The sequence below is a fragment of the Phoenix dactylifera genome, chromosome 4, assembly GCF_009389715.1.
Source record: "Phoenix dactylifera cultivar Barhee BC4 chromosome 4, palm_55x_up_171113_PBpolish2nd_filt_p, whole genome shotgun sequence".
Lineage (NCBI taxonomy): Eukaryota > Viridiplantae > Streptophyta > Magnoliopsida > Arecales > Arecaceae > Phoenix > Phoenix dactylifera.
Window position 1 is genome coordinate 14,446,581 of NC_052395.1, and position 119,548 is coordinate 14,566,128.

A 119,548-nucleotide genomic window follows, 5' to 3' on the forward strand; every position below is an offset into this window, starting at 1 on the left:
ATGAGCAAGTAAATCACCAGCACCACTTCTCTCTTCACTGAATAAATTATTACAATTCTGGTGGGATCTTGAGCAAAACTAGCATTAGTGAAACACGCGATGTTGATATACAGACTACTACTTTGTTGCCTTTAAGAAAGTGGCCTGGGACGATGCAGCAACATATGAGAAGACACTCGGGCCAAATGGACCACCATGCCGCCCCTTATGGCAATTCAGTTGCCTATTTGCTCCAACATCGGGACCAACATTACTGTCACGCTCTGAAATCTCACAAAAAAAAAAAAACTAACCAAAGGATATTATTTTAATCTTTTGAATCTGTATTAGTATCCAAAATCTATCTAGTATATAATTAATTTGAACTAAATATATGTTTGTATAGAGATTCAAATACATTCAAATCTAATCATAAGCATCACCAGTCATAATCAACTTATGCTGCAGTATACCCTATTCCACATAGGCCATGAGTTGGGTCGGCTCTAATATGCTTTATCATTATCCAAATTTTCATCCAAAAAAGCTAGCCAAAAATTATTATTTGTGTTTTTTGATGCTGTATAAATATCTAAGACTTAATCAATATATGCCGATAGAAGACTAAACACGTACTTGCACGGTTCTGCTGGCATGTTTTTTCTTTTTTTTTTTTCCTTGCAGTCTAGAGTGGTCTACAAACATGGTTTTGTTATGGCATCCGTTTTCGTTGCATTCAAAAATTGTTTCATAATTTTTTCTGGAATTGGGTTCAACCTTCTCCCTTGAAGTGATTAAGTATGTATGGCCTTATGGGCCGTATGAAAGCATCCGAAGGCTCTGCCAAACATTCCGACGCTGTAAAGATGGTCGTAGATAACTCCCTCGGACCTAACACGAAAGTCAGGCTCTTGTCGACGTTTTCACTTTTTCCTGTGAGTAGGTGGGCATTGGACAGTAGGAAAGCTCCTTGGCGACAAACTTGCTTTGTCCATCTGTACCCCTCTTGGCGACAAACTTGCCTAAGTGGGATAATAACCATTCATATGAGGTGGGCTGGTGTTAGAGACACATCTTTTCAGTAAATTCTCAGATCAGGTGCTAATGATTTGGTGAGACTGCATCGAATCAAAAGTCTATACATTAAGAACTTAAAATATCCCTCTTTTTTTTTTCTGAAAGGAGAGAGAAAAAGAAAGGGAGACTCACCATCGTTCAATTATATAGATATGAATTCTTGAGGGTGCACCATCTAAGGCCTGAATTAGAACCTTTCATTATTAAACAATTGGGTGCGGCAATAACGATAAACCCTAGTTTATAAGGGCTGAAGAACCGTTATCACTATGTTAAAGCCTATGAGAAAAACGGGTAAAAGCGTAACACTAATAAAAATATAGATGATTAGGCAATATCGATAATGTATTGAAAAATGAAATGCGTGTTATTTGATAAATATTGCTTCTTTGGATACCACACATAGTGTATATGTAATGGTTATGGCGTTATCCAGTTGTTAGCAGGGCTATCAGGACTGTTAGACCTAGCTTACTCAGAGCTAGGCTCGTTTTAAGCAGTAGCCATCGTGAATTTGAATGCGCAAGGAGGAACTCTTGAAAACTCTACAATTGCTGTGTAATGGTGAACCATCTGCTTTTTAAAGTCATAGGAAGATTTTGCCAAGAGAAAGCTACGAGAGCCAAGGGAGGCGATGCCTGAAAACCATGGAAAAGTTCTTTGCCCCTATTATTTTTTGCTATATAGAATATTTTTGATGAGAAGCTGATATCTGGATATATGATATTTGAAAAAATAATTTTTGCATATTTGGTTGATCATAGAAAAGCGAATGACTTATGTTTATTTTAGCATTTACTTTTCTAAAAAAATTGTATAAAATTTATGTTATATTTTTAATGAAGAAAAAAGTTTTCTCCATTCTATCTAAAAACTTAAGAGAAATTGGATTTTTCCAAATCTCATATAAAATTTTCTTTTCCACAAAATACAAAAATTTTATTTGCACAAATTTTTTTTTCTATCTTTCTCTTCTAAAAACTCCAACACAATATGAAGTATTTCTCTGTTTTTTATTAGCCACTTTTTTTTTCTCCCTCCACCCGGAGAACCAAACAAGTCCATAGTTCCTTGCCATTTGATTATTATTATTATTTGCTTTTGACCTCAAAGGATTCGGGATGCGTATTTGTTTACACCATTAAGAGGTTTCGGCGGCGAAAGTGGAGCCAATAAACGCACGAATGACGTAATATTCTTATGTTTCTTGCCGCCCACGCGTGCGCTTCCCTATCTTACCATCTTTCACTGCCGTATTATTATTTGACGGCTTTGGTCTACAATGAAATTATATGACGGCCTCGCCGTAAGCCATTACGTGGTATCTCGAATTGGTAGCGGATCTTCCACGAAACCAATGCTGTAAAAACTCCCCGCAATGGACGCTGGTTTTCTTTTCTTGCTTTTACTAGGGCGTGAGCCGGAGGCCCATAGAAATTTGCCTTGGACTTGGACTTTAAGAACTTCATAGAATTAAACTTCAAAGGATCTAAAACTAGGACAGCTGTTCTTGTTTAGAGGTTGAAGTATTGGAAAAGAACTTGTTATCTAGCATTGTTCAATCCATATGAATTAAAAATGAATCCGTCAATTGAAAATATTTGAATCATAAAAAAATGACGCGAATAACTTGGTTCTCCTATTGGCATGGGATGATCCATTTTCTTCTTAAAATTGACATGCATTTGATCTCTTTTTTTAGTAAATTTTGCATTTTTGATTCTAAAACATATGAAGATTAGTCTAGGATGTGCTGGTTTAACACACCATATATTACCAATCCATGGCCGATGACTTGAAACCCATAATATTTAGACCTCCATCTACTTGAATTTTTCAAAACCTGCAATCGCATCTATAAATACAATGATAACACCTCCTGTCTTACAAAATATGAAGAAATGAAAGAAATCAGAGAGAACCTTACCACTTAAGCCTTAGCTTTCCTTAGCTCTCTCTTTTGGTTAAAACTACAACCCTAGTCATTGCTTCTTCCACCTTATCTAAACTATTGCGCGGCCTCTCCAAGCTAGTCTACACTAGCTAAGTTGTTTTTCCGTAATTTGTGGTGGTTAGTTTGTGCTCTTATTTTGAGTTTTTTGCATTATAAGCGGTTTTAACTATATGAGTATGCTTAGCAATTTGGGAGGGGCTATTATTGAAAACAATCTAAGAGTGTCATATTTTAATATAGCAAGATCCACACATAGGGCAGCTTGCACTTACGGACGAACAAAAATTATGTAGGGCGGGAACTATAGAATATTATATAATAGAGTGGGATTCCTATTTGGCCACTTTTTCTCTAGTGCTCATCTTAAAGAGAAAAACCAAAAATCAAATAAGGATAGAACTTCTCCTACTAATGCAGTCCGTCAATCCCATAACTTTAATAATAAAAAAAAATACACACACCAAAAGAGATCGTTCACGAAGAGTCTGTCTGTATTTTTTTCTTCTTCATTTAGCCTCTCCATCTATCATCTTTTATATCAAGCCGTCTATTCTATCCGTAAGGTTTTCTTTCTTCTTTCTAGTTTCTTTCTCCTCTCTCAATTCCTCTTTTTTTTCAGAATTTTTGCACTTAAGAGTTTATGGAATCTAAGAAATGATATGCATATAATTTCTTATATTAAACAAAGCTAAGAAATTGTGTATCAGTACTAATGATCACTATATTTTAAAAACTATATATCAATTTATCTAGAGGTATGTATTAACTTGCGAGATAGTTAATGGACATGGTGTGTATCACCTAACGGTGTAATGTATGTTGATAAAAATCATGTTCTAGAAATTGTGTATCGATTTACTTAGATATGTGTATTGGATCACTGCTAGGTATATATCAAATAAGCTTGCAATATGTATCAAGAAATCGACGAGTATGTATCACCGGCCATATAATGTATTCTAGTGAATATGATGTTCTAAAAATTGTGTATCAATTTGCTTTGAGGTGTATATTAAGTTGCTAAATAACTAATTTGTCAAGTGCGTACCATCTAACCATGTATTGTATACTAGTGAATACAATATTGTTGAAACTGCGCATCAACTTATTTAAATGTATGTATTGGTTTGCTAAATAACTAATTTGCTTTATGTGTATTACTTATCCATGTAGTATGTACCGCAATTTTTTTTTTAATCAAAGGACTGACACTCCATTAGTAGAAGGAGTGTATGACTTTTGGATTTTTTTTTTTTTAAGATGGGTATTTGAGGAAACACAGCAAAATAGAAAGTCCCTTAAAATCCAAGTTTTTTAAATTGTAAAATCCCTTAAAATCCAAGTCATCCGATAAAGGCCATCTTAGCATGGTTATATAACTATGTAAATGATCCCCCCTATTTAAGTAGTGTAATCTCCATGTACCGATCCGAACTCTTCAGTGTGCCTCGTTGCAAGCTAGACACTTGCTTCATAGTTCCGAAGTGATCTAATAGCACTGCCTCTTAAAAGGTAAGATGAATGGATAAGATAATATTGTAGTGAATTCATAACCAGAAGTATGAAATAGATGTATAGCCAAGTATATGATGCTTATTAAATCTGCCAAGTCGAATCTTGTATGAGAACTACCTATCTCCTCTATTAATCAACCAATTCAGATAATCTGAACCCAATTACTAGTCACTAAGGTTTCAAATATGATCGAAACATAATCTTTGCTCTTTACCTTTCGTTTCAAAGACAATGCCACCTCTGATTTTTTCATACCTTTGCATAGATTTATTGATATGGACTTCATACCCGTTGGAAGCATTGGTTCATCCCACCCGCTTATGCACGGCGCCATTCTTTGGAAAAAGCAACAAAATTTTTATGAGACAAAGTGATGAATTTGATAGCATATTATTAGTGATAAATTAGTTGCTTATAAGGAAAGTTCATGCGAACATCCTCTGGTGACATTATTGGTAATATCTTGATCCGAACAATCTGACATGGCCTAAGGTAGCCCATGGGCCTAATGTTTAAACAGACGGTAGTCTAAAGCTATGCAACTCGGAGACTTAATGAAGCAATCCAATTTGCAATATTACAATAATAAATCTTGGAATTTCTTGTCACATTCGATATTGTTGTAATGAAAATTCCGTTCATAACACATGATTCTCGCAAAATAACCTTGAAGAAACGTGGTTGTTGGATTTAAAGACATGAAGAAAAAAAATTCTTACTATATTTTTTATAAAAAATATATATATGATGTTCGAAAAATATTTTTTGTATATTTAGTTGACTATAGAAATATAGTTACCAAACAGCAAACAGCTTTTTATAAAATTTCTGCTTCAAAAAGCCCTACTGCCAACCACTTTTTCCAAACGGAGCCTAAAAAGGCACCGTATTAGAAAATTTTCTGGTTAGAGAAATGCTAATTAGTATAAAACCATCATAAGTATCGCTAAAAAAATAAACTATGATAATCTTTCTTAATAAAAAGCAACCTTTAGCCACCGAGGTGGTAGCTCAGTGGAACTGGGCCGTTACTTTCACCCACGCAATCCGAGTTCGAAATGTGCGGGCGTCGATTAAATGCAGAGATCGGATGCCCTCCGCTTGGATACGTGGGATGGGAGGGCTTATTGGTCCACTGGTAGCCTTGGTGGTGCCGGGTGTGATGTACTCACACAGAGGTTTCGGGTCGAGGCCCAGAGGGATAACCGAGCCGGGCCACGGATGGGAAGGGTATGAGTAAAAACGGTCGGCCTGCCCAACACATGGTCAGTTCTGCCCGCATCGAATATTCTCCTGGCGGGATAGGGGCCCAATGAAGGCTGCTACACGGGGTAGACTTGTCCCTTCCTCTCTCTTTTCGCTTTTCCTTAAGGGCTCGTTTGGTTCACGGGAAGTATTTTCTCTTTTAGGAATATGATTCCTAGGAAGAAGATTCCTAGGAAGAGAATATCTGGGAATGTACTTTTGGCATATTTGGTTAAATATGGGAAAATGACAGATTGTCAAAGTGCTTATGTTTGGTTGACTATCTACTTTTCTGAAAAAGTTATATCTAATTTCTATTATATCTTTAATAAAAATTAGGTTTTCAACGCCTCTTAATGCTGAAGGGCGTTTTTGGGAAAAAATAAAGATGGAGTTATTTTCGCCTCAGGGAAAGTTCTTATGTTTCTCATGGGAAAGTAACTTTCCATAAAATGCGAGAATCATATTTTCATATAAATACAACTCACTTTCCTATTAAATGTGAGAATCATATTTTTATGAAGATACAACTTTTTCATTTTTTTTCTTTGAAAACTTCAATCAAATAAGAGGCATTTCATTATTTTTTCATTGACCATATTTTTTTTTCTTCCCTTTTTGTGAATCAAATAAATCTGAAGAAAGAAGAAGAGGAGGAGGGAGAAGAAAATAAAAGAAAGAAGAAAAAACAGCAACCTTTGTGAGCACCGCGATCGAACTGCTTAAAGCTACGGTAACCCAGGCGAATAAAGCCATCCGCCCAAACCCACATCTTGCTGCCACGTCATAAGGTCATGTGGTGGCTGCATTAGGCGCTGCATAAAATTGGTAATTACCCCGGTGATTTGGAGCTATTTGTTTCCCTGGCGACGGCGATGGGTGGGGCACGACCACGTGACATCACGCGTCGAGGCGGCGCAAAGCGGCGCTAATGACAAGATCCTATCTGGGCCCACCACTCCTCGAAGCCTGAAGAATACCTTTTATCCCAATGGCCACAGTCTTCGGGGCTTCTGGATCAGTTCCCCCGGGAATAAATCCAAGCACAAGAAACTGTTGACGAGCACATGGAGAAGCGCGGCACGTCGCCTCCTCCCTCCCTCCTCCTCCTCCTCCTCCTCCTCCTTACCCGAGAAACCCAAACCCTTACCCTAACCCTAAGAAGATCCGATTCCGATCCATGGCTCTTCTCCAGCTCCCTCAACCAACCTTCTATTCGTCTTCTCTTCTTGAGAGGAGCGCTCGATCGGCTGCTCTTTCTTCGTCTAGGAGCGGAGATCGGTGCTCGCCGGATGCGATTTCGAGGTCGTTGATTCTTGGGAGGAAGCGGTCGTCGGGCCGGAAGCTCGGCAGCGTCTTGGCAATGGCGGATCCGTCGATGTATAAGATGAATCTTAATGAGTATATGGTGACTCTGGAGAAGCCGTTGGGCATACGGTTCGCGCTCTCCGCGGATGGCAAGATCTTTGTACACTCGCTCAAGAGAGGGGTATTCCATCTTTTTATCTTCTTGCTGAAAGAGGTTCAAGAATCAGCTTTCTTTTTGTAAGGGCTAAAAACAAATCACTTATTTTTGGATTTTTGACCCTGCATTAGAAATGGCCTTGATCTTCTAATTCTTGTTTGAGAAACGATGACTTTTTTCGAATAATTAGATACGAGCTTATCAATTCCACAATTGTTTCCGTTTAAGGGTTTATTATATACCAAATTTCCTTCTTTTTTTCCCCTGATAAAAAAGTTTGTATCTTTTGAGACAGGACTCCTGGGTTTTAATGTTTCATTCTGTTCTGCAATACCTTGATATCTTAAATTAATATCCTTTTGAATATTTTCAAGGGTAATATCGCACTCAAGATGGCCAGTTGTCTGACCTTTATTTGGGAAAATTTTGATGGTTTTTTACTCCACTATCGTAAAATCTTGATCATAAAAATTTTCGTCAGTGTTGGTTTGAATCTTAGATCTTTTATCTTCGTATGTTGCATTATGCTGAATTTCTGTGTACTAGCAGTTAATTAAGTTCTAAAAATGTCCTCTCTTTTTTTGAAGGGGAATGCTGAAAAATCAAGGATAATTATGGTGGGAGACATGCTAAAAAAGGCAAGTAATAAATCAGATGGTGGGTTCATTGACATCAAGGATTTAAGCGATGCAGAGTATGGAATTTTACCATTCGCGAGAATACTATATTTTTTATAATTCATTTTTCTCAAAACTTCATAATAAAATAAAATGGCTATAATTATATTGTTGTGGAATTATCTGCCACATTTCACCTGTTTAATCTCATGCAATCTGACATGTCTATGTAAACCACTCATTGAATTTTCTGGGGTAGCATCTGGGTTTGGTATGTTTATTTCACAAGTTCAGCCTCTAAATATATGATGATGTTCAATGTAATCATACATGTTTTGCGAGTGCATTGTTCTAAACTCAATATTTTATACCAGAGGTTTGGCAACTAGATTGCAAGAATAGTGTATTACTGGTTGCAATTGCATGAAGATTTCAATTTCTTTTCCTGAAATGGTTCTTTACTTTATAAATATTAAATAATGCACTGTGGATGTATTGGTTATTATACGGGCAATTGCCTTAGTTTCCATAATGACCAGTGATCAATGTTCTTACATACTATGATCATGTAGATCAGTGGCTGGCATAGTAAGGGTATTTTGTTGTATAATGTTGACATTTAGTGTGCATTGGCATGGAATGATATTCAAGCTTGAAAAAAGATTTAAATGGTGCCTAAAATACCTATTTAATTAACTTCTTAAAACATATGCATTTTAAACAAATAATAACTTTGAACGGATTTGTTAAGATTTAGGTTCATCAAAGATATCTGTGCCATGTATGCAATTGCAAGTAAGGTAATTTATCGTAAACTAACTTTACATAACAATGCTACTCATTAACAATGTAGTTCATGATAAAAAAACTACATGGGGATGTAGGACTATTTCTACATATCAATAACTTATTTAAATGTTTTACTGTAGGTACTTTGGGAAGGTTCCATAGTAGTAATGCTGTAGGAAGCTTATATAATATGGATTATCTTAGTTCCTAACTTTGTACATTGTATCTTTTGACAATTTTTTTGTTTTCATCTCCAATTTGTGATTTGGGCTGTCAAATCATCATAAGGATATGGGAAGAAATCTCTAGACTATCTAGAGTAGAAGCAAAAGTACTTCAAGATGGTCAATTTAAGCTTTAAGCAGGTGAATAAGGCATGCTCTGTGCATCCATATGGACCATTTCACATGGTACAGGGGCATGCAGCGCTGTATTATTTTTATTAACCTGTTGACATAATATGTATTTTATATATAGTACATTGTGGACAGGGGCGGCCCAATACATTTGGGGGTCTAAGGCGAACTCATTAGAAAAGGCCTTTTTATATTATAATTTAAATTATGAAATTTTTTAATAAGTATAAAAATACATTAAAATTTTATTTAAAAATAATTCGTCTAGCTTTTTGAGAAGCAAAATTACTAATTAAACTTTTATACTCAAGATTCATTAAAATACTATTTTCAATCGATAATATAGCTAATCCATTTAATCTTTCTTGTGACATAGTTGATCGCAAATAAGATTTTATTAACTTTATTTTTGAAAAACTTCTTTCAGCAGAAGCAACTGTTACAGGTATTGTTAATAATATTCTATATGCAATGCATGCATTTGGAAAAGAATCTATTTTTTTTATAAAACTTAAAATATCAATAGGGGTACTAGTTTTTATTTGTAAAACCTCTTTTAAAACTTTTAACTTTGAAAACAGATCAATACCATCAATATCAAAATATTCACCATGCTTCAAAAGTTTTCAAGATTAAGACAACACTTTTTCAAATCATCTTCATTCAAAGATTTTAACTTTCTAAAATTAAACAAAAAAACCAAAATCATTTTCATATATGGTAAATTGTTCAAACCTATTTTGAATTGAAGAAATAGCTTGATCTACTATATATAAAAAGTAATCAATTCTAAAAGATTCTTCAGCTGATCTTGTTGTCTCATCATTACTATTTTCATCAAAATATTTTTTTCTACGGATCACACGTTTTTCACGAAATATAGGTTCTATTTTCATTTCATTTGTAATTTCTTTAGATGAATTCAAAGCATTAATGAATCCATTTTTTCTATAACTTTTTAAATAAGAAAGAAGACCTTTTAATTGATCTATAGCAACATGAATATGCATGCCTTCAGATTGTAAAATCTTACTAACTGAGTATTCATGCCTAATAAGAATTCAAAATTTTCAATCTCATATGTAGCTAAACATGTGGTTTTACTCTTTGTTTTAGGATCTTCACTAATTTTCGCTAATTGATCTAAGGCATCTCTTATTTTAGGAGCTTGGTTTTTAATTGTTTTGACACTTTCAATACGACTTTCCCAACGTATAAGGTATAAATTCGTTGTATTACTCCAAAAAAAGATATAGCCTTAGGACATGAGTTAGCAATATCACATAATACTAAATTCAAGTTATGACATCCACATGGTGTGTAAAATGCTCTAGGATTTATATCTAATAATCTCCTCGGTACATCTTGATATTTTCCTTTCATATTAGATCCGTTGTCATACCCTTGTCCTCTTATATCATTAACCTTAAGTTTATGTTTTTCTATTATATTTATAAGTTCATTAAAAAGGCCCTTTCCAGTGGTATCATCTAGTTCTAAAAATTCTAAAAAATATTCTTCTACTTTTACTGAACTTGTTGAAGTATCTACACATCTTAAAACTAGGGTCATTTGTTCCTGATGGCTTGCATCAGGAGTGCAATCAAGTATTACACAAAAGTATTTTGCTTTAATCTTTTTAATTATTATAGCTTTAATTTCAGATGCTAACATTTGAATCAATTCATTTTGAATATTATGACCTAAATAATGATTGTGAATTTCACCATGTTGAATGCGTCGAACATGTTCTTGCATTACTGGATCAAATTCTGCAATCGTTTCAATAAAACTTAGAAAATTTTCGTTATTACTTTGATAGATCTTTTATCCTTTCCTCGAAATGCTAAATTATTTTTTTGCAATATTTTTTACGATAGCAATAATTCTAAAAAGAATTTTTTTCCAATGATCCTTCTCTTGGTTTATTTGTTCTTGGAGACTGTTATCAATTGTCTTATTTTTTAGCAATCTCACTTCTAAATCAATCCACCTGATTCATGCCGCTGGCTGCCCACCTCTTTCGAGCCCAAGTCAAGCAAAGGGCCTCTCCGCCGCTTGTCAAAATGGGACGTTTTGCATTCTTTTGATCATGATATGTTCATTAGTTGTTTCATGACTTTTAAGCTTGATACCTAGATTTTTCCAATCCCTACTTCCTTCATTGACTAATTGACTCGTGCTAGGCTTTGAATCAAATAATTAACAATAAAAATAATATACTCTATCCAAATCTTTCGAATATACTAACCATTTTCTATCATGTTTTTCACCATTAGGTAACTTACGAATGTAATATATCGTAGAGAAGTGTTTATTGTTTTCATCCTTAGGAAAATGAAAATCATAATCTCTAATTGGACCTCTTTCCACTATTAGATCTCTAAATTTTGTATCAATTTTTTTCCATTGACCAGGATCATATAAATTTGTAGGAATAGAACTAGTTTCACAATTTTTTTCTTTGTTGATCCTATCTCCATCTGATTCTTCATTGTGCTCTTCACTAGATATTGTTTCACTAGCAATCTCATTTTTTAACTCTATTTCGGATGCCTGTTTTGTTGCTAATTCCTGAGTTGAATTTGATGTGGTGTTTTGTTTGTTTGTAATAACAAATCTATCTAGAGCTCTTTTTTGAGATTGAATGAGTTTATCGATTTTTTTTTTTTGAGTTTTTCATACCCACAATCATATTTTCTATTAGACATTTTAATCTATAAATAATATTATCAAACTAAGCAATTAAAAAAACACAACAAACAAATCAAAACATAAAAAAAGTTAAAAATAATAAAACTTGATTGTGTCAAGAAAAATAAACTCGGGTCCCGAACTCGACGGCGAGAAGAGGCCGAATAGTGCCGAACTCGACGGCGAGAAGAGGCCGAACCGCCGAAGTCACAACCAATCTACAATTGGACAAAAAAAAATCAATTTTAGCTTCTCTAACTTGACAGTTGACTAAATAAAAATTAATTGGACCAAAAGATTAATTAATAAACTAACTCAGAACAGAGGATTGAGAGGAGAGACGGTGGATTAGATATTTAGATTCTCACCGGTCACTTGCCTGGGATGAGGGATCAGTGGGAACTAGGAAGTGGGATGCAGGATGCTAACGGTCCAAACTCCAACGGAGGAGTGGAGGACGGTGGACTTTGGAGTGGACTTAGCGGAGCCGAGGAGGCCGGAGCGGCGGAGCCTGGAGGTCGGAGGAGCCGAGGACAGCGAGGAGAGTTGGAGACGACTCCTCTCAGAGGAGATCCGGCCGGCGGCTCGCCACTCGCCGGGTCTCTCAGAGAGTCCGAGGAGGAGCACGGTGGACTTTAGAGCGGTTCGAGCAGAGCCGAGGAGGCCGGATCTCGGAGGTTGGAGGACGGCGACGTCGACCAGGAGAGCTGGTCAGCTGGAGAGGAGATCCGGACTCGGGAGGCGGAGCAGGGGCGGTCCAAGAGCCGGAGAGGAGATCCGGCCGGCGGTCCAAGAGCTGGAGAGGAGATCCGGCCGGCGGCTCGCGACTCGCGACTCGCCGGCTTCTTGCCTTCTTGGAGCCAGAGGAGGAGGATTTTTGCGCTCTGAAACCCAAGCTGCCGAGCTGAAGAACTGAAGAAGCCGAGCTGCCGAGTTTGCCGAGAACCGGAGAAGGTTCAGCTATAAAAAAGAAAGCACCGGCAGGCGGCAGAGAAGGGGGGAGAGAAGGGGGAAGCCGGGGAGGAATATGCCGGTTGCTTGTCGACGTTGTCGTAGCCGTTGCCCGTTGCTTGTAGGCGCCTAGCCTGTCTCAGCTGTCCGTCGTCGGGGAGATGCCGAAGGGGACGCACTGTAGCGGCGTACGGTCGTAGCCCGGTAGCCGTCGCCCGTCGCCCACTGGCCAGTGGTCACTGCCCTCTCTGCCCAGCCCCCAGGCTATCAGACTCAGCTAGCTTTCAGCCTTTTACATCTTCATTAATTAAGCAGAAAAAAAAAATTGAGCCGCGGGTGGGGGCCTTCCCTGGGCCGGGGGCCTTAGGTGACCGCCTCGGTCGCCTAAGGCTCGAGCCGGCCCTGATTGTGGATAGACACTTCAATCCTTAATAATAGCAAAATATTTGTCACATTGTTATTAACTAGAGTGTGCATCTTGCTAGAGTGCATACCACACCCACAATTATCAGAGTTTGTTTAAAGTGCTTATTGTGTTGTGCTCACATTGATGAGCTAATGACCATCATAACCTTTTATTACGATTCATTGTGTTATTCAATGATATCTAGCATGAGCACTTTGATACTTTATGGATGCATTTCCTTTTGTGCAATAGTGCATACACTAGAATTCATTTCTGACTTCTGTAATTTGCTTCAGCTTGCAAAAGCATGCTTTTATGATACTGAAGTGGGTCATAACTTATTTTTGTTACCATTTAATGATCATTATGCACTCTTATCTCTCTTGATTTCTTTGCCCAGGATGATGCTTAAGGATGCAGCAGGATCATGTAGTCTTGTACTTGAAAGACCATTCTCTCCTTATCCTATTCATCAATTACATTTAAATGGTGTTTTTTATAACTTATTTAATAGAGGTCGGGTTCCATTTGCTACTTGGAATAGATCTTTGATGGCATCACATCTGCAACCATCTCGTGAGGGTACTGGAAACACTGGGTTTGCCATTTTTTCTCCAAAGTTCTTAGCATCACATGGATGGATGCTTCTCTCAAGTGAACGAAGTGGATCCAATGATTCTCAAATGCAGAGTAATAGTAGCTTTCTTGCGAAACATACGAGTGAGATCATAGGTATTTTTTCTGAGGAAGAGAGTGAAAAATGTTGAATGGGCTTATGGTAGCTTTCCACTAGAGGAGTATATCAAAGCACTTGATCGAGCAAAGGGCGAGTTATACTATAATCACTCACTTGGCATGCAATACAGCAAGGTGACTAGCATTCCATATCTGTCAAATTGTTGATGCTTAAATTAATTGGTTTCTTGCATTTTCATCTAAAAGTCTTTGTCCAGTAGCATGCCATATCTTGTCCATCATAAGATTAGTTGTCTGTCTCTTATGACATGTCAATGCTCCAAACTATTGCCACCTAATCGGCTGCTTAGGCACCCAGTTTAATGTTTTGCTTCATGTTTGAGTAGGAAGGATGTGGCACTTTAATGTTTTGCTTCATGTTTGAGTATGAAGGTTGAGATCAATTTGTGAATTAGTAGTGAGTTTGCAAAATTGGTGCTTCCTATTGAGTTATTATATCTTATTTCATATATCATGTTTCGGTTATTTTTTAAAAAAATTAATTATTTCTTTAGTTTTCTTCTTATATTTATTCCTTTTTACATTTATAATTTAATGCTGCCTTGACCTTTGGGCATCAGCCTACAGCCTAGGCACTGAGCACACCCCTAGCTGCTTGTCCGCCACCTATTTTCTTCAAAAGCATTTTCTTGATTCATGCAACCCTTTGCTAGAAATGATAGCAAGCACTTTGTGATTTGTTACTGTCTTATAATGCCCATTTTATTGCAAATTTGCAACAATAATGAACAGTTGAGCAATGGCTGCATATTCATGCCTAGTTATGAAGGCAATGTCAGTTTGCATCCCTTCTTCATCTTTCGATAATTTGCATTGGTTCTTACATAAATTTTGCTGCTGTCCGGTTATGGAGTTTAATGCTACCTCCATATCATCCTATATGTACTTCTGATTATTGCAAGGTGATGTTGCACATCATGCACAAGTAAACCTCCACAACTCAAAAATTAAATGGACGTATATATTAAATGCTAGTACAACTCACTAAATAGAATATCAACCTACAGAGTCAATTTTTTTTAAGTAGAATTCCAATTAAAATTCTTTCAGATATATCCAACTATCCACAAGCTTTAGAATCATTTACCAGGTTATTAATTTGGTTTCTAACTTGTTTCACTGATTGGGTTTTACTGACATTTAGGATTCTTAATGACAATAATCCTTTAATTCTAGACCTCATAATTCCTAATCTGTTGCTTTGTTTTGTTACCTGTGCCTATTAGTTTGACCTATTCTGATGTTGAGATTGAATAAGATTTATGTTATTTTTTGGTTCTAATTTTACATCGAAAGAGTCCAAGTCTTTGTATTTTTTTCCAACATTGGAACCCGCTGTTCTCCTTGTAACATAACCCATGAATCTTGACTCTTGAGAAGCCAAACACTTTACGATGTGCATTATCAAAGTGTTATTACCTGTTACTTATGTTACTCGTAGTTCTTTTGCAGATTACTGAGCAAATATTTGTTGGTTCAAGCATACAAACAGAGAAAGACGTGCAGATGTTGTCAAATGCTGTGGTACATACTGTTGCTTTTACTTATAATGCTAAGAAAATATTTGCTTTATTCAGTTGCAACTTGTTAGAGACCTTTGCTGCTTATTGAGCTATACTCATTCTTACATGCTTTTCATGCATTTATGTTGTGACAGACATCAGTACCTGCATATACATCTAAATTTGTTTATGTTCTATGTATATGTGTGCATGTTCACACCAATGCACGTCCATATACCTGTATAACTTGCTTATATTGCATGCCCTTTTTCTCAAAATACGGTAAAATTTAGTAGGGAGGTTAAGTCCTCAAGAAAGACATTGTCTGCAGAGATCCACCCGGAGTTTACCGTTTGTGCTGTATATGTCCTAACTCTAAATTGCTTCAGGAAAAAGGATCAGTATTTCAGGTGCTTGTGACTTATGGTGAGTGATCAACGATGGATCCTGCTTAGAAAGAGCTCAAAAGTTGTGTCTAACTGTATATCTCTTTGGTTGTCACTTTCACTATAACGTTTAGACTGTTTGCCTGTTAGGCACCTTCATGGATATGAAATACTTTTCTAATACTTTAAATGATTATAAAGCTTTAATAGAAATTTTTAGAAATTTAGGAATAGCGGTCAATCTGCAATCATCTGATTCTTCTGCAGTGTACTGTGCTTCCCATGTTGTTTATATTTATAGGGAGTTTTATAGGTAGAGATATCAAGACAACTTTTTTTTTTTCTTTTCTCAAAAGAAAAATGAAGGTCCAAATCAAGGTTCACCATGCTGGTAATGGAGCCCATTCCGGTCGGCCGGTGCCACGGTTCGGTACGCCCCTGTGCTGTTTCGTGCAGGGCCTGTATCGACATAGCAGAGAAGATGATGGAGAATGGGAGAGAGAAAATGAGAGAGAGAGGGAGGCGGGAGGGAAGAGGGGCTCCGGAGGCCGCCGAAGGGCTGGAGGAGGGGCTTTGCCCTCCAGACCCCTGTTTCATTTGAAATAGGGGTCTATTGAGGGTTTTTTTTTATTTTTAAATTTTTAAGTGAAGTCGGCAAGGGAGTTTCTAACTTCACTTAAAATTTGAGCCTCTTCCTATTTTGAAAATTTTAAATGAAGTTGGCAAGGGGGTTGCCGACTTCACTTAAAATTTTCAAAATAAGAAAAGAGGCCACGACGGTTTCGAAACAGGGGTCCGAAGGGTGGAGCTCCTCCTCCGACCCTCTGTAGCGGCCCTCCCTCCCTCTTCCTTTCCCCCTTCTCTCTCTCTCTTTTCCTCTCTTTCCTTCTCTCTCTCCCGCTCCTGTCAGTTTCTCATTTTGAATGCCGGAACCATCTCGAATCGCCGCCGACATGGCTCGATACCTCCCGAACTGGACGGTTCGGGATGGTTCCGCATTTCCTGGTCCAAATGGCAGCTTGTGGGAATTCCAATCTTATATTGATGTATCATGGACTGGCAAGCATAAACAATGATAATATGGTTATCAATGATTAAACTACCAAACAGTACAGTCGGAAAAAAAAGGCTACCTAATCTTCATTCTTCTTCTATATGTTTTATATGCTGCCCATTTCACCAGAGACATGTCTCACTTTATTAGTACTTTTACCTGTCAGATTCTGTTCGTAATAGTTTGATTTCAGTTATTCCTGCAATGACCTTAAGTATTATTCTGTTGACCTTAAACATGTAGTATGCCCACAAGTTATCTTGATGGTATTCAGCATCATGAATTAGCTATTGAATTTCATTAGACAAGAAGACCGAGTCATCCTCGAACATTGCTCCAGGTGCATAGAAATCTGCAAAAGGGAAACGTATAACTGAAAAAATATTGGAATATTGATCCATCTGAATTTGGTTCCTAGTTCCGATAATTGCTACTCTGCAACAAGTTGTGACAGAAACACTGCTACTGAAAGAAAGATTGCTGGCCTGACCTCAAGATTATACCGTGGAATGGTGCTGGTGAGGCCTGCATTGAGTTTGGGGGGGGGGGGGGGGGGATGTTTGGAGGGGTTCCCCTCTAATCCAAGTTGAGGATTCTTCCTATTCAAGTGATGAAAGCCAATAGAAAGCATAGGAAAAAATAAAAAAGTTATTTTCTTGTTGATTTCTTTTTTGCTTCTTCTCTTTCTCATCATTCTCCTTGTTAGGGTATAATTTCAGCATATCTGATATGTCCCTTAAAAGTTACATGAATATCAGATACTGTTTATCATCTGCCTATTTTAGCATGCACAGTAAGTTTTACTCCTTTTTACTTGTTTCTTTAACCACTGCCAGTCAGTTATATTCTCTGGTAGGAAGATTCCACAGTAGATTATCCTGTCATTTTTGAAACCGCAAATTTGAGAACTCTTATAGATCAATGTCAGCATTGGCAAATTTATAACCAAAGTGTCAGTGTGTACAGCTGTGTGTGTGTTGGTGTGGGTGTGTTATAATCTTTCCTTATATAGTGTATATCCATAGATAGACAACAACTGTCTATAGTTTCCTTATATAGTGTATATCCATAGATAGGCAACAGCTGTATATAGTTTCCTTGTTTAAGGAGATTTTGATTGATAGAAAATTGATAGTAGGCTGTAATTAAGGAAAGGATTTTCTATTTAATGAGAGGAACCCTCCATTGAGAGCTATTTAGATCATTTGACATGGTATCAGAGCCTCCCCTCTGATCCTAAGGATTTCTCGGTCTCAATCTCTCGGTACAGCCCTCGGGCTCTTGAATTTTGTTCTAGTTTCTGGTCAATTTTGATTCTGGTGGTTGTGCTAGCCAATCTCGGCTATTCTGGAGGTTGAAGTTTTCGGCAGTTTGGACTATTCTCGGCAGCAAGATCCCTTGGAGATTCTCGGTACTGGTCTACAGAAGCAAGTTTCGGCTTGACCTGGTTATTAAGATCTGAATTCTTCTTCTCTTGAAGTGCTTCGGGTTTTCTCAGGTCAATATTTTCTTTTGAAACTTTTCAGCCCTTTTCTTCCGTTTTGCTTTATAATGTCAGGAGAAAATTCTATTGTTCGTTTTAATGAAAAAAAGTACTCCACATGAGAGTTTCAATTCAAGATGTTTGTGAAGGGAAAGGGATTGTGGAGTCATTTAGATGACTCGTCTAAGGCTCCCACTAAGTCAAAGGAGATTGACCAATGGGAGAGAGCAAGGATGCACGAATTGTGTCTTGGTTGCTGGGTTCAATTGAGCCGCATATGGTGAATAATCTTCGATCATTCATTACCGCTAAGTAGATGTGGGATTATCTCAGGCGTGTTTATAATCAAAATAATAATGCCTGAAGGTTTCAGTTGGAATTAGAGATTGCTAACTACAGTCAGGTAATCTCTCTATTGAACAATTCTATGCTGGATTCCTTAATTTGTGGAGCGAATATTCTGGGATAGTTCATTCTAAGGTTCCCAAGGAAGCACTAGCGGCACTACAAGTAGTCCATGCTGAGAGTCAAAGAGATCAATATCTGATGAAGCTAGGACCAGAATTTGAGATTGCACGGGCTGGTTTGCTCAATCACAATCCTGTTCCATCTTTGGATGTACGCTTGGGACAATTATTACGAGAAGAGCAGTGTCTAGCCACACAGCTTGGGATGACACAAGCAACAGCGACTTCTGAGATGGTTAACATGGCATATGTCGCTTAAGGAAGAGGAAAATTCAAGTCACAGACACAGTGCTACAGTTGTAAGGAGTTTGGGCATATTGCAAAGAATTGCAGCCCGAAATTCTGCAATTATTGCAAAAAGGAGGGGCATATCATTAAGGACCGCCGCGTGCGGCCTCAGAATTGACAGGCTCAAGCCTTCCAAGCTGCTGTCCAGCCTTTTTCAGCTACTGTCCAGTCTGTCCCTGCTAGTGACCAGCCATGTATAAGCAATCATTCACCTACTCTCACACCTGAGATGGTACAACAGATGATTGTATCCGCTTTCTCTGCCTTAGGGCTGCAAGGTAAGGGAAAACTACTCACCTCTCCTTGGTTGGTTGACTCTGCTGCTTTGAATCATATGACTGGCAGTATGGCTGTCTTACATGACGTTCGTAAATATGAGGGTGAGCAACATATTCAGATAGCCAATGGCAGTACTCTTCCAATCACTGTGGTTGGAAATCTGGGGCCTTTAGCAATGTATTTGTGTCACTGGATTTATCAACGAATTTGATTTCTGTTGGACAATTTGTAGATAATAATTGTGATGTTTACTTTGGTCGTGGTGGTTGTCTTGTGCAGGATCAAGCATCAGGGAAGGTGATCGCGAAGGGGCCTAAAGCGGGATGTCTATTTTCTCTCCAGTTTTCTATTCCTAGTACTGTTACTTTAGCTTGTACTATTGTAGCTAATGATAGTAATGTCTGGCATAAGAAATTGGAACATTCCAATTTTGTTGTTTTGACTCATCTTATGAAACATGGTTATTTAGGTAATAAAGATTCATTTTCATCTCTTAATGTGTCTTCTGATTATGCTACTTGTAAACTTGGTAAGAGCAAAGCTTTACCTTTTTCTTTGCATGGCAGTCATGCTTCCACATGTTTTGAGATTATTCGTACTGATGTGTGGGGTGTGAATCCGGTCTTCTCACATGTTCAGTACAAGTATTTTGTGACGTTCATTGATGACTATAGTCGTTTCACCTGGGTATATTTTCTTTGCTCTAAAGCTGAAGTGTTTTTTACTTTTCAAGCTTTCATTGCTTTTGTTGAGACACAATTTTCTACTTGTATTAAGATCTTATGATCTGACTCTTGGGGGGAGTATATGTCCAATGACTTTCAGGCTTATCTAGAAATGAAGGATATTCTTTCCCAATATTCTTGTCCTTACACTTCCTAATAGAATGGGGTAGCAGAGCGTAAGAATCGCATCTTTTGGATGTTGTTCGTGAAAGTGAATCCTAGGTTCTTCGGTGTTAAGCATGCTTAATTTTTTTTTTAAAACCATGGCTGAACCTGATCGGGTTGCCTACGTACCCCCTTCACAAGGGGGATCAAGCCACAAATGCAGCGGAAAAATCAAATTAAATAATTTAATTCGTGCATGCTTACAAGATCAAATCTAGAAATCAGCATTGTAAGAACATATAGGATTATGCCGAAATCGTTTAAATAATTATGCTAAAATTTTATGCATGATTAACTATCAAATCTGAAAGGTAAACACTCTATTCCGATTAATCTCCGAATATCCATTGAATGGATTCTGGAGATAACTCCGTGAGGAGCCCCAAAGGAGGGTAAAATCTCGAAAAATCGGACCTAGATCCTGACTCCAAAATAAAAGATTAATATAGAATTAATACCTTTTATGATGGAAGAAACTTGTGGATCTGATCCTTGACTTCGCAGCCACGCACACAAATGGCCTCTATGAGAAGTACACGCGAAGCTCTGGGTAGATCGTCTTCCGCGGGAGTGCTAGCTCGCGCAGGAATGTTGCAATGGCTAAAGCTTTCTCCTTCTAAACACTCAACCTTTGATTGTTATTCAAGAAGATGGAGGATGGACGTGAGGAAGAAGGAGAAGAAGGGATGGAGGCCCTCAGGAAATTTTTTCAGAATTTTTTGAAACCTCTAAATATTGTATATCTTGAACCCTAGGCATGAGGGTCTTTTATAGCCAAAAGACCCCTCCACGCCTCACACCTAATTTAGCCAATTAATTTGGTTGATAAAATCTCCAAAAAAATTTGGTGATTTGGCAGCTAAGAGGAGATAAACATATCCAAATTTCGTGCATTTTGGATCCCTAAAAGATAGGAATTCATGCGTCCAAAGTTCAGCTGCAGACCACCCTATTTCATGCGCCATGCAATCCCTACAAATTAGAAAATTTATCTAAATCTTTTTAGGAAGATTTGAGGCGCCATTTTTATAGGAAATATAGCCCCACGCCTCCTCTCTTCTCACGCCAATTTTTGGCCAAAAATAAAGAGGATAGGCGTGGAAAAGGTTAGGGATAAATCAAGCCCAATCCAATTGATTTGGATCAAGCCCAATCCAATTGGGTCACGTCCCATCAATTGGGTCAAGCTCAATCTACTTGGGTTGAACCCAATCCAATTAGGTCAAATCCTGATGCAGTCCAAATTGAATCCTATTCAATTTGGCTCAACCTAAGCCCAATTACTCAATCAAATTGAGTTCATTAGCAATCTAATTGCTAATTAATCCTCCAATAATTCAATAATTATTTTAATGCAACTTTTGCTTAGGATAATTTGTCAATCGAATTGACCAAATTACCCCTGAATGATTCTTAATCGTCAATCAACCATTTGATTAACCTAGAAACTTATATGCGTGTGACTCCATAGGTTCGAACCTAAGCCGGTAGCACAAGAACAACTTTTTGTACTAATCGAAATGACCATCTAGCAATGGTACCCGACGTCCGAATAGGTCGAATGATTGCAAAGCAACATTCAAGAACCCTTGAACTATGGTTACCGTATAATTCATCCCTTTGACTCTTAATGCCAGGATGACTTAGAGCTCACTGTGAACCCTATAATTAGTACATCTATTATGTGATTAACTTTAGATATCCTGTGACTCCTCACTGGGATTACTCTGGCCAAGGTTTTACTAAATTAATCACAAGACATCTCCTGTTTACAGGAGGGGTCAATTCCATTTCGACTCACAACTGACTACGCAAGTACTTGACTGCACCCAGTGATCTTCCGTCACTGAATTAGAAATTCAGGTAGTCCGGTACCAAAGCACAGTGAGTTACTTGCTAGTCACAGGTTGCGGTCTCAGGTCATAGGGCCAAACTTATACCCATATCTACTCGGAACATCTCTTGACAATAGCGCGTTATTGGTCACGTTCAATGAAATATACTCCTACACTTCACCTGTGTGACATATCAGTGTCTCCACACTCCTTGGTTAAGAGAACAACCAACGTATATGTCACACAACGACCTAATCTCGATAATGTTGTCGTCCTAGTAACAACATATCATTTGATCGCGAACAGTTTTAAGGATTGAAGATAAATCCTCCTTTATCATAAAATAAGTCCTAAGGACTTCATCATATAAGAGTTTATTTGAAGATGTACAATGAAATGATGAATAATGCCAAATAACACCTTATTAATTTGTCAATTCATTTACAAAATTCAATCATCAATATGCTGACGATTGACACTTAGGATACAAATTCCAACAGTTCGTACCATGGAATGCCGTACCGGCCCGTACCGGTCCGGCCGTGGACCGGTACCGGAACGGATAAAAAATCGGTATTTTCCGGTTTTTTATCCGAACCGGCCGGTTCGGAGCCCGTACTGGCCGGTACCGGCCTCGTACCGGCCGGTACCGGCCTCGTACCGGCCGGTTCGGAGCCCGTACCGGCCGGTACCGGCCTCGTACCGGTGCGAACCGGCCGGTTCGCACCGGTACGATTTTTTTTTTTTTTTTTAGAACCACAGCGCCGCGCGCTGTGGTTTTTGAAACCACCGCGTACCGGCCGGTACGGGACCGGTACCAGCCGGTACGTACCGGACCGGACCGGTACCGTACCGGTCCGGCCGGCCACCGGTACGCCGACCGGTACCGGTACGGCGGACCTTGGTTCGTACCTTGTTGATTGAATCTTTTGTGCCTACTAAATTTTGGGTAGAAGTTTTGTCTACGACTGTTTATTTGATTAATCGTTTGCCTTTCCAGATTTTACACTATGATTCTCTGTATTCTCGTTTGTTTGGTGTTGCTCCTGAGTGTCACTCTCTCCACACATTTGGTTGTGTTTGTTTTGTTCACTTGCCACCCGCAGAACGTCACAAGCTTGCTGCTGAAGCTGCTCGGTGTGCATTTCTGGGGTACAATAATGCACAAAGGGTTTGTGTTATGATGCGGCTGCTAACAAACTCCGTGTCTCTCGAAATATGGTTTTCTTTGAAAATCAATATTTCTTTCGGTCTCGTGTCACTCATGATTCCACTTCCGTTATGCTTCCTATTTTTGATGATGTGCCTTGTACTATTGAGCGCTTTAAGCCAGGGGTTGTGTATTAGAGACGTCGCCCACTATCCCCAATGCCTCTTCCTGACACTGAACCGGCACCTGATCCAATCGCGCTTGAACCTCGACAATCAAACTGTGTCACTCGCCCTCCGGATAGGTATGGTTTCTCTCATACAGCGCTTCAGGCAACTCTAGATGCTACTGTGCCTTTGTCTTACTCTCAGGCTTCTACTAAAGCATGTTGGCAGCGAGCTATGCAAGAAGAGCTTCAGGCTCTTCAGGACAACCACACCTGGGATATTGTACCGTGTCCCGATGGGGTGAAGCTTGTTGGATGCAAATGGGTATATACAAGCAAGCTGCGGCCTGATGGTTCCATAGAAAGGTATAAAGCACTTTTAGTGGCACTTGGGAATCGACAGGAGTATGGTCTCGATTATGAGGAGACCTTTGCACCCATGGCTAACATGACTACGTGCGAACCATCGTGGCCATCGCTGCTCGGAAGGATGGTCTCTTCGACAGATGGATGTGAAGAATGCATTTTTACATGAGGATTTGAAGGAAGAGATCTACATGACTCCTCCAGGCAATGTTCACTCACTCCTCTGAAGTTTGTTGGTTGAAGCGGTCTTTGTACGGGTTAAAGCAGGCACCGCATGCATAGTTTGAAAAGTTTCGTACCACTCTTCTTGATTTTGATTTTACTCAGAATCAGTTTGATTCCTCTCTCTTTCTTAGAAAGATTGCTAGTGAGATTGTTGTGCTTCTTGTGTATGCGGATGATATCGTCATTACGGGGTCTGATTCTTAGTTGATTGAGCCACTGCAACAGCACCTCAAGGTTTTCTTTCATATGAAAGATCTTGGTCCGGTGTAGTATTTTTTTGGCCTTGAAGTGCAACTTATTCCGACTGGTACGCTTTTGTATCAGCACAAGTATACCCAAGAGATTATTACTTTGGCTAGTCTTCAGTCAGGAAACTCGGTACTTACACCTATGGAGGTAAATTTGAAGCAATGTTAGGAGGGTGAGCTATTATTTGATCCATCCCTATATAGGCAGCTGGGAGGGAGTTTGAATTATTTGACGATTATCAGGCATGATATCTCCTTTGCAGTCCAATAGGTCAGTCAGTTTATGTAGGCACCTCAACATTCCCACTTGGCCGTGGTGCGACGTATTCTTCGTTATCTGGATACTTCTGGTCGAGGGTTATTCTTTCCTACTGGGTCTTCTCTACAGTTGATGGGTTTTAGTGACGCTGATTGGGCTAATTGTGTGGATACTCGTCGTTCGGTTACTAGTTGGTGCATGTTTCTTGGCGATGCTCTTATTTCTTGGAAGAGTAAGAAGCAAGATCAAGTATTGAAGTCCTCCACCGAGTCTGAGTATCGTGCAGTGTCATCAGCATGCTCTGAGATTGTGTGGCTTCGGGGTCTGTTGGGCGAACCTGGTATTCCTCAACTTACGCCTACTCCACTTCATGCTGACAACATAAGTGCAATTTAAATTGCTGCCAATCTGGTCTTTCATGAACACACCAAGCATATTGAAGTAGATTGTCATTCCATTCGTGAAGCACTTGATCAACATGTGATTACTCTCCCTCACATTTCCACCGACCTTCAGACGGCTTATGTGTTTACCAAGGCTCTACCACGTCACCAGCATCAGTTTATGGTTGACAAATTGATGCTTCTTGATCAGCCAGCATCAATTTGAGGGGGCATGTCAGTGTGTACAGTGTACAGCTGTGTGTGTTGGTGTGGGTGTGTTATAATCTTTCCTTATATAATGTATATCCATAGATAGGCAACAACTGTCTATAGTTTCCTTATATAGTGTATATCCATAGATAGGCAACAGCTGTATATAGTTTCCTTGTTTAGGGAGATTTTGATTGATAGTAGGCTGTAATTAAGGAAATAATTTTCTATTTAATGAGAGGAACCCTCCATTGAGAGGTATTCAGATCATTTGACACAAAACTCCATAAGGAAGCCATCTTATTTGGACAGTTTTCTGTAGTTTAGAGTTTAGAAGGTGCATACACTAACCAAATATATAGGAAATCCTGAAATTAGATTTTATTTTTCAGAAATTGAATAATCTAGTCTCTGTGATTGGATGTTGTTTTGCATTCAAGCAGATCTCATGTTAACAATTCAACCGGCTCAACAAGTTCTGTAAATCTTTAGTCTTAAATATTAAAAATACTGCAAAATGAAGTATTGTACAAATGCAGACGTAAACAATGAATGTAATGCCAAATAAACTTCAAACACAGAATTTACTCTTTGAGGAGGTCCAATGGAAGCAATCGTATGTGTTTTTTTTTTGTAGTTTTAAATCATTCTGTTGCTTTGGGCATGTTTGAGCTGCATATGATTTCCTTTGCTGGTCTATCTTGCTGAATGTGGCCACACTGCAGGGCCACCAGATAAGTGGTTGAATTACAAATGTTAATCTCAGAATTGTATAGTTACTTTATTAAATGACAAAAATATCCAGGTCGTATCCCTATCATTGATTTCTTTTTCGTCTTGTCTACTATGATTTTCATGCTATTCCTGTACTCATATTTTATCTCTTTATGCATATCAGTGTTTCATTTTTTTTGTCAAATTGATATAATACATGGGAATGCAGCCCCATGAAATGCTAATTGATTGCATGGTATACATATTGCAGCAAATTGTTGAATATCATGATCTCATTCTGTTCGTACTTGTATAGACATTTGCTTTTTTTGCCCAAAACCCAACTTGTAACTGGCCTCCATGTTCATCTGATAATGGAAATTAGCTTTTATCTGGAATCTGGACATATTTGCTCTGTGTGGCTGGACATGCATGCAATATACAATGTGAGTCTAATTCTATGTGCGAGCCTGTCTTATTGTAGTTTTCTTACACCTTTCTTACAGATATCCTGGTGTGTACCATATTTTCTATTCAAGTGGTTTTAATGGTGTTTTCTAGCATCTTTGCAAGTTCTCATATGTAAAATAACAGTTAGGACGTGTCTGCTCCAGGGGATCACTGCTGTTCTAAATTTCCAGAGTGAAAGTGAGTGTGCCAATTGGGGAATTAATTCAGAATCCATCAACAACTCTTGTAGCCAATATAACATTCTGATGGTTAACTATCCGATAAGGTAGGTGATATATATCATGTTTTGTGTGTTTTGTCTTTTCTGTACCTTGCCTCCTTCACTATGTTTTTTCATGGTTAGAGGCAACCCATCACTGCACTTCTAGAGGAATTGCAAATTTTGTCACTGTGCTGGTCGCTAATCCTGTGCTGTTTAAGGAAATGAGTGTCTATAAGAAATAATAATTTGTCGTTGAATCTTGTTTCTGTTTATGAATAATTTTATGGTGGTTGGTTGGTCTTGGCTGGTGGAGGTTGTACGTTTCGATGGCATTGAGGTTTTTTGTCCTGGCTTTTCTTTGCCATTTTATCTTTTTAGAGTACTCATGCCTGTTCTGAAAATCAATCATGTTGTTGACTCATTTTTCATGTACTCTGGGTTCCTATTGACTAGCCAAAAGTATAATATATAAACTGGGTAATTGTCTTTGAGCTTGTGCTTTTTGATATGCAAATATAATCATCTGCTAATCTGGGTTATTTATTTATTTATTTTGCATTAGTGGTAATCAGTAGGCAGATCACTGATGTTTGTTGGTCAGGGAAAAAAGAATTTGATTGATCAAATTGAGAGGAACATTAAGTATTCATCATTCCAGACTTTTTCAATATTTGTCTATGTATTCTGGTCAGTATCATTGATATGTATTTACTTATATATATGTATACATATACATATACACACATATACATACATATATACATACATATACATATAGACACACATACATATACATACATATACATACATATACATATAGACACACATACATATACATACATATATATATACATATAGATACATATACATATACATATGCATATAGATCTACATATACATATACATACATATATATAGACATGCATATATATAGACATACATATATATATATATATATATATATATATATATATATATAATGCATGCATGCATGTATGTATGTATGTTTGTATGTATATATATATATACATACATATATATATATATATATATATATATATATATATATATATATATATATATATATATATATATAATGCATGCATGCATGTATGTATGTATGTTTGTATGTATGCACGCATGCATGCATGCATGCATATGTGTTTATGTATGGTCAGTATCATCGATATATACATATATTGCAACATAATACTTTGTCATATGACATATGCATAAAAGCAAACACTTAAAACTTTTTGTCATAACTTTTAGCGATCCGAGTATCTCTCTATCCTTCTGACTTGCCGAAAGCAGTCAAAGAACTTGACATTTATTTGTATTCATTAACCTGTAATTAATTATCTCATAATACTCTGCAGGGAGGTGGATTCTGGAGACCTAAGAAAGAAGCTTCCATTTTGTGTAGGGCTTCTACTACGGCTTTTGAGGAAGAATTTTCGAATATATGTGACTTGTACAACTGGCTTTGATAGATCCCCGGCATGTGTGATTGCCTATTTACACTGGATTCAAGATACTGCTCTCCATGCTGCACACAATTTTGTGACTGGATTGCACTTGTGCAGACCTGATAGGTACATCTTCTGAAAGTCTACCAGGATCATCCCTTCAGCTGGTTTGCCTGGAGTACAATAGACAAATGATGGTCTTTGTTAACTTGCATTTTATGGCATCAACCATCCCGGCATATATAAAAACTAGGTTTGCTGGTGAGCAGGGAATGCACATGGCTTGCTTTCAAAATTTCTCATAAGATTTTTTTTAGAAAATACTATGCTGAAATAATCAAAGAACAACTTCCAGTTCTTTTATTTTTGAACAAATTTATAGTTACAAGTCCCAGAAATTTTCAGGTATGTTAAGAAATTGAATTTAAATTGGGATTCACATCTGTATGATTGTGTCTTTTTAGTAGCCACAAACACAATATAACTGTCAACCTTTCATCTAGCTAGGGTTCACTCTGTGATTCTGTAATAACAACGTCTTCTTCTACAACATATTAGATCTTTTATTGTGTTAGCAGATATTAATCCCAAAAGGACTGCAGCTAACTACCAAGTCAGAAAATCGAGAAACTGCTAGATATCACATGGCATGATATTGTGTTCACTTATACTTCCACTCATGCTTGTGAAGAATGTAATGATATAGCTGAATCTGATTTTTCTTCTTTTCTTTTCGCCATGAGAATCTTATTTTCTACTAGATATGGAAGTCTATTTTGTGGACAACGTAACTTTTAAGGTTATCTTGTATGCACTATATTTATACTATTCGCAATTCCAGGCTGATCTCAGTGATGATTGATTCTTTGGGAACTGAAGCCTTGAATTTTGATTGCAGAGCTGCTATTGTCTGGGCAACTTGGGATCTTATTGCCATGGCAGAGAATGGTAAACGTGGTGGACCTCCAACACATGCTGTGAACTTTGTGTGGAGTAATGGGAGCCGGGAGGTAAAAATATCTTCACAAAAGTAGCTACTTCTTGTGCTACTCTGATGCTCTGGTTTGAGATTGGTTACAGTTTTGTTGGAAATGTTGGAAGGGAATGCCATCTTTTCTATTTAAAATTGAGTTATTTATAACCATCCAGCCTTTTCCTTACTATTTGGGGTCAGCACATAGTTTTGATTGAGTTATTTAGCATATTAAATCAAACAATTCCATTGCTGTAATGTAATTTTTTTGTGATGGTACATTCTTTGTAGGGTGATGAGGTATATTTGGTTGGGGATTTCATAAGCAATTGGAAAGAATCTATCAAGGCTGTTCACAAGGGTGGATCAAAATACGAAGTTGAACTTCGACTCCGACATGGGAAGTATGTTTTTGATTTATTTATTTATTTTCTTCTCTTTCCTGGTCCATGGGAAGTTTCATCTTGGAACTTATATTGTTCTCCTTGTGGGGTTTTCTCAATTATCAAATTAAATTGTCAAAAGGTTAGAAATTTCTGTTTAATTAGTTCACTTTCTTATGCAGTTTTGGACGTATCTTGGTTACAGTTTGGCATATAACTATTGTTGTATTTTTTTTAAAAAAAAATTCTGAACCTATCTTTTGTAATATGATGATATTTTTTTCTATCTAGTTCGCTTGATCATATTCTTTTAAGTATCTTAAGGGCAACTAGAAACTGCACTTGTTGAATAGTCAGTATTCTTTCCTCTCCTCTACCTGATACCTTGTGCCAGTGCCTCAGATTTCATCTATTTGACGAGTTATACCCATCTTTTGTGGTTGTACGTTACTATGTCTCTCAGTCTTATGTCTATTGCAACTGTTGTTTAAAATGGTTTGGTGAATGTTTAAGAGGGCAAAGTTGTAAGAGAAGTGATTTCTTGTCTCAATAACGTTAGACATGCACCTCAAAGAAAAAATAAAAGAATTTTTTAGGTGTAAAACAAATCATGTATGAAATAAATCTTGGTACAATAAATAACATCAATATTTGGACTTGATATTCTACCAAACATTTGCAAGGATTGGAGATTCCATCTCCTGATTTAGGATGTAGTTTGAATGAGAATTATTGCTATGAATTGAAGTTTGTATAGTTTCTTAAAGTGCATAATAAACTATGTTACATGGACACTCGCATCCAGCTCCAAAAATGCATATCTGGTACATATCCACGTCAGAAACATGTAAGATACTTGAACACTTAACTTCTGTCTTTCTCCATCTTCTATTTGTAGCTAGATATTTTGACCACTCCAATAATGAGTTCAACCCACCAAATAATGCTGAAAATAACCTTTTTCCTATTTAAAGATTGGTCAAAGATGTAGACATCAAAATAGCTTAGCAAAATATTTTTTCTTGTGCCCTTCATAAATTAAGAAATTTGAGAAACACATTTAGTGAGAGACATTAACAAATAATATCTTTAATAGTTTTTACAGTCATAATCATAGCATAATCTTCCCAAACTATTTGGAGTTGACTTTATGATTCCTCATTCGCCAAGTATTTCTATGTAGGACAATCTCTAATGTTACTCCAAGTTTCTTCACATTCTTCCCCACAATCTCCAACATATTAATTTAATTCTTCCTCTTGTTTTCTTACTACTTTCAACACAAATTAAAGTAATTTTTCTTATAGGAACTTTCTCAAATAGTCCTTGTACATCTCCATACCATCTTAATCGATTTTCTATCACTTTGTCCTTAATTAATACAATTCCTACAACTCATCTAATATATTCATTTTATTCTATCCTTCCTCGTTTTACTACACATCTATCTTAATATTCTCATAGCAGTCACACTCAATTTGTTTTCATGTTCTTTCTTTAATACCTATCTCTTTGAGGCATATAGCATTGCAGGCATAATTGTCGTTCTATAAAAATTTTTCTTATGTCCCCAAAGTATGTGTCTATCACATTATATTCCAAATGCACCTCTCCATTTCATCCAACAACTAAAATTCTATTATATATATCGTCATCCATCTTTTCATTATTTGTATAATAAAATCCTAAATAACGTAATCAATCATTCTGTAGTACCTCTTGTCCATCAATTTTAATTGATATTACATCCTCATTTTCATTCTCATTAAATATACAATCCATATGCTCTATTTTTGTTCTACTAATTTTTAAGCCTTTATCCTCCAAAATGTTCGTCCATAAGTCTGATTAGTATTAAATATTTTATACAATATTTTAAAATAAATATATAATTAATATTTTAATATTTTCTTTTATATAATATTTAAAATATATAATTAGTTCAAATCATTTTTTTGTGTATCCTTGTATCTTCTTTTTTCTCTCTTACTGAGTTAGATAGTTGGATGTGTCCAAATCTGATTCTCATATCCGTATCCCCCCCACCCCACCCCACCCCCCACCCCGAGTGATACCAATTACCAAGTTTCCATCGAAGTCCACACACGATAAAACAACTAAGCATAAAACATTCAACTGAAGGTGTAAATTTGTAGGCGAAAAATTGTAGTTAGGAAGCATAGACTGGCACAACATCACAAAATGGAAGCTTTAGGATGTTGAAGGATTGGCACATTTCAACAGATTAGAGTTCCAAGGTAATTTCAAGGATAACTGAGGTAGGAATGGACCCATGTTCAATTTTATGCAGAATAATGAATAGTGGTCGATGAGTAGGAGTCTTGCTCAAAGTTGAAGTGGTTGAAGGCTAGTTAAAAGAGGTTTGTCTAAGGTAGTAGAATGCTTTATCTGTTCAGCACCGATCAATGAAGTAAACATATGCTAGTTGAATACACACGCACACACTTTTATATATACAGTTATACAGTGACTCTGGAGGTGTGATCTGGTTACATTAATGAATTCTGCTCCCTTCTAGCAGTGAGCAAAGTCGGTTGGTGATCCATGCAGTTTGATTATGTTTCAGGCTTTCAGCTCAAACTATCCTAGTTGTCTTCATATTGTAGAATGCTCCATAATCCATATAGCAAGTAGCATGTTCAATACTGATGCCTTCTAGATGATTGATAAACTCCACTCTCATTTTTAAAATATGTAATGAAGCAATCCAGTCATATTTTTGGTTTTTAGATATCACTATAAGTTCATTGTTAATGGACAATGGAGGCACTCGGCAGCATTACCTACTGAAACAGATGAACATGGCAACGTCAACAATGTTATTAGAGTTGGTGATATTGCTCGCATTAGACCTGCTCTCACCCAGCTACAAATAAAGGTGAGTACTAATCAGGCATTATATTTATCTGAAATACCTGACTTTATTCATTAAATCTTGTCAAAGATTAGCCGACTTGTTAATCTTTTTAGTGTACCTTATCACTGACTACAGTAATATTATCTATTTTTTTGTAAAATAAAAAATAAATATAAAATAAATATACCATTTTAAATAATAATGTAAGTTGGCAGCTGTTTTTAAAATTTCATTCTCATTTAATTAGCATTCGTGAATTTAATGTAGAGATAAAATTAAAGTTCTAATGTTTGACCCTAAATGCTTCCCATGCAAAATGTTCATAGCCGTTAAAATCATATGTTTTGGAGGTTTCTTCTTATGCATCTTGCTTATAGAATTTACCTAGTCAAGCTAGCACTTTTTATTTGACATCGTTTTCGTATCATCGACTTGTCCACTATATTCAATTAGGGCCCTCACTAAGATCTGGAAAAATAACCCAATCTTGAGCCTATTCAAACATGTTGGGCATGAGTCCGAAGCAAGGAAACAAATCCCCTGGGATGTGGCCATCTCGGTTTTTTCTTGGAAAGAGACCCATTGTGTCCCACTGCATCCGGATGATCAGGATGGTGGCACATCCCAATATGCCCTTTTTATATTTTTTTCAGTTTTTTATTTTTTTTAATTTTTAGAAGTGTTTGGATTTTAAAAATAATGTTTTTTAATAAATTGGCTCTATTTAGTATACTCCATCTGATCAGAAAAAGATATGCTTTCAGGCCGGTTCAACACATATTGTACCGGTACCGGCGCCAACCGGTATGGTTCGGCTGTGGAAAAAGGTTCTGGCCCCTATGGGGTCGGAACCGACCAATTTTCGCTGTGTACCGGTGCTAACCGGACCGGTTCGCACTGACTCGCATGTGGGGCCTCGCGCATGCGCGGTTTCCTACGCAGGAAACCGCGCTCACGCGCGGGGCAGCGTGCCAACGCACTGCCCCACGCGGGATATTTAATGCCACTCTGTGGCATTTAACATCCGCGCACGCCCTTACGCGTCCGCGAAAAGGTGCCGGTTCGGTACCAGTTTAAACCAGTACGAATCAGAATCATACCGGTCCGGTAGGGGACTGGTATACGCCTACCGGTACTGGTATGGCGTACCTTGCTCTCCCTTCAATTTACTATTACTTTTTTAAAAAAAATATGTGCACAATTTTCTAAAAACTAATTGTCTAATTAAGATTTAAAAATAAGGTCACTATTTGCTACAGCCACCATCATTTGTGCCCCTAAGCTACATGGGAATTTATCTTAATTTTCCTTAACTTTACATTCATCATCTTTTTCAATTTTTAATCAATTATTTAATTAATAATTATAATTTAATATAGTTAATTTAAATAATTATTAAAATATATAATACATACCTAAAAATTAGCTTCAAATTGCCTACACTTGTTCTAACTTTTCCACATTTGCTCTAGTTATTTTATAATTTTTAAATATTTTTTATTTAAAAGTTAAATTAAAAATCACAGAAATTATTAAAATAAATTTGCTTAAGAGATTTTATAGACACCCCTAGGGTACTAATGATTTTTCATTTTGGTCAGGATGATTTTAAATTGATTTTAATTTCATTTGTAGGTTCTGGTGCTCCCGAATGTGCTCAAAATTTATCCAAAATATGCAAATATTAAACAGCATCTGCATAATAACAATGAAAACATGCCACTTTCTTAAATTTTTTCTATTTTTTTAGTAATTAATTTATCCTTAAAATGCTATTATTTTATTAAAAAATATAGTAGCTTTATCCTTACAACATATCACAATTTCATGCAAAACAGGAAAAGGCATGATTTTCTATGTTTTTCTTAATTTTTAGCCAAATTAATGAAAAAGAGAGGCTGCTGACCCTGTTCACAAGCTTCCCAGTGTCAACCAACCCAAGTTTGATTGTTGAAATCCCAGATTCCGGCACCTTGCAAAATTCATCTCCTTCCCTTTCTTTCTCTGGATTTATGGCCTGGGCTGGGGTTCGTGGTTCAACAAAGAGATGGTGGGGCCCGATCCTACTTTAGTTTGATAAAAAGAAGGGAATGGATGCATGGTCTTTAGTGGGACACCCTGTCCTGCGCATCGACCCACAGTCTTGCTCTTTTCTGGCCAGAATCATAGCGTTATAGGCAGGGCATCCTGCATGGAGTGGGATTAGGGTCAACCCCAACAACCTGGGTTCCATTTACTGGGGTATGGGTCAGGATTGGCGGAACACCCCTTGTCCCTCCAGGTCCTAAATCATTAATCCAAAGATAGATCCATAAAATACTTGGGTTTGGGTTCATGTCTGGTAGAAGTGTACCTGATCCAACCCAATCATACAGTGCATTTGTTTATCAGACTAACTTTTATTGAAGCTGACCCAATAGTTTACCATATAAAATAAATATATTACAATAAATTGTTACGAGCTTGAGTGATTTGTATTCCCTTGGGACCTAGACCTGTACTTGATGCATGTCCAACAAAATCTGAGTATTGTCGGGAAGGGTTGCACATTTTGACATATTGATCTGATTCATCAACTTGATGGGTCTTATGGAATCTTGCCTATCTAGACCCTGACGCAATCCAAGTCTAGGATGGGGAGGGTTTGGGTCAAGTTTTTTCCTACTCGAACTGCCTAATGGGTCTGGGCTGGGCTGGGCTGGGAGAACTTGGCACAACTTGATAATGTTTACCATTTATGATGACTAGAGAACTGTCAACAACATTAATTCTAGTTTTTCATGAGCATATGGAACAAATTAAGATTGCCATACATCATAGCCTTCTTACATCCTTTCAGCTGAACAGCTTCTATGCTTTTCATGAAGATCTCTAGTTTATATCCTTGCTGTGTACAAGCATACACTGCTCAATTTTGCTTGAGGATGCATATTTGAGAGCCTATCTATTTCAAGTATAATGTCGGGTTGTTGCTACAATATGTTGATTTGTTGCATGTAAGGCTGCAAATGGGTCGGGTTGACCCGTGACCCGACCTGGTTAGACCCGACCCGAATTGGAGGACCCGTGGGGCCGGATCGGGTCCTAAAATTGGACCCGCTCTTTTTTTCGGGTTAGGTCTAGGTTTACTGAATCTCAACCCGACTCGGACCCGACCCGACGCGACCCGAGCCTGGATTACCCGTTCGAGGGGAACTTGCAACAGGGGATTACCCGTTCGTGTCCAGTGGCTATTGGCATCACGTTCTCCACTCTGTTCTTCGTCGAGACATTATCTAAAGGAAGAAGAGCAGATCGAATGAATCAGAACGGTTGAATCCTCGCCAAAAAGAAGAGAAAGAAGAGGACCTACCGGATTCTGAGGAGAGAAGGGAGGTCTTCTGGAACGGTGAGGTGGTGATGGAGGCGAGGGCCCAGCTCTCTAGGGTATCTTGGGCGGAGCAGCGGAGGAGCCGAGGGACAAATCGCCACCATGGGGCTGCGAGGGTTTGGAGGTGGGAAGAAGCCCTCGCCACATCGTCTCTCACCGCTGCCCACCCCGTATGTATGCTCTCTTTCTCGCTTGCTCTCGGAGGAAGCTTTCTGTCGACCAAGAAAGGGAGAGGCACCGCCGATCTCACGGGACTTCCTCCACGATCTTTAGCATGCCTCTATCTGTAGAGGGATTAAGAGCAAAAGTCAATGAAATAAAACCCTAATTCTACCGAACCGTCTCTGAAAAGAATCAGAAGAGAAAAGAAGAGTCAGGCAGGCTTCCATTGCATGGTAGAATAGGCGGCGTGGGCGAGAATAAGGCAGCCAAAACCCCCCATGAATCCAACTCCCATCTCTCCGAATTCTTCTGAATCTAGCTCGCAGAGAGAGATTGGAGGACGAGACGGCGTTAGGAACGGCTTTATTTGGTCTCAGGCCGGTCCGGTTCAAAATTCGGGATTTTTTTTGTCCATGATTGGACTGGGACCGAGGGGTTGAGGTTGTATCGTTCGCATGAAAGAAATTCACCTTCCTTGGAGGGCCGTCAACGAAGGAGTTTTTTAGCCAAAAAAAAAACGAAGTTCAGAGTGCTTGGAGATTTGTGGGGACAAATATCCAACAGTCGAAATGAGATCAATCATTCTTTTGCATGACCCGGATCCGACCCGGACTCGAATTTCTTGGGTCAGGTTCAAGTTATACATGGACCCGACCCGATCCGACCTGAATGATCTATTACGTCAAAAATTGTAGCCGTAGATCCGATCCGATCTTCAATTGGGTCGGGGTCACTCAAGACCCGACCCAATCTGACCCATTGGCACTCCTAGTTGCATGATGCCATCGTCACAAGCTATTGTAACTTTGTAACTCTTTTATGTGTCTATACATATTCATTGTATTTGTCCACCATATACTTGGTGCCGCTAATTTATTTGAACAGAAATCTGTCCTGCACTCTCCGCTCAAGAAAAAATTGATTGATATTTATAGCACAATTAAATAAATTAGCGGTGAATATTTCAAACTATTCAAAGAAGATACTGTTCAAGTTTCTTATTACTAAACAGACGGCTGTTACTCATTAGGAACTTACGTCTTTTTTATTTATTTATTTATTTTTTAAGAATCATGAAAATGGTTCTCTTGTTTTCATTAATGTGTGTACTGTACCGTTTATCCTTGTTTTCTGCACGATTTCTGTTCTTCGACACGAGAAAGTTCGCAAATACCAAAATTAATATTTTAATTATATTTTTGATGATGATATCAGAATTTCTTTTTAAAAAATCAAACTGTTTCTCAATTACATCATCTGAAATTGTTGCGATTCATTCACTGATGTGGTATAGCAATTGCAGGATCCAACAGTAGTCAAGGTAATTGAAAGACCATTGACTGAGGACGAGCGGTTCTTACTGGCCTTTGCAGCACGGCGTATTGCATTGTCTATCTGCCCAGTCAAGCTGGCTCCCAAATAGATCTTCTGGCTCTCAGTTTGACAACTTTTTCTTCCTTTGGGATAAGAGAGGTGCATGGTATAGGAACCTGATTGTTGTCACCATATGATATCTGGAGAATAGCACATTACGAAGGACATCACAGAGATCCAATCATGTTACTTTTTGTTTAGGTACCACTAGAAGATACAGTTAATGATATTCAATAAATTTATTTTAGTTAAACTCATGACTGGATCTAGTTATGACTTGTGAACTAGTTTTATTTCTTTTGATGCTTAAACATGGATTTGACCTAATTATGACTTTCGAAATCATTTGCTTTACTTTGTAACTTAATCACCGATGGACTGGTAGCCTGTGAGGGGTTGTCTGATTTCACTGGCACAATAAATTCTGTGATGCATTTTAAATATTCATTATACCGAACTGAGAAGAAATGAGAACCTATCCAAAAGCACAGCTAAACACAAAATATCATGATTTGTTTGCATTAGATTGCTGTGGCAAGAAGCTGGTAATCCAGTGGGTGCTGTACCTGCATTGAATGACTTACATAGGACTCCATATGGAGGAAAAACAATATCTGCAACCAACGAATGTTTTCCCGTTTCATGCGAAGGTGCTGAGATGTTCGCTGATCCCGTGTTACAAGGGTAGCCTATTAAAAAAAAAAAAAAAACTTCTTTCCGAAGTCAATCGGATCTTTGCCGAACTTGTTGGAATCATATGATTGGTTATTATTACATTGGCCTTGTAAACATTTTGATGTTCTGTAAAATTGTCATTCGATAGTTTCCTCTAAGGCCGGGCATATTAAATGATGATGCATATGCATAGAAACATCAAAAAAAACCCCTCGGCACCTTCAAAATCAGGTTACAAACCTGACAAGCTTGATAACCTGATTCCACCATATAGCCTGCAAGCAAACCATAACAGACATTCTCTTTTATAAACCGTAATGCTGACATCAAAATGCTGCTTATGTCAGTCCCTGCAAAAAATACTGTGGACGGTTGCACATCAAAATGCTCCATACAGCAGTCTGTAAAAAATAAACTGTGGATATCTACCATTATTAACTAATAATTTATGTAAGAAACATTTATCCACAGAATCAAAATGTCATAACCTGCTGCATGTGTCGCCAATTTGCAAGGCCATCTTTGCAATAGAAAACAAGATGATACTACTCTATGTACACATTAGTACACTACCAGCTTACCATGCATACTTAAATACATCCATGCAGATGTGGCTTTCTGTATTTATCGTCAGGTATAAGAGCGGATTCTCACACGTCTTCCATCACCTTGTGAAACAAAACCTTGAAGAAACACCTTCTGATACAAGTCAATTTACATATATACAACTATACATCCGCATGTCAATGGCATATAACATCTGTCATGGGGAAGCAGATCGGAGATCAATAATCTCAAACCTCAAATTTGGATTGATGTAAATATTGGAGCAGTTCTCATAAACGGGACTGCCATCAGCAGTTTCTGGATGAGTATGGAAACCCCTTTCCTCGCATTCTTTTAGGACAGTAATCCCTCCTGGGTCAGTTAGCCGGAAAATACCAGAAGTCCTGCATCAATCAAATTGAAAAGTATTTAAACTTGCATTTGCAATATGTAAATGAGATTCTATGATCATATTTCTGAGATATTAATCCATCGGACATTTTTATAGGACAATAAAGGCTTGAATTAACAGGCCTTGATGTGAGCAAACACGTGGGCCAAGAATGGACGTGTTGGATCATTTTCTGGGCAAAGCACTCAAAGGGATTTTATTTTATAAGCTTATGAATTTTCATCGGGTTCTATGCATGCAGTTGAAGCATGGATCAATGCGGTTGGCCAATTTCTGTTGTGTGATCAACGGTACACTAAAGGTTGTTCATGGTGCTTGTTATGTAGGAAGAGGATGTGGGGTCATCTTATCTTTGTCGTTCAATGTGACAATTTCTAGCAAGCTAGAGATTTCTTAATAAGCATGTTGAGCTTGTTGGACTACAAATATCTAACTTATATTTGACCGCGCAAACCTGGTACTTTTCAGTTGAAAAGCACATTCAGAGGGTCTCGTGAATCAAATACTCAAGAATCTTGTCTTGTAGCTAGACCAAGATTCATGATTACCAACAAGAGGAAAAATGGGTGGCACGAAAGCATTTATTTTCAATGCCTATTTCTTTACCTATGATACAGGGAGTAGAACTTACCTTGTAGGATCTGTTGGAGCCATAACAATAGCAACAGCCTCTGGTAGCATGACCTAAACACACAACTGACTGTTAAAAATGTGGTGATTGGAAAGACCACTATATCTCTGAAAGTGGAGAATAACAACTACAGAAATCTCATGCAAATCAGTTGGTAAAAGCGAAGAAAGATATAAGGTACTGAGACCTCCACAATTAACAAAGTTTGATCTAATAATGCTTTGACTCTGAAATCACTTGTCCTTGATTCAGATCCCTAAACTTAAAAGTGAAGTTGCATCCTTCCAATACTTAGAAACCCACAAAGGCTGACCACAAACCAGTCACTGTGGTTTGCTTAGGTTACAACAAGGTTTGAAAAAAGAAAATGATTGTATAAGCACATTTCCAAATGCACGTGGTCCTTAACACCAATGTTGCCTACATAATGAAAATTACAAAATGTCCTCACTGAAAAGCAGAGCATAACCAGGGGAGGGAGGAGGCCGTGGGAAGGGATGGTGTGTGTGGGCATAAAAGTGATATTTTGCTGATGAATGGTATTTTTCTTCAGCCTTCTACGAAATCCATTAGCCGCGCATTGCATGTTTGCATATTATGTGCAATGAGAAACCTGCTGTGAAAGCATGGCAACACCGATCTTTTTCAGAATCAACCAAAAATAAATGGAATTAGAGCTAAAATTTATTAATTTCTATCTTGAAAGTAACTATAAGCATCCCACCATGATTTTATTTCTTTAAAATTGATGATTCTCCTGGATCAAAAATATATTTTAGATAAATTGTCATTTTCTGCTGTGCGTGCTACAAGCAGAGCACAGAGTCATCTTGCACTAGGACGAACCAATCAAACAGATTGAAAATGCAAACTACACTATATAAATTTCACAAACATATGTTAATCAAACAAAAAGTTAATGCAAGTGTCCTTGTACCTGGTAAGAGTATTGAGTATGCAAATCTATTGATGATAGGAAGCAAGTTTGAGAAGGGTGCGTCTGCAAAAGAAAAATATTTTCAGAACGAAAAATGACAAAGAATTGAAAGAGCCGTCAAGGTTCTACGGGGAACAGTGATCAATCAATTCCATAGGGAAGAATTATATCCTAACTATCACAATCAATAACAAAAACAAAGAGTTCAACTAAACATTAGTTCATACATAACAAAAATAAAAATCAAATTTAATTATCATGAACAGAAATAACCACCCAAAGTGTACGTAACAATTCACGCCTACAAGCATGGTTCGTGCATACTCACATTGAATGGATGTGAAGATGTCAATATCACTTATAGCAAGGTTGGAGGAACCGTCTCGAACCAGGTGGTTCCGAGCCGTACTAGTGGCTCACTGGTACAGTTCTGGCAATGGACACGAGACTCGTTGCCAAAGCCCAAAAAAAAAAGAGTGAGCGGACGGGGGAGGGAGAGAGAGGGAGAGGTCGGTATGCCATCGGAAGCCGGAGGCCGCAGCAGGTGAGGCGGCGGCTGATTCTCCTGTTTCGAACGAAATAGGGGTCCAGTAGCAGCTAAAAAATTTTGTAATTTTTAAGTGAAGTCGAAAACTCACTTGCCGACTTCACTTAAAAATCACGAAAACTAAAGCGGTCAGACCCCTGTTTCATTCGAAATAGGGGAACGGGCCGCGCCTCGCCTGTCGCGGCCTCCGCCGGCGTCCGCCAGCCTCCCTCCGTCTCTCCCCTTTCTCTCTCCCATGATATAGTTGACTCTGTCGGTATAGGCCCGGCATGGTCTGTACCAACCCATCCCACCAGTTCTTCGGTACAGTGCCCGGTACCGGTTCCTCCAACCTTGACGTATAGATTTCAAGTGCCATCAACAAGATGACAAGTCAACATGAAATATGATTTGAAACATGTCAGCATGCCTAAGTTGGCAATTCATAACCCTTTGGGCCATGGCGGCCTGTGCTCCTAAGATCATAGAAGCAATGCTGCAAAAAAAAAGATTTGTTGCAATGTACCTCCATAGGAACCAACAATAGAAACACGTGACATATTTGCAGAAATAGAGATTTTAGGCGCAATAGAAAGGATTCTATAGAGGCTTATTTGACCCAATTGCACCAAGTTATTTCAGCTTCACAGTTTCTTTTCCTTACTATTACCAACGTAAAATTGTAAATTATGATTATGCAAGACATGGTAACAAAAAATGGAACTAATATTTCTTACCAGAAATTTTTTAAGTTAAGATTCCTCATCTGTAATTATAGATTTAGCTGTAACCCACACATTTTATTAACGAAATAATTGTTTTGTGGATGGTTGCTGGATTCTCATCATAGTACTTGTGAAGGTTGATTATTTAATGTGCGGAACATACTAACTCTAGCATCCACATTCATGCTACACTAGCATGTGAATAAATAAAAAATTGGACACATGCACACATAAAAATGCCTCTCAACACACTTCTAATGTTGACAAGATACTAATGCAGACAAATCAAATACGATAGGAAGTCAGACCAAGACATGCCACTGTTAAACCTCATAGAAACAAAATGTTACTTAAAAAGAAGTTCTACACCAACGCAGGATTAAAAAACCACCTATACCAGCCCCTTGCCGGCTGATAAGTACTAAACCATCCAGAGACTGGTAATGGAGATCCCGGTATGTGCTGAATTTGGCATACCGGGCTCATAATACATGGTATCAAGGCAAATCAACCCCATACTGATCTCAAACCACACTTTCTCTCTCTATTTTTGCTAATTTGTACCAAAGTCTACTGCCCCCATATCAAGGATCGTACTGTACTGGCGTTAATAAAGTAGCAATCTTCAAGATTTAAATGCTTAATGCCAACAACTGGACCAGCTTCAAGGATTATATTCCACCATTAGTTTTTTTTTAAGCCAAATAGAAATTGTTCCTTTCTTTTACTACCTACATTCAAGTAATTTGATATCTGTCATTCAATCTCTCTTACCGCACAAACTATCTCAAGTTGTTCTTCCTCATCTTATCCTCCATAGCTTCTACTTATAATTTTTCCTTAGGTATCTGTATCTAATGCTTAAGTACTTAGTTTTACCATAATAAGCATGTCAACCTGTTTCCCATGGTTTGATCTTGACTACATGCTCCCTCTTCACTACCTGACAGTCTGATCCACACAACAAGTTCATATAATTATTTACTGAGTTATAGCATAATTATGATTCAAAGTTGCAATTTATTATTTCATGTTGCTTCAGTTTTATCTAAAAATCCTCAATCAAGTTCCCAGCATATTGCACAATAAAATCAAGGCGGTTAAAATAAAATGATATTTTCAGTAAGTCACATTATGTTGTACTTCTAATAAAATCCTCGTCTGCATAGTGTCCTACTAAGTTTTTAAAGGTCCTAAGTTCATAATGGTACCCAAGCAATGCCCAATCTGGACATATTGTCAATTCTTTTTGTCTTGGTATACTCAAAGTATTTAGTTAATATGGTAGATTTTACATAATTCTCCACTTCACAACCTTAAACAAAAGGAAAGAATTGGGATTAGACTAGTATATATACTTGAAGAACTGCTACATGTTCCAAATAAAATCAAGCTAACTTCTCCAAAACAAGGTTAACACTATATAAGTAAAAATTGAATAGTACTTATAGTACCAAGTAGCTACCTCAATTTGTCAACTCATATTTTCACATGCATTGCAATGAATATTATGCATTTCAACTAGTATCCCACCCATTCAGCAATTCAGGAAAGAAATGTGACTAGACAATTAAAATGGAAACTGATCGCTTGGCATTAATCAGAATGGTAAACAGAAAATGGCATATCCTGTCTATCCATAGGAATATATTCGATGAATATCAGGAGCAAGTGTACTAACTTTATTTTGCCGCAAAAGTTTAGGAAAGCCAGTTGGGTTGCTAATTGGCTTGAGAAACAGGAGAAAAAATCAAGGAGTTTTGTACAATATATATGGTTGCCACAAGACAAATGAGGTTATCACTAGAAGTTAGTACCTCAATAGAATTTAATAAAAATTCTCATTTATTCTGGGAATAACAGAATACTGCCAATATTGCTTGCATGGCATCCCATGAACAATGAGAAATTCGTAAAATGCAGAAAATGGAAACAGAAGTTCAGATACAAACATGAATCCATCCTGCTGGAAAGAGGGACTGTTCATCCAATATGGCATGTATTTCCTCCTCATTTAATGCCTGACACTGTCATGCAGTTCAGCTGGTAACTGGTGGGAGAATATATGAAACTAAAGAGCAAAAAAAAAAATGGAGAATATTGAAAATATTTTAAGAAAAACGAAGTAAATAAATTCAGTTATTGACATACTGAACTGGAAGTTGTTTCCTGCTTTGGTATTATTAGCGTGGTTACATAGAAAGTCCGATCCTTCTGCATTCATAAGGTCAATAATTAATTTCCCAAATATGTTTTCAAAAAAATTCAAACATTTGCTATCCGTATCTTCAATAAAAAGAGACCAAAAAAATGATAATAGCAAAAATTATTTCAAGAACTTAAAAGGTATCTGTTAATTAACGAAGTATCAAGCTTACAAGGAAAGCACCAAGGATCCCACAAGTCTCTAAGTTCTTGTCTGTATTGTCTTTAGCAAGTTCCATAAATTCTTCCATCAATCTCGCTGACTGCAAAACAAACATATGAGTGACTCAAATCTGAGGACAAACAAGCAAAATACTATAGGGGGCCGGTTCTATGCACACAAAAAGCTCATTCTGCCATGTGGCACAAGGAGGTTGGTATCAGCAACAGGAATTACTGCCACTACAGGGGCCAATTTATCAAGAAGCTACCAGCCCAGCATTAGTGGGCCCAAGCAATTTTTTGTGTGCATGTAACCAGGTCCCAAAAGCATTTTCTGACAAACAATGCAGGGTCATCAGAACAAAGCAAAAATTTAGTAGCCTGCACACCATGCTAACCGAAGATGCCCAGCATTGCATGCAATTAAAGGAGCATTACAGAAATAGAAGGTCAGAACTTACTATATGCATGTTGTGAATACCAGTCGATGTTGAAGACTCTCCGCATACAGGGACCAAATGCTCATTTGTCGTTTCAGGAAAGATGACATGAGAAACTTGGCCAACAAGTGGAAGATCTTCTATCCAAGAAACAGCAGGAGAAGGAGAGTACTGCCCAACAGCATGTAATGTGCTATCATGATCTCTCACTGCTGTACGAGCCATTGGAAAGGAGACATGCAAAGGTGTGCAAGTACTATTTGCATCTACTGCAATCCCAGATTCCAGGTTGATATTATCCATGAAGGCATTGCTATCAAAACTGTCACTTTTCACAACAGATGGGTTATTGTTTTGGGAGAACTGTTGTACAGCAATGTGAATTGAACTATCCAATGTAGAAATATTAATGATATGAATGAGGGATATGATACCTATCACATGTTCTGATTGACCTGCAGTATGTTGCCTGCAAACATTTAAAACTTGATTGATGAATATGGAAACTGGGAACCACAGTGGTCAAAATATGTCAGCCATCATAAGTGGCAATGAGCCTAAACTTGAATATCTATTTAAAATCAATGAATAGCAACAGTGCAACTGTGAACGTGATAGCAAGGGAACATGAAGCAAGCGAAGAGGTCTGATTTGCCATCAGGAGTCTCTTGGTAGAACATCAAGAATCTGATCTTTAGATGGGGCAACTTATAGAGGAATTTCACGAATGATGTTACTTTTTTCATAGTAAATGAAGTTTGATGTTGTCGTGTAACATCGAATATATATAAATTGAAGGACTTGGTCCCATGTTGATTAACCTTGATATATGGAAGCATCTACTATGGATAGACCAAGTTTTGACATCAAGTAATCAAAATAAAACCTGTCAACCACAGCTTATATTTTGAAAAGAAAAGGATTACTATTTTCAGATCTGGCAATAGCTAGGCCTGAAATTTCTACAATTACATATTTGTAGATGATGTGACTTTGGTTTGGGGTTCTCAAGCTAGCTTAATATGACCAGCACCCTATCCATTGCTCTTGAAAGCATAGGTTGTGATACTATAGCATCACATTAGTAAGTAGCATGGCTTCATACTGTACTATAACATAAGCATTATAGATAACAAGACAAGCTTAGCAACAAAAATAAGACAGAATAAATAATATTATACACTATGTAGGCATATGGATCTTAAGAAAGATCATTGTCAGCATGTGAAAGGCAATGGAAGCTGGTACAGAAAAGCATCCGTGTTTACATGTTGAGTGTTAGTATTAACATACCCTTGCTCTAAAACAGAAACTAAGAAGTGACCTTTTATAGTATGACTCATCTAAACACCAAGCGAGGAGGGCCTAGGTCTTACAGGCAAATTCATGGCTGAATTTAGAGATTCTCATTGAGGGACTTACCTATAGGAGACCCAGTGATAACTATGTGAGCAGGCCACCTATTAAGAAAGACAGACAACCACTTTTCATCTTCTTTTCTTGTAGGAATGGGATGGAACACTGTAAATGTGACATTAACTTTTTAAAGTGAGGACCTTAAATCACGTGCCTGAAACTTGCTAAATCTGACGGAGTACTTCATGCAGCCTGCAACTATAGTGTCTCTTCCTAGCGTCTTCCATATATTCTACTTTGAATTCACCAAAGTAAGAGGCATCACAACAATTTGCATTGCATTAGCATCCAGTAGCTACTGCAGGAAATAAATGGATTACTTGTGCTGTCAAAATAATGTTGAAAGTATTTGCATAGTTGATTTACTCTTGATGAGTGTAGTCTTTCACATTGGGCAGCCCTTAACCTTTCAAAAATCTGTTAAAACAACAGAGCTTCAAGAAAACAAAAGAAAACTTACAAAATAATGCAACATCAAAAAATCATTAGAAACCGTTTTTCAATCTAAGGAACTTAAAACACCAATCATATACATTCATGCTGAAACTTGAAACAACAAAAAATACTTATCAATCATTGAAACTTGATTATTGGTAATATTGCATGAAGTGTAAGTGTGGACTACAAGATCTTTCTTCTTTGCATAAACTTAAGACATCAATATATTTAAAGAAAGAATCCTCCCCTGAATTTCTTGCAACCCAACATCTATGTCCTCTCAAATCTACTAAAGACTTATAAAATTAAATTTAATCATGTAGATATGCCTCCTAGAGGCTTGACATCTTACCATGAGCAAGTTCACTCAAAAAAAGAGAAAAAAATCTTTAGCCTTTAGAGCCTGTTTGGCATTGCTTTTATTTCTTGTTTTCTATTTTTAAAAACAACATTACAAAAATCAAATAAAAAATATGTTTTATACTATTGTTTTTATTTTCTATTTTAAAATCTACTTGAATTATTGTTGCCACCATCGTTGCCGCCATCATTGTCAACACACCATAGCTACCATTATCGCCACCTCCACCATACCACTGGCACCTTCACCACCACTACCATCGCCATGACCAACACGACTATCAACTCTTCCACTATATCATCGTTACCATAGCCATTGCCTCCACCACATCGTTGGTGCCCTCACCACCACCATTGTCACCACTGCATCGTCTCCACCACATCACCGTTGCCAACGTATTTTGAACTGGTACTAGTAGGCGTACCGATGGTCTGCCAAACCGGTTCATCGTTCTCGGTACCGGGCCTGTACCAAGAGCCGGAGCCGGAGAAGACGAGGTGAAAGAAAGAGCGAGCGAGAGAGGGAGAAGGAGAGGCCTCCGCCGCCCACAGAGGGCCGCGGGGGGCCGGCGGAGGCCTCTCCTTCTCCCTCCCTCCTCCGCTCGCTCTCTCCTTCTCTTCTTCTTCTTCTCCAGCTCTGGCTAAGTTCTGTCGGTACGGGCTGTGTACCATTTTCCACGGCTAAACCGTACCGGTTAGAGTCCGGACCGATACGATACTGGCTGAATCGGCCCATACGGTATGGGCCGATTCAGCATACCATGACTGCTGCTATCATCACCACCTTTACTTTACCACCATCAAACCAACCACCAACACTATCACCACCTCTACCACTGCTACAACTACCACCATGTCCATCACCATCAATATGTTGATTTTTTAAAAATAATAAAAAATAATTGACTATAACAAACATGTTTACATTTTTTAAATTAGAAAAATAACAGAAAATTTTAATTTTTTTATTTATGAAAATATAAAAAGGAAAGTGATGCCAAACAACACCTAATATTTACGGGTTTTAGCCAAAATCACCAAAATGGAAAAAATGGAGTGAAACTGATAAATTTCAGCCAAAATCAGATGAAACTTCCATAAATCAAATAGCTCTAATATATTATAGAAAGAAGGGTGACATTAGGTTGACAGCAGTTGCAAAGTGCAGCTCAAACCATGAAACAAATTCAACCTAGTGTATATCTTGGACCCCATTGTATATTTTTCTCCTTAATTCTACTGTGTAAGATTTTAGAATTTATACCTAGAGAATGGTTCCATGGCATGATCTAAGAAATGCCTCGACAGTAGCCTTATTATTATAGTAAAATCTTATTAAGCACGTAGAAAAACTCAATTTTAAACCAATAAATACACATTTGTATGGGACAAAAATCTGCAGAATACTGTCACAGTGGCATACCTTCTCGTCATTGTTCTCAATCCATTTTTGAGATGTCAAACTGGAATCATCTTTACTATCCTTAGACCTCCTTGTAAGCTGACTGCCAGTCTCATTATTATTTCTACCAAAGAGTGTCTTCAATTTTTCAAGTTCTTTGGAGAATTCGTGCAGAATCTGATCCAGTGTTGAAGAAAAGGTTAACGCAAAAGAGAAAGAAGCATTCAAAAATAACATACAGTTGAGTATAATGAACATATATCAGCAAACATACTTTAGTATTGCTTTAAAATAATGGAAGAAGCCAAAGTAGCAAGCAATACCTTCTTGTGGTGAAGCTTTTCCTTTTTGGCGTACTTTGAGAAACTCCGGTGCTGAGGAATAATCTCAGACATCAATCTGCAAATTCACAAACATGTGTCACAAAAAATCCATTCATGACATTGTTAACATTCTTTTATATTGTAACTGCATGAACAAGAAGGATTTTAGAATTCATGAATATGTCTTGTTTGATTAATGGTTACCATATCAAGAAAACATATGGAGAGTCCCGACCAATCAAATGATTGGTTTATAAGGAAAAAAGTCATATAGTCACCATCAATTTAAATTTTATCACTTCTATTTCGATGGACAATAAGAATCATCCAAACAGCCAACCGCGCAAACAAAACAACCAAAGCTACCAAGCCCTATCCCATCTAACTGGGCAAAACCACACAAGAATCATCCAAACAGCCAACCGCACAAACAAAACAACCCAAGCTACCGAGCCCTATCCCATCTAACTGGGCAAAACCACACAAGAATCATCCAAACAGCCAACCACACAAAAAAAACAACCAAAGCTACCAAGCCCTATCCGATCTAACAGGGCAAAACCACTAAAGAGCTAGGGAGAGACCCTAAGTATCGATTAAGGGTCGGGTAAAGATCATCCAAATTCCCTTCGTCCCTATAAACTTTTGGCCTATTTTGAAGGAAAAAAACAAATATAAATTAACTAATAAAAACTCAAATAGTTAAAAGAAAAATCTAGAGAGAGAGAGAGAGAGCCTCACTTGTTTTACGATCTGGCCGGCGATTCTGAAGTAGAATGACAACGGGAACCGATCATCTACTGATAATACCATCTTATTCCAGAATCTTAATCAATTTGCATCTATATTCTTGGTTTTCCCACACGGTACTCTCTCTCTCTCTCTCTCTCTCTCTTCTCTGTGGCAGGCATGAACGCAGAGCATGTGTACGACGAATGGAATCTTTTCTGCGAAAGAGGAAAAGAAGGGGAGAAAAGAGCAGAGGAGGCGTGAAAGAGAGAGCGAGTCGGGGCGGCTTTGGATAACCGCGAGGGGACGTCATCTCCGAAGGTGGGCAGGCGTGGTGGACGAAAAACGACGGTGTTTAGGTGACGACGACGCCGTCCCCACGAATACGATGCCACCTATGCATCCCAAGGTGCGCCCCTAGAGATTCGACAACAAAGAGGGATCAGATGAGCACCAACACAGTAAGTCAAAGAAAGGCCATATAAATATAGGTAGGAGGAGATGCCACCTGGGCGGCCACGTGGGAGGTGGGAATTCCGAGTCCGCACTCCGCTGCAATACATGCTGGGCTGGTGTTGGACACGTGAAAAATCACGTGAGAGGCCGGTAGGTCATCATTTATTTACAAAAGTTTACCGAAATTATATTATGAACATATAATTATTAGATCAAATGATTGAAATTCGGAACAAACATTTTTTTTAAAAAAAAAGACAGACTTAAATAATTTTGAACTTAAGAAAGACAGAATTTTAGAAAACAAAAACACTCATCTCTTGCCTCATATTCTATTATTATCTAAAGGATAAAATATACTAAACTTCATTTACGCCTCTCTTAAGAATTGTCTACAATTACCTTCAAGCAGCTCCTAGAAGAGCAGATAGTAAAATGGAATCATCAAGACCGGAACTCCCAAAGCAAGACAACTCTGCATTGCAGCTAAAACAGGTTCCTGCAACTCCAGTCTACCCCCATTTCAAGACTTAGGAAGGTAACATTAAGGCTGTAGACTTCATGAACTCAATTTATAGTGCTATTTATTATATTAATAAACTTGTGTACGGCGGCCTATAAGCCAGCTCTTCTCCCAGCCTTGCAACAAAAGCAAAATCTTCTGAGATTCACTCTAGACCAAGTTTGATGCAAAATGACCAGACATGAAACGCAAAGTACTTGGATTCTCCATATGGAATTAAAGATGTTCGCGTAATCATGTGTTAGGGGAGAGATACAGAGAAGTTTTCTCCCATGGACTCTCTTATGCTATTTTCCGATCTACTTTTGTTTGATGATCAAAATTCACATGAATTATATCACTAAAGCCTACATATGTTGAATAACCAGCTGCCTCATTCATGATCCTCTATTGATGTTTATTTAATACTGGTCAAATGTATTTGGCCCCAATATTTAACTTCAAATGCCAACTTCTTGTTCTTGTGTTCTAGATTAATTCATGTTTGCCACCACATTACTAGAGTTCTGTGATTCTGCAGCAAGATCAGATGCTCTTACTTTTTATCTTCTCCATTGTCGGCAAGAGCTGTCGACCTCTCATCATCAGACTCGTGCTCCTGAATGGATGATTTGACTGGAGCTTCTGGCATCACAACTGCCGGGGGCTGTGGTGGGACCCAAACCCGGCAGTTTGGATGTTCATTGGCTCTAGTTTGGTAAGAGAACTACCTTGATTTTTCTGCTTCAGATTCTATTTCTGTATTCTTCAAAACTTCTTTCTCCCCAAGGCTCTGAACCATCAAAACATCTCCCATTCAGTTGGGAGATCTCCCTTTTTACTTTGGAACTCAACCTTTGCCTGCTTGCTTGGGATCGGAGGCCATCAATGGGCCTTTGCTGAGCCTGCTGAGTGTGTTCCCATGGCTGTTTGACAACAAAAAAATGAATATTAATCTGCCAAATTTTTACTTTTTGCAATGAATGAAAAAAAACATGGAATCCATCTCAGTCTATATTGTAAACTTGTTACGTTCTGGGTGCTTCAAAATCCAAATGTTACTAGTATCATTGCTACACAAGTTGACAGTACTGTGATGATGCACTAGAAATTGTAGAAATGGCTTCATTTGGTGCAGTGCAGATGCTCAAAACCTATCGTACAATCAAACACTAAAGTGATTGCAATCATATGATAGTCATAAAATTGCAGTTTCATTTGCTCTTTAAGATTATTCAGAAGAAGTCTATCATTTACAAGCATAACACAGATTACCCAGCTGTAAATCTCCTGAACAAAACCTCTTGGTCAACAAAATGGAAGCCAAAGATATCGTAAGACACCTTTCAAGAGATGATTGGTAATGTAACTTGTCTAATGCTCAACCATAATCTAAACTATATGGTTGACTTAAAGAGTCTATGATCCACAAGCCTGGTTCACATTATTCATCAATTACTTTGGCCAAAATCCTGGCCAACAGAACCTTGAATAAGTGAGAAGCTTTCAATGAAACCTAGAAGGCTGGTTGGCAGATGAGCTGAGCAATGCTATTAGTTATGTATCTTAAGCTCATGAAATTGTCGAGCATCCCTTTCCTCTAGTTTCTGAATGAATCCATACAAGGCGCTTACAAGGTTATGTCTGAGAATACAAATATTGAATCCATTTGTTAGGCAGAAATTATTTGCCAAATAGTCAAAAGGAAAAGCGATCCTGGATCAATGACTCAAAAAGGTAGAAAGTGATGATGGCAAAGAAAATTTCAAGAGTCCCTCCCCAAATGTATGAATACTGATATGATTATCAGCAGTGAACTTACTGTCCTAAGAATGTATTCATACATCACTTAATGATCAGTTCTAGCATTGGAGAAGGTATCAGACCACAAAAAAACAAATATACATTTTCCATGCAAGAAGGTAATAGATAATGTAACAATGGAGTAAATGTTCCCTTAATTTTTTCAAAATCAACATAAGTTTAATTGTTACAAGTTCTATAATTTCTTATGAGCAGGAATTGGTCTTATGCAAGAGGTTTCAAATATAACAGTCACCTCTAGACTATTTTTGGCATGATATGTCCTTTTCTGACCACAAACTACTTCCAAACTTGTGCCCTCTTCCTGACACTCCCCGAGCACTCCCCCCTTCCAATTCGTTACGCCTTATCATATCATAAATTTTATCACAAAAGCAACTAATCTAGGGATGAAATATATGGAAGTTGAAGTATTCAATTGGTGCAAATCTGATCGCATAATATCGAAAAGCTATTATTTTTTTGAAGAGATAATATCAAAGACTTAGAAGAGCAGAGAAGAATGGAAAGAAATGGTATGTAGATCAATGAGATCCTCCAAAAATACCTGCAAATATTGATAGGCAACTGACGAGGTGGAAAAAACCATTAAAAATTTGCTTAGCATATATTTCACTCAGCTATCCTGATATCACAGCAAATTTGATCTCAGAAACACCAATTGTATTGTTTTCTCATGCATGTCGGTATTAGATTACCTAGTAAAAATGATTTCAGAATGATGTTTGCAATTTAAAAGAAATACAACTTTAGAATTAATATATGCTAATCTTTCACTTTCAGTAGATTCAAGGCTCGCTCTGCTTCCTATTCAAAGTTAAGCACAGTTACCACCCATTTTTTTGGCATGGTATGTCCTCATCTTACAACAATTTCCTCCCATATCTGCTCCTTGTCTGCTTATCAATTCACCTTATAGATCACTGCCTGCACATTTGAATCTATCACCACAAACCCCATGTCATATCACTACAATTAAGATTAATCAACAAAACTTGCTACCTACATTCTCCAAATCTCTGCTGGGTACACTAGCCAACCACATCAATCCACCCCAACCCACCAACGAAGTTTCATCCACCAATTTCAGCAGAAACGACCCACCATGATTTTTCCCTCACTGTGAACCTGTCCAATAAACTCCAGCTACTACGACCACCAAAACAATTTAACCTCTCTCTCTCTCTCTCTCTCTCTCTCTGTGTGTGTGTGTGTGTGTGTGTGTGGGACTGCACATGCATGTGGGTACATACGTGCACGTACAGCTCTCTCTACATATGCTGTCCCTCCCCTGTTGAGAAAAAGCAAGGATTCAAAGTGTTAACAGTAATTGGAGGTATACAGAACTGAGGGGTGGATGGTCTAGGAGAGAATAACAATAGAGGGTTGCCTGATAGGGAAGAAAGAAAATTTTGTTACCTACATGACATGCTTGATAGGAATGATATTGAAATTCGGTCCATATGAGTAATCTCTCTCTCTCTCTCTCTCGCTCGCTCACTAACTCGTTCTGTCAAGTATCTACAAAGATTATCATTTCAGATTCTTTTGGAGCACCAAATTTGAAACATGAAGCTGGAGTTTATATGCCTGACAGTGATGATCACAACTGGCTGCACGAGTCGCATAGTGTTCATCGGTTGCAAAGTTCCAGATGAGTCAAATATTTAGTGCAGAGCAACCCCCCCCCCTTCTCCAAAAAAAAACTTGAATATTTAAAAGAAAAACTTAGATAACATTTAAAGTCCAAACCTTGAGTCCAGGTGCCATAAAGAGGTCTTGGTATATGCTGACTAGGGTTGGAAGGCATGTCATTAATCCCCTGTGGATCAGATAAAAGAGGAAATTATTAAAATTGGAACATCCCAGAAAAAACTAATGTAGAAAACCCAAGGAATAGTATACCTTGATGTTAGGAGGTTTTTCCCCTCTTTGTACCATTTCCATGATCTGCAAATTACAGTTTGACACTTGGCATTGTATTTTAATCCTTAAGCAGTAGCATATTTCTAATCCACAAAAGCAAAACCATACTTCTAAGCCATCAATTCTTATGCAAATCAGAAAGGAAAACATCTGGTGAGTATTTGAATTATTTTTCCATTTGCTGGTTGTGTTTCCTGTGCTCAGCAGGAGAAAAGAGAATGTATGACAAGAATTATTTTTTTTATAAAAAAAAATTTAGAAAACCCAGAAACTAGAAAATCAAAGAAAAGGAAAAGGAGACTCAGATTGAAACGGCTGCAAATTGTTGCCTTCACAAGAACAACAAACAACCGTCCAAGTTTGCCTCACCGTTTAGAAAAGCCATGTTTCCACTTGATAATGTAGCAAAATCCTCGTTCAAGAATCACCACAGCCTCCTCATATAAGACCAGATAACAAGAAGAAGAATAAAATCCAGCGAGAAGAAAGAAAAGAAGAATGAGAGAAAGAGGCACGACTTCAAGCTCCATACCCACGAGGAAGAAGAAGACCACCAGCCAATAGTGAGAAAGAAAAGCAGCCAGAGACCTAGGGTTTGAAGGCCTAGAGGGGATTCTTGATTCAATGAGAGGGAAAGATCATTCCTTCTCTTCTTCTTCTCCTTCTTCTCGGATGACTCGCCCAGCTAGCAAATTCTGCAGGTCGTTTGTCTGCGGAACAGCAGACCTTCCAGAGCTGCCTCGCCTCTTGCTAGAAAAGAATACATCCACGGCAATGAAGAGGAGAAGAAGAAGAACCCTTGACGAGTCACCCATCATCGTCGCCTCAGTTTCAAATATACACAGACGAAGAAGAGAATGAGAAGGAGAAGGCTAAGAAGAATAAGGAGAAAAGAAATAGCAGTGCTAGAAGAGTAGAAGCGAAATCCCCACGGATACTCCTACATGACGAGGAGAAAGCGAGGATACGAAGGGAGATCTCAGGCCAAGGCTTCTTTAGCGACATCCAAGAACTGATTCCGGAGAATGGAAAGAGCCTTCATATAGCGGCTGTGCTGACGGCCGGGGAGGAGCCCGGGGCAAAAGAGATGATGGTGGGAAGAAGGCCATAGCGGAGCAGTGTGGGTCCATGGTTCCATGGGTACATGGTTCTACGAGTTAAATTTTCCATCTAAAAAGAAGAAGATAAGAGGAGAGGAGAAGAAATTCGAGACTCGAGAATCGGCTCCGGCGAGGAGAGTGGGCGAAGGGCGGTCCCGAGCGGCGGAATGGGAGGAGAGCACGAAGACGACATAGAGATTGGCGGTGGCCAGGGCTGTGAACGCCTGAACTGCGGAAGCCTGACCGACCCAGACCTGATGCCTCATATCGTTTCTCCTCTGTTCCTAGAAGCTCCTACCAAGAAATAATAGGTTTCCGGCTAAGATGCGCAATTCACACGGTCCTAATCCATTCAAAAAAAATTTAAAAAGTAACGTATCTCAGAATGCACCAACGCAAGCATCCAATCCGTCCAAAGCATAAAATAAAAGTGATGAGTCTAGAGACCGTCCCATCTGGAGTATATGTGCCTTACGACAAAAACGTACCTCCTCTCATCAGACTTCAAATATCCTATAGCAGGGGCATGCCCCCATCTTTCCGACATGTCGGGACTTATTTCTATACCCAAACAATCACTGTAGCAGAGTTATCTTCAACTAAGATGAAATCGGCTTAGCGATATATGTGTGACGATCGATCTGCTTTCACCTTTGATCTTAGATGAAAGAGGCGAGACCCACTTCAATCTTCTGGTTACTGGACTTCTCTTTGAAACACCTAACGTTCATGATCGGTGGGTGATGACTAATCCGTTCGTTCAACTGAAACTCCCTCCTGCCTGAAACCAAAATCTGACTTGACCCTCCGTCCCTCTTTGCTCACTGCTCAAGGAGAGCCGTATAAAAAGTCGAGACTTTACTTTGGCTTCTTCTTCAGAAACCATTACTTATGTTATCACCCAAGACTTGCTCGAACCACTTTCCTCTGCTCATCTCCATTGAAGAGAGTTTTCCTAGACATCCCAGCCCTTTCCTTCTGGCAATGTGGACTTAGCATAGCTGATGCCCACCCAAGCGGCCCTCAACTCTGCTCCTGGGACTGAAGTATCGAAAATCAAACTCCCACCCACAACTATGAGTCTGGAATCCAGGTCTCTAATAACAAATACAACTTCATCTCTACTATTACCATCCAACACATAGCTATTGAAGTTGACCTTGAGGAAACTCAGAAATCGAAGCTTTCAAGAGATGAACATTGTCCGGATTGCTGCAAGAGTTGAGAAGTCCCAGGTGCCCTAAGTCATCAAAAAAGCTCCAACAGTATATGAGTGGGTAATTTCAGGGACATGAACAAGTGTCCCCTTTAGTATGAATCTTGACGACTTCTAAAAATTCAAGCATTTCGGGCTAGCCAGATATGGTAAGCTACATAAGCAGCAATCGTGACCATAGATCTGGATGGCGACCTCATAGAGCTCTTCCGAAGGTAGTCCCAGGCAGGTTGGTGGAATACTTGACCCCATCTACTCAGAACACCCTTGGTCGAAACGGCCCCCAAAAAGCTTCTAGATGAATAGAGCAATCCTCGGATGGACTCGAAGCCTCCAGATCCAGGCATTGTCGTGCCTCTGTGCAGGTTCTCCCCTGAAGAGGTGATAGAGGTCCCTGGCCCTCATTCTCGGGCTGCAGGTAGATCTCCAAACCTGCACTTCGGGAACACTGCGCCCAGGGTGATATAACTAAAAACTAATGTTCCACTTTCTTTCTCCAGCCAGGAATAGGTCGTAGACTCGCATACTATCCGCCATCTTAATGCTGACTGTGGTGGTTCACGAAAAAAAGTGAATTTTCTTTGGATAAATGGGAGGTGAATTCTTCTTTTGCATGGAGGATACAAGCCAATATTAAATGGCTAAACTGTTGCATAACGGTTGAATTTTTCTGAGAGATGTGAACAGCACCTCCTCAGTCCTTATTGCACAAACCATATGAACAACACCTCAGTCCTTGTTGCACAAACCATATGAACAACACCTCCTCAGCCCTTATTGCACAAACCGTAGGAAATTTTTTATTTTTCTATCTATGAAATCCTATCGTTGCATAACCTTTTTTGTATTCCTTTTTTTTCTGTTAATTACTTAAATTATAAGGCATGTTACATGACTCCTATGACATATGGCCGGCAAAAATTTTTGCAATCACGTGAACAACATTTCATTGCACAAATATTGCAAGGAATAGCATCCTTCGATATTGTATAAATCTATGAATCTTCAACTTTAAAATCTGGGCCCTCATCCACATTCTTTTTGTACTAGTATAATTTTTTTTTTATAAAATCCAACTATTTCATGACCTTTATTTTTTTGCTTTTTTTGAAAGTATTTATTTAAGTAACGAGATAGGTTGCGTATGCACTATGCTAAATGGAAAGGGAAACTTTTTGCTCCCGTGAACAACACATGATTATCCAAAATCTGTGAAGAAGAACATGATTCACCATTATACAAACTTCATGAATCTCCAACTTTTCAAAATTTGAGCCCTCCTTCACATTCTTTTACACTGTAACCATTTTTTTCTTTATAAAATCTAACTGTTTTATAATGTATGCTATTTCTTTCAAGGAATTAGTTCCTTAAAGGATAAGATGTGTAATATAGCTATTATGCCAGATAGAAGAGGAAATTTTTTGATACCACATATATTGTATTTCATTATACATGAATACCTTATGAATCTTTAATTTTTTGAAATCTGAACTTTCATTCACATGCTTTTGCACCAATAACCTCTTTTTGTGTATAAAATATAATTGTCTCATAACATATTTCTTTTTTTTCTGGTAATTAGTTTCTTAACCAACAAGATGTGTAATATAGCTATTATGCCAGATGGAAGAGGAAACTTTTTGATACTACATATATAGCACTTCATTATACATGAATACCTCATGATTTTCGACTTTTTGAAATACGAGCTTTCATTCATAATTTTTTTACACCAATAATCTCCTTTTTCTATAAAAACTAATTGTTTCACGATATTTCTTCATTTCTTTCTGGTAATTAGTTTTTCAAACGACAAAATGTGTAATACGACTATTGTGCCAGATAGAAGAGAAAACTTTTTGATACCACATAAATAGCAATTCTTTGAAGCCACGTGGAGAAGTGAAGCCTTGTTTCGGTTTTAGATTTAATGTTTGCCCTCTTTCTAAGGCTTCCGCTTTCTCTATATAACTCATCCTACCATCACCCTTTTCCTCAATCCCCACCCATCTTCTGTATATCCTCCTTTTATTTTCGGTATAGTGGAGTTCATTCATCTACATTCTTCGTACTTTCGAGCGAAATCCAACCATGAGGTGAATTTCATGGCTTTCTGGCTTCATAGTCCTAAGGATTTCTCTGATGTGTGAGATCATCAATACCTTGCCTTAGAGCAACAGGCTGGCTCGGCATGCTCGAGGTAAGGATAAGTAATATTTATTTACTATTTTTTATCTCATTCTATTCATATTACAAGCATAGGAATCTTTATATAATCATAGAAACAATTCTACTAGGTGGCTTATTCTATACCCTAGATGCCAAAGATTTGGAGTTGAAACTATGAAGGGCCCAATTCAGTCTCCTCTCTCAACATCTTACACACATGCAGCACCTCCTCACTCTAGACTTGTCAATCTTATCTTTTTATAGCCCGTTTTTATGCATTGTTGTTTCCTGCAAATAAGTTAACATATTTCATTATAATCAAGTGGATTCGTGTACCTCTTCGTCCTCCTCGGATCCAAGGGGCAAGGCGAAGAAACTATGGACTATCACAAAGGTAGTTAGTCTTCATCAGTAGAGTCGAGCAATCTCAAAGAAAGGTTCAAGCCTTCCTCCATTGGTTGGTAAGGTCAATGCTAATTAACTAAGGCTCAAGTAGAAACTAGAAAGCTAGGCCCACTTCAGAATTAGATTGCCCAATAGTAGAAACTACGAGATGTCTCGAATTTTTTTTTTTTTATGGTGAATGATTTATGTGCTAACCATTCTTTATGTTTCTGGTCTTTTGCTTAGCTCATTAATGAAGAATTGAGCCTGATTTGGAGGATGTTTCTCTTGGTTGCCGCACCAAGATCCTTGGATCCTCGCATGGGGGGTAACTCCTCATCCCTCTCTTTTACCCATACAATCCCTGTTTTCTCCCATCCCTGTCCATTTAACCAAAGAACCTTGTTAGGCTCAGGCTGGCTTATTACAATTTAGAAACCTCTTCTCCTCTGCTCTGCATTCATACCCCCTGCTTTTGCTTAATTATAATTTCTTTTTCCTTTTCCTTTTCCTTTTCCTTTTAGTATCTTAGTTGTAGGAGGAAGAAAAGGCCATATATATAGATGAATATTAATCATGTAATTTGTGACCTGCAGGACATTTCTCCTCTTCCATGTCTGCATCCGGACCTCACAGATGAAATTTGCTCTGGAGATTTATGATGGAGGAACGAGCCATGTTGTTGGTCCCTTGGAATGCTACAAGGGTCCAAGTATGCTTGGAGGAAGTGTTGCGTGCTCCAAATTCAACAGCAGTCTTCCTTCCATGGACATGCCCATGCATGCTTAGATTATCATTTTGTGAGCTCAACAAGGTTCATGTAGATCTGTGTAATCTTAAAGCAGTACAAAATCTTTCAATGTAAATGACAAGTGCAATGTATGTTCACTTTCCTAATCAATATATTTGATTCTAAATTCCCAACTGGCCTTGTTTCTTTTTGTACGAGACATTTTAGCAGTTTTGATGAAAAAATATTTTACATATTCATTGCATGAGAAAATGAGAATGTATGGACGTCGTCCGCTAGTAATATTTTCAGATTGTTAGCTAAAATATTTGAGGCAAGAAATTTTGTACACGATATCCAAGTATTATGTTGATATAAGTCAGAAATTATTTTAGAGATTTTTTTTTATCTTTTCTAATAATAAAAAACTCAAATATATAAGATAATCAAGGTTTTAAATAATGATATTACCATTATAATGGTTTGGTTACCTCCATTACATTATATGTATAATAATGGATGGGTTGATAATAATCATTATAATATATTATTTACTATTATAATAGTCCGTTATAACTTAAATAATGACTGCTATTTTCACTCACCTTTCTGTTGATAGAACACTAGTTTTTTAAAATTCAATTTTTTTTTCAATAAATTTTCCTCGGAAAATGATTGAATGGTTCAAAAGATAATGTTTTTATTTAATAAAAAGTGAAAGAAAAAGACAATGCCATTGTTTTCGTGTTATTGTCCATTATTTTTCATTATAATATTTTTATAGAATTTATTGTTTAAACATTAAAAATATGAAATCGTTACCCTTTAGATAAATAATGGCCATTTCTAGCCGTCGTAAGGGACATACAATAGTTTTTGTTGGGTGTTGACGGTATTTAGGAGTGCTATAGGTTGGATCAAGTCAGGGTTTTAATGAACTCATACCCAGACCCATTTAAGCTTCAGGTCAAAATTTTGTTCCATATTTGGCTGCCTAAAAGATCAGGTCCAAGGATGGTTTTGAGTAATGAGGATCTATTGGGTGTTCGAGTTTAGATATGTCATGACCCATGCCCAATCTAAAATTACACATTTGAGTTTGGATTAGTGCAAATAGGTTCATTTTCCATGGAGCATCGAAAAGTATATGTTCTCTTGAGATTGGCTGTGAGTTACAACCGAGCCCGAGCAACCTATATGGTCACAAGCCAAGCCCCGAGCAGCCTACTTGGATTGGCACGACTCGATTTCACCCTTAAAGTTTGGTTGCCTTCTGCTCGAGGGTAACTCGGCAATGGTAATTGGTTGGATCCAGAAAGACACCGGCGGCATGGTTGGGTGTCACCCCTTGCTTCAGAATATTTGGATCATAGTAGGTGGAGACATTACTTTCGAGGCCAAGCATGTATATAAAGAGACCAATGGAGCTGCGGATTGAGTGGCATCGTATGTGGCTGACCATTTTGGGAGGCCCATAGATTAGTGAGGGAGAGTTGCCTAGAGTGCTATGTGACTTATTATTTTTTAACTTTTTTGGTTGTATTCATACTAAAAGTAAATAAGCCATTCATTGTATAAAAAAAAAAAAAAGTTGGCTGCCTCGATTGGAATGCCCCATGTGTTTGATTTGGAGAGAGGGCTTTTACACGTCCCATCCACGTATGGTGCTTAGATATCACACTTCTGAAATGAGTGGAGTGCTAATAAGCCTAGACATGCATGTCAATCGAGCCACAAAAAGGCCTTCCTCTATAAATCCCATCTAGGTAGTATCATACTCGTTATATTTTGTATCGTATATGTTGTAAACTGGAAGGTTCCGAAAAACTTTTTTTTTTTTACTAGAACAGGTGATTCATATCGGACGAGTACGGATATATCTAATAAAGTTAGAAAACAAAATATCTCGAAGTGCTCGAAGCAACTTCCTATCCTCAGCCTACATGGCACTATCCGTATTACTGCCCACATAGATGGCCATCCAATCTGCAGCCCATTAGCTTCCAAAAAAAAAAATACTTGTCCTGAAAGGGAAGAAAGCCCGATGTTCAATATGGAAAATTAGCCGTGGCTTGGTATACCGAGAACTTGAGTCGGAGGGTTGAAAAGGGACCGCCCGCCTTAAGACCGACCGACGACTCAACATAGAATCGAGCCAATGGACCAAAAAGCTATTTATCGGACATAAATCCAAGATGTCGCCACAATGAGCACATCATGTCCAACTTCTTACACGAACCATCCTTAAATTACACCTCCCCTCCCTCCTTTCTTCTTCTCTCTCCAATCCCTTGCTCCATCAAACAGCCCTCGCATCCCTCTACTTCAACCGTGCAGCTCCTATACAAACAACCATGGGCGAACATGGTCGATCAAACGTTCCCATGGCAGTGGACACGCTTTTTTTGGGATACTTCGGAGAAATGTTCGTGCCTGTGTGTCTGCAGGCATGTAGCAAGGGATCGATCGCCGGAAATACATTGCATGTGGGGAGTGCTGATATGGCCTGATCATTTCCATGTACATACATGTATATCTCAACGGAGGGTGAATGACAGATGTGCGGCCGCTAGGTTCATCTTCTCTGCGCCGGAGAAAGGATCGGACAAGGTATGCCAATAGGTTCTAATGTTCTCTATTATTTTAAAACAATTTAGGACGTATTTGATTGGAAAAATTTAGGCTCTGAAATGAGAATGAGAATGAGTAACTCATACTCCAACCATTTGGTTAGAGGAAGCCTTATTTCTATTTTCACTCTAGAAAGAGATGGGAATGCTTTTTCTACTGTTGGATTTATTTTAAAAGTATTTTTTTTAAAATGCCCTTCGGTTTAATTGATTTTTTTGTTTAATTAATTTTTTGATTTCAATCTCAAATCTAGTCATGAACCAAATATCGGAGAATATAATTTCCATTCCAATTCCTATTTCAATTTATTCCGATTTTGTTTTCGGTTGTGAGCCAAATTCGGCCTTAATATCAATAGAATAAGTAAGAATTTTAATAGCAATGACTGGAACTATGTTATAGGGCGAGACCCGCTAGTAGTTTGGAGACAGATCAAATATTGTTCCTTGGCAAGCACAAGATCTGCTTTCCTCCGGTGCATTTTGTTTTGTTGCAGAGGATTGCATGCACTCAAAGCACAAATTTCCCTTTCAATTTCCGATATCTCCAATGAACTGCTCTGATGCAAATTCTCTACATGGCAGTGTACAAAGGTACGAGCATTCCGAGGCATTCGCTCCCTGGCTATTTTATTTACGCCTGCCATTACCAATCTTTCCGTTGCACGCTCTATCTACTAAAGGCCCATTGGCCATCAGGAAATGTGCCCTCCTCAGGTGAGTGCTTATTTGGATTTAGGAAACGAAGGGCCTTGATGACCCGGTCTAGGTCTAACGTTACAGAACCAGACCCAATTCAAGGTGAAAGCATAATTAAGCTACGGACCAGACCTCGCGCAACCCAGATATCCAAGTCGAAATTTTCTCCTTAGCTCTATCTTGATGCTGAATATGACTCGATTCATTTGCATCCTCCCGATGGCTGCACCAATCTCTGCTTCGATTCAGTCAGGTCTATCATGAAACCACTTCCTCCAAAAATGTTCATCCCAAACTCCTCTTTTTTTTTTTTTTGGTGCACAAATCAATATGAGGTGCAGATTCAGGTCTAGATCAGGTTAAATTATATCTAGTTTTTGTTTGATTTCGCATGACGAAATAGTATCCATTGGTGTGGATGTGGCTCCTTCTTCCTTCCGTATAGATTAATCGCGAGGCCATTTTGGCCTCAACTTTGCTGATAGTGTCACTTGGGCACAGCTCTGTCCAGAATTATAACATAAGGTTCCTCCCTTTTCTTTTCTTTCTTTCTTCCTTTCTTTTTAACAAATATCGGTTACCGTTGTTAAATTGTACCCTTAATTCTTTCTATACTATAATTTGAAAACTGAAGAAAAAGAAAAACATCAAGAGAATCCGATAAATCAAAAATCTAGACATCAGGATTCTTGAATCTCTGAATGCAGTGAATTCCAGTGAGAAAAAATGTGGGCCGGTTTGCTAACTCCATCTCCTGATTTTTTTTTCTTCTTAATCTTATCTTTTTTTATACTCGCATGTATATGATACGTGCCTTCTTTTCTTGCTTCAAACCTCGTTCTTCCAAGATCATGCATCAGATACCATGCATGCCCAAGCCACCCTCTCCATCACAAACTCTCTTCTGAGTCCGTTCCTTTCACACTCTCGTATGTGGCTGTGGCCTGTTTATCTTCAATCCTCATCTGAATCGAGTGGAGGCTGAAGGATAAGAAACCGAAGCCAGAGAGGCCGATCACTCTCTCTATCCTCTTCTTCCCGGGCCCTTAAAAATTATAAGAAGCTTATACAGCCCTCGCCCCCCTGCACAATGTCGACCGCCGCAGCTCAAGGCTGGTGCCTCACCTCTCTCGCCCGCGCCAACTCCCGGAGACCGACCACCGTCCGACCCGCCGCCGTCTCCGGCCTCACCCCCTCCTCCCCATCTCCCTCACCTTCGACTCCGCGCCTCATCAGGAACTCTCCTGTCTTTGCCGCTCCGTCCACAATCGCCACTGCCGTGGTAACGCCGCCGCTCTCTCTCTCTCTCTCTCTCTCTCTCTAGCGGGTGTGACATTTGTTTGCAATATATTGCTATCACCCATCGAGTCAAAACCTGGCAGTATACATATTTAACCATTTTGGTGGGCCGGGTTATGTTATAATTCGCTGCAACGATCTGCTGCAGACTAAATTCTTTACGAGAGCCATTAATTGAGCAGAACATTACTCGATAATGTTGTTATGTTGCTTATTATAATAACATCTCATATCAACATTACAAACATTTTAATACTTTGTTTTGTAACTTGTTAATTTGACATTAGTATACAAAAAAAATTCATTGCAATGAGAATGATATTTCGGTGGTACTTAATTTTAAAAAAAAATAATAGTAATTCCAATCACGCATGTCTTCGAGATGGAGAACATTCTCATTGGTCGGATAAAAATAGGAGAGTTGGTTGGGTGGAGAACATATCAAGAGATGACAGTGGATCGAATAATATCCATTTAAATTTATTTTTATATTCGAATATATTCGAATAAAAATAAAAATTTAAGTATCCGACTAATATCAAAAGAAATGAATATAGATATGAATAGATGACTATCTGATCCATACTTAAATATCCGATTCCATTTTATATAATATTTAAAAAATATTTTAAAAAATAAATGACCATATTAGCATATTATTAACTTGATTTATCATCCGTTTAGTAATATCTTTTATTCTGCAGTTATAAAGTTTAGTTTATCCAATCTATATTCATATTTTTGGTATTGAATTTTTATTTTTATCCATCTAAAATAAATAAAGAGATAAATTTTTGTATCCGTTCCATGTCTATATTTATTAAATAAAATAGATATAAATTTAGATATGCTATTATCTGATATAATTTTAGCCCTAGTTAATATGAACGACAAAAATGGAAAAGATTGATGCAATTCAAGGCTGGATAATTGTCCGCACCTGGCGACTCGTGCTTCGAGCCCCTCAATTTAGCCAGCAGGATGGAGCCAACCACAGGTGCCTCTCTGTCACTGTCTCTCTTCTCTTCTCGGGGCCAACCCACTCCTTGGCGACCTTTCACCCAGTGCTTGGGCCATTACACCCATTACTAATGATGCAACTGGACAGAAGAAAAAAATAATAATAAACTGACAAATTCGAAGTTGGACTCCGGAATAGAAGACTCTTTAAATCGTTAGAAGTCAGCTATGAAAGACACAGAAATGGTTTTGAAAGAAAAATTCATCTGGTTGTTTGTTTGATATTGTCATCTTACAATTAGTCTTCATACATAAATTTACAATTTACAACTTGCATGCAGCTATATTTGCTTTCTAGACATGGTGGTTCGTCCTTAGTGCAAACTTTTGAACAAACCAAGAATCCTCTAGTTCATAGGAAAAAAAAAAAAAGGAAAAACAGATGAAGAATTAGATTTCAAATGATCATCAATATTAAGGATTATAAATTTTTCAAAATATAAAAGTACAGTTGATCCTTGGACAGCTCTCAATTACCGAAAAAAATAAAAATCAAAATCAAAACTCGCCGGGCTTGTTCCGGACTGCCGAAGAACTTCGGATGCCAGGTTTTGTATGGTTTGATCGGTTTGGTTACAGTAGACGGTCCCACGCGCTTCTCACCATTTCCAGGACGGCAAGGGCGCTCTCTTTTTTCTCCCAGAACGCGCCATCGATGTTGAAGTATAGCAGCGCAGCCCTCGTTATTTCAACCTCTCCAAATGACTCGTAGGTCCCACCACTCACCGCCCTTTGATTAGAGGCAGAGAGGAAGACACTTGGACGTTAACAAAACAATTTGAGACGGCTAGTTTTTTTGTTTTTATTTTTTTTTTATTTTTTTTTGCTGAAGCGGATATAAATACATCCAAAAAAAAAATCAAAAAATAACAAATTTCCAAGCGCACTAAATAATCTCCCTTTTTTAGCCACGGAGTTCTCCAGAGTGATCAGCCACATCCTAATATGTTGTCTTATTGCCCTCACAATATGAGTGCTGTAAAGCCATCCCATCACTAATCATAGTCTAGATATTTCTAAGCAACGGATGGTACACGTCCATCTTTTATGAGACTGCTAGTTCGATGAATGGTGATGGTGATGATAATAAAAAAAAATAGGAAAGTATGTAACTTTAGGGGAGCCTACCACCATTAGTAGGGACACGTTGGGTATATGCATTTGCTTCTATGACCTATACGGTGATGCAGTCCAACAGCTGATCTGCTGCGAACCGTCCGTCGTTTGGGCCGGCTACTTTATTCGCTCTCTAGAAAACGTTTGCTAAAAATTATGACCTCAGGGTAGAAAACGGTGAGATATATTTTAACTAATTCGGCCTGCGAACCATCCGGAAGCAGAAAAGGCCGGAGGCAGAAAACGCCTATAAAAAAAAGTAGCGGAGAAGGCGAGAGAGAGAGAGAGAGAGAGAGAGAGAGAGCGCATCTCCACCTCATTTTCAAGACTTTAGAGCAGAACCTATCCAGAAAAAACAAGGTCCCCCAGAATCGCCATATCTCTCTCTCTCTCTCTCTCTCTCTCTCTCTCTCTGAATCAGTATCTATACCTTGGGATTTGGATCATTTGATTCGGAATTTCGACCTGAATTCCCGTCTGCCATCAGAAGATCCATTGGACCTCTTCTGCTTTTTTCCTTTGTTTATCAGTATGAGGGAGCATCTTATCCTAAATTAGTTCCTTTTTCGTGAATCAGGATCATGAGGAGAAACGAAGATCACCCATCTATCGTTTGAAAAAAATCACTCCAATTCTTTAATTTTGTGATATTTTTACTTTCTGAAAAATTGCAGGAAATGGAGCCTGTGGAGAGGATGAAGACCGGGTTCGAGCAGTTCAAGAAAGAGGTCTACGAGTAAGTGGCATTGAATTACCAAATTGCCCTACGCAACTTTTACTAAAATTGGTTGATATAATAACATTTTTAGAGCTTTTCCCGATTTCCTTATTGAATTGAGCTGAAAATTTTATATAAATAAAATCTTTTAGCTCATCTAGCTTGTATTTTTTAAAAGCCCATTTAGATTCTAGCCTTTAGGCTGCGGAAAGAAAAAAAAAATTAGCTGGATGAAGTTTGGTTGATATAAGACAATATTTAAATTTTATAAAAATTTTAGCTTAATTTTGTAGAAATAGACGGGCAACACTTATGTACATATTTAACTATTTATATAATTATTATACGGAAGATATGAGAAGTACAGAAAAAAAAATCACCTTGTTGTTGTTGTAAGACAAGCATACAATATACCATCTCAGGATCTAATTAAGTAACAAATCTACTCTTGTATAGCATGATATTCAAGTCCTGACATTTCACTCTCCATCTATTTCGCAGTAAGAAACCAGACCTGTTTGGTCAACTTGCAGAAGGTCAAAGTCCAAAGGTGAGCTTCCCTATTTGAAGATTAATTGGAAAATTGAACACTTAGGTTTTACCTCGACAATCATTGGAATATTGATTCATCTTTTATATACATAACAAAACTTGTTTTGAATGTTACATCAAAAAAAAAAAAAGTTTTGAATTGGGATCCCCTCTAGCTAACTGATGTTGAAACAAAAAGACCTAGCTTCAAATCATTGGCCATCTTGTGCTGCAGACGTAATTTAGGGGTAGGGGTCTCCAGGTATCTTGTAATGCATGTCTTGCAAGCTCCAGTCAATCGCAGGCTGTGTAACAATTCATGAATGGTCTGTGCCTTGGAACTAGGCTTATCCAGTTTCATCTCAAATAGAGAGAATTCCAACTTAACTATGTCACATATAGAGAGATTGTTAAGTATGAATGGCCTGTGCTTTGGAAGTTGGAACTAGACTTACTCCAGCTTCATCATCAAAAAAAAAAAACAAACAAACAAAACAAAATGTCTCTATTACAAACTCTCTTATTGGATTCTATCTAATCTAGTTATGGTGCAAGACAAAAGAGTTTTAGACTGTTTTAGGGGGACAACGTCACAAGATAAAGAGTTCATATTCTTGGATTTTCTCTGCGGAAATGGAAGCGTCGTGGACACCATTAGAGAGCATCGTGTTTTTAATTTTTTTCTTCGAATTACGAACCACCACAATGAACCAGAAGCTTCCGCTCACTAAGCGACACGTGGTACGACGCAGTTCATGGTGTTCGCTTGTGCGGACTCCCGCGTGTGCCCCTCCGTGGTGCTGAACTTCCAGCCTGGCGAGGCCTTTACCATCCGCAACATCGCGAACATGGTCCCACCCTACGACCAGGTACACCATCCCTCCCCTCCTCGCCCCTTTCCTCCATCACTGCCCGTCCATTCTCTGATCACCCTGCGTTGCTATGCTCTTATCCGCACAGACAAAGTATGCAGGCGTCGGATCGGCCATCGAGTATGCAGTCATCCATCTCAAGGTCAGCACCAATCGCTTCTTAAATTATTTTTCTTCAAAATTTTCCCTTGCTACGACCGAGACCACTTCCAAAAAAAAAAAAAACAATTATCAAGATGTTTACTAATCGGACGGCTCATGGGGGAATTTGGACAGGTGGAGAACATTGTTGTGATCGGCCACAGCCGTTGCGGTGGGATCAAGGGGCTGATGTCCGTCAAAGACGATGGAACTACCAGCACGTAAGGCCGGCTTTTTTTTTAAAAAAAAAATAAATTAATTATTTTTAATTTGTTTTATTAAAAAAAAAAAAAGTAGTTCGCACTCTCTTTTTGTCATAATTTAGGGGCATTCAGCGTATGCCCATGTTCCATCATGGAATCTTCGCCTCCCAAAAGCGTGGGGGTTCGGTAAATATCGTACTTTAGTACTAGAATGTGATTATTCAATCACGGACGTCAGATAAGCATTGTACGGCTGGGAAGATCCCGCTAGGCGCGATGATGATGATGGGCATCAGGATCGCGGTTTTCAAGCCGTTTCCTCTTTCGAATATTCTATATTCTTTTAGATAGCTCGATTTTTTTTTTTTTAATAACTTCTAGTTCCTTGAAATCTCACACTGTGATATAATACTGTGATTGTAAAAAAATTTATGCAGCGCCTTCATAGAGGATTGGGTGAAGATCTGTCTTCCAGCGAGGGAGAAGGTGAAGGCCCAGCACGCGGGTTTGCCTTTTGAGGACCAGTGCACCCAATGCGAAAAGGTATCGAAAATAAATAAATAAAAAACAAAACTCTCTCCTCCACCAGTACTTGCCAAGCCCTTTACCTTTTCTTTTCTTGTCCATGGCGAGCGTTAGAAAGCATTCTCTTTTACTTTTGAGTGTTGATGCTGATTCCATGGCCAGCAATGACTCGGACCTTTCAATGGATTTGCCTTTTCTACGTCTTCTAATGCTCATATTGGCCATGTGGTATTAGAAGAGAAGATATATAAGCTGCACCCTACCACATATGATTGTTTTGCTAATCTCAAATGAAATTTAAGAAAAATCTACCTTTTGTTTAAAAGATACATTATCTAAAAAGTGTGACAAGTTTCGAATCTTTAGCATATAGGTATTGGTTCATGTAATATGTTAGCAATTTTATTAGGTCTTTTAAAAGGATTTATGACATGAAATTGCTTCCCCTTTTTTTTTTATGTCTTTGGATTTTAGTTTTCACTTGACAACTAAGTATGCCTAGAACTTTTCTTTCATTCCTTTGGTTTGTTTGCATTGGCATTCCTATTTTAGTCTGTAAGGACAAAAGAGTAAAAAGCTTCTATTTTCCAAGAAAATATATGATTTCTTCTATGGTCAAACATACACATCACATTAAAAGAAAAGGGATACATTTGATGCTAACATAGGGGCACAATTAGTTATATCATAACTCTATCAAAATTATCAAGAAGTGTTAAATTTATCCAGCATTGGCTGCTATGAGTTATATCGTTTGAAGGGTTTTGGTATCTATCATATCACAATAATTGTCTGGAGGTAGCTGTCAATCAATTTACTACTATGAATGTTGAGTTAATATTCCAACCCTTCTCTTATAATAATTTAGTTCTTGTTCCATGACATATTGCCGGAGATACCTTTGCTTCTGTCAACAAACTTATATGCTGGAGCCTGTATGTGAGTGAGAGAGAACTTACATATATTTTGTAATCAAATCCAAGTTTTGACTGAATATTTGAATTTCAATAGCAACCATTTTGGTTTAACGTCCCTAAATCCTGTTGTATTAACGTGTCATAAAACTTGTTTTCTGAATAGTCCTTTATTTGTATGTACTCAAGCTTATTTTCTTCCATTGCACTTACTTATACTGAATGCCTTTAAAATTCTTGTAGGAGGCCGTGAATGTCTCTCTTCAAAATCTGCTGACTTATCCCTTTGTTAAAGAAGGGTTAGAGAAGAAGACCCTGAAGTTGATTGGAGGGCACTATGACTTTGTCAAAGGTAGCTTTGAAACATGGGAGGCTTAAGCTCGCATTTGGCGGACCCCTTTAAATGCTTTGAGGTTTTATTAGTAAAATATAATTCTAACTTGGGGTCTATTGGTTCTATGATGTATGCTTTGTCCATGATATAATAAAAAGTGTTAGTAACTACAATGTTATGAGGACTACCCTTTGTAAATCGCTTAAGAACTATTTGTGCAGAAGCATTCATAGATCGTGTAACGATGTATGGTTGCATAAGTTTAATACGAGAATTTAAGTTTACTGTGTTTGTATTTTATTTTGCATACTTGTATGATTAGCCTAGTACTTAAACTATGTGGTTTTGTTGTCAGAGATTAATCATACATGTACAAAACATTCAAGTTCTTATAAATTATCTGATGATGATAATTAAGGTTTAATCTTAGCACTAATAGAGGATGAAATGGAGTCTACTATTAAGAGCATGGCCTCTGAAAAGGCCCCTAGGCCTGATGGATTTTCCCTTTTATTTTTCAACGCCTTTTGGTCTATCATCAAGAGAGATATTGTGACTGCAGTTAGATACTTTCTTCGAACTGGTTGAATGCTTTCAGAGTGGATACATATACAGCTTTGATTCCCAAAGGAAATAACCCAGTAGTGCTGAAGGACTTCCAGAGCTATTAGTTTGCAAAACACCCTTCATAGAATTGCGACAAAAGTCATTGCTAAAAGATTGGAACCTATACATCATCAGATTATTTCGGATACTCAGGGCCTTTGTGACTTTGAGAAATATATCTCAAAATTATTTTCTTAGCCCAAGAAGTACTTCATTCTCTTACTATGGCTCCTAAAAAATCCAAGGCTCTAATGGTAGTAAAGGTAGATATAGAGAGAGCACATGATAGAATGCACTTTTTGTTGATGGTTCTTCGGCAGTGTGGCAGCTTTGATAAATTCATTCACTGGATCAAAGCTTGTGACAGCCATTCATTTTCTATCTTACTAATGCTCTCATTGGCATTAAAAGGAGTTGTTAATTCCGCCTTATTAGAAAAGGCCCATTAGTTTCCCATATTCTATTCGTTGATGCCTGCCTTCGCATTGCAAAATCTACTCTCAAGAATTGCAGGGTCTTGAAGCAAATTGCTATAAGATATTGTTGGAATTCTGAAAAGCAGGTGAATTTTCATAAATCCTACCATGTCCAATTTATCCCTTCCCGATCTTGGTCTTCCCATATTGTCAGAGATGGATTTATTTGGATGATTGGTCCAGGTAGGCAGATCGATTTTTTTTAAGCATTCACGTTTGTCTACCATCCCAATTGACAAAATGCTGGTGGTTATGAATGTTCAGAAACACTACTAACTTTCCACCAGAATTGGTAGAGGATATATGCAAACTTTCATTACCAAAGGGTTGCCGGTCTGATCAATTGAGTATGGGGGATGAATAAAACTGCCAAGGTGGGTCTTCAAGATATTCAAAGGCAATTAATTATACAGTCTCTAAGTTCTACGACCTCTAATTTCTCTTGGATATGGAATTCCTGTGTCACCCTAAGGTAGCCCTGTTCTGTTTCCATCTACTTGATTCCAGTCAGATTTTCTGTGATCCATGTAAGAAATCAGAAGAGAATCTAGAACATGCGACGGTCAGTTGTGTTTATGCATTAATCTCTGGAGAGCATAACGAACTATTCTCAAGCTACAGTTTAACCGGCGGCCAGTAGATGAATTATTAGATAGGCTCGCCGGTGAAGGTCTACAGGATGAGGCCAGAGCATTGATCATGTATGCTGGTTGGGTTCTTTGGTCGGGTGTTCTAACCAAATGTGCGTACAACGTAAACCATTGTCATCAAAGCAAGCTTTCGGGCTAATGAATTTTATCTCTACACAATGTCAATTACCTTTCACCAAGGCAGCTAGGTGCACCAACGTAGACACCGGCCTGACCCAGCCACCAAATTTAGCAGGGCCTGCAGCCAGGTGGCGAGATTTTATTAGTTAATTCACCTTGTCAGCAGAGCAGAGGTCGGTTCTAAGATGGATTAGGTATTACTGACCTCTCTTCTTCCTCTATTCTCGGTCAGCCGTCTATCCCGTGCCCTAGGAGTGTTGAAAGTTAATCTTGATGGGTCATTGACTGTCTTATCGGCGCCTGATTCACTGTAGGGGCCGTTGATGGTAGATTCATCCAAAGTCTCTGCGAGACATCTCCGCAGCTGCTCTGTTCCGGAAGCTGAATTGCAAGCTACTTGCCTGGGCGTGGCTGCTGTGTATATATACAAAGATACCAAACTCGACTTGTAGGAGATTCGAATACAATAATTCAGGGGATTAATGGACTTCCTATCATCGCCTCCTTCAAGACTAGGGCTGCAAATGGGTCGGGTCGGGTCGGGTCCTGAGTGACCCCGACCCGACCCGGTTTTTTGTTCGGGTCCTAATTTTGGACCCAGACCCGACCCGGTTGAAATTCGGGTCGGGTCGGGTCGGGTCGATGCCGACCCCGTCGGATCATTCGGGTCGGGTCGGATCCGGATCCGATCGGGTCCGGATTTGGGTCCGATCGGGTCCATGAGATGAACAAGTTTTAACCCCAGAGCAAGCAAAGTTAAACAATTGTTTTCTGCAAGTTTTAACCTCATTTTGAGTGTGCAACGTTATATGTTAATACCTTGTGCCTCTTATGGACATCTTTTCTAGTTCCTATCATATGTTTCCTTTTCATTCTTTGGCATAATTCCTTTTGCTGCTGGCTCTGATTATTTGCATATGGGTTTACGCTGTCCATTTCCGAATTATGTGGATAGTGCAAATTCCATTGACAGCTTCGAGGAGAAAATTCCATGCCTATTTCTGTTGCATCTGAAAAACTTGTCTAAATACTCAGCAGAGGAGAGTGTTTCTGGAGAGTAAAATGCACAATCAAGTTGATCGAGTAGAGAGCCAAAGCAGCTTTTCTTTGTTGTATGAATGGCAGGGAAAATCAGCTCCAGAAGGAAGCAAAGGATCTTTATATTTTCGTGAAGACTGTCTTGAGCAAAAACTTTTAGGAGAGGACAATGATGAACTGTGCAATGCTAGAACCAACCAATCTGATTTATCTGAATGCATGGCTGATGAACCCACACAAAGGCCGAGAAATGTTGTGAATGCTAATGAAAATGCTTGTTTGCATGGGCAACATGAGAGTTGTGAAGCAGAAGAAAACCTGAAGCAGAATAGCAGCACATTACAAGACTTGTATCTTGAAGAATATTATGATGATGAGGATGATGATGATAGCGACTGGGAACCTGTCAGTCATTTTGTTATCAAGAAGTGGTTTTGTGCTAACTGCACAATGCCAAAAAAGCAAACATTAGATGGGGGTAGCATGAAGGCACACTCAAAATGACATCAGAAGCAAGTCAGCAACAATCATTTTGGTGATAAATGAAAAAATAGCATGCAAAAGTGACTCCAAGGCACACTCAAACGGACATAAGAAGCAACTCCTCAGTGTTCATTTACAAATGATTTTGGCGACAAATGATTTACAAATTTCTTTAGTAGAATTTACAAATTTCATTTGCCCAGGAGTCTTGCTCTCAGCTCCTTTGCCACTGCATCAATGAACTCCTCAGTGTTCAACCACTGGTCTCGAGTCACCCTGGAAGAGACAAAAAGGCTTGCATAAAATCATCTGTTGTTTCTATTATAGTTATTTAACATGGAACAAGTATATCTTGATAACTGTCTGAAAAATAAACATTACACGATCCTTACCGTAATACTGACACCCAATATGACAAAGTTTCTCCAGAAATAAGTCGTTATATTCTTCTGATATCGATTCCTTTTAGCAATATGCACCATGATGTGACACAGAGCCTACTATGTTAGGTGAAGGTGAAAAACTGTGATACAAATTGATCAAACAAAATTTGGAAGAAAACAAAAATACAGCACTCAGGCTTCAGGTAGATCGGTAATCATTTAAAAATGAAAAGGATACTCGTCGATATTCAGATGTTCGTTAAACACATGAATAATATATATATTCACTAAATTCACTGCTTTAAAGGACCTAATTTCAAACAACAATGCAGCAGCATCTTCATTTTGAAGGTATGGATTAAAAACCAGATTATTACAAACATGGTTTTATACCTCAACTGCAATAGGGACAAACTCAGAGCGATCGAGTGGCAACTTTAGCCATACCCCTTTCTTTCCCTGCAGGAAACTCACACAAGAACACACTTAAGAATCACGCTAAGTGCAATTATGGAGGAATAAATTAATCAACACAAAACCATGAAACAATACTGAAAGCTGATCATGTAGTGACTAGTGAGTTGTATAGATTGTTAGAATAACTTATTGCATGCATAAAAAAATCATGATCAGTTTATTTACAAAATTTAAGCTATGAACAACATTTCAGTATTCCTAAAAGCTGAAGTAAATGCCATGTCATGTAGTTAACTATTCAAAATTACTGACAAAGTGACACTACAGACTTCATATAACTAAAGCGTACTTCATATAACTAAAGCATCTTTTAAATAGTTATAAAATGGAGGTAAATATAATTACTAAAGCACTAATAAACTTAAAATATAGTGCACATAAAAATGAAGACCAGGTGAGAACCAAAATAATATTCGGCCAGCCCATGCAGTAACAGTCATCCTGATTCTTTCAATTAAATCAATAAATCATTATCTTTCCTCAAAGATACTCGTACTGTTTTCTTGAGATAATCCCATATTCAGCGCTGCTGCACTAGTTCGGTCCCAAGTCCCAACATCAAGTCCAGCCTCGTTGCCCTGTTACAAGACAAGCCCCCCTCGCCGGAACCTCCTCCCGGCCTATGCTAAAAAAAATACATAGGAGGGACATACCTTGGGACGACGAAGAATGGGGAGAGGGAGATCCGCGGAATGGGGAGCCGGAAGTCGGGAGATCTAGGGCACCGCCGCACCGGGCACAGAAGCTGTCTTCTCTTCTCCGCCGCCGCAGCTCAAGATCTACTTATCCATTATCATAATAGAACAAGAATAGCATTAGCAAAATATTTTGGAAACGATTTGCAAGATATCAGGATGAAAAATATAGAGGACAAAGGCGACTAGCACCTGGTACAGACGTACAGCAAGGTCCTTGGGACGCTGAAGAATGGAGAGAGGCCAAGGGGGAGATCCGCGGACTGGAGAGCCGGAAGTCGGGCATGGCCACACGGAAGCGGTCTACTCTTCTCCGCCGCCGCAGCTCAAGATCTAGGGCACGGGGCACCTGGGCACGATCGCACGGGATCGAAAAAGAGAGGAAGGCGCTCAAGATCCAGGGCACCTGGGCTGCTGGGCAGTGGGCACGGCCGCACGGGATCGAAAAGGAGAGGAAGGCTGGAAGGCGATCGAGATCTAGGGCACGGCCGTCGGCCACACGGAAATACGGGATCGAAAAGAGAGGAAGGCCGAAGGGATTTAGGGATTTAGCTTTATATAGTAACGGGTCGGGTCGGGTCCCGGATCAAAATTGGGTGGACCCGACCCGACCCGAAAAATAGATCGGGTCTAAATTTAGGACCCGACCCGGCCCCGCGGGTCCTAAAATTCGGGTCGGGTCGGGTCTAAAGCGGGTCGGGTCGGGTCGGGTCCCGGGTCGACCCGACCCATTTGCAGCCTTATTCAAGACCTTTGGCAAATCAAGAAAGTGTTGCCGGTTTTCAGAGCCTCTCATATATATCGTGAAGGTAACCAATTTGTTGAATGGTTGGCAAAGGAAGGCTCCAAACAGGACTTGCATTACTTTGAAGGTCATCTTCTTCCTTTTGAGCTTTCATCACTGCTTGCAGCTAAGAGCTTTGGATCTCCATTTCTAGTTCCTTAGTTTTGCTATTTCTTCTTCCTGTTTTTGATTTTTACTCCTCCCCAAATGTACCAGAGAAAGGAACCCCCAGCTTACAAATAAGACTTAGCCAAGGCAGATATCCAAGAGGTTTTAGCTCGTTAGCAAGATACCTAACAAAAATAAAACCATATGCTAGCATCTTATCAGAAAGCTGAACTTCGATAGTTTTCCATTGAAACGAGCAGACTTCGACCGAACCAAAAGAAGAGGCAGCCTTCCGTGGCTTTGGATCGATAGTGGATTTTGACCAATAAAATAAAATTATCAACTATAACTATATACGCTTCATCGCACCGCTCCCTTTCACGGTGGAATGATACACGGGAGACACCTGCCACCCACTGACGCGTGTACCCTACCCATGAGGGACTGGTGCCCACAGGAGTCATTTAACAGGTTGGTGCTATTTAAATTTTAAATCTAAAATTCGTTCCATTTAACAGGTTGTTTGTGGGAGAGAGGCGTGACTCGGAGTTTACTTGAAACGGGATATGGAACAAGAGACAGGCCGGATGAAAGCGGATGGCATATGAAGCAGCGCTTTGGGCTTTAGTTGAAATTATGGGAGCACCAATATACTCTTCTAACTAATGTGGTGTTGACACTTGGAGTCTTGACAGATCCCGAAGGACACCTCCCACGGCCGGTCGTGCTCCATCCAAGCCCACAGCCACAGGTCCCAGTGACAGCCGCACTAGGTGCGACATACACCCCAAATTGTTAAAAATTACTAAATACAACCTCAATCTTGAAGTCTCTCTTCATTTAGTGAAATCATGTAAGCCGGGAGTCGAAGATCCTGAAGAAACGTGGAGTCCTTATTTTATTATTTTTTATTTTGAGCAAAATAATTGGAAAATGTACAGCTTAAATTCTCCGAGGCTGCAGACATTGCTGGACGGTGCTGAAGCAAGGCGAAGTAGCTATAGAAATTGCCCAGCTTAATCTATTAGACAGGCGAGGTTAAAAGCACCAGATGCAACCCATCATTTACCAATAACTCAAAGTTCCACAGGTAATCTTATTAGGGGCATGAAGGTTTGGCCGTTGTCTCGCCACTACATCCCAAAAGGACAACTAAGCCGTTGACGATACAGATCCTTTGTTATTTAATCTTCAATTTCTAGCCATTTCCACACCTTGCCTTCAAGAAAGCTGACTAACAAAATGACCTCAATTTTCCCGAGCCACAAGGCACCACAAATAGCTCAATTATCGATTCATGTATGCTGCAATTCTCATCCCACGTCCTACACATTAAATTAGATTTGTAAAAAATATGTGAGATTTTATGAGAATAGCCCAAGGTAAAGGCAAGTCTGCTTCTTATCAACCAATTAAGGTTCACCTTAGTTGGTACCCTAAGTCTAAGGTTTGAATGTGTACCCAAGATTTTGAGCTTTAGATACGGGTAAAGGTGGGTTTGGCAGTGGATACACGTGCCCAAGATTGAGTGCTGCATGCAAATTACAAAAGCCAGTACGCTATATGGACCTAGAAAGCAGCCCAACCGGGCTGATTAGAGTTGCCTGGGAGTCAATTGCTTATATTTCAAAGAGAAACTGTACTGCCACTAACGTGGTAGCCTAGTGATAAGGAGGTGATAATTCCACTCGAGTTGCCCAGGTTCGAAATACGCGGGCGTCGATTAAATTCGGGGACCGGATGCCCCACGTCCGGTTAGCTCGTTAGCGGTTATGCTTTTCTTCCACCTGTAGCTTGGTGGTGCCAGATGTGACGTACTCACCTTTCTCCTGGCGGGGCGGAGGCCCAGTGCGTGGGGGCTGCTACGCGGGGGCGGGCTGGTCCCTTCCTCCCCCTACCCTTTTTTTTAGCAAAAAAAAAAAAAAAGAGAGAGCGAGAAACTATACTCTCTAGCAAAAAAAAAAAAAAAAAAGAGAAATTGTACTAAAAATTGAAAAAACCAAAGAAATGTTGATCGAATGAAAAAACAAAAAAACAATCATCTTGATAAATTAAGAAAGGTTTGGTATAGGGTGATAACCCCAAGATCAAGAGTGATGTAGGTAGAGGTGACAATATTACCGTATTTGGTTGCACCATAGTGATCTTATGATTAATAAAATATATTTTTATAGAATATATTAACAATCAATATATTAATAAGTATACTAATATTCTGTTATAATATTTATATATGATCAATACATATATTTTTATGGAATATATCAGAGATCGTTTTGGTATTATATGGTCAGTAATCTTGGATTCTTGTTGAATACCAAATAGGCTACTCATGAATATCGAAAATATTTAATCACTGGAATATTGCATACCAAACATATTAATTTAGACCATCGAAAATCAAATTACCCCACAATAAGGATTACCAGTGATCTAAAATCGCCTTAGTGCCCCCGTTTGCAACACCAAATGCCACCTAAGGGTTTTTCCCTTGACCTCAACTCTACTGTACTAAACTCACCATGGAATATAACATCCAGTATAGAAGTTTCCTTTTGGGAATTTTTTTAAAAGTAACTAACACCTGTACAAAAATTATGATTATAAAATATTTTTTTAATAGAAGTTAGGATGATACAATCAAGATATAAGAACCCCTACTTTTTGATAGTTTGATATATTATTTAACCAAAATGGGAAATCAGTAAACAATTCAAAAAAATGAGATCACTCACCATCATTGAAGCTTCTGCATGAGTTTCCCTATCATAATTCTTTGCTGAGTCCCACTCGAAACTCTGAATTGATGATTGCATTTGATACAACGACTGTAGCAGGAGAGGAAGCATTCACCTACACATTGATTGCCAAAATCATGACACAATTGTAGAAGCAGAAGATTTGTCATCAACACGGGCTTTCAAAAAGGAACATAACTATCTATGCATTAAAAAGGCTGCTATTTTACAATTATCAAGTTTATCTAGTTGATGCAAGCTAAAAGCCAAGATGGAAAAGGAATTATACCCAGACACGGCCGTTTAGCCCAATAGCTATCTCAAATGACAGCTTCTTCCCAAGAATCTCAATAACAGGACAAGTTGGAGAGCTTAGCAACCTGAAGAAGGAAAGGGAAATATATATCTTAACAACAGAAAACCTCAGCTCAGTTTAAACTCAATTGCTTAAACCACAATGATGTATCCTTACATCCGTGATAGACCACTAGATGTTTCAAACATGTAACCATCTTTCAAAGGACCAAACTCGGCAGTTTCTCCACTAGCTATAAATGAAACAGATGTCACCACGCATCAATGACCCATATAGCAAAACTGGAATGAATTCCATCAGTTATGAGATTGATGATTCACAACTAAAATATGCTGAAATTTAATGTATAGCATTACAATATTGTCGATGTATCAAAAAGCCATTTTATCCAAATTATCAGTCTCCAAACATCTGAATAACTTCATTCAATAAAGTCAAATCATCCATTAACTGTAAATTGACAAAACCTTGAATAACTACATTCTGAAACCTGTGCAGACCTAACAAGACTTGTTGTGGAGGTTTCACCATTAAAAATGAAATGATCAACAGAAGAAACTGTTACGCCCCGGACTCGGATCCGTGACACGGCCGTGCTATTGCCGACTACTGCCCACAATAGCACGCAGCCTCGTACATAGTTAATAGGTAGTCAAAAGCAATCAAACTTGCATATATCAAAATATGTGCATTACAACATACTGGTTGATATAAGGTACAGAGCTTCTACACAGCTTATGTACAAAAAAGTATATTCATATCACCCCAAAAATAAAGAAGCCCTGTTGCAAAAGAAAAATGCTTCTAGCAGCTGTCACTGGTGCTGATTTGAAAAAAAATATATAAATGAACGGGCATGAGCTACACGGCTCAGTAAGTAATCCTGCATAATCTTGTCGAATCAACTAAAAATGCTAAACATGTTTTAGCAGGGTTTGAGAAGCTGACATGTACACTATCTAATAAATCATCATGATGAAATATTCATGCTGAGTAAATAAATCAGTGTCCTATATCAACAAGAATTTTCATAAAATGCACATATAAAAAAATCGTGCCTCCGGCATGCCGTGGTCATACTCTCAGATACTACTGCGAAGTCATTATCGGCCACTGGCGGGGCCAACTCAGTTATTAGGCGGCCACTGGCGGGGCTGGCTCAGTTATTAGGCGGCCACTGGCAAGGCCGGCTCAGTTGCATTCGATCAGTAGCTTTTAAGAGTCCGTAAACAATACTTCTCGTAGGTAGTACCTCATGGATGCTACGGCGAATTCATTATCGGTCACTGGCGGGGCCTGCTCAGTTATTAGTCAGCCACTAGCGGGGCCGGCTCAGTCATTATCGGCCACTGGCAAAGCCGGCTCAGTTGCATTCGGCCCGTAGCAATAAGAGCCCTTAGGTACCCCTTGCAAGCAGTGCGCATAACTAGATGCAATTCATTATCTTATTTCATATTGATATCACAATTATATTAACTACGATCATAGCAATGTAACCCAATTCATCTTGCATGCATAATAAAAATCTGCATAAGCTTAATACATGCATAATCATACATTATATGGCTAAAACATACCACTCATATACATGATTCATAATTCATAACTTAAGATACATAATTCACAATAAAATTATGACGGGTTAATTACATGCATGATCCACAGAAGATTAGGACATGTTACTTACCGTGATTCACTTTTTTCCAGATCTTTCACATCCTGGTGACGGATCCTGAGTCACCTAAAATCATATCATAACAAGCATGCTATTTTCTTTTTACTTGTTTGGATCCTACCCGAAATTTAGCCCAAGTCTAATGGGTCCATATTGGAGCCTTGATTGGGTCCATATAGGTTAATTGGCCTTCTAATTGGTCAATAGGCTTAATCCCAAGTTTAATTGGGTCAAATTTTGGGTTTAGGGTCAATGTGGCTCATTTGGGCCTGAACCAGGGTCAGCCCGAGGTCAATTTGGCCTCAAATTAGTTGAATTGGGCCTGATTTATATTCAATTGGGTCTACTAGGACCCACATACTTAATTGGGTTCGGACTAGGCTTAAATTGGTCTCAATTGGGTTCAGATTTCACCCAATTCATCATTTGGGTTCGCCCAAACAGATTGGGCTCGGTTTAATTTGGTTCACTTAACCTATTTTGGCTTTTAAGCCTAACGGTTGCGGGTTCGGATCCGGATTCGACCCGCAAACCCGTTATCAATATTTTTTTTTCTTTTTCTCTCTTCTTTTTCTTTTTTTTTCTTTTCTTTTGGATTTAACGGGTTGCGGGTTTGGATTCGGATCCGACCCGTGAACCCGTTATCAGGGTTTTTTTTCCCCCTTCCAGAGGCTTCCGCCTCTTCGTCTCCCTTGCCTCCCTCTCTCCTCCGGCTCTTCCTCTCCCTCGTTCTCTCCTTCACTCCCACCGAAGACCTCGGTTGCTCCGGCTGGTCCTTCGGCCTTCCTCTCCGCCTCCGGCCGAAGCAACCCTCTCTCTCTCTCTTTTTTCCTCCCCTTCTCTCTCTCATTGGTTTCGACCGAAAGCCCTAGCAGTTTCGGCCGGTCCTCCGGCCTTCTTCTTCTCCTCCGGCCGGATCTACGGCCTCTTCCTCCTTCCGACCTCTCCCTCTCCTTCTCTCTCTCTTTCTTTCTTTCTTCTTTGTTTTCGCCGAAACCCTAATCACATTCTCCCCTTCCTTTTTGCCGGCAACCGGGGTGGGACTTCCCCGGCCCTCCGGCCGAGTTGGGGTTCCCACCTCAGAGCAGTAGCAGTGGAAGGCCGGCCCTTCCTCTTCTCCGAAGTGATGCTGGAGAGGGGAAGGGGGCTCGGAGATGGGTCGGGATCCGGGCTATACCCGAGAGCCTCCACCCGCTCCGTCCACGGCGAGGTATGGCCGGAGAGGATGAAGCCTCAAGGTCCGGTGAGTTCATATTTTTTTTATTATTATTATTCTTTTCTTTCTTCTTTCCTTCTTCCTTTTCTTTGGTCCTTCCCTCCGGCACCACCACCTCTTGCCGGAGAAGAGGCGGTGGTCCGGCCGAGGCTGGTGGCCTTGTGGCTGCGTCTGTTGCCGGCTTGGCCAGACCCGACAGCTTGAGGCTGCCCCCCGAGCCCTAGGGTAGCCGCAGCCGAGGCTGCGGTGCCCTGTTCATCCGCAGGCCGAGCCCGGTTGGGCTCGGCCCGGGTGATCGTCGGGCCCGTGGCCTGTGAGTCCGGCCCGGCCCGTGGCCCTTCTTCCTTCTGCCGGTCTTCTCCTCTCTGTTTCATTGTTGAAACAGAGGGGAGAATACCCCACAGAGGGTTTCTCCACTCCTTAAAATTTTATTAACAGGGGTCCTTACCTGGCTTTGGCCGGTTGCAGTCGGGCAGTACCATCCCTTGGTAGTCCCTCCTTCCTCTCCTAGAGCTTCAGGGCTTCTTCCACCTCTAGCTCCAGGGTTCCAGCTCTCTGGTTTTTGTGTTCTAAGGGGTCAAGGGATAGAGGGTACAGTACTGAGGCTTAAATAATTTCGTTTAAGGGATGAGACCCCTTCTGAGAGGTCCCATCCTCTCCTTCCCCTTTGCCCCCGGGGCTTCCAGTTGCCCCCCTTGTCTCAGGCCCGCCGGAATCGGCTGCCAGCAAGGGCGTGAGGTGGCGGCCCCAGGTTTTGCATGGCTGAGGGTCCCTCAGTGAGGTCCCATCTTCCCTTCCCCCTGGCTCCGGGGCTTCCCGCTGCCCCCTTCCTCTGCCACTGTGTGTGGTCTTGCCACAGGGGAACGAGGTGGCCCTCCCTCTGCCGGCCAGCTATGGCCCTGTCACTTCCCTTCTCAGCATGAGGTGGCAACCCCTTCACGGTTGCCACCCTATCAGTACTGCCTATACAGTAAAATCGGGCCCAACCCCCCCTAACTGGGCTTTAAAATATTGGGCCCAGTTGGTAGTGGGCCCGGACATTACATCCTCCCCCCCTTAAAATAAATTTCGCCCTCGAAATTAAACATACCTCAATTTTCGAAGAGTTGGGGGTGACTTTGACGCATCTCCTCTTCAAGTTCCCAAGTAGCCTCCCGTTCAATGTGATTGGTCCACTGGGTTTTGACGTAAGGAATGGTGCGCCTCCGAAGAATTTGTTCCTTCTGATCAACGATGTGCAAAGGGACTTCTTCATAGGTCAAGTCTTCATTTATCTGCAAGGGTTCATATTGTATTACATGGCTGGGATCTGGGATGTACCTGCATAGGAGGGAGACGTGAAAGACGTCGTGTACGCTTGATAACTCCGAAGGTAAGGCTAGCTTGTAGGCGACCCTGCCTACTTTGGCAAGAACCTCGAAGGGGCCGATGAAGCGGGGACTCAACTTGTCGTGCCGCCCAAATCGGGTAACACCCCTTGAAGGAGAAATTTTTAGGAAGACAAAATTCCCCTCCAAAAATTCCAATTCCCTCCTTCCTTTGTCAGCCCATCATTTCTGTCTGTCCTGAGCGGCCTGTAGTCTTCGCGTTATCAGAAGTACTTTATCTCTAGTAATCTGAACCAATTCAGGACCCAGAAATTTTCGCTCTCCGACATCATCCCAATATAGAGGAGATCGGCATCTTCTTCCGTATAGAGCTTCATATGGTGCCATTTGGATGCTGGAATGGTAACTATTGTTGTAGGCAAACTCTACCAGAGGTATGTGGTCGTCCCAGCCTCCACCTAGGTCCATGGTACAAGCTCTCAGCATGTCTTCTAGAGTCTGGATTTTTCGTTCTGACTGACCATCGGTCTGGGGGTGATATGCTGTACTAAGCCTCAATTCGGTACCTATAGCCCTCTGAAAGCTTCCCCAGAATCTGGATACGAATCGGGGGTCGCGATCAGATACAATGCTCACTGGCACTCCATGTAGGCGCACAATTTCATCAATATATATTTGGGCCAGCCTGTCCAATGAGGTTCCAACCCTAAAGGGTAGGAAGTGAGATGACTTTGTGAGGCGGTCAACAATCACCCACACTGCATCATTTCTTTTTACTGTTCTTGAGAGCTCTGTAACAAAGTCCATAGTAATATGCTCCCATTTTCATTCTGGAATTTCTAGTGGCTCTAGTAATCCTGTCGGCCTCTGGTGTTCTGCTTTTATCAGCTAACAGGTCATGCATCGGGCAACATATTCAGCTATTTCTCTTTTCATACCCTTCCACCAGTAATGCTCTCGGAGGTCCCTGTACATCTTGGTACTGCCGGGGTGGATGGAGAAACGAGATTGGTGGGCTTCTCCTAGGATCTCCTTTTTCAATTCAGCATCAACTGGAACATATAATCGATGACCGAACCTCAAGGTACCATCTGAGTGAATCTGGAGTTCGGGTCGTAACCCTTTCTCTACTTCATCCCTGAGTTGACCTGTGCGTACATCAGACTGCTGGACGATCTTTATTTTGTCGATCAGTGTTGGTTGTATTCTCGAAGTGGCCAACAGACTCCTTGTAGTTTGTGCAACTACTTCAACCTGCAGCTTATCAAGATCCTTCTGAATCTGCGGCTGGGCGGTGAGTAGTGCAGCTGAACTCACCGCTGACTTTCTACTCAGCATCGGCCACCACGTTAGCTTTGCCTGGGTGGTATTTAATACTCAAATCATAGTCCTTCAGAAGTTCCAACCATCTTCTTTGCCGCATATTCAATTCTTTCTGGGTAAATATATATTTTAGGCTCTTATGATCAGTGTATACCTCACAATGTTCCCCATATAGGTAGTGTCTCCAAATCTTCAGAACAAAAACCACTGTAGCCAACTCCAGGTCGTGGGTCGGATAGTTCTGCTCATAGGGTTTCAGCTGTCTAGAGGCATAGGCTACTACCTTGCCATTTTGCATTAATACACAGCCTAGCCCTTGGAAGCATCACTATAAATAGTAAATTCTCCATTTGTGGATGGCAGAGTTAAAATTGGAGCAGATACTAACCGATGTTTTAACTCCTGAAAGCTTTTCTCACAACTGCCGTCCCAAATAAACTTGGCCCGTTTTTTGGTCAATCGGGTCAAGGGAGTGGCTATCTTGGAGAATCCTTCCACAAACCGTCGGTAATACCCGACCAGTCCCAAAAAGCTTCTAATTTTCTTGACGTTAGTGGGACGAGGCCAATCAACCACTGCTTCAATCTTCTTGGGATCCACCGACACTCCATCATTGGAGATCACATGACCGAGGAATGCCACACTGCTCAACCAGAACTCGCATTTGCTCAGCTTGGCATATAACATTTTCTTCTGAAGGGTCTGCAGTACCATTCTCAAATGAACTTCGTGCTCTTCCCTGCTCCTTGAGTAAATCAGTATATCATCAATAAAGACTATCACGAACTGATCTAAATTTTGCTTGAAGACTCTGTTCATTAAGTCCATAAAAGCAGCTGGAGCATTGGTCAGTCCAAATGGCATAACCAGAAATTCATAATGCCCATACCTGGTTCGAAATGCAGCCTTTGGCACGTCATCAGGCTTGATTTTTAACTGATGGTAACCGAACCGCAAATCTATCTTGGAGAAGACTTGGGCACCTTGCAGCTGGTCAAACAGGTCGTCGATCCGGGGCAGAGGATATTTGTTCTTTATAGTAATCTTGTTCAGTTTCCAGTAATCGATGCACAGCCGCATGCTCCCATCCTTCTTTTTTACAAACAGTACTGGAGCTTTCCATGGAGACACACTAGGTTGAATAAACTTTTTATCCAAAAGTTCTTGTAATTGTGTCTTTAATTCTCTGAGCTCAGCAGGGGCCATTCGATAAGGAGCCTTGGAAATAGCTCCTGCTCCTGGTGTGAGGTCAATAGTGAATTCGACCTCTCGATCAGGGGATAGTCCCGATAATTCCTCAGGAAAAACATCCGGATATTCCCTGACTATCGGAATATCTTCTAGTTTGATCTCCTTTTGAGTATTCATCACACATGCTAGATAAGCCGTACACCTCTTTTTTAGTGCCCTGGCGGCTTGCAAGGCAGAAATGAAATGCAGTGCTGAATTACATTGAGGGGGTGTATCGTCATTCAGAAAGAAGAACTCTGGTTCCCCTGGCATCCGGAATACCACTTTTTTTATGGTAACAGTCAATATGGGCGTGGTATTGGGACATCCAGTCCATTCCCAAAATGATGTCGAAATCATGCATGTCAAGCTGTAGAAGATTTGCCTCTAACTCTTTTCCTCCCAACTGAATTATACAGTTCTTGTATTTAGTGTCGCTATTACTGTTTCTTGGAGGGGTTTGGCAACATGCAATGGTTCTATTTTCTCAGATGTGCAATGTAACTGTTTGGAAAAACTAACCGACACGAAGGAATGTGTAGAACCAGAATCAAACAGAATAGAGGCATCAATCAAATTGACTGGCAGTGTACCTGTCACCACTTGGTCGCTCACACTGGCGTCCTGGCGAGTCAGCGCGAACACTCGAGGGTTGTTCCTTGGTCTCTGGCCCTCGGGTGCGGGAGGTCTGAGTGCTCTCCTTGGGCAGTCGCGTGTTATATGTCCGAGCTGCCCGCAAGTAAAACAGGCCCCAATTTTCTTTAGACAGGGCCTACTGTGATGCTTGCCGCAGCTGGAGCAACCTCGGTTCTGTCTTTTCTTAATTATAGGCCCCTTGATGCCTCTGGGCCTACTGCTCTGCCCTCCTGCTGGCCAGGCCTTCATCAGATCATTTCTTTCTCTGTCAGGCCTCATCAAGTCGGCCTCAACCTTCAAAGCCCGGTCCAGCACGTCTCTGTAGCAGGTGAATAGGTGAGAAGATATCCGGGATCTGATCCTGTACCTCAGCCCCCGCTCAAATCGGTTTGCCTTCTTTCATTATCCATGAACTGGGGGCAGAATCGACCCAGTTCGTTGAATTTGTTGGCATAACTCTAAGACGGACATATGATCGGACTGTGTCAGTGCCAAAAATTCATCTTGTTTCATCTGGCTGACCGAGTTCGGAAAGTACTGGGTGTAGAACAACCTCGTAAAGTCCCTCCAAGTTATCCTGCTGGCGGGGTATGCTGGTTCCATGGTTGTCCACCAAAATTCGGCACTTCCTTTCAGCTGGGGAATGGCTAATCGGACCTTTATTTCTTCAGGGAACTGGAGCGCTTGGAACATCTTCTCCATTTTCCGAATCCATGTCTCAGCTGCTATTGGGTCCGGTCCGCCGTCAAATACTGGTGGGTTCAACCATCGGAACCTCTCATAATAGGAGTTAGCTGGTTGTATGGCAGCTAGCTGCATCTGTTGCTGCTGTTGGAGTAACTGCGCCATCATCTGGTATACCCCAGCTAGATCTGCGTTGCCTGCCGCAAAGCGTGGCGTATCCGGGGAATCTGAGTGGTAGCAAGGATCTGGCGACGGTACCCTCCTATCGTCTTCCATATCTTATAGTGATTACTGCAACCAAAATTCAGAGTAAGATCAATATATCCTAATAAACCATAACATTTTTAACTACCCATTAACCCAGATGTTTACAATTATGATCTTGTTAAACCTAGAGCTCTGATACCACGAGATGTCACGCCCCGGACCCGGATCCGTGACACGACCGTGCTATTGCCGACTACTGCCCATAATAGAATGCAGCCTCGTACATGGTTAACAGGTAGTCAAAAGCAGTCAAACTTGCATATATCAAAATATGTGCATTACAACATACTGGTTGATATAAGGTACAGAGCTTCTACACAGTTTATGCACACAAAAGTATATTTATATCACCCCAAAAATAAATAAGCCCTGTTGCAAAAGAAAAATGCTTCTAGCAGTTGTCACTAGTGGTGATCTAAAAATATATATAAATGAACGGGCATGAGCTACACGGCTCAGTAAGTAATCCTGCATAATCTTGTCGAATCAACTAAAAATGCTAAACATGTTTTAGCAGGGTTTGAGAAGCTGACATGTACACTATCTAATAAATCATCATGATAAAATATTCATGCTGAGTAAATAAATCAGTGTCCTATATCAACAAGAATTTTCATAAAATACACATATAAAAAAACCGTGCCTCCGGCATGCCGTGGTCATACTCTCAGATGCTACTGCGAAGTCATTATCGGCCACTGGCGGGGCCAGCTCAGTTATTAGGCGGCCACTGGCGGGGCTGGCTCAGTCATTCTCGACCACTGACAAGGCCGGCTCAGTTGCATTCGATCAGTAGCTTTTAAGAATCCGTAAACAATACTTCTTATAGGTAGTACCTCATGGATGCTACGGCGAATTCATTATCGGTCACTGGCGGGGCCTGCTCAATTATTAGTCAGCCACTGGCGGGGCCGGCTCAGTCATTATCGGCCACTGGCAAGGCCGGCTCAGTTGCATTCGGTCCGTAGCAATAAGAGCCCTTAGGTACCCCTTGCAAGCAGTGCGCATAACTAGATGCAATTCATTATCTTATTTCATATTGATATCACAATTACATTAACTGCGATCATAGCAATGTAACCCAATTCATCTTGCATGCATAATAAAAATCTGCATAAGCTTAATACATGCATAATCATACATTATATGGCTAAAACATACCACTCATAGACATGATTCATAATTCATAACTTAAGATACATAATTCCCAATAAAATTGTGACGGGTTAATTATATGCGTGATCCATAGAAGATTAGGACAGGTTACTTACCATGATTCACTTTTTCCCAGGTTTCCCAGGTCTTTCACATCCTGGTGACGGATCCTGAGTCACCTAAAATCATATCATAACAAGCATGTTATTTCCTTTTTACTTGTTTGGATCCTACCTGAAATTTAGCCCAAGTCTAATGCGTCCATATTGGAGCCTTGATTGGGTCCATATGGGTTAATTGGCCTTCTAATTGGTCAATAGGCTTAATCCCAAGTTTAATTGGGTCAAATTTTGGGTTTAGGGTCAATGTGGCCCATTTGGGCCTGAACAAGGGTCAGCCCGAGGTCAATTTGGCCTCAAATTAGTTGAATTGGGCTTGAATTGGGCCTGATTTATATTCAATTGGGTCTGCTAGGACCCACATACTTAATTGGGTTCGGACTAGGCTTAAATTGGTCTCAATTGGGTTCAGATTTTACGCAATTCATCATTTGGGTTCGCCCAAACAGATTGGGATCGGTTTAATTGGGTTCATTTAACCCATTTTGGCTTTTAAGCCTAACGGTTGCGGGTTCAGATTCGGATTCGACCCGCAAACCCGTTATCAATCTTTTTTCTTTTTCTCTCTTCTTTTTCTTTTTCTTTTCTTTTCTTTTGGGCTTAATGGGTTGCTGGTTCGGATTCGGATCCGACCCGTGAACCCGTTATCAAGATTTTTCTTCCCCCTTCCAGAGGCTTCCGCCTCTTCGTCTCCCTTGCCTCCCTCTCTCCTCCAGCTCTTCCTCTCCCTCGTTCTCTCCTTCACTCCCGCCGGAGACCCCGGTTGCTCCGGCCGGTCCTTCGGCCTTCCTCTCCGCCTCCGGCCGAAGCAACCCTCTCTCTCTCTCTCTTTTTTCCTCCCCTTCTCTCTCTCCTTGGTTCCGATCGAAAGCCCTAGCCATTTCGACCAGTCCTCCGGCCTTCTTCTCCTCCGGCCGGATCTACGACCTCTTCCTCCTTCCGACCTCTCCCTCTCCTTCTCTCTCTCTTTCTTTCTTTCTTCTTCGTTTTCGCCGAAACCCTAATCGCCTTCTCCCCTTCCATTTTGCTGGCAACTGGGGTGGGACTTCCCTGGCCCTCCGGCCGAGTCGGGGTTCCCACCTCGAAGCAGTAGCAGTGTACCTCATGGATGCTACAGCGAATTCATTATCGGTCACTGGCGGGGCCTGCTCAGTTATTAGTCAGCCACTGGCGGGGCCGGCTCAGTCATTATCGGCCACTGGCAAGGCCGGCTCAGTTGCATTCGGTCCGTAGCAATAAGAGCCCTTAGGTACCCCTTGCAAGCAGTGCGCATAACTAGATGCAATTCATTATCTTATTTCATATTGATATCACAATTAGATTAACTGCGATCATAGCAATGTAACCCAATTCATCTTGCATGCATAATAAAAATCTGCATAAGCTTAATACATGCATAATCATACATTATATGGCTAAAACATACCACTCATATATATGATTCATAATTCATAACTTAAGATACATAATTCGCAATAAAATTGTGACGGGTTAATTACATGCGTGATCCATAGAAGATTAGGACAGGTTACTTACCATGATTCACTTTTTCCCAGGTCTTTCACATCCTGGTGACGGATCCTGAGTCACCTAAAATCATATCATAACAAGCATGTTATTTCCTTTTTACTTGTTTGGATCCTACCCGAAATTTAGCCCAAGTCTAATGCGTCCATATTGGAGCCTTGATTGGGTCCATATGGGTTAATTGGCCTTCTAATTGGTCAATAGGCTTAATCCCAAGTTTAATTGGGTCAAATTTTGGGTTTAGGGTCAATGTGGCCCATTTGGGCCTGAACAAGGGTCAGCCCGAGGACAATTTGGCTTCAAATTAGTTGAATTGGGCTTGAATTGGGCCTGATTTATATTCAATTGGGTCTGCTAGGACCCACATACTTAATTAGGTTCGGACTAGGCTTAAATTGGTCTCAATTGGGTTCAGATTTTACGCAATTCATCATTTGGGTTCGCCCAAACAGATTGGGCTCGGTTTAATTGGGTTCACTTAACCCATTTTGGCTTTTAAGCCTAACGGTTGCGGGTTCAGATCCGGATTCGACCCGCAAACCCGTTATCAATCTTTTTTCTTTCTCTCTTCTTTTTCTTTTTCTTTTCTTTTCTTTTGGGCTTAATGGGTTGCTGGTTCGGATTCGGATCCGACCCGTGAACCCGTTATCAGGGTTTTTCTTCCCCCTTCCAGAGGCTTCCGCCTCTTCGTCTCCCTTGCCTCCCTCTCTCCTCCAGCTCTTCCTCTCCCTCGTTCTCTCCTTCACTCCCACCGGAGACCCCGGTTGCTCCGGCCGGTCCTTCGGCCTTCCTCTCCGCCTCCGGCCGAAGCAACCCTCTCTCTCTCTCTCTTTCTTCCTCCCCTTCTCTCTCTCCTTGGTTCCGATCAAAAGCCCTAGCCGTTTCGACCGGTCCTCCGGCCTTCTTCTCCTCCGGCCGGATCTACGACCTCTTCCTCCTTCCGACCTCTCCCTCTCCTTCTCTTTCTCTCTTTCTTTCTTTCTTCTTCGTTTTCGCCAAAACCCTAATCGCCTTCTCCCCTTCCTTTTTGCTGGCAACTGGGGTGGGACTTCCCCGGCCCTCCGGCCGAGTCAGGGTTCCCACCTCGAAGCAGTAGCAGTGGAAGGCCGGCCCTTCCTCTTCTCCGAAGTGATGCCGGAGAGGGGAAAGGGGCTCGGAGATGGGTCGGGATCCGGGCTATACCCGAGAGCCTCCACCCGCTCCGTCCACGGCGAGGTATGGCCGGAGAGGATGAAGCCTCAAGGTCCGGTGAGTTCATATTTTTTATTTTTTTTAATTATTATTTTTTTCTTTCTTTCTTCTTTCCTTCTTCCTTTTCTTTTCTTTGGTCCTTCCCTCCGGCACCACCACCTCTTGCCGGAGAAGAGGCGGTGGTCCGGCCGGGGCCGGCGGCCTTGTGGCCGCGTCTGTTGCCGGCTCGGCCGGACCCGGCGGCCCGAGGCTGCCCCCCGAGCCCTAGGGTAGCCGCAGCCGAGGTTGCGGTGCCCTGTTCATCCGCAGGCTAAGCCCGGTTGGGCTCGGCCCGGGTGATCGTCGGGCCCGGGCCTGGGCCGCGGCCGTTCTCAGGCCGGCCCGCGGCCTGTGGGCTCGGCCCGTGGCCCTTCTCCCTTCTGCCGGTTTCCTCCTCTCTGTTTCATTATTGAAACAGAGGGGAGAATACCCCACAGAGGGTTTCTCCACTCCTTAAAATTTCATTAACAGGGATCCTTACTTGGCTTTGGCCGGTTGCAGTTGGGCAGTACCACCCCTTGGTAGTCCCTCCTTCCTCTCCTAGAGCTTCGGGGCTTCTTCCACCTCTGGCTCCAGGGTTCCGGCTCTCTGGTTTTTGTGTTCTAAGGGGTAAGGGGATAGAGGGTACAGTACTGAGGCTTAAATAATTTCGTTTAAGAGATGAGACCCCTTCTGAGAGGTCCCATCCTCTCCTTCCCCTTTGCTCCAGGGGCTTCCAGCTGCCCCCCTTGTCTCAGGCTCGCCGGAATCGGCTGCCAGCAAGGGCGTGAGGTGGCGGCCCTAGGTTTTGCATGGCTGAGGGTCCCTCAGTGAGGTCCCATCTTCCCTTCCCCCTGGCTCCAGGGCTTCCAGCTGCCCCCCTTCCTCTGCCACTGTGTGTGGTCTTGCCACAGGGGAACGAGGTGGCCCTCCCTCTGTCGGCCAGCTATGGCCCTGTCACTTCCCTTCTCAGCATGAGGTGGCAACCCCTTCACGGTTGCCACCCTATCAGTACTGCCCATACAGTAAAATCGGGCCCAACTCCCCCCCCCCCAACTGGGCCTTAAAATATTGGGCCCAGTTGGTAGTGGGCCCGGACATTACAGAAATAGGGATTGAATGGTAGGAATCAAGATCAGATAAAGCACAGAAAAAAGCATTGCAGCGTATCCTTTTAAGGAAAGGGGTGGGGGGGTTTTGGGGGGGGGGGAGGGTAAACAAGGAAGATTTGCATATATCATGCCTTATTACCAACTAGATTCTTTCTACAAACAGTGCAGGCTCAAATTTTAGTTAATCCCCCCAAATTTGAATCCGGTCTTGGTTTGAAGAGTCTACCTGATGAGAAAATTAAGGAATAACGAGAACAAGACCAGATGGTGACTAAAAATGAGTCTTGTTTAATAAGGGCATCTTTCAGTTCACCACTAGCCTCCACAACGATGCAAAGCAACAGAAGTATTATGAGAAAGTTAATGATCATTGGTTTCCAAATATCATCACAACTGCTCACCTCCAGGGTAATCAAGAAACTCTTCTTGATCAGTTAATAGCCACTAAGAGTAACATATTGGTTAAGCACAAAAGCTGATCATGTGTCAGTTTGGTTGCAGAGAAATCTATGGAAAAGGGAAAGGAAAGATCAAATTTCTTCCATGGAAAAGGAGAAGTATTCCCAAAATATAGAAACATATATTTCAAATTTGTCAATTTTCCGTTGAAATAAGAAGAAAGAAAACTAGATTTCCCATCGAAAACAAAGTCTTCCAGGCAGTTTTCCTTAGAAGAAAACCAATCACAAAATAGAAAAGACCTTACATTTTCACACATGGTTCGCCATGTTGGACCACACCACCCGGCGCTAGGCATACCATTACCATACGAATAGTGAACCAATACTCAGTATAGGAGGTGTATCGAGTGTCGATACCAAGAACCAGCCCACACCGACATTTTACGGGCACGGTCCCAATACGGGTACCAAAACTAGGACAGTGAACCATGGACTTCACGATGGTATTGGATGTTTAAATTCACATACCCTGTAATTAGCCCCGCTATATGTGCTTTGCTTGGCACTGCAATGCTTACTAGAAAGCATTTCATAATTAATTACAAGTGCATGTACCAATAATCATTTAGATGATCCATTACTTCCTGTTCTGAATCAAACAAGTCAAATGTTGTCTCCGACCTCAACATACACCACCTTTAACAACCAGTATCAAAAATTAATTAACTACAAAAGTCCCGTGAGCATCTGGATAGAAACCTCGCAAAGAACAAATCCTATTGCATAGACACGTTTGTTAGGGAATCAATACACTTCCTACGAAATAATACTTGCCTGAAAGCAAGACCAATCCCATGCCTCCAACTCTAATTCAACTTCATTTAGGTATGTTAAGATTGAATAATAACTCAAAGAACCTCTTCACACGAAAGACATAGTTCAATTCAAACAAGTCTAGTGTTAATAAACAAAAAGAAAATTATTAACTTCTAAATAGATTGTTAAAGAAATAAGCCAACACAGAGAAATTCCTGTCAAAATTACACCATCTAACATTTGATGGGAGGGTATGGACAAGGAACAAGTTAGACACCCGCATGCACAAGTTAATAATTCTACTCATCAAGCTCTTAGACACAGAGATATCTTGTTGACAAAGTGATATCTGTCCATTTAGTTTCCCTCAGCAAAATGATAGAGGGAGACACGTTAAAAAAATTGAAAGACAAGGAAACGTTAAGCTAATTTTGAAAAATTGGAAGCCAAGGAACCAATGCCAGTGTTACCTGGTCCCTTTGCTTATCACAGCATACCAGATCCCGATAGACAGGTATGTGGGTGTCACTTGGATGCGGATCTACAAGAGGAAATTCTTCGAGGAGGATGGACTCCTAAATGTGCATCCAAACCAGATACTAACACTAGAATCCTTGTGATATAGACCAATATACTGGGTCTAACTATGTTAGCTTCCTAAAAGTCCACAGTTTACACTGCATATCTAAGTAGCTATCAATCTTTGCAGCGTAACTAATTTTTGAAATTGCTGGGTTTTTATCCCTTCTGCAATCATATCCAACATACAGGCATATCCAACAGGAAGCAAGTTAGTGGAACTAGTAAGGAATAATGACCACTTATTTACAACCTTTCAAATTGTTTTACATGTTTTACATAATTAACCTAGTGATATAACACAAATTAGGAACCAAGCATCAAGCAATTTGGCAGGTTTAGGCACATTTAGATCATAAAATATATAGACTATAACTAGCCTTTACAAAACAAGCAACAGATGAGAAAACGTAGAAAAGTCAAATAAACACATGCATATTGACAGAAATAAGCAAGCAATCTATAAGTTCGGATGGTACATGGGAATTAGCTTTGACCACCGATTGCCATTGTGAACTACAATATGATTTATTTTGCAAGATAATAGCAAATGGCACGCAAGCTATCAGTCAGCACTAAGTTTATTACCATCGGTGCATGAAAGTTCAGGATTCATGCTGTTATTAGCTTTGACCATTCGGGCATACAGTAAAGTACCTACCTGCAGTAGACTATCACTGATGAGTAAATATTCCACACATGAACTAAAAAATAATATCACATGATATGAATAGCACAAATTTCAGGATTAGGAACATAAAAAAATGTTCCCAACATTACCTCAAAATTTAACAATCCCAAAGAACACTGTCAAATCTCTCTCAAATGATAGAAGCTATTTGTTTCAGAACACCCCAATTTACCTATGAATGTGTCATGGTTCCATATACAAATTTGAGTTGTGTCAAATCATCTGCTCATGGTCTCCACTCAAACAAGATTTTCCAACCTTTTCCTAGGATCACATAACCTAGCTTCATCAGCCATTAAATGCCTTCAAACAAAGTACATTTTTTAACGGTGCGCATGTTCTTTGACATAAGAAACAACCTATAAAATCAAACACATACAATAAGGTACACATTTGGTAAAGAAGACAGCATTCTTTATTGCCGAAGAGATTACACGTCTGAAAAGCAAAAAAGACAAGAAAATTGGAGATTTGTGAACATCAATGAACCAAGATGGTGATATATCTATCTATTTAACATGAAAACATCTGTAGATCAATGTCTCCATGTGTTGCAGACACTTCACATGGCGAAAATTATGGATATGAAGTCCATGTCACATAAAGTAAAACCAATTATTTCTCGACAAAATTCAAAGCATGCTGCCAGCGAACAAAGAGATATAAGACCGAAACATAACTAATATGACATACGAGTCAACAATGTTGATGTCATATATATTCAAGGAAAATCTGAAAGTCTGAATCAGCAAAATTGATGTAATATAACTAAGGAAACTGATTCGTCGAACTTTGGTATGTTTCTCCTAGTTCCACCTTCAAATGCAAGTACCGGTAAATATGCCAAAGTTGGTCCCTTTATGTCAACCAGAAATTTCTGAAAACAGAATAATATGTCTGAAAACCATGTACAAAGAATGCGATCTCAGAAACAGTAACCAATAAGTGAAAAGATGAATTTAGATTTGAAAAATATCTGTCAGCAGAGTATGAGGGGATGCTACACGCCTGCCGACCTCTGAAGGATATCAAAGAAAATACAGCATTTAAGCTTTTTCAAATGTAACTAGGAAACATATATTGGACTCCATCACCAGCAATTTCAAATCAACTTATATAAATCCATATGCTAATCCACTTTCTTGGAACAGTTAATAGTAATGCCCGGCGTAATCAAATTTCATTATATAAACATAGACCTTTCCTTGTAACCAAATAAAATATGGTTTCGCCCTTGGTTAATCTAAGTACGACCCTTTTGTATTCAATGTTTGTATAAGGCAAGTTTAAGCGTTTAACCTGGGTTGAAAGAACAAATGGCCATATTGCTTTCTAGAGAAGGAGCTCGTAGTATTAGCTTTTATTCTTTGGATAAGAAGGTAGTGATCAAGTATTTGGTTTGCAAGTAGAAGAGGAAGAAGGCTAACATGTTGCAATCATCTTATTTAGAATTTATTATTCTTGAGAACTTCATTTAAAGATCAAACAAGCATAGGAACTTCGCAAAATTAAATGACTTAAAACATATAAATAATTTCTAACTGCTACAGAGCGATGAAATATGCATACAGGAGTCTCTTACAGTATAAAATAAAAGATACTTACATCTGGTTTACTATCTACAACAATACCAAGAACCGTATCTTCCACACACGGTACATGCTGCAGGAACACAATACCTAAAATAGAAGGGAGAAAAGAGGATAAAAGAGAAGAATCTGAAAAAAGCATCAATAATGAAGTATGCACAGGATCTGGGCTTTCGTGCTAATTAGGCTAAATGTGCATATAGCATGCCAATGAAGAGAGCATAAAGAAAAGCCAGCACACATCACCTAAGTGTGAATGTAACTAGTAAATAAAAAAAATAATAAAGAGAGCAGCAAGTTAACCAGGATTTTAGAAGATTGATAAACATATGAAACATGATCTAAAACATCTAGCAAGTGAAAGTAACATCAAATTCCCATAAAAATTCAGGATAATCAATTATAACAGTAAGAACTTAAGAAAATTTCCTACCCGTACTTGATCTCATTGACATTCCAATCACTACTTTTTGATGACATTACAGATAAGAGCAAAAAAAATTCAAAAAAACATGGTAGATTATCAAGTTATACATAGCCATATATTTGCACCAAATGCTTTTGATTTATGTACAAGTCATTGCACTTAGTTTATTGTTTTGTTTTCTTAAGAAGCCTATTAAATAAAGCATCAGGTACAATATGCCACCAAACTTAAAAGGAAACAAGCATCAGTTTTATAATTTAATAATACCTCTGCACTTACAGTCTATGCATATATTTAGACAACTCAATATGAAAACATTAGAAAATAGCACCCTGTCCTCATGCAAATGAATATTAAGGTCAAGATAAGCTCAGGATGCTCTTGATTTTAGGGATCACAGTGCTGAAACTACGGATATTAATGTTGCACGGGCACAGAAACAGTAGCTAGACTAGCATGTGTTTCAAAATGGCTGATTCAACTATAGTGAATAAACAGGATACAGGGATACATTAAAAAAATAATGTACTGAATTATAATTTATTTTATTATCAACATGATGCATAATCTACAAAATATGTAAGACATTTCTATCACATATACAATGAAAATTTGTAAGGCAACCCCTTGACATTGCCTCATATCGTTACCAAAAACAAGCTTCCTTGTCATCCTTCTCATCGAAAATGGATATATGCTTCATCCTTTAGTTTCTTTGTGTTGCAAATAAAATTTGAAGCAGAAATAAAACTAAACTATTCTACTTCAATAAATAATAGGCAGTAATAGGCTAAAACAAAAAATTAAAAGTAAAAGTAGGAAAAATGGAACCCGAGATGCTGATGTTGGTCACTTTCCTTGAAGTAGATTTCGCCGCCTTACAGTGCACTAGGCTTGGATGGCGTTCTACTCCTGAGATACAACAGCCTCTCGTTCCTTCAACCTTGATGATTTGCACAGATCAAAGAAGGCTTCGAACCCAGAATCAATATGCAGCAAGCCCATTTAAAAAGAATTTGGAAGAAATATTTTAACTAGTAGAGAAAGTAGAGAAAGAAGAGAGATTAGGAATCCTCTGCTTCTAATCTCATATATTTTTATATATATTTTAATCTGTAGAGGCCGTTTATTTATAGACCTCTACGAGAGGGCCTGTCGGGTGCGTCTCTTCACGATCGCGGGCGCGATCCTTCATGTGGCGAAACCGGTCGCGGGCGCGATCCTTCGCGTGAGGCGCGATACCGCGAAGCCACGGTCGCGTCCCTCAAAAACTCGCGCCCCTCTTGCACGGACGTAAAAGCACTTGCTTTTGCGTTCGTGCAAGGAAGCCGTAAAAGCACTTGCTTTTACGTTCGTGCAAGGAATCCCCTCTTGCACGGACGTAAAAGCATGACATAAAACTGAGGGAAAGCATGAAAAGGGTGACACAAAAACCCGTGGGAAGAGGGACAAATAAAACATTTAATCATTAATAAATCCTACAATCCCCCACCTGATTAAAATGTTTTCAAGATTTTATATAAAAAATAGTCATACCAGGCTTTTCATGTCATGACTTCAATAAAGGTAGCTTGCGGCTTTGAACCTTTACCTAGTGAAAGTATACTTACATCTGAAAGGAATAGTGGTAGCCAAAAAGCTTTGAACCAAAATTCTTTGGTTCAGATTTTCATATACTTCACCCATGACAAATGCAAATATTGGGTTCATCATAGGTGGTGCTTTTCGGCCTCATGCACCAATATCTCAGTTTCATGAGCGCTCTAGGGGTTAACCCTTATCCCCATAGACTGCGGCCATACAGTCACACTCACATAGGTGAATCCTCCAAGGGTGCTCGCAGCACAGCACCTTGTCATAGACTCGGACTCATTCAGAGTTTTAAAATCCTCCGTATACCTCTGCTGTGTTTAGCACTCACATCATAGGGAGAGACCAAATGACATAAAGTCATTTTAATAATAGTGCTAACTAATCATTAAACAACTTGTTTTTTCCGTTGAATCTTTCGTCTTGGGATCTCCAGTCAGAATAGGTTGGGTTGCCATTGTCAATGATTCCTTATGGGTTTCAGTCCCATCCCCCTTGATGTTTCTATAACTTTGCTTCTAGCTAGTCCTTTAGTCAAAGGATCTGCTAGGTTACCTTCAGATCTAACAAATTCCAAAGTCACGATGCCATTTTTAATTAGGTATCTAATTATCTTATGTCTCACACTAATGTGTCTTCTGTTTCTCTTGTTATATTCAGTATTTCTACAAGTATTAATTGCAGCTTCATTATCACATAACAAAGAGATAGCAGGCATAGGCTTTTCCATAATAGGAATTTCTGACATAAGATTTTTAAACCATTCTGCTTCTTGAGATGCAGAATCTAAGGCTACAATCTCAGCCTCCATAGTGGATCTGGTGATCACAGTTTGTTTGGATGATCTCCAAGCAACAGCTGCACCACCCAACATGAATATGTATCTACTAGTTCCTTTTCGGTTCACTGAATCAGTGATCCAACTAGCATCACTGTATGCTTCAAGTACAGCGGAAAATCTTGAGTAATGTAAACCATAAGACATGGTACCTCTCAAGTATCTAAGTACTCTGTCCAGTGCTTCCCAGTGACTAAGATTAGGGCAACTATTAAACCTACTGAGCTTTTCTATAGCATAGGAAATGTCAGGTCTACTTGTATTTGCAATATACATCAGTGTCCCAATAATCTGAGCATATTTTTCTTGGGCTACTGGATCACCTTTGTTGCACTTCAAGTTCAAACCATGATCATAAGGTGTACTCACTGGTTTACAGTTGTACTTATCAAATTTCTTCAAAATTTTCTCAATATATTGTGATTGATCAAAGATTATACCATTAGGTATTCTAGTAATCCTATTACCAAGCATTACCCTCTGCCTGACCTAAATCTTTCATATCAAAATTATTAGATAAAAAATTCTTGATATCAGTTACAATATTCATATCAGTACCAAAAATTAAGATATCATCAACATATAAACATAAGATAACACATGAAATATTTTCTAACTTAGAATATAAGCATTTATCAGATTCATTTACTTTAAAGCCATAAGAAACAATTATTTCATCAAATTTTCTATACCATTGCTTAGGAGCTTGTTTTAAACCATAAAGAGATTTGACTAACCTACAAACTTTCTTTCCTGTCCCTGAGCCACATATCCCTCTGGCTGATCCATATAAATCTCTTCCTCTAAATTACCATTGAGGAAGGCAGTCTTGACATCCATCTGATGGATTATCAAATTATGGATTGAAGCCAGTGCAATTAAAGTACGGATAGTGGTTATCCTAGTCACAGGAGAATACGTATCAAAGTAGTCTATACCCTCTTTCTGAGTAAAGCCCTTAGCAACTAATCTTGCTTTATATTTTTCAATTGAATCATCAGGTCTTAATTTCTTCTATAAGATCCATTTACAACCTATAGCCTTACTACCAGGTGGTAAATCAGTTAGAAACCATGTTTCATTAGTCATAAGTGAATTCATTTCACTATTAATAGCTTCCTTCCAAAACATAGAATCTAATGAGTTCATAGCATCTTTATATGTTTTAGGATCATCTTCTACCATAAAGGTATAGAAATCAGATCCAAAATCTTTCTTTTTCCTAATTCTTTTGCTTCTACCAAGTTCATTAACATCAATAAGTTCATTTTCATTTTCATTAGAAGGTGAATTACAAGATTCATTATTTGTTCTATCTATTATATGCTTTTCTATTTTATCCTTAAAAGGAAAAATGTCTTCAAAGAAAGAAGCATCTTTAGATTCAATTATAGTATTCTTATCAATGCCATTAATGTCAGAACTAATGACTAAGAATCTATAAGTAACACTATTAAGAGAATAACCAAGAAATATAGCATCAAAAGTATTAGGTCCTAATTTTCTTTTCTTAATTAAAGGAATATTAACCTTAGCCAAACAACCCCAAACTTTTAGGAAGTTTACGTTAGGTTTTCTTCCTTTCCAAAGTTTATAAGGAGATTCATTAGAACCTTTAAATGGAACCCTATTAAGCAGGAAACATGCAGTAAGCACTGCTTCCCCTCACCAAACCTCAGGTAAACCTGAGTTGGCAAGCAAAGATCTTACCATATCTTGCAAAGTCCTATTTTTCCTTTCAGTCACTCCATTAGACTGAGGTGAATAGGGAGGTGTTACTTCATGTAGAATTCCATTAACTCTACAGAATTCATTCAAGTCATTAGAGGTGTATTCTCCTCCTCTATCTGACCTGAGAATTTTTATTCTCTTGTCAAGTTGATTTTCTACCAAGAATTTATAAGTCTTAAACATCTCAAAAGCTTCATCTTTAGATTTCATTAAATAAACTTGACAATACTTAGAGTAATCATCTATGAAGGTAATAAAATACCTTCTACCCCCTTTAGTCAAAGTTCCATTTAGATCGCATACATCTGAATGTATTAATTCTAATAAAGTTGAATTTCTATTTACCATTTTAAATGGTTTTCTAGGTTGTTTAGATTGAACACAAATTTGGCACTTTTCTTTTTCATCTAATGAAACATTAGGCAATAAACCAGAACTAATCATTCTTTTAATAGTATTATTATTCACATGTCCTAATCTAGCATGCCAAAGAAATGAAGAATATACTGAAAGAATAACTTTATTATTGCTATGAGAAGGAATATCCACAGGTACATCATTCATTTTATTAATTACATATAAGCCATCACACTCATAGACTTTGCCTACAAATGTTCCATTCTTTGTTATAATCACTTTCTTAGATTGAAATAACAAAGAATAGCCACTCCTTATCAGAAGAGATCCACTGATCAGATTCCTCCTTCCTTCGGGCACATGGTACACATTAAATAGAGGAAGCACATTTTCAGATGTAAGCCTTAGAAGTACTTTCCCAGTTCCAAGTACTCGTGCCGAGGTAGAATTTCCCATAGTCACTGTTAGGCCGCCCCGGACATGATAAACAGTAAAAGGGTACGATCAGTACACATATGAACATTCGCACCTGTATCCACTAACCAATCGGTAGAATGAATTGCCAAATTTAACTCTGGACTTAAAGTTACATACCGATCATCAGTACTAGTAGGACCAGTACTGGATAACACCATGTTGGTTGTGGATTGGCAGGTTGAGGAGGCGCATGTTCATAGTTTTGATACTTCTTCTTCTTCATCCGGCATACTCGTGCCATATGACCGGATTTTCCACAATTGTAGCAAATCGGCCTCCGATCATTCTTATTGATCTGGTGTTTTGGCTTCATGGACTTTCCTTTGTTCTTAGGTCCACCCTTTTCAAAATTTGGAGTTTTTGAACCTATAGGTTTTTATTCTGGCCTTCTACAAAGTTCACCTTAGTTAGAAACTCAGGGTTCATAATTTGCTCATTGTTTTTCTCAAGATGTTGCTCTTGGATCCTAATGGCAGATAATAGGGTTTTCATGCTCATTTCCTCGGTCTTATGTTTTAGGGACAACCCAAAATCTTTCCAAGAAGGTGGAAGCTTGTCAATGGTACAAGCAACTTGAAGGCTCTCAGTTATACCCATTCCCCTTAAGCCAGGGGCGGCCCAATGCATTTGGGGGCCTAGGGCAAACTCACTAAATGAGGCCTTTTTTAAAATAATAATAATAATAATAATAAATTTTTAATAAGTGTAAAATACAAAAGAGAAAAATTAGAAGAGAAAAATTGTAACAAAATTATAGATATTCTAACAAAATTAGAGGAATTAAACGCTGAAGGTTGAAAATATAATCAAACAACAAAATTAGGAGAATTAGAAGAATCACACCGTGTGTCCATGCCACTGACTCACTGTCACAGACTGACAGACTCACAGTCTCACAGACAGACGTGAGAGGACGGCCGGGCCCGCCGGGGTCATGAGAGCCGGGGTTGAGGAGGGAGGCGAGGAGGTCACGGCCTCATGGGAGCCGGGGCGGGGGCGAGGAGCGGAGGAGGTCACGAGAGCCGGGGCCGGGGAGGGAGGCGACTGGCGAGGAGGTGGAGGTCACTGCCTCACTGGTCACGGCCTCACGGAAGGCGGGAGCCGGGGCCGGGGGCCCGGGAGGGAGGCGAGGAGGTCGTAGCCTTGCAGGATCGCCGGGATGCCAGGGAGGCGGGGGCCGGGGAGGCGCTCAGGCGGAAGAGACGACCTCGCCGGCTCGCTGGATTGAGTTGGACGGGCCGACGGGGTCACGGGAGCCGGGGCCCGGAAGGGAGGCGAGGAGGTGCGGGACCGCCTGGATGCCGGGGAGGCGGGGACCGTCGTGAGATGCCGGGGCCCGGGGAGGTGGGGAGGTGGACTGGCAGAGGCGCGGAGCTGCGGAGCCGCGGAGGAGACGAGTAGACGACCCAGGCAGTCACGGAACAGAAGAGAAGAGGATAAGGATTGAGGAGTGGAGCACGATGAGGATTTCAAAGAGAGGAATGATGGGCGATGGCCGATAGGATTGGGACGGGAGTCACGGCCTCACGGGGGTGGCGTCGCGGCGACTCACACTCACCCGCGTCTTGTCGAGTAGCCGTTGGCTCCTGCGGCCTTACCTCTGTTCTACGGACACTGTAGCCAGGAGCGGGAGCTGGGAGGCTAGGAGCCTAGAACTAGCAGAGTAGCAATCGTGCTGTCGCGCGGGGGCCTTCTCTCGAGCCGGGGCCTTGGGCGACCGCCTAGGTCGCCTAAGGCTTGGGGCCGCCCCTGCCTTAAGCCTAATTCATGATAAATCACTGTTAGCTCATGAGCTAGGTCAACTATGGGCTTGGTGTCTACCATCTTATAAGACAGGAATTGACTAGCAGTATACTTGTCCATTCCGGCATCTTGGATACCATATTTTTTATTAAGATCATCCCAAATCTTCTTAGAGGTTTTCAGAGTGCAATAGACATCAAAAAGGGGATCAGAAAGATAGGACAAAATCCTACCCCTACACAGGTAGCCTTTCTTCTTAAATTCCTCTAAATTACAGTCCTAGCCGGTTCATTCTCATCCTCATTTGGAGGAGAGTCAAAAATTATGGAAAATAATCCAAGCGTGGTTAAGAAGATTTCCATTTTCTCTCTCCAACGCTTAAAATTAGTTCCATTAAACTTTTCAGGAGGAACCAGATCACTTGCATTGGCCATTGGGGTAATTCTAATTACTAGCCTATTATACGTAGGGAAATCTACTTCAAGATTGTTGAATCTAAATTTGAAGCAGAAATAAAACTAAACTATTCTACTTCAATAAATAATAGGCAGTAATAGGCTAAAACAAAAAAATTAAAAGTAAAAGTAGGAAAAATGGAATCCAAGATGCTGAGGCGTGGTATGTTGGTCACTTTCCTTGAAGTAGATTTCGCCGCCTTACAGTGCACTAGGCTTGGATAGCGTTCTACTCCTGAGATACAACAGCCTCTCGTTCCTTCAACTTCGATGATTTGCACAGATCAAAGAAGGCTTCGAACCCAGAATCAATATGCAGCAAGCCCGTTTAAAAAGAATTTGGAAGAAATATTTTAACTAGTAGAGAGTAGAGAAAGAAGAGAGATTAGGAATCCTCTACTTCTAATCTCATATATTTTTATATATATTTTAATCTGTAGAGGCCGTCTATTTATAGACCTCTACGAGAGGGCCTGTCGGGTGCGTCTCTTCACGATCGCGGGCGCGATCCTTCGCGTGGCGAAATCGGTCGCGGGCGCGATCCTTCGCGTGAGGCGCGATACCGCGAAGCCATGGTCGCGTCCCTGCGATACCGCGAAGCCACGGTCGCGTCCCTCAAAAACTCGCGCCCCTCTTGCACGGACGTAAAAGCACTTGCTTTTACGTTCGTGCAAGGAAGCCGTAAAAGCACTTGCTTTTACGTTCGTGCAAGGAATCCCCCTCTTGCACGGACGTAAAAGCATGACATAAAACTGAGGGAAAGCATGAAAAGGGTGACACAAAAACCCGTGGGAAGAGGGACAAATAAAACATTTAATCATTAATAAATCCTACACTTTGTTCTTTCATTCTCTTCTTCATCATCTTTCATGATGTCATCTTAGATGAGTCCTAACAAGCAATAGATGCTATGACCTAAAAACATAATATGTGTTATAGCATCCATGTGTTTTAAAGCTTTCATCCCATGGTGAGTGTTTCCTATGCATGATAACACTTTTCTATAGGGCCATCAATGCATACAAATGACTATAAACATAAAATTATGCATGATATAATAACTTAAAGTAAGTATAGAAAGGCTGAATTAAAATATTTCTAGATGCCATGGCAATATTCTAATAAATCTTGAAGGGCTTTAGAAGAAATTAACCGTCCGTACTTTCAGTTAAGTTAAATATTTAACCTTTGTAGATGCTTTAGCAGTACCAGAAAATGTACCCTAACTCACACTAATCCACATTGACTACATATTTTACAAATGCCAAGATTATAATCTCATAATGCAACATTAGTAATCTTCCAATGAAAAATCAAATTATCCACACAAGATTTTATTTATTTATTATTCCTATGCAGTAAGAAACTCAAAAATTGCAAATAAGAGGCTAATGGAATTGTAAGCAATATTATGATTCTCAAAAGAATAATATAATCATACTTGTGAACTTCCAGCAAGCTCAAGACCAAAATTAGATGAAGGACACAGTGGACTGCTTGAACCTAATCCATAACCAACAGCACGACTCCAGTTCTTCAAGCCTTTGAAGTTCATATGTTGTTTGCTTTCATCTAATAAAGTACAACACCAATTAAAAAAAAGAGGCATAAATGATAGTGACAATTAATTTCTAGTTTTACTGCACTACTCATAGTTTCTCCCATATTTTTTTTTTAATGAATGTCAACCAGTTGAACAAAACTGCACATTACCAAAAGCATCCAAACAGGGCTAAGCGAAATGGTGAACTGAAATACGAAGGCTATAAGTGTTTCGACCTTCACAATATGGAACTTTATCAATGAAATTAATTTAGTTAATTAAACAGATAAACCAACCACTAGTACTAATTACTTAAGCATACAGAGTTTTAACATATTGATTTAATAAGTCCCATGTGTTCATCCATTTAGGCATATTGGTCAGTGTCAGTTACTTAACAACGTGTTAATAACACATCCTTCATATAAAGCTGTTTGATCATAGCACTGAGATGAACTGTTGGAAAAGATTGCAATTATATGCAACATATAATTGCTAGGGCATAAAGATGGAAGTATAATTAGGATGAAAACAATGTGATAAACTTCATATAAATCATATAACAGAATTCACAAGGTCCAGTTAAACCAAACAAAATTAAAACTTCAAATCAAAACGATCCAACTTCAACAGAAGTTTTTTCCATAACTTCAGGAAATTATATGAGGATAAAGGCAATAAGCAAATGAAACAAAGGCATACCTTAAACGTCATCATATATGCACACTTGGCCTACCTCAGGCATCTCTTAGCTTAATCTTGACCAGCATAAATGAAACTACACGAGATATCTAGTACGAAAATTTCAATGGTGAAGGGAACAAAATTAAAAACATCACATGTTCTGATTTGCAAGGGAGTGTCCACTTTGGTCAGTATCCAGAAGAGGAAAATTTATCCTGGGAAAATGACTGCAATTAACAGAAGATACTACCTAAAACAGAAGTAGCACATGCTTAGACCTGAAGTACTTCGGTTATATTCCACCTAACAATGAAAAAATTATCCTTTACTAAGTTAGCCTGTCTTTGTTCTTCAACATCAACCAAATTTTCTTTGTCATTATTCTTGCGACATTTATTGATGCTGAAGGGAAACAGCTGTATTAGTCTTCGAAAAATTTTTAACTATATAGTTTAAGATTCAATATGTACAGTTAAAATATGTTTCAAATTACATGTTCTGGTTCCCCAATTCTCCACACTGCTATACAAGATTGACAGCAACATGTAGTATAAGCCCATGAATTTCTCATATAGATGTATTCAAGTTCTATCCCATACAAATAATGCTATGCAAACTAATATTAGCAAACCTATACGAGAAGTTTGATGAATAAGAGACAGTGAAAGTTGAAAGATGATACACATTTAAGGGATTTAGATCACAATTCAGAAGATAAATCAGTCAAATATATGGTTGTCACAAGGAAATGGCATAAATGAGGTGCCAATGGATAGATTTCTGATCCATATCTCAAGCCCATAACACCATAATCTTCTGGAAATGCCCTGCTATGCAATTCGATCTGAGAACCGCATAAATATGAAATCGACAAGAAAAATACAAGTTGAACAGAATGCATTGTTCAAATAGCTGAAGCTAAATTTTACAACGGGAGATAACACAAACTGAATCATGTTTCAGGCTTCGAAGGATAAACGACAAACAAACACGTAAACGATCAGGAAAGAGAAGAAAAGATCAAAGGAAACTGATACATTTCAAAAGTAGCTTGGGAACTGGAATCCGAACACTCGTTTTGGCACTTCACAAGGCACTGATGATGTATGATCTCAACAACTTTCGTATAATTTATTTAGGGTCTTTCCATACACTTTCTCAAAGGAAACATTGTAATATGAGACTATATGCAAAATAAAGTGCGAATCTTGTAAAAGCAAAGAACAGATGCATGAGAAAGCAGTGCAGCAAAAGGATACTCCAAATGATTCTGTTTTTGTCTTTTGAAATGTTTGCAATCCTAAGAAATAAGTAACACTTCAAATTTCTACAATTTCACATCTTCACTAATATGCAAACAAAGAGAAAAAAGATTTTTAAACTCGATTTAAAGTAATTATTTGGCAAGGTATGTTGATTAGAATAGTTGGACAAAGTTGGTGTTTCCGTGGAGTAAATGGGTTTGGGTTAAATCATATACACTCAGATATGTGAATGACCATACAAAATACAGAAATGCTTTCCATGATAGACATGTCATTTTGCAGTATTGTTAACTTGTAAAGTGAAGCGAACAGCAGGACTGCCCACTATCAATGCTCTGTCTCCATCTCTTTGACACTCAATCCCAATGCTCCCTCAACACCGCCGCCCCAACCAAAAAAAAAAAAAACTCAGTGCACTTGCATGTGCTAAAAAAAAGCTTTCATGTTTTCTTTTCAACTTTATAAATCATGGCAGATTAACTACTTCTATTGGAATATTAAGAATGCAAAAAGGCACAATAGGATAAAAAAGGAAAGTCATGAATATTTGCCGAAAAAACTTCCGAAGCTTTAGAAATTGACCATAATAAGACATTAAGATAAATGAACCAACCACAACAATGGAGAGATAACTTACCCATGTAAGAAAAAAATTCTGAACAAGCCTAATTTTTAAACTCATGAAATGCACCAATTTCTGCCTAAAAGCAGACAGGGGGGCAAAGAAACAGAAATAACCACAAATCATCAATAATTCTAATCACAAACAATAAATAATTCTTCTTTTAAAATTAATTTTCTCAGTTTGGAATAAACTGTAAAACAATATCTCATTTGAAAATATTGACAGTTAATGTATATAAGAGCAAAGATAGTTAAAGAAAATCTATCATTTTCCAATGGACATGAATCGGTAAAAGCTAATATCTAATTTCTGATTTTGTTGGCTGCACCCATCTACGGGGGTGTGAACTGCCGTTGTACCAAAAAAAAAAAAAAAAACTAATATCTAACAATTTGATAAATAACATGACTAGGGATTTGATATGATGATTTAAAGAACGTACCTTCTTTTATTAGCAGAGGAAATATACCAAAAGCCCCAAATTGATATCTAGGATGGTAAGCACATGACCTTAAATGCAGTATGCTGGAAACAAGACATAATGCAATTGACACTAAGAGATTAGCATGTCTAATGATTTAAGGTGAAAACTAACAAGCTGTTGAGGGTAGATGTCTCTTCCAGGATTAGATTCTTACGCACCAGAAGTAGATACATAAGGTCCATAATGTTATGTGGATCATCCAAGTCCCTGTAAAAGAAAGCCAAAATGGAAATAACATCCTCTTTTGTCAATCGTTGATACAAATACAATTTTGATTATTATGAGAATATTAAACAGCAAAATTAATCAATAAGAAGCACAACTTTTGCCAGCGGAATAATGCATTTCCTTCAAAGGCCTTCCTAGATTTCTGATCAAGGGATCAAACACTTTAAATATATTAAGGCAAGCAACATTTCATTTGCTAAAAGCAAAAGCTCTTCTATTATATAGAAAAACTACCAGAATAATGCAAGATTGCTCTAACCAATACTTCGGCATGTACAATTAAAAGAAAGAAAAAGCAAGCAACTAAAACAACTGAATGACTGATAGTACCACATACTCAGACTCCATTCCATTAGCTTGAAAAACTAAAGCATTGTATTTGAAAGATAAGTAGACGGAGCAGTATAAATTATAACAATACAAGTTATGCAAACTGATTAAGATCAGCTCAAAACATCATATTCGACCAAAAATGATACAGAAACTTGCACTCTATATTAGGTTGTGAAGTCTAAGAATAATGTTGGTGGCTGTTATTGTTGTTGTTGTTGATGAAATCTAACAATAATGGTGGTTATTGTTGTTATTATTATTATTATTGATGAGAAAGCAAATTGAGGAATAATTGAAATCTAAGAATAATCGTTTTGTAGGCCAAAAGACTCCATTGCTTTTACTTCTTGTAATTGATTATCATATCACCTTTTCAAAACAGAGAAGGGTATGTATACAGAATATGATAAAAGATATAAAAAAAAATTGAAACATCAAAAGCATTCAAGGAATGATTTATGTAACAGTCATGAAATGCATCTAAAGTTTGTTGGATACAGTTGCAACTAAATCCACATGACGATCTTCCAATGGTTTTAGCATGATCCTCGTGTTGAGATTCCTTGCTTGCTCAAAGTAGTCCTCGAAAAGGGAACACAATGCAAACTTCCCAAATACTAAGTCATAAGAACTAACATCCTGTATCACCATAGAAAAAATGAAGTTCAGAATTTAAATATTAACCCAGAGAAGAATAAATAATCACTTGATATGTGAGCTGTCCCATAATGGTCAAAAAGGGAACGCAAAATACAGAGCAATATATAGAGGCAGCTAAGGTTTAATATCATCGTATATTAACTTAAACTGTGCCTTTAGTTTCCCTTTTTTCTGCGAAAGGCAATAACACTTCACCCCATGACTTTGCTGTAAACCATAGTATCAGAGACTAAAGTATAAGAACATGATATGCCATATTTCTGAACAGATCCTAGATTTTAGCTTAAAGAATGGAGAGAGTACACTTGTCATCGTGTTTTTCATATTTGTATGCATGGATATCATATATTTTACCAGTAGTACAAATCAGAGGGTCTAAATTGATACATAGCAGTTTTGTTCAATTCAGTAACATGCAAAACTAAAAATTGTTTGTTGCTCATATATTTATTTCCAAGTTCTTTATATTTTAAGTTTTTAACAATGAAACAAGTTGATGCAGCATGATTTGATGGAAAACAACATTCAAGGATCAAATCACGATTTTGAACAGATAATTCAACTCGTGATTGCTATTGTGCTCCTGAAAAATCACAAATATATGATCCTTCCATCTATGATTCAAGTGGAAGACAATTATGTTGAGGCCTGGTATACATCCTTCACCCTAACAGCTTAAGCTGTGGTCTCTAGTGGTTAGTTAACAGATTAAAGTGAGATCCAACTGAACTTTGGATGTCAACCTTTTTAGAACATGTGAGAGATTCCAGTTCAGTGGACTGGAGGAAGAAATTCCTTCTCTCACCAAAAAGATCGCTTCAGTAACAAGTGCCAAAAGTTGGTTATCTTAACATTTAAAAATATGAAACCAGCCAGGACTGTCATGGACAATATTGAGTGACTTCCCAGCTAGCTAAAAGATCTATCAAGTCTCCAAAGGACTGAATTTCAAGCAACTAGTTTTAAGAAGAAATAAGAAAATTATTGGCATGGGTGATTCAAAAGGATTTTGAAGCCATGCAACCAAACAACTTGGCCGAGGTAGTTATGCACAGCACTACAACTATATCAATTTTCATAATAGCATATTGACCACTTAGCATCAAGAATGAAAAGGCGTCAAACAATGTTCCCTATTAAACATCAAAAAAGCACAAACTTTCTAAAATTTTGACCGATCTAGAGCTTGACAGCCTAGGTCTTCAAGCCAGTCTGAGAAAGAGCTCTGTTTTCAATTTCCTTTGCATAAAACCTCTATCTTTACGCTTGCATAACTAATCTCCCTACCAGAATAATCAAATAATATTGCCATTTTAAGTTTAACAAATCAACAGATTGGGAAAACCAGAACGGCTATAAATTAGGAACATCAATTCAACATGGAGAGACGTTGAACGCACTTTAAGTATCTCCAAGCAATGTCATGCGCCCAAACAAATATGTCACTTTCAATCTGAGGTGAACCAGATTAAATCCCATCAAAAGAAACCCAGAATCTTAAAAATCTCCCGTGAAATTCCAAGAATAGTACAGAAAAACAAGAATTCTCAACAGAGACAAGCTATGGCTACACAGATCACTAAAGAAATCGGAAAAGAATCAGAAAAAGAGAGAAGAAAAGCATGGAAACTACAGATAAACCAAAGAAAAAGAAGACCACCTGATGCGAGCTGCGAGGGAAGGGAAACCGAAGATTGGGGGAACCAGCACCATCGGCTGTGAAGAAAAAACTCAACAATTGCCCATCTGTCCCTCTCTCGCTCTCAATCTTTTCTACTGCTGGTGAAATTGGAAAGAGAGAGAGAGAGTGAGAGGAGGAACGGCGACATCCCCTGGCTCATTCTTCGGAATCCCGCTTTTTTCTCTTCAACTTGATTTTTTTTTTTTTAAATCACAAGCGATGAAAATATTGCGACTAGAATATTTTAAATCATTTTTGACACCTAAATGCGGCACGTGCAATAAACATTATTCTAACCCGTCCAACCCGATTTCTTTAGATTTCTTCTGCGACCTACAAAAGGCAAGGTCATACGTACGTATAATATTTCGGATATGTAATTATCGTGGAAATCCAGTAAATTTTGCAATCATGTCCGAACTCGACTTCTCCTCCTCACCAAGATTGTCCCCATCACCGCTCCTGCTTTAGAATCACCCTTGGACACAGCGCTCGAGTTCTTGGTGATGGAAGAGCTCGTTCTTGAAGACGAGTCTGGCCCGAACTCGCCTTCTTCTCCACACCAAGATCGTTCCCCTCACCGATCCAATCCTCTAGATCGCCATTGCCGACCGCTCCTGCTTTCGGATCGGCCTGGGAAACCGCGCTCGAGTTCTCGGTAATGGAAGAACTCGTTCTTGAAGACGAGTCTGGCCGAAATCGCCCTCTTCCCTTCATCAAGATCGTTCCCTCGGCGATCCGACGCCTTAGATCGCCATCTCCGACCGCTCCTGCCATAGGTTTACCCTAAGACGCCGCGTTCGAGTTCTCGATAATGGAAGAGCTCGTTCTTGAAGACGAGTGTGGCCGAAATCGCCCTCTTCTCCTCATCAAGATCGTCCCCTCGGCGATCCGATGCCTTAGACCTCCATTTCCGACCGCTCCTGCTATAGGTTCGCCCTCGGACGCCGTGCTCGAGTTCTCGATGATGGAAGAGCTCGTTCTTGAAGACGAGTCTGGCGCCGCCGGCGCGACGGTGGAGGAGGATGCCAGACTCCGGCGAAGCTCAGGGCTTTTGACGGTTCTTGATTCAGAGCAAGGATTTTGAATTCTTCGAGACCCAAACGGGGGCGAGGGAATGATGGTTTCGAGTCGCAGGACGGTACCCCCTCATATAGGGGTGGTTCTATATACACCCCCCCTATTGCTCAGGACACCCCCCAAAAATTAAAAAAAAATTAAATACTCTCTACACCCCCCATTTGCTAAGGACACCCCTAAAAAATTAAAAATTCCTAAATTACCCCCTACCCTCCCCACCCCCTCACCTAAATTGCTCTCTACACCCCCCAAACCCCCCCACCCCGCTCTTCCCCTCCAAAACACCCGCCGGCTTCTCCCTTCCGCCCAAAAAACCTCGCCTCAAGCACCTCGCCGGCGGCCAAACCCCCTCCGTCTCCCTTTGAACTGTTCCGCCCAAAGCACCTCGCCAACGCCCAAAACCCCCCCGTTCCCCCTTCTCCCTCTCGTCGCCGGCATTCTGTTCGGCTGCATAGAGCCGGACAGAACCCTTCTGTTCGGCTGCACAGTGCCGGACAGAAGCCTTCTGTTCGGCACTGTGCAGCCGAACAAAAGAGTTCGGTTGAGGGTTGCCGAACAGAAGGCTTCTGTTCGGCACTGTTCAGCCGAACAGAAGCCTTTTGTTCGGCGATCCAGTGCCGAACGGAGCACGAACCGTGAAAAAAAAAAATTTCGAAACAAGGTGGAACACGTACCTTTGCGGCCGATTCTTCGTCCCAAATCACTAGTTGCTTGTCCATGCTTCGAATGGGGCTTAAATCTCCTTCAAAGATCGCCTAAACGATGTAAATGGATCGAGGGATTTAAGGGGGGTTTGAGGGGTGTTTTTTTTTTTCTTTTCAAAACGAAACGGAGGAGGAGGAAGGGGGTGTACTGAGAAAATTTCAAGGGCAATATGGTAATTACACTAAAGGTTAGTTTGGGTATTTTTTTTTGGTTTTTGGGGGTGTCCTTAGCAATAGGGGGGGGGGGGGGGGGGGGGGTTGTATATAGAACCACCCTTCATATAGGATTTGCTTATAACGAAAGTAGCCCTCGGGTTTGAGTGTATTTACGCAGTGAACCAAGGAGTTCCCAGACGCACGCGGTATTTGATGACCGCTAATGGAGTTACCTTTATTATTTTTCTTCTTACATTTCGTTATCGACCATTGCTACGATGTCCACTGTGGAACCTGGAATGTCTTAAAATCCATCTTATGCTTCACTGTTTCTCCCACCAATATTCCACTACATTAATATCAGTAGATTTTCTAAGTGAAGGCAATGACTTTTAGGAGACATTTATAACAAAGAATCATGGCCTACCATCAAAAAAAATTTAATAATAATAATTATGACCATGAAGGCAAAGAGATGGTTGCATTGCAGAATATAAGGGACAGTGGCCTCATTGGTATAAAGAAACATACAATGATGCTTCAACAAGCCCTTCTACAATTTGCGCTTAACGATCGAATTAGAAGAAGCCAATTGGTACAGATCTTTTAGTATGCATGGAAACACATTTCATGATAGGCATCACACTGGAATTGCCTTTTTCTTTATGCCATGGGAGTTGCCTTCGAGGAGAATTTCCAGTGATCTAGTCTTCTTGTGCCGAACTCTACCAGCTTCTTTCAACAGAACTGCCAACCTATTCTTCTCATCATCTACAGCTGGATTGGCTGTCCCCAGCTTCTCCTCCCTGATCTCAACAAGATATTCCAATATTCGAATGGCATCATTCAGCCTGCACCGAAATTAGAAATATCAGAACATGAGATGAACTATGCATTAGTTTACTCATAGCATTCTACTATTTTAAAGAAGCAAGAGCACTCTTAAGTCTTAAAGCTAGAAGCAACCGATAACATTTGCACTATTATAAAGAAAAAAATGTTCGATGTCTTGTCATACTATCACGCACACTGTCTTGTTAAAGAGTAATATAACAGCCCATAGAGTAGCTTCCACAAAATAATGGATTCAGGAACTCCCTTGACTTTCTCAAGCATAAGGAAATATATCGCATAACATGGACTCATTCCTAACTAGAAACTTCCTACATGAAGTCCATTAGTCAATAAAAAATCGAGATTTAAATAATTACTTAAAATGCAATTGCAAGTAACTCTTCATTGATGAAAAGCTTATTGAGATATAAAGGATAAGTAGCAGGTCAGGAAACATCGCACTACATCTATAGGGTTCATATTTACAGAACTAGGTGGGACTAAACCAGTTGCCAGTATTACTTGCAAAATGTCAAAAGCTTATACTTCTTCAAATATTAAAATGATGCCAAGGTGTAAATCATTTACTTTAAAATTTTGATAAGCGATAAATGCCTGCATTTCGCATGCATTTTGGTAAGAAAACAAGTCCTTCAACTACTTCCTATATTCATTAAATCGTATGCGTTTGATTCCCTCAAAAAAAGAAGAAACAAAATAGTATGCATTTCATGATTAAGTTTGTCCATTACATTATCAGGTTATCTTAGTATGAAATTTTAAATCATCATAGTCCTAAAATTATCCTAGAATGATGGGATGCAGAAAGTGCATTCTAGCATGTAGAATCATGCAAAATTGTAATTGATTGGCTCAGGCTATATAGCAAATGGCATAATTTATTCTGAGCAACAAAAAAGTAAACAACACATTAAATCATTCCAAAGCATATCTAATGCATGAGATCAAACGAAGTAAACCTTCCCAAAGCATCATAGGTCCCTGCCAAATTGCTGTATACTCCCAGTGTATCCGGATGATATGGTCCATACTCTTGCTCTAAAATGCTCTTGGCTTCCTCAAACAGCTTTGCAGCTTCATTTATTTCATCGAGTTGCACGCATGCTAACCCCATTTGGTTCAGAGCAATGCCAAAGAAGGCAGACTTTTTCTTCCCACATGCTTGAAGTTTTGTGACCGAATTCTGGGAGGAGGCATAAGACTCGGAATAATCTCCGACGATATAATACAGTACTCCCATCTGAGCCTCAACTCCAGCAGCCTTGCTTTGCCGACCTGGCAAATCATTATAAATGTTAAGGGCACTCTGAAGCAACTTCAGTGCCATCTCATTCTCATGCATAGACGCACATATGGCAGAGACATCAGTGAGACCACTGGCAACTTCCTCAGGGGATGTCCCTGGGAGTGGGTTTCCATAGATCAGGAGAGCATTTTCACAGTAAGATCTTGATTCTCGGAATCTCCCAGTCTTCAAATACAAATCAGCAAGACGCACAAGGACAGAAGCAACCAATGGATGGTTCTCGCCTTTGGTGCACTTGAATACAGTAAGTGCTTTCTGGTAAGCGAACACAGCTTCATCATATCGAGCCAACGCTAGATAGGTCTCTCCTATGCTACAATCAACTGAAGCCACCTCTGCCTCCTGGCCATCGGACATCATCGCATACTCGCCATGACCAGATGCTCGAGGGCGGACTCATGGTCGCCTTTAGCATCACAAATGAGGGCCATGAGCCTCCGATCTGCCGTCTCCTCCGGAGAAGCGAAATTGCCTTTCTCTCTATGGATGTCAAGAGCCATCTGGCACAACCTTTCGGCCTCATCGAATTGCAGTGCTTGCACATGAGCTTCTGCCAGATACCGGCAAGTGTCGCCGACTCTTGGGTCTCTGTCACCCAATGCTAGCTTCTGAACCTCCAAAGCGCTTGTATAACACTGTATCGAGTTCTCTATCAGGCCCATGGTGGCATAAGTATCTCCCAAATGCATATACCCGGAGAACTTGGCAAGGGCATGGTCATGGCCATGTTCCAGAGATGGGATTTCAATCGACCGCTCTAGCACAGGGATTGCCATATCATACTGCCCCAAAGTGCAGTGGATTTCTGCAACAATATGAAGACTCATGACCAAGTTCAAATTGGGCTTCTTACATGCACATCTCTCAAATGACTTGGCTGCCCGAAGTGCAAGCTGTAGAGCCCTCCGAGGGCTTTCTCCCGAAGATATCACATCCCTTGCCTGCTTAAGCAAATAAGGACCAAGATCTGGGTGAGTTGGCTCCATCTTAGGGGAATCTTCAGTCCCATTCTTTAATATCGAGGCATCTTTAGTAGGAAAGCTTTGATATTTCTTCAGAGAAGTTGGTTCTGCACCAGGTTTTCTTACATTATTTCCACCTATTTCTGAGGATTCCAATGGCAATCGAGGAGGCCTTGCAGACTTCTTCCATGAAGCAGGAGAATTGGTGCTTGGAGAATGGACCTTACATGCATGCTCAAACTTCTTATCCGGCAAACCGTTATCCCCTCTCACAACCAAATCCTTCACAACTTCTTATTCCCATTAATGAGATGGTGCAACTCTGCATCACTTCTTGATTCAACACCAAAAGATCTAGAGCTCCGCTCTGAATTCGACCAACCACTAGAACTCTCTGAGCTCGTTGGAGATGGAGAAGCCCTCGTGGTTTTTATTGATGGAAGATTCTTTTTAATACGAGGGGAATTCAAGCCACGAGATGCCATATTCCCATCAACCACACCCATTATCGATCCAGGCATTGTAAGGCAAGGAGAAATTCACGATATTAGATGAAGAATTTGATCCAGTCAACAGAAAGAATTATAAACTGTGTCAACATTAAGATAAAAACAACCTTTATTAGAGAACAATTAGACCAGATAAAACCAAATTTAACCAAAAAGAAGAAAAAAAACAAAAGAGCAATGTCCCGGCTTCTGCTTGGGCAGCAAACTATACTTTTTTATGGAAACGGAGGAAGCGAATTACTCCCTCCCGTATTTAATGAGATGAAAAAAGAATGAGGGCAGCAAATTAAAGCAAATGTTAACAAATTGCAAGCACATTGAGAGAAACATTGATGAAACTACCCAAGCAATTCAAATGACAAAGCTTTTCCTCAAAAAATCAAATTACAAGTCCGTAAATATAGAAAAATCAATGAGTAACCACCGTATTTTTAAAAAAAAAAAAGAATCATCAGAATCCAAACTCTCGATTCTATGATATTGAGATAGCAAAAAATTGGACAATGTGATGTCCATCCCAATAATAGAAGCCAAAAAAATCTCTCTAAGTTGCCCAAAGCTATCCTAATCAAACTCTTGCACTAAATTTATCAAATTGTTTGAGCCTCCACAAAACTTCACCATAGAAAAGTAACATTCATTTGATTTCAAACCCATATATATGAAATAATGAACAGCACAGAATAATCCATTCGGAAGACGATAGCAATTCCAATAACGGATTCAGGAGGGAGATCGTACCTTAAAAAGAGACCAAAGGAGAAAAACGTAGAATTATAATTCAATAGGGATTTGAGTTGCAGAGGCGGGAAGGTGAAGAAGGCGCTTCTCCCCCACCGCCACCGCCACCCCACCTCCTCCGCTTGCAACAGGCTAGTTTTATCCTTTCCTTTATTTAAACAACGTGCGACGACGACCGCTCATTGTGCAGTCATTTTCTTTAAATTAGTAATTAAATTATGATTATTTTAATAATAAAAATGATACAAATTTTGACATTAAACCTATGCCACTAATGCCAATAACAAACCTTCCTTCATTCTTACAATCTTTTCTATTTTAAACCATCACTCTGATTCGAGATCTGATCCTTCTTCAAGATTTGCAATTCCAAAATCAGCAGAAGACATAAAAGAAGCTGTACATATGAATGGTTAGTTTTTTCCCCCAAAAAAATAGCTTAAATTGCGCATCGATAGATGCAATGGCCCATGACAGGATGCCAGAAATGTGGACAATCATGATGGACCTGATGGCTGAGATTCTTCTTTCGGGTAACGGATGGCTGAGATTTGATACCCTTAGAAAGAGACTTATAAATGCAAACCCAAGGAAGGATATAAGGGGTTGCACGATTTTTTTAAGCAACTTGCATGCTCGTGATAATAAACATTATTATATTTTGCGGTGCAACTGGGAAGAATTAGAAGGATGCTGATAATAAACATATATTTTGCGTCATCATGGTCTCTGATGTGCCCACGGAGGGCAAACCAATGATTATGATGGCTTAGAAACATTCTGCTGTCTTTCAGAAGATGAGAGGGGGCACATGGTTCACCTTGGCACAATATCAAATATTGGACAAAAGAATATTAATTTCATAGTACAAGACTACAATCTACACTACATATCATAGTGCTCCAGTGCAATCAAAACTACTATAAACAAACTACGAACATGGATGAACGGTGAGGTGGAAGAAGGCCAAAAAAAAACCTGAGATTTAAAGAATAAAGACGTCTCATCTCGTTAAATATCTATTTCAATTGAAAAACGCAAAATCCAGAACAATGCAGCGGACAAACAAACCATAGTCTCCGACTAATCTACTACCTCAAATAAGAAAAAGAAAAAAAAAATACCGCAAGATTTGCAAAAACCAAAGATCTCTCTCTCTCTCGCCCACATCATCAACTAAAATCTCCCCCTCACGCTGACACAAAGAAGATGTTATGGATAGTAGTCGACCAAAGAAAGGCACCCATGGCGAAGCTCCTCTTTTCCTTTAGGCTGCCGAAGACGGGCAGGCCGTACTGGTCAGCAGGCGTCGAGCTTCCACTCGGGCATCATTTCTCGTAATCAGCTCTCGTGTACCTTGGGTAGGCACCGGCATCCGGAAGCTCCCGCCGCCGCCCCGCCGCGCCGCGACTCCCTCGTTAAGCTTGGCCGACGCCGATCTCTTCTCCTTCCC

General features: G+C 39.5%; 5 protein-coding genes and 2 long non-coding RNA genes across 36 annotated transcripts; 3 read left to right on the top strand and 4 right to left on the bottom strand.

The window, feature by feature from the left end:
* The first annotated feature begins 6,793 nt into the window (after positions 1-6,793).
* Positions 6,794-37,436, top strand: LOC103715833 (phosphoglucan phosphatase LSF1, chloroplastic). The gene is given in 12 exon segments (XM_039125613.1): positions 6,794-7,259; positions 7,823-7,929; positions 13,449-13,803; positions 13,805-13,918; positions 15,257-15,328; positions 19,543-19,581; positions 26,324-26,445; positions 27,762-27,977; positions 28,750-28,861; positions 29,116-29,228; positions 31,959-32,106; positions 36,921-37,436. Coding segments are annotated over 12 exon segments (1,827 nt in total). The 5' UTR covers positions 6,794-6,950; the 3' UTR covers positions 37,041-37,436.
* Positions 22,843-25,262, top strand: LOC120110501. The gene is made up of 2 exons (XR_005511521.1): positions 22,843-23,442; positions 23,523-25,262. It is a non-coding gene; the product is annotated as an uncharacterized LOC120110501 (long non-coding RNA).
* A 632-nt stretch (positions 37,437-38,068) lies between the features above and the next one.
* LOC103715835 (AMSH-like ubiquitin thioesterase 2) lies at positions 38,069-54,988 on the bottom strand. 10 transcript variants are annotated; one of them, XM_039125617.1, is made up of 16 exons: positions 53,606-54,980; positions 53,453-53,522; positions 50,437-50,802; positions 49,427-49,487; positions 48,931-49,335; positions 48,774-48,839; positions 48,190-48,265; positions 47,888-48,043; positions 44,685-44,719; positions 44,272-44,578; positions 43,822-43,911; positions 43,595-43,657; positions 43,396-43,470; positions 40,193-40,255; positions 39,256-39,308; positions 38,069-38,616 (listed from the first exon to the last, which is right to left on the bottom strand). In XM_039125617.1, exons 7-16 carry the CDS (start codon positions 48,259-48,261, stop codon positions 38,430-38,432), a joined length of 1,101 nt encoding a protein of 366 aa, XP_038981545.1. In that variant the 5' UTR covers positions 48,262-48,265; positions 48,774-48,839; positions 48,931-49,335; positions 49,427-49,487; positions 50,437-50,802; positions 53,453-53,522; positions 53,606-54,980; the 3' UTR covers positions 38,069-38,429. The 10 variants fall into 10 exon arrangements, with proteins under 10 accessions (XP_038981545.1, XP_038981542.1, XP_038981543.1 ...); XM_039125614.1 differs by lacking the exons at positions 48,774-48,839; positions 48,931-49,335; positions 49,427-49,487 and having other exon boundaries at positions 53,606-53,820; positions 53,996-54,983; XM_039125615.1 differs by lacking the exons at positions 48,774-48,839; positions 48,931-49,335; positions 49,427-49,487 and having other exon boundaries at positions 44,272-44,572; positions 53,606-54,982.
* Positions 54,989-63,581: 8,593 nt separating this feature from the next.
* On the top strand, positions 63,582-70,530 carry LOC103715836 (carbonic anhydrase, chloroplastic). Of its 2 annotated transcripts, none has more exons than XM_026807990.2 (8): positions 63,582-63,839; positions 66,667-66,728; positions 67,212-67,260; positions 67,994-68,110; positions 68,202-68,255; positions 68,390-68,475; positions 68,895-69,000; positions 70,140-70,530. In XM_026807990.2, exons 1-8 carry the CDS (start codon positions 63,648-63,650, stop codon positions 70,272-70,274), a joined length of 801 nt encoding a protein of 266 aa, XP_026663791.1. In that variant the 5' UTR covers positions 63,582-63,647; the 3' UTR covers positions 70,275-70,530. The 2 variants fall into 2 exon arrangements, with proteins under 2 accessions (XP_026663791.1, XP_038981548.1); XM_039125620.1 differs by lacking the exon at positions 63,582-63,839 and adding an exon at positions 66,498-66,521.
* A 1,330-nt stretch (positions 70,531-71,860) lies between these two features.
* LOC113463298 lies at positions 71,861-72,589 on the bottom strand. The gene is made up of 2 exons (XR_003387309.2): positions 72,288-72,589; positions 71,861-72,200 (listed from the first exon to the last, which is right to left on the bottom strand). It is a non-coding gene; the product is annotated as an uncharacterized LOC113463298 (long non-coding RNA).
* A 1,045-nt stretch (positions 72,590-73,634) lies between these two features.
* Positions 73,635-105,909, bottom strand: LOC103715853 (putative exosome complex component rrp40). 20 transcript variants are annotated; one of them, XR_005511534.1, is made up of 10 exons: positions 105,721-105,909; positions 96,678-96,751; positions 95,162-95,431; positions 94,970-95,042; positions 79,261-79,385; positions 79,078-79,168; positions 78,786-78,903; positions 74,380-74,445; positions 73,996-74,126; positions 73,635-73,879 (listed from the first exon to the last, which is right to left on the bottom strand). XR_005511534.1 is itself a non-coding variant. In XM_026807992.2 (6 exons), the coding sequence occupies exons 1-5, from the start codon at positions 96,801-96,803 to the stop codon at positions 78,817-78,819; spliced, it is 453 nt and encodes a 150-aa protein (XP_026663793.2). In that variant the 5' UTR covers positions 96,804-97,601; the 3' UTR covers positions 78,591-78,634; positions 78,786-78,816. The 20 variants fall into 20 exon arrangements, 1 of the variants encoding a protein (XP_026663793.2); XR_005511537.1 differs by lacking the exons at positions 95,162-95,431; positions 105,721-105,909 and having other exon boundaries at positions 96,678-96,690; XR_005511538.1 differs by lacking the exons at positions 96,678-96,751; positions 105,721-105,909 and having other exon boundaries at positions 95,245-95,258.
* An 8,244-nt stretch (positions 105,910-114,153) lies between these two features.
* LOC120110502 (protein KINESIN LIGHT CHAIN-RELATED 2-like) lies at positions 114,154-117,401 on the bottom strand. The gene is given in 3 exon segments (XM_039125621.1): positions 114,154-114,573; positions 115,537-116,245; positions 116,248-117,401. Coding segments are annotated over 3 exon segments (1,542 nt in total). The 5' UTR covers positions 116,870-117,401; the 3' UTR covers positions 114,154-114,362.
* Between the last annotated feature and the right edge of the window lie 2,147 nt (positions 117,402-119,548).

Excerpts from the sequence above, each read along its gene's own strand:
- LOC103715835 (XM_039125614.1), bottom strand. The coding sequence starts at position 50,528 with ATGCCAGAAGCTCCAGTCAAATCATCCATTCAGGAGCACGAGTCTGAT. Across the intron at positions 44,579-44,684 it reads TCAATCAGAACATGTGATAG|TGACAGTTTTGATAGCAATG; the intron begins GTATCATATCCC and ends TGTTGTGAAAAG. Across the intron at positions 38,617-39,255 it reads GCTCCAACAGATCCTACAAG|GACTTCTGGTATTTTCCGGC; the intron begins GTAAGTTCTACT and ends TGATTGATGCAG.
- LOC103715853 (XM_026807992.2), bottom strand. The coding sequence starts at position 96,803 with ATGCTTTTTTCAGATTCTTCTCTTTTATCCTCTTTTCTCCCTTCTATT. Across the intron at positions 79,337-94,969 it reads TGAACTTTCATGCACCGATG|CTAGTGGAGAAACTGCCGAG; the intron begins GTAATAAACTTA and ends TTTCATTTATAG. Across the intron at positions 79,169-79,260 it reads TCTAGTGGTCTATCACGGAT|GTTGCTAAGCTCTCCAACTT; the intron begins GTAAGGATACAT and ends TTCCTTCTTCAG.
- LOC103715836 (XM_026807990.2), top strand. The coding sequence starts at position 63,648 with ATGTCGACCGCCGCAGCTCAAGGCTGGTGCCTCACCTCTCTCGCCCGC. Across the intron at positions 63,840-66,666 it reads CCACAATCGCCACTGCCGTG|GAAATGGAGCCTGTGGAGAG; the intron begins GTAACGCCGCCG and ends GAAAAATTGCAG. Across the intron at positions 66,729-67,211 it reads TTCAAGAAAGAGGTCTACGA|TAAGAAACCAGACCTGTTTG; the intron begins GTAAGTGGCATT and ends TCTATTTCGCAG.